General features: G+C 57.7%; 2 protein-coding genes and 1 long non-coding RNA gene across 4 annotated transcripts; 2 read left to right on the plus strand and 1 right to left on the minus strand.

The window, feature by feature from the left end:
- The first annotated feature begins 1,152 nt into the window (after nt 1-1,152).
- Nucleotides 1,153-101,970, plus strand: GNA12 (G protein subunit alpha 12). The gene is made up of 4 exons (XM_062180014.1): nt 1,153-1,456; nt 52,177-52,392; nt 99,112-99,162; nt 99,965-101,970. Exons 1-4 carry the CDS (start codon nt 1,154-1,156, stop codon nt 100,532-100,534), a joined length of 1,140 nt encoding a protein of 379 aa, XP_062035998.1. The 5' UTR covers nt 1,153; the 3' UTR covers nt 100,535-101,970.
- Nucleotides 101,971-104,265: 2,295 nt separating this feature from the next.
- LOC133750714 (uncharacterized) lies at nt 104,266-114,312 on the plus strand. The gene is made up of 5 exons (XR_009864728.1): nt 104,266-105,523; nt 105,995-106,191; nt 106,961-107,107; nt 108,227-108,342; nt 112,000-114,312. It is a non-coding gene; the product is annotated as an uncharacterized LOC133750714 (long non-coding RNA).
- AMZ1 (archaelysin family metallopeptidase 1) lies at nt 106,186-118,263 on the minus strand. 2 transcript variants are annotated; one of them, XM_062180363.1, is made up of 6 exons: nt 117,960-118,263; nt 117,042-117,209; nt 108,115-108,243; nt 107,823-107,992; nt 107,417-107,524; nt 106,186-106,777 (listed from the first exon to the last, which is right to left on the minus strand). In XM_062180363.1, exons 1-6 carry the CDS (start codon nt 118,261-118,263, stop codon nt 106,220-106,222), a joined length of 1,437 nt encoding a protein of 478 aa, XP_062036347.1. In that variant the 3' UTR covers nt 106,186-106,219. The 2 variants fall into 2 exon arrangements, with proteins under 2 accessions (XP_062036347.1, XP_062036346.1); XM_062180362.1 differs by having other exon boundaries at nt 107,417-107,593.
- Nucleotides 118,264-139,044: the final 20,781 nt, after the last annotated feature.

Consider the following 139,044-nt stretch of genomic DNA (forward strand, 5'->3'; position numbering starts at 1 on the left):
GTTCTCAGATCTGCTGGCTCACCTGGGAATCTTAAGAGATATCAATTGCACCTTCCAGAGGGTTCTGATTCTGTGGCTCCGAGGCCCTTTAAGGAGCTGTAATAGGTTCAGGTGAGACCTAGCTAAGCCGTTCAGGAGTCCCTGTTCTCAGCTGGTGATTTCACCCCCACTTCCCAGTCGAGGAAACTGAAGCTAGGGACAGCAAAGAACTTTTTTTTTTTTAATTAAAAAATAAAAATAAAAAAATAAAGTTGCGCCCCAGTGTCCCTGGAAGCCGGCGGCAGGCCCAGCCACCGCGACCCGGGGCTCTTCCGGGAGCCTCCGGCGGCCCTGGCGGATGTCCAGCGCTCAGAGAAGCCTGCCCTGGAGTCCCAGGCAGCTCGCAAAAGGGCAGTGGACACGAGTTCAGGGCCCATCCGCCTCCGGCGTGGCTGCGAGGCCGGTCCCGGGGCCGCGCTCTCCCGGAGCGTCCGCACCCCTGAGCATCTCCCAGCTTCGGGACAACGCCCCAGCACCCTCCGCGAGCTCCCGGCTCCCGCAGGCGGACCCGACCTGGGAACCCGGGGCGACCCTGTACACCTGGCACTTCTGGTCACGCCCCGTTCCGCGGAACCCCCAATCCCAAGCCCACCCACCATGATTGACGTGCGCTCGAAGCAATTATAACTGGCCATGGCGGGCGGCAGCTCCGCCTCCCCGGCGGCCCCACCTCCCTTTCATTCTGAAAGAAAGCAGCTCGGGCCGCCTTGTCCAATGAGAAGTGCCCCCACCCTAAAGATCCCGCCTCTTGCGGCGCCGACCCCGCCCCGGGGACGCAGGAACGCTCGCCTCCTGAGGCGGGACCAGCCAATCGCAAGGCCGCCTCGCTCGGATGGACGGCGGGCGGCCCAATCCGCAGGGCCTCGCGCGCGCCGCCCCGCCCCCGCCGCGCCCCTCCCCCGCCCCGCAGCCGGGCCCGAGCGGCGGCCGGGCGAGTGCGGGCCTCTGCAGGCGGCGGCGGCGGCGGCGGCGGCGGCGGACGCGGCCTGAGGCGAGCGGCGGGCAGCCGCGCGGGCCGCGGGGCGTGGGGCGGCGCCCGGCCCGGCTCGCCCTCGCCGGCGGTGCGTCCATGGCCCCCGGGCGCCGGCGGGGCGCGGCCGCGGCCTGAGGGGCCATGTCCGGGGTGGTGCGGACCCTCAGCCGCTGCCTGCTGCCGGCCGAGGCCGGGGCCCGCGAGCGCAGGGCGGGCGGCGCGCGCGACGCGGAGCGCGAGGCCCGGCGGCGCAGCCGCGACATCGACGCGCTGCTAGCCCGCGAGCGGCGCGCCGTGCGGCGCCTGGTCAAGATCCTGCTGCTGGGCGCGGGCGAGAGCGGCAAGTCCACCTTCCTCAAGCAGATGCGCATCATCCACGGCCGCGAGTTCGACCAGAAGGCGCTGCTCGAGTTCCGCGACACCATCTTCGACAACATCCTCAAGGTGAGGCGCGCGCACCTGCGCCGCGGCGGTCACCTGGGCCGGGCCGGCGGCGCCCACGCGGGGACCTGTCAGCGCCCGCGCCAGCGCCCCACGCCGCGTGGCCGCGCGGGGAGAGGCCCCGCGGACTCACGGCCTGGCTCTCCACGCAGGCGCGCCCCGCACCCAGCCCGCGTCCGGTCCCCCCGGCGGCGGTTGCGTCATGGTTTTGTCCGGCGGAGTGCGGATGCGCACCAGGCTTCCCGTGCCGGGCCGCGGGGACCCCCCCCCGCCGCCGCCGCCGCCGCCCCTGAGCTGTGCGGACGGCCGGACACCCCGGCCCGCGCGCACACTGGTGCGGGGCCGGCCAGCCTGGGGGCGGGGGGCAGTGTCCAGGCCGTCTCGGAAGCCCAGCCTCCGCCTTTCCCGCGCGCTCGTAAACGGGGCTCACCCACGCGGCCTCCTGTCCGCCCGGAGCGCCTAAACCCCAGACCCCTCTCTCCCCTCGCCAGCCCGCCGCGCCGCGCCGCACCTGCGTCTTCCCTCGGACACTTTTGTGTTTGGGTGGTGGCCGTCGCCGTGGGCGCTTGAAGGCCGCTCTGAGACCCGGGCCCTGCGGGGACCGTGCGCGCCTCTGCGGGGAGGCGAGGGGTCGCAGGCTGCCTCCAGAGTGCTGTGCCCCCGGGCGCTGGTTGGCACAGTGCTCGGCGTGGGAGTGCCCGGGCAGCCCGTGAGGACAGGCCTTGGAAACCGGGGCGGCGCTCCAAGTTCAGGTCCGGCAGAGTGCTGTGCGGTGGTGAGCCCGCCCGCCGCCCGGCAGTGGGGGCGCCGGTGAACCCGCAGCGCTGAGGCTGGCCCTGGGCGGGGAGGGCGCCGCAGCCCCATCGCGCCGGGGCCCCTCTCCCCGGCCTGGCCCGGCCTGGCGACCTGCCTTCCCTTGGTTTGGTTGTTGAGATGCAGCACGGGTGGACCCAGGCAGGCGGCGCCGACTTGCTGCCCCCCACCCCAGGGGTCGTGTGTGACTGTGGCCCCTTCCTCTTTGGACTGGTCCATGCCGTGGCCTTACCACGGGGCACCGTGGAAGTCTCCCCCTGACGCAGGCTGCCTGGGGTCTTCGGGGTTCTGTGGTGAGGGATGAACCCCTGGACGGGCTGCACCCGCGTGTGGGTGTCCGTGTGTCTCGGAGTGCCCAGGTGGCTGGGCTGGGCCGGGCCGTGTCCACCAGCAGCACGGAGCAGGGTTGCCGCCCCTCTGTGTTTGAGCCCCTCTGCTGGGCGTGTGGGGGCCCCCGCAGGGTCTCCCTGAGCGTCTGGCGGTTCCACCCAGTGTTCGGTTAGGTTCCTCTTTATCTGAGGTCCGAAGGGTCTGCGCTCTGGGGCCCTCGTCAGTACTTGGTTTCCACGTATTCTCCCACTCTGTGGCTTGTCTTTTCATCCTTTCAACAGGGCTTTTCACAAAATTAAGGTTTTTATTTCAAAGAGGTGCAGCTTGCCTGTTCCTGCTCTTCTGCATCATGCTTTAGATCTCTCTCTTTTTTTAAAAGATTTTATTTATTTGAGAGGTAGAGTTACAGACAGTGAGAAGTAAAGACAGAGAGGTCTTCCTTCCGTTGGTTCACCCCCCAAATGGCCATTACGCCCAGCGCACTGTGCCAATCCGAAGCCAGGAGCCAGGTGCCTCCTCCTGGTTTCCCATGGGGTGCAGGGCCCAAGCACTTGGGCCATCCTCCACTGCCTTCCCGGGCCACAGCAGAGAGCTGGACTGGAAGAGGAGCAACCGGGACTAGAACCCGGTGCCCATATGGGATGCCGGCGCCGCAGGCGGAGGATTAACCAAGTGAGCCACGGCGCTGGCCCCATGCTTTAGGTCTTGAGTCTTAGAGCTTTTTGCTTAGGCTCAGATGTCTAAGATAGACTTTTTTTTCTTAAGGAGCTACCTTGGATTTTACATGATCTGTTTTGGGCTAGTCCTTTTTCAGTTTGAGAGACAGGGTGTGAGAGAGCTGCCCTCTGTAGTCCCTCTCCAGATGTCCCGGCGGCTGGGGCTGGACGCAGGCTGGAGCTGCTTGGAGTTGGTGCTTGTGTACTAGGTGTGTTGGCTGGCAGTCCCGTAATCCTGTGTAACATGGGAGGGCTAGGTGGTTTCTCGTGCGGTTTGATTTCGTGGGGCCGACCTTGCATAGGAGCGCCAGTCCACGTCCCGGCTGCTCCACTTCCAATCCAGCTCCCTGCCCGTGCACCTGGGGAGGCAGCAGCACGTGGCCCACGCACGTGGGCGACACCTGTGGATTTCCAGGCTCCTGGCCTCAGCCTGGCCCGCCCCGAGCGTGGTGGCCGTTTGGGGAATTGAAACGTGGATGAAAGACCGCTCTCGGTCTCTCCTTCTCTCTCTCTAGCTCTGCCTTTCAGATCAATAAATAGGAGTCTTTAAAAACCCCAGTCGTCCAGGAGCGTTTGCTGGGAAGGCCACACTTCTTGCATGGAGCGGCTTTGAGCCATTGGCGTCCGTGTAGGCCGGCTCTGGGCTCTTGGCTGTCTGTCGGTTTTGTATCAGAGTGATTTCGTCTGCTTTGGTTTTAAGCCTGGTTCAGCTGTTCTAGGGCCTGTGCTTTCTGTATTTGCTTGAACACGTTTTGCTGAGCGTTGTTGGGGGCTCGGGTCACGGTGGGGGGCCTGGCGTCTTCGCTGTGCTGGCCGCGCCATCCTGGCCGCGCCATCCATGCCGGCGCTCATCGGGGTCGTTGTTTGTTTCACCGCACGGCGCGCTTCTCGGCACAGGCCTTGTCCACGCCCGGGTCAGTTTATACCCAGGTAGTTCATGCTGTGTGAGGCGGCTGTAGTCTGAGTGTTCGCGTGCCTCTTAGCGCCTGACGCTGCGACTGCTGCTTGTGTCTGGGTACTGAAGCTCCGGCTTCTCCGAGCAGCCCTGTGGGTTCTCGGGCTTCTCCGTGTCGCCGTCGAGTTACCTGCACGTGGGGACGGTTACTCCTTCTCACCTCGTTGCCTGGGCTGGAATTCCAGTGCTGCGTCCGGTGAGAGCAGTGAGAAGTCATGCCGGCTGTGACTCCTCGCGCTGGCGGTCTGTGTCGTCTTACTTTTTGTCAGTCTTCCTAGTTTATCAGTGTTCTTATTATTTCTTTGTAACCAAAAATAACTGACTTTTTAAAGATTTATTTATTTGAAAGGCAGAGTTACAGAGAGAATATTCCATCCACTGGTTCACGCCCCAAATGGCCGTAATGGCTGGGCTGACCCGGGCTGAAGCCAGGGGCTTCTTCCAGGGTGCAGGGCCCGAGGACGTGAGCCATCCTCCTCTGCTTTCCCAGGCACATGAGCAGGGAGCTGGATCAGAAGTAGAGCAGCTGGGACTTGACCCGGCGCCCATATGGGATGCAGGCGCTGCAGGCCACGGCGTAGCCCGCTACACCACAGCGCCGGGCCCAAGAACCAACGTTGTATCCCATTCATCTTACTGAGGGAAGTTTTCCTGTTTTCGGTTTCATTTATTTATGCTCTCTATTGTTTTTTTTGTTTGCTGTGGACTCGTTTTGTGCATTTCTTGGCGGAGAGGCGTACCTTATTTATTGAGGCCTTTCCTCTTTGCTAGCGCAAACATCTCAAGTGCTGTGAATTTCCCGTCTCAGTGCCGTTTTAGCTGTGTCCACGTGTTTCCATGTTTAGTTTGATTCCCATCAGTTCGTGTCTGTGTTGCTTTGTTCTGAGATGTCTCTTGGAGCCGTGGGCTCCTGAGGAGAGTTGTGGCTTCCTGTGTTCAGGGAGTGGCCTGCCGCCTCTCTGTTGCTGATTTCTAGTGTGACTCCAGGGTCAGAGCGTGTGGAGGTGTCCGTTGGGGGTGGGCCCACGTCCTCTGCCGTCCACGCATCAGGGTCAGTGTGTGGAGGTGTCCGTCGGGGGTGGGCCCACGTCGTCTGCCGTCCACGCAGCATCAGGGTCAGAGGGTAGAGGTGTCCGTCGGGGGTGGGCCCACGTCGTCTGCCGTCCACGTGGCATCGGGGTCAGAGTGTGTGGAGGTGTCCACGCAGCATCAGGGTCAGAGGGTGGAGGTGTCCACGCGGCATCAGGGTCAGAGGGTGGAGGTGTCCGTCGGGGGTGGGCCCACGTCCTCTGCTGTCCACGCATCAGGGTCAGTGTGTGGAGGTGTCCGTCGGGGGTGGGCCCACGTCGTCTGCCGTCCACGCAGCATCAGGGTCAGAGGGTGGAGGTGTCCACGCGGCATCAGGGTCAGAGGGTGGAGGTGTCCGTCGGGGGTTGGGCCATGTTGTCTGCCATCCACGCGGCATCAGGGTCAGAGGGTGGAGGTGTCCACGCGGCATCAGGGTCAGAGGCTGGAGGTGTCCACGCAGCATCAGGGTCAGAGGGTGGAGGTGTCCACGCATCATCGGGGTCAGAGGGTGGAGGTGTCCGTCGGGGGTTGGCCCATGTTGTCTGCCATCCACGCGGCATCAGGGTCAGAGGGTGGAGGTGTCCATGCGGCATCAGGGTCAGAGGCTGGAGGTGTCCACGCGGCATCAGGGTCAGAGGGTGGAGGTGTCCACGCGTCATCGGGGTCAGAGGGTGGAGGTGTCCGTCGGGGGTGGGCCCACGTTGTCTGCCTTCCAGGCAGAGTCTGCTTCATGATACGTTGTGTTCCTTGAAATTTTTGAGGACCTCGCCTGTGTATGACCTCAGTTTTTTTACATTTCTAAATTTAGAAAAATTCTTTTGTTAACTTAATCTTTAAAAAGAAGCTTAAAAAAATATTTATTTGAAAGGCAGAACTAGAGAGACAGACAGACAGCCTTTCATCGACTGGTTCATTCCACAGATGACTGCAGTGGGCTGGCCCGCGCTCCATCCAGGTCTCCCGTGTGGGTGGGCCATCTGCCAGCTCCCCGGTGCACCAGCCGGGAGCGGGGTGGGAAGTGGAGCCGGCAGGGGCCCCTCTGAGGTTTTGGAGGTTGTTTGACGGCTCGGTCTGTGGTCCCGTGACGGGGAGTGTTTGCCCTGTGCCAGATCCGTCGGTTGGTGGTGGTGCTGGCTTCAGTGTCCTTGCTGACTTTGAGTTTAGTGGACCCAACAGGAGCCGAGAGAGGTCTGCAAGGGCCGCTGTCTGTGGATTTGTGCGTCTCCTTGCGCTGTCAGGTTTCACTTTGTGTGCTCTGGGGTTCTGTCGTGCGGTGCATCAACTTGTGGACACTGATGTCTTCCTGGTAGATGGACCCTTGTCTCCTGTCGCTTTCTATCCTTGAAGTCTACTGTGGCAGATATTTTAATGTAGCCACCCTTGTCTTTGTTACAACTTCCATGGTACGTGCTTGTCCATCCTTTTACTTTTAACCTACCTATGTTGTTTTAAAATGAGTTTCACATAGACAAGCTTAATTTTTCCTCCCCTCTGTCAATCTCCATTAATTTGTAGATTTAGATCATTATATTTAAGGGAAGGTCTTTGTTAATATACTCAGGAATAATTTTTTTTTTTTTTGACAGGCAAAATGGATAGTGAGAGAGAGAGAGACAGAGAGAAAGGTCTTCCTTTACCGTTGGTTCACCCTCCAATGGCCGCTGCGGCCGGCGCATCGCGTTGATCCGAAGCCAGGAGCTTCTCCTGGTCTCCCATGGGGTGCAGGGCCCAAGCACTTGGGCCATCTTCCACTGCCTTCCCGGGCCACAGCAGAGAGCTGGCCTGGAAGAGGGGCAACCGGGACAGAATCCGGCGCCCCGACCGGGACTAGAACCCGGTGTGCTGGCGCCACAGGCGGAGGATTAGCCTAGTGAGCCGCAGCGCCAGCCACTCAGGAATAATTTATTCTTCTCTGTTTTGTTTTTGTTTCTTAGTGCTTTCCTGTGGGTTAAAACATTCTGGGGTTGCATCGTGCCTGGTTTCTACTTTGTCTGGCTGTAATATACTCTGTCATTTCTTGTTAGTTGTAGGTTTGTTGCAAACGTGTATGACCTATCCAGGTCTGGTGGTGTTGGTGTTTTATGAAACTTTATTTCTGTTCAGGTTGCTTTGCCTTCCCAATTTGTTGTTTCGTGTTAGACTTGGGGCGCCACGCTGGTTTTGTGTCAGTCGTTACGTGTGACTGAAGGGGCCGGCGCCGTGGCGTAGCGGGTGTAGCCTCTGCCTTCCGTGCTGGAGTCCCACATGGGCACCGGTTGAGTCCCGGCTGCCCCACTTCCCATCCAGCTCCCTGCTAATGAGCCTGGGAATGTGCTTCGTCGGCTAAAGGTCATGAGAGACCTGGAAGAAGCTCCAGGCTTCGGATCAGCCCAGCTCCAGCTATGTGGCCATCTGGGGAGTGACCCAGCACATGGTCGATCTCTCTCTCCCTCTGTAGCTCTACCTCTCAAATAAATAAATAAATATTTTTTAAAAAACAAGAAGCTCCTAAGGGGCCTGGTGTTGTAGTGTAGCGGATGAAGCAGCACCTGCAGCGCTGGCATCCCATGTGGGTGTCGGTTCGCACCCCGGCTGCTAGACTTCCTGTCCAGCTCCCTGCTGCTGCTTTTGGCCTGGGAAAAGCAGCAGATGGCTCCAGCGTTTGGGAACCCTGCCACCCGTGCGGGAGACCCAGATGAAGCTCCTGTTTTCAGCCTGGCCCGGCCGTCTGGGGAGTGATCCAGCAGATGGGAGATTCTCTCTCCGTCTCTCTAACATCTCTGACTTTCAAACAAACAGATTCTTCAAGAAGAAACTCGTAAGAAGGAGGATGCGTATCCAGCCCTCTTTTCCTGTTCTGATGGTCTGTCTGTCCTGAAGTCCTGAGCCGTTTTCTCTCCTGTCCGTTCTGTGCAGAGCTTCCATTTGCTGGTAGTTTGTTTACTTGCCACAGCTCTTAGCTCTCTTTCATCTCGCTGCAGAGTTCACAGCCAGCTTTGAGTCCTGGAAACACGGGCCACATTGTTCTGACCCCTGGTCTCAGTGAGCAGGCCGCTGTCTTTGAGTGGCGTCCCTGCCTAAGTTCACACATTATTTCTGTCTGCCTTTGAGATTTTCCCCGTGGCTCCAGTTTCCAGAAGTGTAGCTATGACTGTCTGACTTTGGGTTTGCCCCACTCACTGAGTCTGTGCATTGAGTAATGTTTGTCTAATCTTGGATGTTTCAGATGCTCCCTCAGTCCCCCTCTGTCTTGCCTCTTTCCGTCAGAGCTGTGGGTTCTTCGTGGTTGATCCGTGGGTCCCTGAGACTCAGCTGCTGTGTTGAAACGAGTATAGCATCTGCTCCCCTCCGAGCCTGGCGCCTGTAGGCTGATGGGCCTGGGCAGCGTGGCGTCCTGTCTCCTCCTCCTGGGTTGCTGGTCCTGAGTGCCTCAGTTTCCCCCTGGACCCTGTTGACGCTGCCTGGGTAGGGAGTTGAAGCACCTCCCCTTCCAGGCAGAGGATGGGTGCCACTGTACCGGGCCGGCCTCTGGCTGTGGCTGCCTGGGCCCCTCGACTGAGCTGACACCTCCCAGGGTGGGGGGTGGTGATTCTGCGGGTGTTTGGCTGGCCCAGAGGGGCCTACAGTAACACCACGTTCCCCAGGCCTGGTGCCGGGGCGCGGGCCCTGCCTGGACAGCTTCTCCTCTGTGCTTTCCAGCTGCTGCGGCCGTCCACAGGCAGGATGCAGGACAGTGGGGCTCACTGCCACGTCGGCCCCCAGGTCCTGCCCCTCCCTCCCCACCCGCATGGGGTGGCCCTGGAGGCACGGAGAACCCAAGTCGCCATCACCCTGGTCTTTCCTGCTTTGTTTACTTAGAGGCAGAGAGAGAGCGGGCCTGGGAGCATAAGGAAAGAGAGGAATGCGCTCCCACCCCCTGGGTCACTCCCCAGTGCCCACATCGCGGGGCCGCACAGTCCAGGCCTCCCATGTGGGGGCAGGGACCACGGCTGGAGCCAGAGCCAGGGCTTCTGCAGGGCTGTGGGTGTGTGCTCACTGCCCGTCAGTCCCGTGTTGGCTCCTCTTGATCAGTCGGGGCTGAGCTGACTGGAGGCTGCCGGTTCTGGGCTTGGCTGTGTGCACAGTGTTAAGGATAATGCTCCCTCGCTTCCTACGAGGGCTGTCCTTAAAGCTCCCTGCGTAACAGTGCCCCAGGGAGTGCTTCCGCCGGCTTTGGCTCACCCTGGCTCCGCTCCCCGATCTGTGTGTGGCATTTCAGGGAGGGAATTCGGATTCCGCCGGAAGTGAATGCAGTGCCGTCTGTGAAGGCTCTTTGTGGCGTGGACTGGACGTCACCTACCACCCACATAATTGCATTGGTGTCTCACTGAGCACTCCAAGGTAGACCTGTCTTCTGTGTTTACAAGCTGCTGCTCTCCAAGCTTTTTGAAGGAATGGAATATTAGATGGGGTTGTCTGTGATTGAAACAAAAGAATTAAATTCAACAAAATATCCAGAGCGTGGTGCTGGGTGACGTCGGGGGAGGGGTGAGTAATGAGTGCAGCCCAGGCCCAGCCCTCCGGGCAGCCTGTCCAGCGAGAGACAGTGCACGGGGAAGTTAATGTCCAGTGTGAGTGCGCGTGCCCAGTGCCGTAGCTGAGGTAGCGAGGAGGCTCGGTGGGAGAACGGGAGGACTGGCTTTGGCTGCGCTATCAAGAAAAGCCTGGGCACGCAAGTGTGATGTCAGCTGGCCTTTGAAGACTGGGATGCAGCAGGTGGAAGCGAACACAGGACCCTCGTGGCTGCACGCTTCCCTACCAGCTGACACAGCACGTCTTTTTTTTTTAAGATTTATTTTATTTATTTGAAAGAAAATAGTTAGAGAGGTAGAGACAGAGAGGTCTCTCCCATCTGCTGGTTCACTCCCAGATGGCTGTACCGGCTGGAGCTGCGCTGACCTGAAGCCTGTAGCTAGGAGCTTCTTCTGGGTCTCCCATGAGGGTGCAGGGGCCCAGGGCCCCTTAGCTGGGAGCTGGATCAGAAGTGAAGCAGGGGCCGGCACTATGGTGTAGCAGGTAGCTGCCGCTTGCATATGGACACCAGTTCGAGTTACGGCTGCTCCACTTCCGATCCAGCTCTCTGCTGTGACCTGGGATAGCAGTAGAGGGTGGCCCAAGTGCTTGGGTCCCTGCACCCACGTGGGAGACCCAGAGGAAGCTCCTGGCTCTTGGCTTCTGATCAGCACGTAGCTCCTCCAGCTGTTGTGGCCAACTGGGGAATGAACCAGCCAATGGAAGACCTCTCTCTCTCCCTCCCTCTCACTCACTCGCTCTCTTTCTCGCTCTCTCTCTCCCTCCTTCTCTCTGTCTCTCTCTCTCTCTCTCTCTCTCTCTCTCTCTCTGCCTCTCCTTCTCTCTCTGTGTAACTGACTTATAAATAAATAAATAAATCTTTTTAAAAAAGAGGTGAAGCGACTGGGAACCCCGTGTGCCACAGCGGTATAGTTGGTATCAGCAGGCCCAGTGTAGGACGACACGGAACTTCGCAGTCCACAGGAGCGGTCGTGATGCAGGGGCTCGCTGAAGACCAAGGGTTCGGCCCCGCAGCTGAGCGCCGGGCCCATCTCTCCTGGAGATTCACCTGTGCGCTCCCAGACACCCCAGATCCCAAGAGGGGCCTGCAGGTGGCCAGTGGACCGTGATCTAAGAGCTGGTGTGGTGGACAGATTGTGCTATATTTTTAGACATCTGCCTCTCCTTGTGTGTTTTGTTTGGTTAAACTCCTTTTCTGGCTGAGGTGTGCTGGACTTCCCAGAAGTCTCCCCTGGTGTTGTCTGCTGTCGGGCACTGTGATCTCTTGGTTCCTGGGCTCGTGGGAGCGGAAGCTGCTCCTGAGCCCAGGGGCACAGCTGGGCACGCATCGCCTCGCTGGCAGCCTGCATGTAAGTGAACACTTGGATTTGTACCTGGACACGTGGTTGGTACAAAACATCTTTTCCATCCATTAAAAAAAGAGAGGGGCCCCTCCAGCCGTTGTTGGGGGTCCAGAGCACAGATGTGATCCGTCTTGCCACAGCTTTTGGGTTTGCATGTGGAGTATGTTAAGCCAATAATTTAAGGGGGCAGTTTGACCTTCAGTCGTCTGTCATGTGAGATTCGGAACAGGGTGTGCGCCATGCTAGCGTTGTGTCGCTAGCTGGTAATTGCTTTCTGTCATTGCGTAGCTGGGAGTGGGTACACAGATCTTATCGGTTTTAAATGGCACTGAACATGTGAACTTGGGGTTTATCTGCAGATGTAATTACGGTGCAGTCTTCAAACCAGAGAAGCTGCTATTGTGTAATGGACCTGGCACCTCCCACCTGGAGGGCAAGCCGGGGAGCTGGAGCTGTCCCACTTTGTTTGTATTCAGACAAAAGAAACAAAGAATCTTCTCTCCCTTCTGTCAAGTGGGCTGGCCAGACAGCTGCTCGTGTCCACTGGCCCTTTCAGGACAAGCAGAGTGTGAATAGTAGTTGCCAAGCTTGAGATGGATCAGTGTTTCCATACTGTCCTTGTGTCTGTGTTAGCATCAGTGCCCACTGGTTTGTGGAATGGGGAACCATTCACATGCTACCTCGCTCCAACTGTTGGGGAAGCAGACACTTCTGTGGCTCCCCGTGGAGGAGCAGCGTCTGTCGCACAGCAGGGCGCCGGTGTTACACTTGGCACACGGGTAGAAAGTAGCCGAAAGCAGGTGCAGGAAGAATACATACTGGACTCCTGCTTGCTTGCCTTTAAGATGTATTTATGGTGCTGGTGCTGTGATGCAGCGGGTTGAGCCCCCGCCTGCAGCACAGGTACCCCATATGGGTGGCTGCTGCGCTTCCAAGTCAGCTCCCTGCTAGCGCACTTGGGAAAGCAGTAGAAGATGGCCCAAGTGTTTGGGTCCCTCTGCCCACGTGGGAGACCCCCACAAAGCTCCTGGCTTCAGCTTGGCCCAGCCCTGGCCATTATAGCCATTTGGGGAGTGAACTAGTGAATGGAAGAGCTCTCTCTCTCTCTCTCTTTCTGCCTCTCCCTCTCACTCTAACTCTGCCTTTCAAATAAATTTTAAAAAAAATTTTTTTTTCACTTCCCAAATGGCTGCAACAGTTAGGGCTGGGCCAGGCTGGAGCTAGGAGCCAGGAGCTTTGTCTGGGTCTCCCACCTGGGTGCAGGAGCTCAGGCACCTGGGCCTCCCTTTGCTGCTTTCCACGTGCAGTAGCCGGGAGCGGAATTGGAGTGGAGCAGCCAGGACTCTTAACTGCCGCCCATATGGGATTTCTGCGCTGCAGGGGTAGCTCAACCTGCTGTCCACAGCACGGCCCCAACCCCTGCTTTCTTAAAGAACCAGAGGCCCAGTAGATAGCAAGTTTCTCTCTCTCAGCTTTGAGATCTGTTTAGCCATCTAGTGTGAAAATGACGGCACCAGCTTTGTCATAGGGCCCTAACGTCTGTGGATACTTCCTGGGCATTGGAAACATCTGCTTAAACTGAGCAGCAGCCATACCCCAAGGGACCGCGCAGAGGCAGAAATGGGGTTAATACTGCCATCGCTTTGGCCGAGTGTACCCGTGACGGTGTGTGCTGGGGTTCCCTGAGCCTCCAGCGTCTACCTGGGGGAGTCAGCTGAGGGTTCCTGCTGGCGCCTGCGAGAGAGCAGGCTGGATGCTGGGAGTCCAGAGCCAGGGGCTCTGTGCTGGGCCGTGCGCAGGGTGTGTGTTGAGCGCACGGTGTGGCTCCTGTGGAGCTTGCCATCTGGGTGTCCTTGCTGGGGACAGGATACATGGGGCAGGCAGGGCAGGAGGTGGACCATGCCTGGGTAAGGCCCAAGGGGCGCTGGGAGCCCTCGCCTAGAGGAAGGAGGCCCCTGAGGCCACTCGGATGGGTGATGAGCAGCACCCAGGCTGGACCACGGCACCCTGGAGCCTGTCTAATGAACAGCTCCATGCTCAGCCCTGGGCTGGTCAAACACTGGGTGACCCGGATGACGGTCGTTCTCAGGGTGAAGTTCTGTTCCCCTGTGGCTGTGAGCCAGTGTTCCAAGCACAACTTGACCTTAGCCAGGGAGGGGAGGGAGTGACTGTTTACAAGGGCTCGCTGGCTCTGAAGGAGCAGCTGCAGGCGGCGCGTAGGGCTTTGAGTCTGCGTCCCCCACGCACTCGAGATGCCCGTGGCCGCCTCAGTGTCTGCTGGAGGAAGTGGAGCCCGTGGTTTCAGTGTTAGGGTAAGGAAGGGCGTATTCCCCTGGTGTTCTGGTGACTTGGCTAGCGAGGCGAAGCGTGTGGGCTGGGGCCGGTGCTGTGGCACAACGCGTAAAGCCTCCACCTACGGTGCCGGCATCCCATATGGGCGCCGGTTCAAGTCCCGGCTGCTCCTCTTCCAGTCCAGCTCTCTGCTGTGGCCTGGGAAAGCAGTGGAAGATGGCCCACGTCCTTGGGCCCCTGCACCCGCGTGGGAGACCCGGATGAAGCTCCTGGCTTCGGATCGGCACAGCTCCGGCCGTTGTGGCTACCTGGAGAGTGAACCAGCAGATGGGAGTCTCTCTCTCTCTCTCCCCCTCTCTATAACTCTGCCTCTCTATAACTCTGCCTTTCAAATAAATGCATGAATCTTTAAAAAAAAAAAAAAAAAAGTGTGGGAGCTGCAGGCGGAACTCCTGGGAGACTAGCTGCTCGGAACTGAGAAACAGAAACCGGTCATTTGCCTTCTTATCGGTATGTATTTGGTGAGACTATAAAGTAATGAGACTGTTTCTAGACAAATATACCAGGACTGACAGAACATACTAGTTAGAGCAGACGTCTCATTAAAGCAGACCTCCCGGGATGCCAAGTGGCGTGTGTGCACCTGTGGGGCCAGCCGGGGCACAGCCCGTTGTGCCAGGAGCTCCTGTTCCTGAGCACTGTCGCTGTTCCCCGCTGGAGCCTGAGGTCTCAGGACGGGGTGGGGCTTTCCTCTGGTGGAAGGGTCTTCGAGTCCTCTCTCGCCCTCTGCTTAGGGGGGCAGGACCGACTTGTGGGGCAGGTGAGTTTGGAGAGAGAACCCGACAGGCCGAGCTCGGCACCCCGGGATCTGGTCCGGAAGCTGCCCTGCCCGAGGGCATGAGCGTGTGTTCTCATTTCTCCTAAGGGTCAGCCTGCCTCACCGGTGCTGGTGCACCCGCACCCATGGGCAGGTCGGCTCACTCACAAACCTAAAACCAAACTCCTAGAAAGAAAGCCAAGGTCGTGATCCCCGGCTAGCTGACTCGTGTTCTGATTCCCAAACTGATTCTAGATTTGGAAACAAGGAAAACTGAGACTTTTAAGAGAGGAGCACTGTGGCCAAGGGCAAAGAGAACATTCTAGGGCCTGGTGGTGCGTCCCCTACCCGCAGGCCGAGCCAGCACAATCCTGAACATTCTCGCTGGTGCCCTGCAGCAGAAGCCAGGGCAGGTCAGGCTAGAAGCCTGGAAAGCGGAGGGCAGGAGCAGAAAGGTGCAGCCCACGGACGCCGCTCCGGGTGAACCGCGGGGGCCTGCAGGACAGAATCACTCGGCCCAGGCCAGCGTCCAGCGGCCTTCACCTCTGTTCTCAAGTGTGGGTTGAAGGCAGCATCCATCGGTCAAGCCCAGCCTCTGGTCTGGAGACAGACGAGGCAGAAACTGCCAGAGCTGAGCGTGGGGAGGGGTACACAGCCGCTGCGTCCCTAGCAGGGGGCAGGAGGAAGGCGCCCACAAAGGACAGAAGCAAAGCCCCGGCTGGAGAAAGAGGTAGACAACGAAGTAGAAGTGTTGTGTAGGAATAGCAAGCCTAGATGATATCAAACAGGAACTCCAGGACAGGATAAAACAATGGGGAGAGATAAGAAAGGAAATTGCAGGGTCAGTGAGAAACCCCAGATAACACCATCATAAACACAAACAGAAAGGCCCAGCTCAGCGGTGGGGGCACCTGCGAACCCATCCCGCCCCTGCCTGCACTGGTGAGTTAGGGGAGCACGTGTGGGCCGTCCACCTGTGCTGTGAGTTAGGGAGGAGGCACGTGTGGGCCGTCCACCTGTGCTGTGAGGGGAGGAGGCACGTGTGGGCCGTCCACCCGCGCTGTGAGGGGAGGAGGCACGTGTGGGCCGTCCACCCGCGCTGTGAGGGGAGGAGGCACGTGTGGGCCGTCCACCTGTGCTGTGAGTTAGGGAGGAGGCGCGTGTGGGCCGTCCACCTGTGCTGTGAGTTAGGGGAGGAGGCGCGTGTGGGCCGTCCACCTGTGCTGTGAGTTAGGGGAGGAGGCGCGTGTGGGCCGTCCACCTGTGCTGTGAGTTAGGGAGGAGGCACGTGTGGGCCGTCCACCTGTGCTGTGAGTTAGGGGAGGAGGCACGTGTGGGCCGTCCACCTGTGCTGTGAGGGGAGGAGGCACGTGTGGGCCGTCCACCTGTGCTGTGAGTTAGGGGAGGAGGCACGTGTGGGCCGTCCACCTGTGCTGTGAGTTAGGGGAGGAGGCACGTGTGGGCCGTCCACCCGCGCTGTGAGTTAGGGGAGGAGGCACGTGTGGGCCGTCCACTGCACTGTGAGGGGAGGAGGCACGTGTGGGCCGTCCACCTGTGCTGTGAGTTAGGGGAGGAGGCACGTGTGGGCCGTCCACCCGCGCTGTGAGTTAGGGGAGGAGGCACGTGTGGGCCGTCCACCCGCGCTGTGAGTTAGGGGAGGAGGCACGTGTGGGCCGTCCACCTGTGCTGTGAGTTAGGGGAGGAGGCACGTGTGGGCCGTCCACCCGCGCTGTGAGGGGAGGAGGCACGTGTGGGCCGTCCACCTGCACTGTGAGGGGAGGAGGCACGTGTGGGCCGTCCACCTGTGCTGTGAGGGGAGGAGGCACGTGTGGGCCGTCTACCCGCGCTGTGAGTTGGGGGAGGCGAGGCCGCTGACTGCCTCAGGCCTGTCAGTGTTCACAGATGCTGGAGTGTCGTCTGCTCTACCCTGTGGAGGGACGTAACGGTGTCTTTGCCAATCCTAAGGCCGCATCCCCGTCTCATCTCTGACAGATGCCAAGGACAGGGACGGCATATGGCTGGCTCCGCGTGAGCCCTCTGTGTGCGCTTTGCTGTAGTGACCGTGCCGTCTGGACGTGGGCAGGCCCCCGAAGAAGGATCTGTTTGAGCAGAGGGTAATTTATGACTTTGGCCATCTGCTAGCTGAGGGCTTGTGATCCGCAGTGGGAGTGGAAGGACTTGGGGACAGCCCCCCACGCGTGTGTGGAGCGGCCTGCGTGGTGCCACGGAGCCGTCCTGCATCCTCTCTGGCGTTGGCTTCGCTGTGTGCACACCCCCTCGCTCCTGGTTACGTTGTTTGGTCACGGTGCCAGCCTCACCGTAACTGGCTGAGGCGCTGGTGCTGAGGGGTGTGGTACTTCAGTGAGGAGACGGAGCCTAGGGACGGGGACTGTCTGGTGGGGAGCTGGTGACGGTGTTGATATAGGCTGTGTCTGCTGCTGCTGCTGCCGCTTTTTTTTTTAAGATTGATTGATTGATTTGGAAGGCAGAGTTAAATCTTCGATCTGCTGTTCACTCACCAAACGGCCACAATGGCGGCGGCTTGACCTGCTATGCCACAGCACCAGCTCCAGGCTCTGTCTTAAAAACTGGAGTATTGGCTGGTGCCATGGCTCACTAGGCTAATCCTCCGCCTGCGGCACCAGCACCCTGGGTTCTAGTCCTGGTCGGGGTGCTGGATTCCGTCCCGGTTGCTCCTCTTCCAGTCTAGCTCTCTGCTGTGACCCGGGAAGGCAGTGGAGGATGGCCCAGGTCCTTGGGCCCTGCACCCGCATGGGAGACCAGGAGGAAGCACCTGGCTCCTGGCTTCAGATTGACACAGCGCGCCAGCCGTAGCGGCCACTTGGGGGGTGAACCAACGGAAAAAGGAAGACCTCTCTCTCTCTCTCTCTAACTCTGCCTGTCAAAAACAAAAACAAACAAAGAAAAAAGCAAAACTGGAGTATTGCATAAAAGGGGACATTTCCAGCCGGGTATATAGTTTTTCCTGCACTATGAGGTCAGAAGTAGACCTGGGAACTTTAGCATGGTGGTGATTGCTCTAAGTAAATGTAGCCACCACTGAATCTCATGTGAGATCAACATACACCCAGACCTGCTTTCACACGTTGACCTGCGTGTAGTCACACACGTTCACACTTGCTCGATGCCCACACGCCGTTCTCTGGCATACACATGCTCCTGTGCTCACATGTAGTGCTCTCGGGCTGGTGCTGCTCCGGCACACACACAGTGCTCTCGGGCTGGTGCTGCTCCGGCACACACGCTCCCACAGGCTTGCACACTGCTCTCACACACGTGCTGTCGCACGTACACATGCTCACACATAGTCTTACAGGCTCACACACGTGCTGTTATCCTCTTGGGAAAATACGTGTAGCCATATGTAGAAACAATATCGGAAGGTGTTAAAACAGAATATTAAGTGTTTATTTCCGTAGTACATTGTGGGTATTTTTCAAGAAATGCATTTGCACAGCAGGTTCTATTTTATAGCCCGCACTAGTGATAGCAGTTGTGTGTGAGTCCTTAGGAATGCACTCCGCCTGTCCCATGGCCGTACTGACAGCCTTCCCTCCCCATTACCAGGACACGGGTAGGTGCTCTCACTTAAATTCTGGTTTGCATCTTGCGCTAGAACTGTTGTAATCCGGAATATTTACAGAATGTGTAAATATTTGCCAAGGAGACCACAGCATCTCCAGCATTTTTTTAAAATTGGAAACTTGTTTCTTCATTCTTGGTAACTTCCAGAAAAGTCACTAGCTTCCCTCAGTTCCTTCCTGTTGTTGGTCCAACTAAAACTCTTCTGAGAAAGTAAGATGTCCTGCTCTGGTCTTTAATTAATTTAAAACACTTCACTATTAAAGTAGGGGCTGGCATTGTGGTGTCGTGGGTAAAGCCGCTGCCTGCAACACTGGCATCCCATGTGGGTGGCGGTTTGAGACCCAGCTGCTCCGCTTCCAATCCAGCTCCCTACTAATGCACCTGGGAAAGCAGCAGAAGATGGCCAAGTGCTTGGGCCTGCACCCACGTGGGAGATCTAGAAGCGCCTGACCCTTGGCTTCAGCCTGGCCTGGCCTTGGCCATTGCAGCCTTTGGGGGAATGAAGATTCCCCCCCCCCCCCCCCCCCCGTCTCTTCCTCTGTAACTCTGACTTTCAAATAAATAAATAAATCCTTTAGAAATGTAAATAAATAGGGGGCCTGGTGTAGTAGGCTGAGCCTCTGCTGTGGCGCCAGCATTGTTTATGGGCCTTGGTTTGAGTTCTGGCTGCTCCACTTCTGATCCAGCTCTCTGCTGTGGCCTGGGAAAGCAGTAGAAGATGGCCCAAGTGCTTGGTCCCATGCACCCACATGGGAGACCCAGAAGAAGCTCCTGGCTTTTGTGGCCATTTAGGGAGTGAACCAGCAGATGAAGACCTCTCTCTGTGTCCTTCTCTCTCTGTCCCTCTCTCTCTCTCCTTCCCTCTCTCTCCTTCCCTCCCTCCCTCTACCTCTCAAATAAATGAAATCTTTAAATAAAAAATAAATAAAGCATCAGGGGTAAGGTAAGGAGGATGTGTTAAGTGTATGTGTTTTGAAATTGACTTCGGCCTTCTTCAAACATGTATCTGACTTTGGTACTTAGTAAGTGGTGGATTACGATGGATACATTAGGGGCTGGTGGTGTGGCCTGGGGGGCTAAGCTGCCATCTGTAATGCCAGCATCCCATGTCAGAGCGCTGGGTCGAGTCCTAGCCGTTCCTCCTGTGTGGCTCTCTGCTGATGGCCCAGTGCCTGGACCCCTGCCACCCACATGGGTGGCCTGGATGGACTTGCAGGCTCCTGACCCAGCCTCAGCCATTATGGCCAGCTGATGGAGGATTTCTGTCTGTCCTCTCTCTGCCGCTGTCTTTCAAGTAAATAAAATGCATCTTTAAAGAAAAAAGTATTACATGTGTATTGTATTGGGTTTGTTTTTAAGATTAATACTCAGTTTGAACGTGGCTCGTTTTCTTTTAGTTTGACGTTGATCGTGGTGTCCCCCTCTTCGGCATAGGGGACCCTGTGGACCCTGCCTGCTGAGCCGTCCTCCCCTGTAGCTGACGGCTTGGGCTGCCGCCGGCACCAGTGTCCCACGGGGGCTGCCACGTGAGCGGACTCTGAGGTGCCTTCCGTCTGATGACAGTGTGTGAGTTTCTTTAGTTGCAGTTAATTAATTAATTTGAAAGGCAAAGCAACGAGAGGAGGAGGGGGGAGGGGGACACTGAGGCATCGTCCATCTGCTGGTTCACGCCCCACGTGGCCACTGGCCAGGAGGCAGGAGACCTGTCCTGGTCTCCTCTGGGTGCAGGACTCAAGCATTCGGCCACTTTGGGCTGCCTTCCCAGATGCATCAGCAGGAAGCTGGATCAGAAGCTGAGTAACGGGGCCGGCGCTGTGGCATAGCCGCTAAAGCCACCGCGTGCAGTGCCGGCGTCCCCTGCAGGTTCGAGTCCCGGCTACTCCACTTCTGATCCAGCTCCCTGCTATGGCCTGGGAACGCAGTGGAAGGTGGCCCGAGTGCTTGGGCCCCTGCACCCACATAGGAGACTGGGAGGAGACTCCTGCTCCCTGGCTTTGGATCAGCCCTGCTCCGGCCAGCGTTGCAGCCATTTGGGGAGAGAACCAGTGGATGGAAGACCAGTCTCTCTCTCTCTTTGCCTCTCTGTAATGCTGCCTTCCAAATAAATCTTTCAATAAAAACCAAAAAACCAGCAGCAGCAGCTGGTGACCACAGCCAGCACTCTGGTGTGTGCCGCAGCGTGAGCCACTGTGGCACAGCCCCAGCCCAGCGCCGTCTGAATGTCTGTGGGACCTTGCCACGTTGACTGCTCTTCTGTGATGCGCGTGGAATGAGCCACTGAAGTGTACTCTAGGGCCCCAGGACGTTCACTGTGTAGGCCGCCGTCCTCCAGGGCGCTCACTGTGTCGGCCGCCGTCCTCCTGAAGTCCCAGACTGTTCTCACGGCCCCAAGCGGGCAGCCACTTCACGGTCACCTCCCCGCGCTGGGACCCTCCGCTCCGTCCTCTCTCTCTGCTGTCACCTATCCTGGGTACTTCCTGTAAGCAGAATACTACAATACGTAACCTCTGTGTCTGGATTCTTTCACTTGCATATTGTTTCTGTAAATAAACTTGACCTTTTGGAGCAATTTTAGGTTTACAGGAAAACCCAGCAGACAGTACAGAGTTTGCCTGTACCCCCATCCTCCCCTACCCCTGCCTCTTGTTTGGTCATCGTTGCTGTGCCAATCTGGATGTTTTTATTCACCGGAACCCACAGCTTACATTAGGATTCACTGTGCGTTGTGCAGCTTTGACCAATGCGTTCATCACCGTGGAATCCTATGGAATCCTGCCCTGGAACTCTGTCCTTCCCCCCGGCCATCTCTGGGCAGCCCTGGAGCGGACTGGCCTTTTCTGTGGGCGTCTCGGACCTAGCAGTGTGTACGTAAAGCGCCTCTGTGCTTGTTGTGGCTCGGTAGTTGGTTTTCATCGCAGGTTTGCGTGTCCATTTACCTGTTGAAGGACGTCCTGGCTTCTTCCGGGCTCTGGTGATTATGAGTACAGCTGCCGTCAGCATTTGTGTGTGGGTTTTGTGCAGACGTCAGTGTGTGACTGAGAGCGTGCTGGGCTTGGTGGGGCGCTGCCAGTCTGTGTGTGAACCAGCGTCCCTTGTCCACGTCCTGGCCGGTGTTCTGCGTCGCAGCGACTCTGGCGGCGTGTAGCGGTCTCCCCGCACAGCGCCCATCCCTGATGCGGAGCAGCTTCGCTTCTGCTCCTGGGAGAAATGGCAGTCACTTGAAGGAGCGGCAGAAAGGGAGGGGAGGAGCGGTCTTGCGCCTGCCGGAAGTCCCAGGGTGCTGGAGTTGCAGTGCCAGGTCCTGCCGTACCACGGTACCGGCTGTGTAACTGCCACATGACGCAGCAGGTTAAGCTGCCACACACGCTTCCAGCTTCCCATACCAGAGCACTGGGTCACATCCTGTTTGCCCTGCTTCTCAGCCGGCGCCCGGTCAGTGCGCCTGGGAAGGCAGCGGAAGACGGCCCAAGTGCTTGGTCTGCCAGCACCCACGTGGAGGACCCAGATGGAGTTCGTGGCTTCTGCCTTTGGCCTGGCCCAGCCCCAGCCATTGTTGCCGTTTGGGAAGTCAGTCAGCAGATGGAAGATGGGTCTATCTGCTTCTCCCTCTCCCTCCCTCCTTCCCTCCCCCCCCTTCAAATAAATAAGTAAATCTTTAAAACTAATGAAGATTTTCTGCCCATTCACTAGGGTGGCTGCTTTTTTACTGTTGAATTTTAAGAATTTTTTTATACAAGACCTTTATCAGATGTGTTATGCATGTGTCGGTCATATATTTTATGGCTGCGTAATTTTCCGTTCTATGGGCACACCATATGCTGCTTGTCCGTTTGTTGATGGACAGGGGAACTGCTTCCGCTGGACTGTGGAGTAAGGAGCATGAACACTTACCAGGGGGCTCAGGTTCTGTGTGGGCACATGTTGGCATTTTGCAGGATCAGGATATCTACCTGGGAATGGAGTCACCAGAACAGGTGGTGGCTCTGTGGTGTTGAGGTTTTGAATTGCTGGACTCCTACAAAGCAGCTGAAGCCTTTCACATCTGAGCCAGCAGGGGGCGAAGTTCAGTTGCTCCACAGCCTTGCTGACACTTGCTGCTGTCTGGTTTTTATTGAGGCACCGGTTTTGGCTTGCGTTTGCCTCGTGGAAAGGAGGATTTTTCCGAATGTCTCTGCTTTGTTCTTTGGTGGAGGCTCTTTTTGACCTTTTGGGTTTTACTTCTTCCTATTTAGTCGAATCTTTGAGGAGTCGCCATGTTTGTGCGATGGTCATCATACATGTGAGAGCTAATGATGGCTTGGGGCACTCTGAGCCCAGAGGACTAGAAATGCCCAGTGCCCTTCCGGTGTGGCACCGTAGCTCCCGAGAGAAGCTGGATGGCGAGGAGGCTCGCGTGCCCGGCTCCCGCGTCTCACCTGTCCCGGCTGCCTCATGCCAGCGTTTCTGTAGCAGTGGTTGGCTGGCGCTCTGCTTCCTGGTGCCCCACACGTGACTGGCGGCTTGGGTTTTCTCCTGCATTTTTCATGAGGCTGCTTCTGCTGCATCAGAAATGGCACGGCTCCTGTAGGATCGCGTCAGCCTAAGCCCAGACTGGCGGCGCGCGTGTACCTACTCCACGCCGAGACGACTCCCTGCGCTACACTTCCGTCCCTGGCTTCTCTGAGTTGCCGACTTGCTGCTAGGGGCTAGACCTGCCCCTGGCTTCTGTTTGTCCCTCCCCATCCCCGCTCCACCCCCGGGACTGACTTGCATAGATGATAGCAGCGAGTTTTGGGCCTTGTAGATTCTGGTTGGCCAGTGGGGAGTCCTGGCAAGATATCGGAGGGAGTGAGGAAGAGAGGACGATCAGGAGACTCCAGTTTCCTTCCTGTACTATCTCTTGGAGTTCCCTGCACCTTTGTAATTCAGCAGCAGCATAAAAATTGTATTTACTCACTTTATTTGTAGGACAGAGATCTCCCAGCTGCTGTCCGTTCCTCAGATGCCCACAGAAGTCAGGGCTGGCCCGGCTGCAGCTCGGAGCAGGGAGCTCGATGTGGTCTCTGACATAGGTGGCAGGCACCCAGCCATCTGCCAGGGTGCGTGTCGGAGCAGAGCTGGGACCAGAGCTCAGACACTGTAGTACGGGATGTAGGCATCAAAGTGTCGTCGTCACCAGTGTGCACAGTGCCCGCCCAGCCTCTTTGGTTTCATTTATTTGACAGAAACCTGTCCGTTAGTTCACTCCCCGTAAGCCCACAACAGCCAGGGCGTGGTCAGACCAAAATCAGGAACCTGGAGTCGGTGTGGGGGCAGGGACCTAAGTCCTCCCAGGGTGCGTGTCAGCAGAAAGCTGGGGTCAGGACTGCAGTCCAGGCACTCTGACGTGGGCTGTGGGCATCCCACGTGACCGCCTGCCTGCCCCTCCCGATCACTGGACTCTGGGTCCCTGGATTGCATAGGAGGGTGAGTTGGCATCAGCTGGCTCTTGAGGGCAATTTGATGATCAGATCTGGTCATGAAGACTTGTGCGCTAGCCGGCAGCAGCCAGGCACGTGGCTGCAGGGGGAGAGGAGCCTCCATGCCCGCCGTGGGTGCCAGTGGTTCTGGAGTGAGTCGGGATTCTGTATTTCCATAAACTCTAGGTAGTGTCTGTGCCGCTGCTGGGCCGTGACTGCTTCAATTAGCCAGGATGCTCACTGCGGTGTGGTGAACAAGCTGACCGCCAGCAGTGGGTGAGGAGAACTTCACCACCATTAATACTTTGTTTAATCAATGATATTTGTTCAGCGCCTTTTGGTGCTTAGGATCATTGGGAAAGAAGCAGAAAACAAATCATTGTCTCAGAGTTTACATCCTTGTATGGGAAATAGATGGTGAACCCAATAAGCAGGTGAATCATAAAATGTGAGATGGTGAGACGTGCATGGGCCAGGGAGCTTGCGTGCTGCGGTCAGGGGTGACTGCTGTCGCCAGGATGCCTGCCTACAGAAGCAGGGCAGGGGAGCCAGGGGGCCAGCTTGGCTGGTGCAGAGTGCGGCGGAGACTGGCCACAGGTCCTAGGGCCGTGCAGACGTCAGAGGCTCCTCCAGAGGGCTTCAGCAGAGGGTAACGGGAGCTGGCTGAACACCCCTGGGGTTGCCTGGCTGTCACTGAGGGAGACCAGGGCCAAGCTAGGGCGGGAGAGCATGGTGTGGGAGCAGCGACTGGAGGGCCAGTCAGAATCTGGAAGTGTTTTGATGTTGCTGATGTTGGAAATAATGTTTTGGAGACATGAGACATAGTTGTGATATGTTTTACTGGAAAGTGGTGAACTTAAGTTTCACCTTTTGGATGCAAAAAAAAAAAAAAAAACATGGTGACGGTAGGTTATGCTGATGAGATTTTTTTTCTGTTTTGTGTATCTATATTTTAGATTGCACATTTGTATATAAAGAATTTAAAGCTTGAGTGAGTTTGCGGGAGCCCAGTGCGCACTGCCCAGGACTGGCTCAGCCCCAGCTTTGTCCACATGAACTAGGAAGTGTCTGAACCACGCTTCCTGTCCTCCTGGGAGCTGTAGCTCTGCTGAATTCCAGTAAACCCAGGGCAGGGCCGGGAGCACCATGCTGGCCTGCGCTCCGGGGAGTGGGGAGGGGTTCACTCCACTGCACTCCTTGGCGAGCCACAGACCTGGATCATACTGGGGTTTGAGAAAGGGGCTCCCTTAAGCTCTGTGTTAGATTTGGCAGGTGAGAGTGTACCCTTGGTTACTGGACAGTGTGCAGATACTAGCTCCAGATGCTGGAGAAACTGCCCCGGTGCAGCCTGGGAGGCGAGAGGCAGAAGCAGACTGGCGGGGGGCCCTTCAGGCCGGCCTCCTCCTGGAGGAGCCGCAGAGCTGGCAGGTTAGACGTCCCAAACAGACAGGCCGCTGAGGAACTTCCTCCTGACACCGTGAAGCTCAGCCTGCAGATTCTGCTCGTCGGTGTGCATCCACATTGGACGGGGTGCAAGGCGGTGCGCCCTGGCGGGTCAGCCACTGGCCCGGCGCCCACACGCGTAAGCGTTCCCACGCTTGGTGGAGGCATGGACAAGTGCTGTAGGGGGAAAGGTGTGAAGGAACTCGGAAGCCTTGTGAACAAAATGCTTCTCGTGTTTTAGTGACACGAAGGTCAGGAATCCGACGGGCTAACCTTGTGTTTCCTGGCAACCAGCCTTTGCGGGCCGGCTTCGTGCAGGAAGGAAAATGGCGTACCTGCTATTGTTGATGGCGCTGTCTCCAGCAAGGGGAGGGCGGGGGAGCAGGCATTGGGCTGCATTGTTTTGCCAGGGGCCACCCAGTGTGTGCGTGGCGAGCCTGGCTTCCTTATATAGCGTCATTCCTGCAATTTGGGAGTTTCCAGAGCAGATGGAAAAGCAGTTCTGTGTGTAACTGACAACACGTGGGCAGCCTGACACCCACTTTGTCACACTGTCCCTGCCTGCTGCTGAGGGGTGCCGCTTGCTGAGTTCCTTCCCGTGGCCACTGCACACCGGGCAGCAGCGAGATGGGCACCTCGCCCCAGGAAGCTGCGTGTCCCTGCTGGGGAAAGGAACGGGGCCTCTGCCTGCGCTGGGGCTGGCGGGTTGTCATCTCCGCCTGTCTCTGCACATCTGTGAGCTAAGCGTCTCCGAGACGTCTCTACGCCTGGAGTAAGCGGAATGTTAATCAGAACACCATGGGGTGGCGTCCCTCACTTAGCCAGCGTTGCTATGGAATGGGAGAGACTTCTGTGTGCGTGTTAACTAGAATGGGGTTGTGGTTTTGTCCTGGAAGGCCAGACGGCAGAGACCACAGCCGTGGATGAACCCGGAGGGGGTGGCCCATGGTGGCGGCCATGGGTTCCCGGGTTCCCACCGTTGGCGTGTCGTGTGCCCTTCTCTCCCAGCTCGACGAGATGGGCTCCCGACTGGGCTCGGCGCTCACTTGAAGTCTTTGGTTGAGTGGGTTTCGGTGTCTGGAGTTGTGCCGCCGTCACCCCACCAGGAAAGCCTGGCGCCTCTCCTCACTCCGCTTCCAGCCTTCAGCCGCGTCGCTGCCTGCCTTCTCTGCCCGCGTCGTGCAGGCCTGCTCCTGTGCGCTGACTTCTTGCGCTTGGCCTGAGTGTGTGCAGGCCTGCCTGGCTGCAGCCTGCTGTCTGCCCACTGAGGGCCGCGTGCTGCCTCGCTCTGGTAGGTCTGTCTTGTTGAGCCACCTCCGGGCAGTGGGCGTTAGGTGGCTTCTCCCTTTCGGCGGTTATGTGCGGTGCAGCTGGCGGCACAGGTGTGTGTTCATCTCTAGAGTGGCATTGCCTGGTGAACGTTTTGGAAGCAACCAGGCCATTTTCCAAATCGCCTGTGCCCGTTCCATTCAGTGAAAATGAGGTTTCTGTGTCCTCTCTCCTGTGAAGCCCAGCCACGCTGGGGGTGGGAGGTGGTGCCTCCTGGTGGTCTGATTGGCAGCGCCTGTTGGCTAGTCAGGTGAGGTTTCTCCGTGTGCTCACCGGCCATGTGCAGCTCTTCGGAGCACTGTCCACACAGATCCTCTGCCTGTATTTAATCTGGGTTATTTGTCTGATGATGGAGACTGAGGACTTGAAGGGGACTTCTGATTACCGTGGTGCTCACTTAGCAATCTTGGGTGTCGCTCTGTTGCCCCTGCAGCAGGTGACTACAGAGCTGAAACTCGAAAGGCTTCGTGAGGAGGAAGGCTACACCCAGCGTCGGCTGGACCGCTGTCCTTCCGAGAGGGGCGAGAGACACTGGAGCGTCTGAGCTTACGGGATGTAGCAGAACTCGGTTCCTTGTGCCAGTCGGACTGAGTCCCAGTTCCCTGGAGGCTGGGAAGCCGGCAGCAGTGCCTGGAACTGGTCAGACGTGTCCACCTGGCTCTTCTGTTTGTAAGGACTTGACCGCGTCGGACCTGCAGATCATCGAATGTTCCCTGCTGTTTAAGGTCAGCGGTTGATAACCTTCATTACGCCTGCCAAGTCCTTTCATGGCGGCACCCTGGTGTTGGAATAACTGGGACGTGTAGGACGCTGCTCCCCAGTGCTCCTGGCTCACCTCTTGGCCGAGGTGCGGGCCCACAGAAGCTGTGAGGCTGGTCGGAGAGCGGGCGGCACCCTGGAGTGACCCCTGAGCAGGGCTGGTCAGAGAGCGGGCGGCACCCTGGAGTAGCCCCTGAGCAGGGCTGGTCAGAGAGCAGGCGGCACCCTGGAGTGACCCCTGAGCAGGGCTGGTCAGAGAGTGGACGGCACCCTGGAGTAGCCCCTGAGCAGGGCTGGTCAGAGAGCGGGCGGCACCCTGGAGTAGCCCCTGAGCAGGGCTGGTCAGAGAGCGGGCGGCACCCTGGAGTGACCCATGAGCAGGGCTGGTCAGAGCGCTGCCCTAGCTTGCCGTCGCCTTTCTGACAAGTTCGTATTTTCCCTGTCCCCAGCGTTGGTTGGTTCACCCAGTTCTGGGCCAGTGGTTCTCAAGTTGGCAGTGCCGCTGCCTGCACATGGTGTTGGCTGCCACAGTCGGGTGGGCGGTGTGGGCCTCGAGGGGGGCGACGTGCCGCTGAGCACCCCTACCCCTGCCTTAGGTGAAGATGTGCCCAGTCCGAAAGGGCAGTGGTGCGGAGGCCGGGAGCCAGGCGCTGCCTGTCAGTCACCCGTGTTCACGATGACGCCTCCCAGAACCTCCACGCCCAGTGCACCTTGATGGCACTGTGGCTTTCAAATGAATCTGAGCGTGAGTATGTTGTGTGGAATTGTCCTGTCTGAAATGCTAAGGGCAGTTTTATGGTGTCTGGTGCATTTTAAACTAGTAATTCATGGGTAGTGCGCTGAGACGTAAAACGGACCAGCACTGTGGCATAGTGGGTAAAGCTGTCACCTGTGGCGCCAGCATCCTACATGGGCGCCGGTTCAAGTCCTGGCTGCTCCACTTCCCATCCAGCTCTCTGCTGTGGCCTGGGATAGCAGTAGAGGATGGCCCAAGTCCTTGGGCCCCTGCACCCACTTGGGGGACCTGGATGGAGCTCCTGGCTTCAGATTGGCACAGCTCCGGCCATTGGAGACATCTGTGGAGGGAACCAGCAGAAGATCTGTGCCTCTGTCTCTCCCCTTCTCTCTCTCCCCCTCTCCCTCCCTTTCTGCCTCTGCCTCTCTGTAACTCTGCCTTTAAAATGAATAAATAAATCTTAAAAAAAAAAAAAAAAAAAAAACTAAAACAGGTAGGAAGTAGAAGAGGGAGGGGACGATGGTGAACACCTACACGTTCCTTCTTCACAATTACCTGTTTGCTGTAGCGATTTCTTCCACCACCCCACCCTTTGGTTAAGATTTATTTTATTTATTTGAAAGGCAGAATTAGAAAGGGGGAGATCTTCCATCTGCTGGTTCACTCCCCAAATGGCTGGGCCAGGCCAAAGCCAGGAGCTTCATCTGGGTCTCCCATGTGGGTCCAGGGGCCCATGCACTTAGGCCATCTTCTGCTGCTTTCCCAGGCACATTAGCAAGGAGCTGGATTCTGGAAGTGGAGCATCCGGGACTCGAACCAGCACCCATGTAGGATGCTGGAGCCACAGGCGGCATCACCTGCTGTGCCAGAGCACTGGCTCTTCTTCCCCTTTTATTGCTCCTGTTAATTTCCTCAGTACTCCTCTGCCTCCTGCAGTCCTAGTACAGGAACCAAACTGCACCGGGACCTTCCCTTCGCCCTTCTCCAGCTCTGGGGCCAGAGCAGACCACGTCCTTTCTCCCTTGAGACTCCCAGAGAAGGAGGGGCAGGGCAGGGACAAACCACAAGGAATAGATAGCTCCAGGTGGTGAGTGGTCTGGAAAATAAAGAGAAGTGGGTGGGAGGACCGAACGCCATGAACGCCATCGGGGTGTGCGGTATGCTGTCCTAGGAGGTTGGCGTCTCTGGTGTCGGGGACATGGCGTGCTGGTTTCTGGGGAAAGCCTGGGAGCTGGAGTGTGCCTGGGGACCGCAGGGCCGGCTGAAGGCAGTGTGGGTGCCCAGAGCCGGTGAGGGCGAGAGAGGTGACCCAGCTGTTCTCCTGTCGCCTGCGGTGGGGGCGGGGCGAAGGCGGGAACAGGGACGTCACTCGGAGGATGGCAGCGGTCTGGACACACTGCAGTCAAGGACAGGAGCAGTGGAAATGATAAGAAGTTATTGGGGTGCATTTTAGGGTTTTCATCATTTTACAACTCTTAGTTCTCAGCTGTGAAGTAGTGATGATGTAGCTAACTCATGATTGCTCTTAAAATTATTTATTTATTTATTTGAAAGGCGGAGAGAATCTTCCACCCAGTGATTCACTCCCCAAACGTCTGTAAAAGCTGGGTCTGGGCCAGGCCAGAATCGGGTGCCTGGAGCTCAGTCCAGGTCTCCCACGTGGGTGGCAGGGACCCAACGACTTGAGCCATCGCCTGCTGCCGTCCGGGGTGTGCGTTAGCAGGGAGCTGCATCAAACGCGGAGCAGAGACTCGACCCCAGGGACTCGGGTGTCGGATGTAGGTGTCCCAAGCAGCAGTGCCACCGCTGTGCCCTGAGAACTGAGTGAGTCCCTGAGTGCGGGGCCCAGGCCTGGGCACGGTGAGGGTCCAGCTCACGCTGGCCTTGCCGTCACCCTCAGTGCCACTGCTGCCATCACCAAGGCAAGGTCCTGGTGGTGGAGGTGGGACAGCTGGGGCCTCCTGAGAACCTGTGCGGCTCCCCGGGCACACACAGCCCAGGACCATGGTGGCGTACAACCAAAATACGCGTTAGTTAGGAAACTGACCGCCAGCCAGGCGGGCAGCACGGGCAGCGGGCAGACATACTGCTGAGCATGGCTGTTTTAAGTGATAGATTCAGGATGATGTCATTTATATAAATCTTAAAAATAAACAAAACCAGAGGTCTGGCATTGTTGTGCAGTGGGTTAACTTGGCAACTTAAGTGCGACACTGGCATCCCACGTGAGCACTGGTTCGAGTCCTGGAGCTCCACTTCCAGTCCAGCTTCCTGGATGCACCAGAGAAAGCAGTGCAAGGCCGCCTGACTGCTTGGGCCCCTGGCACCCACATGGCAGAATTGGACAGAGCTCCCGGCTCCTGGCGCTGGCCTGGCCCAGCTCATCACACCTTGCCTAGGCGATGCTGAAGAGCTGGCCTCATCCTTGGCGTAGACAGATGATCCCCATGTGCTCGTGTGGGGAGGTGACTGGAGAAGGTGCGAGGGGTGTGGAAATGTGCTCGGGGCTGACTCACAGGTCCCTAGAAGCAGGAAGCAGAGAGAAGGCAGAGGGAGGGAAGGTGTCAGGGACTTTGTGGTAAACGGGCAGGGCCGGTGAGTGGCTTAGGACTGGACAGTGTGAAGCATTTCAATGGCTCTGTGCTGCGGGGTGGCCGGGGGTCTCCAGTGTCTGCCCCGGGTGGGGACAGCGGGGTGGCCGGGCTCTCCAGCGTCTGCCCCGGGTGGGGACAGCAGGGTGGCCGGGGGTCTCCAGCGTCTGCCCCGGGTGGGGACAGCGGGGTGGCCGGGGGTCTCCAGCGCCTGCCCCGGGTGGGGACAGCGGGGTGGCCGGGGGTCTCCAGCGCCTGCCCCGGGTGGGGACAGCGGGGTGGCCGGGGGTCTCCAGCGCCTGCCCCGGGTGGGGACAGCGGGGTGGCCGGGGGTCTCCAGCGCCTGCCCCGGGTGGGGACAGCAGGGTGGCCGGGGGTCTCCAGCGCCTGCCCCGGGTGGGGACTGCGGGGTGGCCGGGGGTCTCCAGCGTCTGCCCCGGGTGGGGACTGCGGGGTGGCCGGGGGTCTCCAGCGTCTGCCCCGGGTGGGGACTGCGGGGTGGCCGGGGGTCTCCAGCGCCTGCCCCGGGTGGGGACAGCAGGGTGGCCGGGGGTCTCCAGTGCCTGCCCCGGGTGGGGACTGCGGGGTGGCCGGGGGTCTCCAGTGCCTGCCCCGGGTGGGGACAGCGGGGTGGCCTGGGGTCTCCAGTGTCTGCCCCGGGTGGGGACAGCGGGGTGGCCGGGCTCCCCAGTGCCTGCCCCGGGTGGGGACAGCAGGGTGGCCGGGGGTCTCCAGTGCCTGCCCCGGGTGGGGACAGCGGGGTGGCCGGGCTCCCCAGTGCCTGCCCCGGGTGGGGACAGCAGGGTGGCCGGGGGTCCGGGATGGCCGGGGGTCTCCAGTGCCTGCCCGGGTGGGGACAGCGGGGTGGCCGGGGGTCTCCAGTGCCTGCCCCGGGTGGGGACAGCGGGCTGGCCGGGGGTCTCCAGTGTCTGCCCCGGGTGGGGACAGCGGGGTGGCCGGGGGTCTCCAGTGCCTGCCCCGGGTGGGGACAGCGGGGTGGCCGGGGGTCTCCAGTGCCTGCCCCGGGTGGGGACTGCAGGGTGGCCGGGGGTCTCCAGTGCCTGCCCCGGGTGGGGACTGCAGGGTGGCCGGGGGTCTCCAGTGCCTGCCCCGGGAGGGGACAGCGGGGTGGCCCGGGGTCTCCATTCCCGCCTCGGGTGGGGACTGCGGGGTGGCCGGGGGTCTCCAGTGCCTGCCCCGAGTGGGGACAGCGGGGTGGCCGGGGTCTCCAGTGCCGCCCCGGGTGGGAACTGCAGGGCGTCCTGCCTCCTCGAGGAGGAAGCTTTGCGTGTCACACGTAGAGGATGTGCCCGCAGGGCAGTCCTGGCCGGCTCCGGCGGGGCTGGCTCTTGCAGTTCAGATGTCACAGGGTGGTAGATGCAGAGAGTAGAGGGTGATTAGATCCAGAAGTGATCCAGAGGGATTAGACCATGCAGCTGGGCTGCAGAGAAACCTGAGACCAACCAGGTCCTCTCTGCAAGCTTACAGAGAGCTTGGGAGGAGGCGCTCCCACAGTGCTTCACTTGGGCTCCACCCCAGCACCCTGGTTCACAGACCAGGTGGGTTCCGAGTCCCCAGTGATCCTCAGGGTCCTGAGGCTGAAAGGCCTTGATTTGGGAGCGAGGACCCCAGGGCCCCTCCTGGAGGTTGCTAATGTAAGATAAACCCAGTGTGGCAGGCAGATGCCAGGCCCTGGGGGATGCTGGGCCTCCCTGTGAAGAGCAGGTAGTGAATGGCTTTGTAAGGCCCTGTGTAGCGGGGAGGAGGCAGGTTGCCACACGCTTTGCTGCCGGCCGAGGAGGCTGTAACCACGAGACTGGCTACCTGTTCCTGGCGTGGTGCCTTCAGAGGTCCTTCCAGTTAAATTCTGTGGGACTGTGTGCCGTGGAAAAGGTGGCAAGCATGGAAAGGAAACGGGTTTTGTGGTAAGGGTTGGGGTGTTGGTTGGGTAAGGCCTCCCTGAGCAATCTCTGAAACTTTGTGGTTGCAAAAGAAATCCCTCAAGTCTTGCTTTGTGACTTCGGCTTTATTTGTGAGCTCGGAGAAAACTGAGATAGGGATTTATTTTTATCTTTAATTCAGGTGAGTGAAATTCTTTTTTTATTATTATTTATTTAAAAGGCAGACAAAGATCTGTCAGCCACTGGTTGATTGCCCAAATGCCCACAACAGCTGGGGCTGAACCAGGCCAAAGTCAAGAGCCTGGAATTCCGTCGAGGTCTCCCGCATGGTGGCTGGCACACGGGGCGCTGGAATCAGGAGCGGAGCTGGGACTCGAACCCAAGCTCCCCTGTGCGGTATATGAGAGTCCCAAATGTCAACTTAACCACTGTGCCAAATACCCTTCCCACGTAGAAACCAAGTAGAAGCGTTGACTTGTGTAGTTAGGAAACTGCACCAGCTTCTAAAATGGGGAGCTGGTTTCCTGCCATCGCAAGCACAGACTGATTGCTGGCCTGGGTCCAGAGTGGGCGCTTGTTTATTGTTATTTCTTTTTAAAGATTTATTTATTTATTTGAAAGGCCGAGTTACAGAGAGACAGTGGCAGAGGCAGAGAGAGAGAGAGAGAGAGAGGTGTTTTCCACCCACTGGTTCACTCCCCAGATGGCCACAATGGCTGGAGCTGTTCTATCCGAAGCGAGGGGCCACGAGCTTCCTCCGGTCTCCCATGCAGGTACAGGGGCCCAAGCACTTGAACCATCTTATGCTGCTTTCCCAGACCACAGCACAGAGCTGGGTCAGAAGTGGAGCAGCCGGGATTCAAACTGGCACCCATATGGGATGCTGACGCTGCAGGTGGTGGCCTTACCCGCTACGCCATAGCACCAGCCCCAGAGTGGACTTTAACCTCATGCACCTGCCCAGTCCCAGCACTGCTTGGAGCAAGGCAGGTTCCTTAACCTCCATGTGGGCCAGGATTCTCCAGAGTCACAGCCAGCAGCCAGGCTGTGTGGACAGACAGAAGGAGATTGGGTACAAGTGGGTATGGAGAAGAAGGCCCACAATCTGTGTGTGCACCAGGCAGACCTGGGGAAGCCGGTGTGTGACGCAGTCCAAGTCTGAGGGCTGGAAACCCAGGGGAGCCAAGCTGGCAGCCCAGCCCCAAGGCAGGAGACGAGAATGGCGGTCCCTGCTGGAGCACTGGGGCAGGGGTGGCTTCTCCAACCCCCGCCTTTGGTCCACTCATGTCCTCATGGCATTGAAGATGCCCGCCCGTGGTGGGGCTGGCCCGTGGCTGAGGCCACCCCTTCACCGCCTGTGTCCTCTGAGACGTCCTGGGACAGCATTCCAAGGGGTAACCTTGGCCCCGTCTGTTTCCTGCTCTGCAGACAGTCTTGCTCATGGGCAGAAATAGGCACGGCCTCAACTCCAGAATTCCCCGGCAGTGTGAGGCTTCCTACTTCCCCACCTTCAGGCCTTTTATTTTTAAATATATAACTTTATTTATTTATTTATTTGAAAGACAGAATTACACACACAGAAACAGACTTACAGAGAGAGAGATCTTCCATCTGCGTGTTCACTCCCAGGATGGCCGCAGTGACCAGGGCTGGGCCAAGCCAAGGCCAGGAGCCAGGAGCCTCCTCTGGGTCTCCCACGTGGGTGCAGGGGTCCAAGCACTTGGGCCATCTTCTGCTGCTTTCCCAGGAGCTGGATTGGAAATGGAGCAGCCGGGACTGGAACCAGCACCCCATGGGATGCTGACTTCACAGGCTTGACCCAGCGTACCACAACGCTGTCCCCGGTTGTGGTCTCAGACCTTGTACTGGACTGTTGCCTCCGCTGCCTTGTGTGTGTCCTTCATGGACCGGTCTGCCTTCCCATGGCGTGCTGGACTTTCCCCTGGAGCCCTGCCACTCCCCCCCAGCTTCTTCCGGGGCAGAGCAGAGAGCAGTTTGCTTTCCCCGTGTGGGGCAGTGACGTCTCCTACTGCGCGCTCACTGAGGAAGCTGCACGGCCCCACTGACAGGAGCTTCCGGTCCCCTGGGGATGGAGAGGCAGGAGACAGGAAGCCTGGACAGGAGGGGCTGTCCCTGACAGAGTGGGTACCGGGGGCATGTATCAACCGGTTTTGTAAGTCATTTAAAACATAAACACATCACCCTACTGAGGGGGAGCCTTCTGTTTCACCAAAGCTTATAAATGTTCAAGTTTGTTTCGTCCTAGAGCTAAAAGCCGTACACCATAGCTTACCGAGTTCCAACCTGAAGGTCCCTGAGCTCTGGGTTTCCTGTGTGTGTCTTCCGTGAAGCCATCAGAAAAGGCCAAGGACCGGATTCCGTGTGCCTGCTTCCTCCTCAGCTGGAGTAGCGTTTTCTACCGTCCGGACAAACTTCTAGACTGGGGGAGGGTCTGCGTTCCTGTGGCTCTGCAGGCAGCAGCCGTGCTGAGCAGGAGCAGAGGGGCCTGGCCTTGGGGGGCACCAAGATCTAAAGACTGTGCCACTTCAGAAGAAAAAGGAAGTAAGGAAACGTGGAGTAATTCACCCTAGTTGGAGGAGATGCAGACGGGAGACCTTCAGGGAGGTCAGCGTTTTCACAGAGGTGGTGGTGCAGGGGCTCAGTGCCCAGGCGTCTGGTGCAGAGCACCTGCAGGGCTGGGCCGGGGCGCCTCGGCGCTGCCTCCCTGGGGAAGTGTCGTGCTTGCCTGTGTGCAGAGTGCGTGTGCAGACGGACAGGTGTCCAGTGCACCTGCCGGGCCGGGACACAGACCAGCACTGCAGGCCAGCGGTCAGGGTTGGAGCTTCCGTTGAGTGTAGCACGTGAGGAGTCTATCAAGAAATAGTTCTTGTTTCTAATCCTTTTTTATTTATAACCTTATCTAATTTGCACAGTGTACTTTCAGGTAGATTGACTTTACATTGAGGCCTGTCTCAAGTGTTTTTTTTTTTTTAACTTTATTTATTTACTTATTTGAAAATCAGAGTCACACAGAGAGAGGAAGAGACAGATCTTCCATCTGCTTCTTCGCTCCCAAATGGCCACAATGGCTGGGGCAGGGCCAGGCTGAAGCCAGGAGCTTCGTCCAGGTCTCCCACGCGGGTGCAGGGGCCCAAGGACTTGAGCCGTCCTCTGCTGCTTTCCCAGGCCTCAGCAGGGAGCTGGATGGGAACTGAAATCAGCACCCACCTGGGATGCTGGCATCGTACATGGCAGCTTTACCAGCTATGCCACAATGCCAGCCCCTCCAAGTGGCGTGTTTTAAAAAGATTTATTTACCTATTTGAAAGGCAGAGAGAGAGAGAGAGAGAGAGATCGATCTTCCATCACTGGTTCACTCCCCCAAATGACTGCAATAGCCAACAGCCAGGGCTGGGCCAGGCTGACGCCAGGAGCCAAGAACTCCATCCAGGTCTCCACGTGGGTGACTGGGCCAAGGCTTCAGGCCGTCATCTGCTGCCCCCCGCCCCCGGCCCACTGACGGAGCTGGATCAGGAGCACCTTAGCCAGGACTCAAACGGGCACCCAGGTGTGGGATGCCTGTGTCCCAGCAGCAGCTTACCCCACTGTGCCACAAGGTCGCCCCCACCACGTGATTTTTAGGAGCCTGTGGATAAACACCAGTTTGGTAGAAGGTGCTTTACTGCTCGTAGCAGGAGGTATACTTGAGGAATAACAGGAAGCACTTTGTTTTCCTGACTCTGAAACGTGTTAGCGGTGCTGGTTTTCCTGGGCTTTCTGTGCCGCGGCTGAGAAACCGGAGTCCCTGCAGCTCGGTGCCCTTTCATCTTCTGCCTGGGTTGGCCTCACAGCGGCCCCTGGGCCCTGTGAGTCACACAGGGTCCCCGTGGCCTGCGGGCAGTAGAGGGGAAGGCCCTGGCTGTGTGCAGACACGCAGGCGTCCGGAGGAGTCACCGGGGAGGCCTTCCCCGCTCTGGGAGCTGGGCCCCCTCGGTGTCTGCTGCCCTCGCCCACCTCAGGGCTTCAGGCTGGGTTTCTTTCAAGCCCGGGTTTTCTCTCAAAGGCTAATCTTCCTCATGGAAGATGAGAGTCCCCAGGCAGTGTCTCCTGCCTCTGAAGGCTCGGCGGCTGAGCTGCTGGCCCCGGAGGCCCTGTGGAGCCTGAGCCGGCCAGGCCCTACTCCACGTCTCTCCCCAGCATCTTGCCAGCCGCTGCAGTGTGGCTCCTGTGAGCAGAGCTAATACTGTTGTTGTGGGTACCTGCTACTACGGGTAGGAGGCAGAGCCCACAGCAGAGCCCTCACGAGTGGGATGAGTGCTGTCGGGAAAGGGACCCCAGAGAATTCGACCCCCACTTCCTACACTGCGACACGGCTGCCAGGCCTGTCTGTGCCCCACCGAGGGAGCCCTCTCCAGCCCCTGGTCTACAGAAGCTTTGGCCGTAGGCTCCAGCTGCTAGGACTGGTGCAGTAGGCTGTCCTGTGTCTGGCCGTTTGCTGTGGACTGCGTTGTGGGGCAGCTAAGCCTGGTGCCTCACGAGCCCCTCCTCCCTTGGCACTCGCGCGGTCTGGGGGCCACGCCATCGCCCTGCAAGCTGCAGCTCGTTCCGGTGGGGTCGCTGGGAGGCTGCTCTGGGTGCAGAAGAGCTTTCGAAGGTTCCCTGTGTCTTGTTAGCATGCAAGACCTGTGCACTTGGAAAGGAAGTAGTCCACAGACGTGTGGAGGGGCGTCTGCCGGCCGCACCGCTCTGCTGTCTCCCGGGGACAGTCAGCCTGCTTGCTTCTCTGGTTAAGCTCTCCCTTATCTCTGGCATGTGGAGAGGAGATGGTTTTTAAAGGCTTTTCCAGACTCGTACATCATATTCCTGTCCCAATCCACGGTATCAGTATCAGTTGATTAAGCTCAGTAGTGACTACTTGTGTGGTGAGATTTGTGCTGAGAAAGAAAACGACTGAGGATATCTGAGTTGTGTACTGTTTGAGTACAAGGCAGATCCCATTCATCTGAACCTCTAATTCAGGCTTCTGAGACGTGAGGATTCCTCTCTGCCTGGGAGGTTGACAGAGCTGCTACCCGTGGTTAGCAGAGGCCCCAAGGTCCTTCCTTTATCCCATCAGCAGGTGGAGACGCGGTGTGTTCCCAGCCTGGAGCATAGATGCGAGCAGAACACACAGAGATCGTCCCCGAGACAGCCGAGCGGGACAGAGTGCCTCGTGACACTAGCAGGATTGCTCCAGAGAGGAGCAAGGCCAGGCCGTCAAGCGGGGTGTGCACAGGGTGTGAGAGGTGGGATTCGAGCTGGCCACCGAGTAGAGGCTGGGAGGAGTGAAGGCAGAGTGAGGGAGCCGTGGCTGGGGCAGAGGGCTTCCGCTCTCAGGAACCAGACAGGCAGAGGCCCCAAGGCAGACACCAGGAGGCCAGTGTGGCTGGAGTGCCTGAGCGGGGCAGGCCAGGGCAGGCCGGGGCATGAGGGGCCTTCTGGGCTTCTGCAAGGATACAGGCTGTGACTGAGGGGCCCCTGGCAGGTATTTTGTTGTTGTTGTTAAAGATTGATGTATTTACTTGAAAGAGTTACACAGAGAGAGAGAGGGAGAGGCAGAGAGAAAGGTCTTCCATCCGCTACCCAGTTGGTCGCAGCAGAGGGAGCTGCGCCAGTCCGAAGCCAGGAGCCAGGAGCTCCTTCCAGAAATACCCAACATGAATGAACCAAAGGGTTACCCATAAACGAGAGAGAAGGAAGAAACTGGGAAGGGCACCTCTGCAGGAGGGCCCTGCGAGGCTGGCTGGTGTGTCCACGCCGGGAAAGTGCTCTCTCCCGCCTTGTGCCTCTTTCCATAAGGAAGAGGGTGTGGCCGCAGTCGTAGACAGCCAGCGTGTGGTCTGAGCATGTGCCCTCGTCCCGAATGTGACAGGTGCGTCCTGGGAAGGTGGGTGCATCAAGCCGCCGGTTAAAGAGGCAGGGTGCCGTTGCAGAGGCTCGTCTGAAGTCCGACAGTCAACTGTCTCCACAGAAGACAGTGGCGAAGAGCAGGGTTCCGTGAAGCAGCCACGATGCTAGCAGAGTGTGGGGTGATTGCACCTAATAGTTTCCCACAGGGCTCCGTGGGGCAAGGAAGCAGAGCTCTTCTCCTGAGAGCTGTCTTCACGGAGCCAATGCTGAACAGGAAACGCTGCAGTGTCGCGGCGTGGTAGCGCCTGCCCAGCGTGGCATCTCACCGCTGCAGTGTTGCGGTGTGATGGCGTCTGTCCAGCGTGGTGGCGTCTCGCCCACTGCAGCGTTGCGGTGTGGTGGCGTCTGCCCAGCGTGGCGTCTCACCGCTGCAGTGTCTCGGCATGGTGGCGTCTGCCCGTGGTTGTGGTCTGCCTGGCGTGGTGTCTCACCACTGCAGTGTCTCGGCATGGTGGCATCTGCCCGTGGTGGTGTCTGCCCGGCATGGCATCTCACCACTGCAGTGTTGCGGTGTGGTGGTGGTCTCTCTGGCATGGCATCTCATCTACTGCCTTGTCCTCTGAGTTTATTTTCTCTGATTGCAATTTTGTCGTCTTTAAGCTTCGGTCAGTCCGATCATCAGCTCGGAACTTTGCACCAGGTAGTCTGAGAGAGGAGGAGGAGGAGCCGCTGGTGTTATCCTGGCTGTTAAGGGACACCTTGTTTTCCTGCTGCGTTGTTTCGTCTGTTTATATTAACAGTAATAAATATTAACTCTCCCAGCAGATTCAGCGCTCTCCTGATTGTCAGACTTCTTCCAAGAACTCTGGCTCAATGTTTTTTGTTATTCTCTGTGCCGTGATAGGGAGTGTATCGAAAGTATTGACTGAGCCGCGTTCTGTCCCTGGAAGCATGAGAGACTTCAGGAATTCAGGCACTCATGAAGTGTAAACATCTCTTACTAAGTTACTTTGTTACTTATTTTGTCTGTTACTGTATTGTCCCTGCGTGGACCGCTGGCGTTTGGAGACAGGGCGACCTGAGACGTCCGTCACGTGGGAATTATGCACTGCTAGAGCTGCGTTTAGAGAGCTGGAGACATTGTATGCACACAAGCAAGGAGGAAGAGAATCTATGAAGAACGCTACAGGTGACATTAGATGTTAGTAAGTTACTTCTAGTGATTTTCTGCCTGCGTTTTCCACACTGAGGGTGTACTAGGTCTACAGTCAGAGCGGGCTCTGAGCAGGGCTGCCGTCCTGCAGCGCTGTCCAGTGGAGGCCAGTGCGTGCCTCACTCACTCCTTAGTCTGTGGCAGCCACAGGGAGAAAGCAGAAACTGGAGTCTGAATTCAGCATAGTGCCTCTAACCTAACACAGCCAAAGACGTCACGGTTCCCGCACGCAGTGAGCACGGCACTGTGATGTTTCCTAACACGTCCGTGAAGCCAGGCTATACTCGCGAGACAGCCCAGCCGGCCACACCTGCCCCATGGCGCAGCCACGGCCGTTCCAAGTCTGTGCTGCCAGCACTGTGCCTGGGTGGTCTTTTTGTCCTCTTCGGGGATTAGATGAACGTGAGAAATGAACACAATTTCTTCTCATTTAGCCAGGCCTATAGCATACCCCATTCCTTCTGGATTTTTGTTTATTTTTTGTTTGAAAGGCAGGGAATGAGAGAGAGAGACAGAGAGTGAGCTTAAATCTGCTGGTTCACTCCCCAGATATCTTTAATAGGCAGGGCTGGGTCAGGCCAAAGCCAGGAGCCGGAGCTCAGCCCTGGGTCTCCTCCTGTCTCCTCGTGGGTGACAAGGACTCCAGTGTTCGGTCACCATTGCCTCCCGGCACATGGGCATCAGCGGGAAGCTGGACGTAAAAGCAGAGCCAGAATTAACAGCCAGGTACTGAGGGCCGGCAGCGTGGCTTTGCGGGTAACACCAGTGTCCCACATGGTGCTGGTCGTATTCCAGCTGCTCCACTTCTGGTCCAGCTCCCTGCTAATGGCCTGGGAAAGCAGCAGCACATGGCCCAAGTGCTGGGGCCCCTGCACCCACATGGGAGACCTGGAAGAAGCTCCTGGCTTTGGACTGGCTCCACTCATTTGAGAAGCGAACCAGTGGATGCAGGATATCTGTCTGTTCCCCTCTGTCTCTCTATAAACTCTGCCTTTCAATAAATAAAATACATCTTTACAAAGAAAGAAACCAGGCACTCTAGTGTGAGGTACAGGTGTGCCAGATACCATCCTACCTACTGTACCAAACACCTGCCCCTTAATTCCAATTTTAAAAACATTTTGGAGAGTCTTGGGAATGTCGGGGCCGACTGGTATCTCCTTCCAGCCGCGGTGCCCGCTGTGGGCTGTGGGGCAAGTGGGAGGCAGACGGCAGCTATGTGGGGGTGTGAGAAAGCGGTGACAAAGTCCTCTGAGAGCAGTGTCTCTGGGCTGGTTTTGTTTCTCTATAGAATAAAAATGTGCTTTTCTAGAATGTGGCTTTGTGGTCAGCCTGTCCCACGGACAAGCCCAGCGACCTTGAGCTGGTTTTCTCATCCGTGAAATGGAGTGACACCGGTCACCTGGCCAGGGTATGGAGTGAGCTGCACGCGGCCCTTGTGCCGTTCCCACGGCAGGTGCTGGGCATGGCGGGGGCGGGGTGGGCGGCTGTGGGCACAGCTTCTGTGAAGTGGCCTTCAGGTTGCCACACGAGCCAGAGCTCTATGCCCTGCCCCGTCCACACCTCAGTCAGCGTTCAGAAGCTTGGTGGAAAGGCTCGATGAGCGCGTGGTGCCTCTGGCCTTGATCTCCCACAGGAGTCCTGGGCCCCAGCTCCACCAGTGGGAAGAGGAGCCGTGACAGCGCGCAGGAGCCACCAGCACGGCACACGGGTCCTGTGTGGAGAGGCGAAGGGTGTTTTATAAAGTGGATGTCGGTCTTGGGAGGTGAAGACCTGTGACGACGCTGCAGGCCCCACGGTTACCCTCGCGCCCCAGCATGGCCCTGACAGATCACACGCAGCCTGGAGACACTTCCCCAAAGGACGGCAGTGTCTCCGTGTGACCACAGCCCTCGCGTGGCTTCCTTCCACTTTGTTTGCCCTCCCTGCCAAAACCAGCTCTACGGTTGGGACCTCTACCCTCAGCCTGGTCCTGTTTGGTGTGGGGGGGGGGGGGGTACAGGAAGGCCCCGCGCTGCAGCACTCACTCCCAGGGCTCTGGTCAGCAGCTCTCAGACTGAACCCAATGTACACACACACACACACAGCTCTCAGACTGAACCCAATGTACACACACACACACAGCTCTCAGACTGAACCCAATGTACACACACACACACAGCTCTCAGACTGAACCCAATGTACACACACACACACAGAACTCTCGGACTGAACCCAATGTACACACACACACAGAACTCTCGGACTGAACCCACAGGAGAACTTGCCATGGGAGCCCAGTGTACACACACACAGCTCTCAGACTGAACCCAATGTACACACATACACACACACAGAACTCTCAGACTGAGCCCAATGTACACACACACACACACAGCTCTCAGACTGAACCCAATGTACACACACACACACAGCTCTCAGACTGAACCCACAGGAGAACTTGCCATGGGAGCCCAGTGTACACACACACAGCTCTCAGACTGAACCCAATGTACAAATGTACACACACACAGCTCTCAGACTGAACCCAATGTACACACACACACACAGCTCTCAGACTGAACCCAATGTACACACACACACACAGCTCTCAGACTGAACCCAATGTACACACACACAGCTCTCAGACTGAACCCAATGTACACACACACACACAGCTCTCAGACTGAACCCAATGTACACACACACACACCAGCTTATGCATGTGTGTACACACACCAAGAGCTCTTAGACTGAATTCACAAAAGAAACTGCCCTGGAACCCAGAGTGCGCGCGCACACACACACACACACAAGATCTTAGACTGAACCCACAAAAGAATTGCCCTGGGAATCCAGCGCATGTGCACCCACGTGGGAGACCTGGAAGGAGCTCCTGGCTCCTGGCTTCGGATCAGCTCAGCTCTGGCTGTTGCGGCCAGTGGGGGAGTGAACCAGCGAATGGAAGACCTCTTTCTCTCTCTCTCTCTCTCTCTCTCTCTCTCTCTCTCTCTCTGCCTCTCCTTCTCTCTGAGTAACTCTGACTTTCAAGTAAATAAATAAGTCTTTAAAAGAAAATAAAAAGGCAGTGTAAGTACAGGAGGCCGGCTTGCCTACCTACTGCTTCCTTTTCTCATTTTTCCTCTGGCCTTCAACTTAGAAGGTGTCCTACACTTCCGTTTCAGACAGAAGCTAAGCAGAGTTGTCGGGCTGCTCGCTGGATTCATTAACCTGAGAAGTGTGTCCTGTTCACGTTTCCGGCAGCGTTCCGTTTGATTTGGGAGGGGACCACAGGCAAACAGCTAAGCCCAGTGAGCCTTCACAGACAGCTTTGCAAGCACACGTGCTGTTGCCTGAGCGAGTGGGTGCGAGGCCTTAGCTTTTCCTTAGTGTTCTAACTGTTTGATCCTGAAGGAAAATGCTGGCTTCTGGCCACTAGTGCTGTAGGTCCATCTGAGCTTTAGTATTTATTGTGGGAAGATTTAGTAAGGAAAGACTAATCCAAAAAGAGTTGGCTTGATAATGGACTGAGCTAACAACATCTATTTTGAGATGAGATGACAGGATTTGCAGTTTTTGGTCTTCATCCAGTAAAACTGAAAAAGCCCCACTCTCCGTCACCAGCGGACAGACCACGTGCTCTTCCCCGAGAGGTTTAGGTCGCGGGATTTGTGGGTTGTCCTAGCAGTGAGCTCCGGGAGCAGTGTGACGCCATCGAGCTGCCCGAGAAGCCAGGGCTTGTACCTGGGCAGGCGAGCGAGTGGACGCTTATTTAGAGTAGTGCTGCCGCGGGCGGCCCTGGGCTTGCCTCCTGGTCGCTAGGAGAGTTTGAGATCGACTTCTGCCTTACTTTGGTCTTTTTAAGAGTTTCTGAGTTTGATGATTTTGTTGGTTTTTATGTTTTAGGAATTGGTCTTTTCTTGAGAAAAGGGTGAGATGTGTGATGGTATGGTGTGGCTCCTGTGCTGGTGGGTTACCCAGGATATTCACGACTGTGATCAGTTGTAGAAGTGCAGTGAACATAGCGCTGCCAACGCTCCCTACTCCAGAGAGGCCCTCCCCCCCCCAATTCCCTCTCTGGCTTAAAAGGGAAAAGAAGTGAACTGAGAATTTAAACAGATTCCCCAAAGCAGAAAACTTCCCTATAATTCACATTTAGATTTTCAGACCAGAGTTGGCAGAGACCAGTTTTTTGACTAGAATAACTTAAAATGGCAAAAGAGAGGCTTCTTTTTCCTCCCAAGTTGAGAAGATACAGAAAATGGTCTGTATTTAACTGTTGTAATTCAAAGTGTGTCAGCCGTCCTGCCAACTTAGCTGGCTCTGGGCAGCGAGCAGTGAGGCCTCTTCTCCGTGGTAGGGTGTACTGGCTTTGGGGCGGCTTCAGCAAGCTGGGGTAGCACTGCACAGTGGGACACGGGCTGGGGTGGAGCCAGACCCGTGTTCACTCCGGGGCCTGCGGTGTGGGACACGGGCTGGGGTGGGGAGCTAGACCCGTGTTCATTCCGGGGCCTGCGGTGTGGGACACGGGCTGGGGTGGGGAGCTAGACCCGTGTTCACTCCGCGGCCTGCGGTGTGGGACACGGCTGGGGTGGAGCCAGACCCGTGTTCACTCCGGGGCCTGCAGTGTAGGACACGGGCTGGGGTGGAGCCAGACCCGTGTTCACTCCGGGGCCTGCAGTGTGGGACACGGGCTGGGGTGGGGAGCTAGACCCGTGTTCACTCCGGGGCCTGCGGTGTGGGACACGGGCTGGGGTGGGGAGCTAGACCCGTGTCACTCCGGGGGCTGCAGTGTAGGACATGGGCTGGGGTGGGGAGCTAGACCCGTGTCACTCCGGGGCCTGCAGTGGGACACGGGCTGGGGTGGGGTGGGGGTGTTCACGCTGGGGGCTGCGGAAGCCTGGCCTGCGGTGGGAAGCAGTCTTGGTGAAGGACCTTCAGGCGTCTGCATCCACTTGGTGTCCCTGCCTTTGTCTTGCCGTGTAAAAGTGACGCTCCCCAGGTGAGACAGCACTGGCCTGACTTGGGTGCAGCCGTGTTCCCTGGGCAGCATAACTTACTGAGAGTACAGAAATGGCAACTGGGCGGCATTCGGCCTGGTGGCCAAGCTACCAGCTGGACCTGTCTCCTGTCAGCGCCCTGATCCCAGCTCCTCCTAGTGGAACTCTGAGGGCAGCAGGTGACCACTCAAGTGGCTGAGTCCCTGCCATTCAGCAGCAGAGCTGGCCCGAGCCCCTGCGCTAGCCACTGCTGGCATGGGGAGTAAACCAGCAGATGGAAACTGCCCCCACCACCCCACGCATCTGTCCTCCCGTCCTACTGTCTGTCTGTCTGCTTCTCAAAAAGAAAAAGTGATCCCCGAGGCGGTGGCTGGCGGGTCAGAGCCATCGTGCTGTCCTGGGCCAGCCCGAGGGGCAGGTGGGCTGGCTGCCTGGACAGGGAGGTGGACGTTCCGGCTGAGCTCCCTGTGCCAGGCCGGGGCTGTGTCTGCCTGCACGCGGGAGCCTTCTCATTTGTGAAAGCGCTGAGGCCCTTTGCTGCAGACCACCAGAGGAACTGTGCCGCCCTCGATGTGTGCGCAGTTTCTGCTGTGCCTGACGGCCGTCTTTATTTCCATGGTCCTTGAACCTTTGGGGAAGGCAGGAGTTTGCGGTGTAGCTAAGGAGGTGGGGAGCTGGGAAAGACCCAGAGGTGGAGGACGGGAAGAGAGATGGGAGGGATCGTTTAGGGCCCTCATCCTCTGGCTTCCAGTCGTCCAGCCACTGTTTGAGTGAGCACACAGGAGGGGGCCGGGCTGAGGCTGGCTGAGGATTTCACTGAGCCCCAGCCTGGCCTCCAGGGACCTCCCTCTCACCACTTCCTGCCGGGACTGCCAGTTAACCCTTCAATGCCCTTTCATTAGGAACTAATGACAGGTTCACGGCAAGTTGCAAAGGTGGCGTGGAAGAGTGGCACCCAGTTCTCCCCAGCAGCCGTGACTGGCCTGTGTGCAGCGCGGTGTCAAGGCCAGGAAGCTGGTGTGTGCGGCCCAGACCACAGCAGTGTCCTCCCGCTGCCCCCTCCCCGGCAGTGAGCCCTGCAGCCCCAGCCTGCCGTCCTCTCTGACTCGGTCATGCCAAGAATAGTGCGGTCACAGCGAAGCCGCCTGAGAGTGACCTCTCCCTTCAGCACAGGGCCCTGGACCTGGGAGGGCTGCTGAGGTCAGCTGTGCGTCTTCCAGTGGCTGAGGAGTGGATACAACACCATTCGTTCCCAGTTCTCGTTACCGTGACTAAAACTGCCGCGAACACCCTGCGCTGGTTTTGTGTGACTGTTCTCCTCCCTGGGGTGACCGCCGGGGTGAGGTCGCAGAGCTGAGTGGCAGGTGGACGGTTTAGTGTTTTAGGAAGCTGCCGAATGTTTTCCACAATGGCTGGACCCTCTCGTCCCTGCCGGCAGTGTGTCCCAATCCTCGCCGCTGCGTGGCGCTGTCACTGTTGCTCATTTTAGCTTTTTTTTTTTTTTTAAGACTTTATTTATTCATTTGAGAGGCAGAGTTAGAGGGAGAGACAGAGAAAGGTCTTCCAGCCACTGATTCACTCTCCAAGTGGCCGCGACAGCCAGGGCTGCGCCAATCCGAAGCCAGGAGCCAGGAGCTTCTTCTGGGTCTCCCATGCGGCTACAGGGGCCCAAGCACTTGGGCCATCTTCTACTGCTTTCCCAGGCCATAGCAGAGAGCTGGATCGGAAGTGGAGCAGCCAGGACATGACCTGGTGCCCGTATGGGATGCCGGGGCCACAGCAGAGGCCCAGCACATTCGGCCACAGCTGTTGAGCTGTGTGGAGAGGTTTGTGGTAGATACCATCCAGGTCTCAATCTGCTTTTCCCTGGCTTGAGCATCTTTTCATCTGTGCATTTGCTGTCCACATGTGTCTTCCGTGAAATACCTCCTCATAGCTTTTGCCTGTTCTTAGCTGGACTGTTGGGTTTTATGGCTGTTGGATGTGGAGTCCTTGGTCAGCTGTGTGGTGTACTCCCACATTTTCTCCCTGTCGGATTTTCCTTTTTAGCCTGTTAAGGAAAGTCTTTTGCAGAGCAAGAGTTGTTAGTTTTGACAAAGTCCAATTTGTCGATATTTTTCTTTTATGAATCTTGTGTTTGGAGTCACGTCTAAGAACTTTCACGAAACCGCAGGTCCTGAAGGTACTCTCCTAAGTTGTGGTTTCGTGTTTCGGGTTACTTTGGGATGAGCTTGTGCAGATCAGGTCAGGGAGGTTTGTGAGGGTCCTGCTGTTGGAAAGGCTGTTCTGAGGCCGGCACTGTGGCATAGTAGGTTCAGCCTCACCTCTGGCCCAGGCAGCCCGTGTGGGTGCCAGCGCAAGTCCTGGCTGTTCCATCTCTGATCCAGCTCCCTGCTGCGGCCTGGGAAAGCAGCAGAAGATGGCCCAAGTGCTTGGGCCCCTGCACCCACGTGGGAGACCTGGAAGCTCCCAGCTCCTGGCTTCAGATCAGCCCAGCTCTGGCCATTATGGCCGTTTGGGGAGTGAAGCAGCCATGGAAGGCCTCTCTCTCTCTCTCTCTCTCTCTCTCTCTCTCTCTCTAGCTCTGCCTTTCAAATAAACAAATAAATCTTTTTTAAAAACCCCTTAGAAGTGTGTGTGAGGCTCCTCTGCCTCCCTGCTCTGTCCCGTTGGTCTCTCACTTCACCTACACCCTCTGTCTTGATGCCTGTAGCTACGCAGTAAGGCTTGAGGTCAGCCACAGTAATGGTGCCCAGTTCTGGTTGTCAAGCTTGCTTTAATCTAGTGCTCTGCTTTTCCATATAAATTTCAGAATGGGGTGGGCACTTGGCTCGGTGGTGAAGACACCACTTGGGACACCCACGTCCCACAACCCAGTGCCTGATGTGAGTCCTGGCTGTGCCTCTGATCCAGCTCTGGTCCCACTGTGCACCCTTGGAGGCCCCAGAGGATGTCCTTGCCACAGTGGGTTCTGGGCTCCTGTCTTCAGCCTGGCCTGGCCCCAGCTGTTGTAGGCATTTAGAAAGTGAACAGTGGGTGGAAAATCCCTCCCCACACCCCCCACCACCATCTCCTCTCTCTTCCCTTTCAAGTAAAGTGGAAATAAGTATTTCTTTTTGAAGATTTGTTTGTTTATTTGAAAGGCAGAGTTACAGAGAGGGAGAGGGAGATCGATCTTCCATCCGCTGGTTCTCTCCCCAAGTGGCTATAACAGCTGTGCTGATCCAAAGTTAGGACCCAGGAGCTTCTTCTGGGTCTCCCACGCGGGTGCAGGGGCCCCAGCACTTGGGCCATCCTCCACTGCTTTCCCAGGACACAGCAGAGAGCTGGATCGTAAGAGGAGCAAGTGTCAGACCTGTTCATTGCTCTCCATGGACATGATAAATCTCTCCACTTGTTCTGTCTTGTTTTTCAATCAACACTTTGTAGTTGCCAGCATATAGATCCTATATACATATTTGGTTAAATTTATGCCTTTTTTATTAAAAATATTTTTTGAAAGAGGTGGCTGTAGATCTGCCATCCAAGCCTCACACCCGAAATGCCTGCAACAACCAGGGCGAAACCAGAACAAAGCCGGAGCCTGGACTTCCCAGCTATGGAGCCACTGCACCCTCAGGGCGCTCAGGAGGGAGAAGCTGGGGTCACTGTGCCCTCAGGGCGCTCAGGAGGGAGAAGCTGGGGTCACTGCCCTCTCAGGGCGCTCAGGAGGGAGAAGCTGGGGTCACTGCCTTCTCAGGGCGCTCAGGAGGGAGAAGCTGGGGTCACTGCCTTCTCAGGGCGCTCAGGAGGGAGAAGCTGGGGTCACTGTGCCCTCTCAGGGCGCTCAGGAGGGAGAAGCTGGGGTCACTGCCTTCTCAGGGCGCTCAGGAGGGAGAAGCTGGGGTCACTGTGCCCTCAGGAGGGAGAAGCTGGGGTCACTGTGCCCTCAGGGCGCTCAGGAGGAAGAAGCTGGGGTCACTGCCTTCTCAGGGCGCTCAGGAGGGAGAAGCTGGGGTCACTGTGCCCTCAGGGCGCTCAGGAGGGAGAAGCTGGGGTCACTGTGCCCTCAGGGCGCTCAGGAGGGAGAAGCTGGGGTCACTGCCCTCTCAGGGCGCTCAGGAGGGAGAAGCTGGGGTCACTGCCCTCTCAGGGCGCTCAGGAGGGAGAAGCTGGGGTCACTGTGCCCTCTCAGGGCGCTCAGGAGGAAGAAGCTGGGGTCACTGCCTTCTCAGGGCGCTCAGGAGGGAGAAGCTGGGGTCACTGTGCCCTCAGGGCGCTCAGGAGGGAGAAGCTGGGGTCACTGTGCCCTCTCAGGGCGCTCAGGAGGAAGAAGCTGGGGTCACTGCCCTCTCAGGGCGCTCAGGAGGGAGAAGCTGGGGTCACTGTGCCCTCTCAGGGCGCTCAGGAGGGAGAAGCTGGGGTCACTGTGCCCTCAGGGCGCTCAGGAGGGAGAAGCTGGGGTCACTGCCCTCTCAGGGCGCTCAGGAGGGAGAAGCTGGGGTCACTGCCCTCTCAGGGCGCTCAGGAGGGAGAAGCTGGGGTCACTGTGCCCTCTCAGGGCGCTCAGGAGGGAGAAGCTGGGGTCACTGCCCTCTCAGGGCGCTCAGGAGGGAGAAGCTGGGGTCACTGCCCTCTCAGGGCGCTCAGGAGGGAGAAGCTGGGGTCACTGCCCTCTCAGGGCGCTCAGGAGGGAGAAGCTGGGGTCACTGTGCCCTCAGGGCGCTCAGGAGGGAGAAGCTGGGGTCACTGCCCTCTCAGGGCGCTCAGGAGGGAGAAGCTGGGGTCGGCCGTCACTGTGCCTTCTCAGGGCGCTCAGGAGGGAGAAGCTGGGGTCACTGTGCCCTCTCAGGGCGCTCAGGAGGGAGAAGCTGGGGTCACTGCCTTCTCAGGGCGCTCAGGAGGGAGAAGCTGGGGTCACTGTGCCCTCAGGGCGCTCAGGAGGGAGAAGCTGGGGTCACTGCCCTCTCAGGGCGCTCAGGAGGGAGAAGCTGGGGTCACTGTGCGCTCAGGGCGCTCAGGAGGGAGAAGCTGGGGTAAGCTGGGGTCAGCCGTCACTGTGCCTTCTCAGGGCGCTCAGGAGGGAGAAGCTGGGGTCACTGCCTTCTCAGGGCGCTCAGGAGGGAGAAGCTGGGGTCACTGCCTTCTCAGGGCGCTCAGGAGGGAGAAGCTGGGGTCACTGTGCCCTCAGGGCGCTCAGGAGCGAGAAGCTGGGGTCACTGTGCCCTCAGGAGGGAGAAGCTGGGGTCACTGTGCCCTCTCAGGGCGCTCAGGAGGGAGAAGCTGGGGTCACTGTGCCCTCAGGGCGCTCAGGAGGGAGAAGCTGGGGTCACTGTGCCCTCAGGGCGCTCAGGAGGGAGAAGCTGGGGTCACTGCCCTCTCAGGGCGCTCAGGAGGGAGAAGCTGGGGTCACTGCCCTCTCAGGGTGCTCAGGAGGGAGAAGCTGGGGTTGGACGCAGAGAGGCCTCAAGCGCGGGCTCCAGCATGGACGGAGGCCTCCCACTCCGCATCCTGAGTGCTGCACCCGACGCCTGGCCGCCTTCATGTTTCAAGTGATCGTTGGTAGTGCTGCTTCTTCTATTCACTACTAGTATGGAGACAGGCGAGTTTTGTATGTGACCTCGCTGGATTCATTTGTTCTAGTAGGTTTTTGTTGTTGATGTTGTTAGATTGCCTGGGCTTTCCTGCCTCAACTGTTTCCTCTGCAAGTAGGTTTGGTTGTTTCTCCTGTACTCCCAGCCCATCCTTATCACACCCAGCATCAGTTCCTCGGGCTGTGTGGAACAGCACTGATGAGGGGAGCCCCCACCTGACCAGCCTTGGAGGAGACCTTCAGTCTCCACCGTTAGTTACCACCTCGGCTGCTCCCGTTGGGTCGATGTTCTGCGGTCTCCCCTGGCCCTTGGTAGCTGAGAGTTTCATCGTGCGTGGGTTAATTTTTGAGCCCACGTGGCTGAGTCCCTAGGCAGGTTCTGAGCTTGTGCTGTCTGCAGCTTGTTCCTCCCACAGGGTGCAGCTCGTGTCTGTGGGTGGCGAGATCAGACAAGGCCCTGTGGAGGGAGCCGTAGCAGCGTCCCTGCCTGGCCGTCCTGGGCCAGCTGGGTCCGGGGGACAGGTTGTCACTGCTTTCTAGGCATCGTTGCATTCGACCCAGGGTTCCAGGCAGGAGCTGAAGTTACAGACAGCATCCTGACGCTGCCGCCGAGGCGTGGAGAGACAGCCTGATTGATCCCTCTGTCCCCGGTGCTGCAAGTGAAACTGTTGAGGATAAGTGCCGGCCAAAAACCACTGAGTTGTACACTTAGAGTAGACAACTTGTGTGCCATGTGAGTTACCGCACAATAAAACCGTTCTTAAAAAGAAACCAGGTAGGTGTGCAGCGGGCAGCAGCGGCCCTGGCGCTGTCTGTGCCGGAGGGAGGCCGGCGTGCCGCTGCTCTGTCCTCGTGGCCAGCACAGGGCCCTGGCGTGGCCGGACGGCTCCCGGAGGTACCGCCCTGTGGAATCTGAAGCCCTGCCCCTGGAGCGGAGCCAGGCCCACTGCCCACCCAGGGACCAGGGGACACTGAGTGATGTCACAGCTGGACGCTTGCCCAGGGCTGTTTTAGCGTGGGCTGTTTCTCCAACCCCTGACCCCATCTGTGAGGTAAGGAAGGGGCAGACGATTCTGACTTTATTTTTAACCGTGAGGAAATGAGCAGAACGAAAACGAGTTTGTCCTCATCACAAGCAAAGGCGGCGTGAAGTCCGGGGCTGCGTGCGGCCCTGCTTCGGTGGGGTGGGTGGTCCCACCTGGACAGGTCTGGTAGCCAGGGGCCGCCGGGTGTCGGCGCTGATCCTAGGATCCCAGGAGTGTGGCACTGGTGGTGCTGCCGCTGGTTGCTGCGTTTTGGAAACATTTCTTTTTTTATTATTATTATTTTTTTATTTTTGACAGGCAGAGTGGACAGTAGAGAGAGAGACAGAGAGAAAGGTCTTCCTTTTTGCCGTTGGTTCACCCTCCAATGGCCGCCGCGCTGTTCCGATGGCAGGAGCCAGGTGCTTATCCTGGTCTCCCATGGGGTGCAGGACCCAAGGGCTTGGGCCATCCTCCACTGCACTCCCTAGCCACAGCAGAGAGCTGGCCTGGAAGAGGGGCAACCGGGACAGGATCGGTGCCCCGACCAGGACTAGAACCCGGTGTGCCGGCGCCGCAAGGTGGAGGATTAGCCTATTGAGCCACGGCGCCAGCCGGAAACATTTCTTTGTTTTACTGATGGTTTCATTTTCCGGTGGAACATGCTGGGTGTCTCCAGCAGTGTCCCCCAGGTGCCATGTCGGATGAGGGCACGTGCTGGGTGTCTCCAGCGGTGTCCCCCGGGTGCCGTGTCGGATGAGGGCACGTGCTGGGTGTCTCCAGCGGTGTCCCCCGGGTGCCGTGTCGGATGAGGGCACGTGCTGGGTGTCTCCAGCAGTGTCCCCCGGGTGCCGTGTCGGATGAGGGCTGGCAGGAGCAGAGCTGTGTGCTGCTTACACAGGTCCTTCGTGAGAAGGCCGCCTTCCTAGGAGTGACGGCACCCGTGTCACCAGAAGACAGTGCACACTGCCCCGCCTGCGCCTCTTGCGCCCTGTGACAGTTGATGCGTGCTGTCGCGTGTAGACTTACCAAGTGGAAACCGAACCTGCTGCTGCGGCAGCGCGGCAGGCAGCCTTGGCCGGAGGGGTTCACACAGCAGGGCCGGGACGGCATTGGCTGCCCCTCTGCCTCTTCGCCGGTGCTCGCTGCGGTTCTGCTCGGCGCCGTGTTGCAGGACAGCAGCCCCAGCCGGGAGCGGAACCAGCAGCAAAGTGGCCTCTTGGCTGTGTCAGCCACCGAGTCTCGGGTACTGCGCCGTAGCAGCTGAACACAGGCCGAGACAGAGGCCGCGCTGGGCTTCTCTGGTACGAGGTAGTGTCTGATGCACAATTAAATCTTTCTTTTTTCTTTTATTTCCTAGGGCTCAAAGGTTCTTGTCGACGCACGAGACAAGCTTGGTATTCCTTGGCAGTATTCTGAAAACGAGAAGCATGGCATGTTCCTGATGGCGTTTGAGAACAAGGCGGGACTTCCTGTGGAGCCCGCCACCTTCCAGCTGTACGTGCCTGCGCTGGGCGCGCTCTGGAGGGACTCTGGCATCAGGGAGGCCTTCAGCCGCAGGAGCGAGTTTCAGCTGGTGAGTGCGGCCTCCGGGCGCCCGGCACTGAGCTCTGGTCACGTTTTCCTTTAAAAACCCCAGAAAGGGCAGGAAAGCTGTGAGTGCAGATCCCAGGGACCGACGACAAAGCGCGTGACAGAGGCGAATGGCAGTGTCAAGAGGAGGCAGAATTCACGTGGGCTGGGTAGATGTTTTTGTTCAAGAAATAGGATTCTTAAAATGTTCACAGTCGGCGCGACTGGGGCGACTCGCGTGTCTAGGTCTTGTTCCTGGTAGGAAGTTGGTGTGCCGTGAAGCAGCGTGGCAGCGTGGCAGCCGCAGCGTGTGGGTAGAGGGGAGGGCCGAGTGCTGCCGGGGGCGGGTGCCTCGGGAGCCAGCCTGCCCGCCTGTGAGCTGCGCCGACTTCTGAAGGGTCAGGCCCCGTGACCAGAGCGTTCCGCGTGCCTTGCTTGTTTCTTTTTTTACTTTTCCCTCTAACTGCCCTCCAACGTGGACCGCACCTGAGGACATGCGTGCCACTGACGCTGGCGCACATCTGGGTTCCAGACAGACGCCGCCCTCAGCTCCCAGTCCTGAGCTTCCGTCAGGAGACCCTTCCTTCTTCCGTGGTTTACTGTGATGTGTGTGTGTGTTTGCTGTTAGCTCTGTGTGTGTGTCTGTGTCTGTGTGTACGCATCTGTGTGTGTATATGGGTGTGTGTGTCTGTATGTGCGTCTGTGTGTACGCATCTGTGTGTATATGTGTGTCTGTGTGTACGCGTCTGTGGTGTATACGTGTGTGTGTATGTGTGTGTGCATCTGTGTGTGTATGTGTGTGTACACGTCTGTGATGTATATGTGTGTGTACGCATCTGTGTGTGTATATATGTGTGTGTATGCATCTGGTGTATATGTGTCTGTGTCTGTGTGTCTGTGTACACGTCTGTGTATGTGTGTGTGTGCATCTGTGTATATGTGTGTCTGTGTGTATATGTGTGTGTATGTGTGTGCATCTGTGTATATGTGTGTCTGTGTATACGCGTCTGTGGTGTATGTGTGTGTCTGTATGTGTGTACGCGTCTGTGTATGTGTGTATGTGTGTGTGCATCTGTGTATATGTGTGTCTGTGTGTATATGTGTGTGTACGCGTCTGTGTGTATATGTGTGTATGTGTGTGCGTCTGTGTATATGTGTGTCTGTGTGTATATGTGTGTGTACGCGTCTGTGTGTGTATATGTGTGTATACGCGTCTGTGGTGTATGTGTGTGTCTGTATGTGTGTACGCGTCTGTGGTGTATATGTGTGTCTGTGTGTATATGTGTGTGTACGCGTCTGTGTATATATGTGTGTGTGCGTCTGTGTATATGTCTGTGTGTATATGTGTGTGTACGCGTCTGTGGTGTATGTGTGTGTCTGTATGTGTGTACGCGTCTGTGGTGTATATGTGTGTGTGTATACGCGTTTGTGTGTATATGTGTGTCTCTGTGTGTGCGTCTCTGTGTGTATATGTGTGTGTACGCGTCTGTGTGTGTATATGTGTGTGTCTGTGTGTGTACGCATCTGTGTGCGTCTGTGTGTGTATATGTGTGTTTGTGTGTGTGTGTGGTGAACAGTGAGCTACTGAATTTTACCCGTTTTCAAACTTCATGTGTAAATGGTGTCTGGCTGTTCGTGTTCTTTGTTTTACCTTTTTCAAGCAACATCTTGAAATTTATTCACATGATGCATGAAACCATGGTCTCCTCATCGTCACTCTGTCCAGTGCCCCACTGTGTGACAACACTGGGCTTTGTCCCTTCCGCCGTCAGCGTACTTCTGCATTTTCATATTTTATTGTTAGAAACCACGGTGTCTTTCCTGCTTGGCTGGGGATACGCCTGTGAGGAGTCTCTCCAGATGTGTGCTCTGAAATAGAATGTGCAGGCCGTGGGGAATAAAGCTCCAAGCAGACGTGCTAATACCAAACTGCTTCCCAAGGTGCTTGTGCCAGCAACAGAGAGAAGTCTGTTGTTCTGTGTCCATGCCAGTGTGGAACATCACCGACCCGCAGAGTTCAACGTGACCACATTCTGGTTAGCTGAGATGTCCCCAGCCGTGCTGTCTGTGCATCTCCTGAGTGAGGTCACGTTTTCCTCATTTATCTGTGACGTGCTGCGTGTCGTCTGCTAACCATCTTTCCAGCTCAGCGTCTCCGTTTTCTTCACACAGTCTCCCTGATGTTCCTGTGTTACACACCCGGTCGAGGCCAGGAAGCACACATCGGTTTAATACCATTAGTGAAGCAGTAGACCTTGTCCAGACTTCACCTGTCTTCCCTCTGGCATCGTGGGTGCTGAGAGCCAGCCCAGGGTGCTCCGTCGTGTTGAGCTGTCTCTGCTCACTCGCCTCCAGTCCGTGACGGGTCCCACATCCTTCCTTGTCCAGGCAACCCTGGCCTGCAGAGCGCTGGTCAGTTGTTCTGTAGGATGTCCCTGTCTGGGCTTGTGTGTTCTGCGCTCCTGGCGAGAAGACGACAGCGCTGACTGTGCCCTGCCCGGAGCCCGTGTCATGGCAGCGGTGATCTGAGAGCGTGCCGGCCTGGGAGCTCGACGGCTCGGTGCAGGCGGCGTTTGCCAGCTCTCGCTGCTGGAAGTCACTGCTTTTCTCTGCCGTTGTTCTGTGTCTGGGAATACTGTGAGACCGTGCGTCTATACTGCCTCTCCTCAACATTGGCCCGAGAGTTTTCTTCCAACCCTTTCTCATTTGCACATTCTTTCTCTAGTTAATTTTATTTTTTTAAAAGATTCGTTTAATTATTTGAAAGTCAGAGTTACACAGAGAAGTAGAGGCAGAGCGAGAGAGAGAGGTCTTCCATCCGCTGGCTCACTCCCCAGTTGACCGTAATGGTTGGAGTTGCGCTGATCCGAAGCCAGGAGCCAGGAGCTTCTTCCAGGTCTCCCATGTGGGTGCAGGGGCCCAAGGACTTGGGCCATCTTCCACGACTTTCCCAGGCCATAACAGAGAGCTGGATTGGAGGTGGAGCAGCGTGGACTCAAACCAGCGCCCATATGAGACGCCGCACTGCAGGCAGCGGCTTTACCCATTATGCCACAACACTGGCCCTATTTAGTTAACTTTAAAAACAACAACAACAACAAAAGACTTATTTACTTGAAAGACAGAGCTACAGAGATAGAGAGGGAGAGGCAGAGAATGAGAGAGAGAGATCTTCCATCCACTAGTTCACCCTACAAGCGACTACAACGGCTGATGCTGGACCGCTCCAAAGCCAGGAGCCAGGAGCTTTTTCTGAGTCTCCCACATGCGTGCAGAGTCCCAAGCACTTGGGTTTTCATCCTCTGCTTTCCCAGGCACATCATCAGGGAGCTGGATTGGAAGCAGAGCAGCTAGGACCCAAAGCAATGCCCATATGGGATGCCAACACCGCAGATGACAGCTTTACCTGCTATGCCACAGTGCCAATCCCTCTCTAGTTAACTTGTACAATTCAGGTGAGGACGGTAAAAGCAGTAGGCACTGTGATTGCCACAGAAAGGAAATGGTAATCCTCTACGGCTAGATATAAGAAACAACAGAAGGGCCTGGCGCTATGGCGCAGCTGGTAAAGCCGCCGTCTGCAGTGCCGGCATCCCATGTGGGTACTGGTTCAGGTCCTGGCTGCTCCACTTTTGATCCAGCCCACTGCTATGGCCTAGGAAAGCAGTGGAGGATGGCCCAAGTGCTTGGGCTTCTGTACTCACGTGGGAGACCCCCGAAGAAGCTCTTGGCTCCTGGCTTTGGATGGGCTCAGCTCTGGCCATTGCGGCCAACTGGGGAATGAAAAGGAGGATGGAAGACCTCTTGCGCTCGCTCGCTCTCTCTCTCCCTTTCTCTGTAACCCCATCTTTCAAATAAATAAAATAAATCTTTAAAAACAAAAGAGAAAAACAACTTGGGAGTGTGAGTTGGTGCCTCGGTGTGGAGCTGGGTTTAAGTGCACCCCCTAAACTCACGTGGTCTGGGAGGGAAGGGTCTGGTCTTTTCAGAACTTGGGTGGAGATTGTGACCCTTGACTGAGGATCCTCCAGAGAAGAACCCGCAAACCCGCAGAGCTGATTGTTGGCCTGCTGGATGGGGGTCGTGAGGTCTCGGCAGACCCTGTCACTTGCCTCCTGCCAGTGGGAACGGTGTTTCAGAGCTGGGGAGGACCGCCCAGCCACACCACGCTGTATAATGGGGGTGCAGCGATAAATAAGGCCAACAGTGGGCCTGTCCCAGAGAGCTGCTGCTCCTGGTGGTAGGGGCTGAGTAGGACCCAGGCAGTGTCTAGGAACTCGGAGGACCTCATGCTGACGTCACGCGTGGATGCTGGTGTCTGACCAGGGTGGGAGAGGGATAGGTCACCAGGCAGGAGCCCTGCGGGCCAGGCAGTGTCTAGGAACTCGGAGGACCTCATGCTGACGTCACACGTGGATGCTGGTGTCTGACCGGGGTGGGGGTGGGGTAGGTCACCAGGCAGGAGCCCTGCGGGCCAGGCAGTGTCTAGGAACTCGGAGGACCTCATGCTGACGTCACACGTGGATGCTGGTGTCTGACCGGGGTGGGGGTGGGGTAGGTCACCAGGCAGGAGCCCTGCGGGCCAGGCACTGTCTAGGAACTCGGAGGACCTCATGCTGACGTCACACGTGGATGCTGGTGTCTGACCGGGGTGGGGGTGGGGGGTAGGTCACCAGGCAGGAGCCTCAGTGACTTGAATTCAGGTTCTGCCTCCTGGCTCCACATGGCTGCTCGTCTTCGCCCGGGGCCGCCCGCCCACACTGAATAACCATGTCCCTTCCCAAGAAGCTCCTCCTGCGTGTTTCCGTGGGAGGAACAGGACGTGCACTGGTGACTTGGCAAAGGTTGGGCGTGAATTAGGCTCAGGCTGCCACCAGGAGGGCCTGTGGCTGTCCCTTTGTGCTGATGGGTGCGTCAGGTGTCACGTGACAGGGTTGTTTGTTTCTGCAGCCTGTGTTCCCTCCTCCCTCCTGGCAGACAGCAGCACCTCTCGGGGGAGGCCCCGTGTGACCGGGCAGATGCGGCTTCTCGCTGTTCCCACTGCCCTCTGCCAGCCAGAACCAGAGACAAAGAGGAAGAAAGGAGCTTTGTCTGGGGACTGCCTTGTGACGGCAGCAGAGGGTGACAGCCTGGCCTTGTCCCTCGCCAGCGCCTCGTTGCTGTGTGCAGTTGGCTCTGCGGTTCGGTCGGACAGGATAGTGGCCCCGCTGTGTTAGAGCTCAGCTCTTCACACGCGGCGTTGGCTGCGGTGTGGCCAGCCCGTCTGCACAGCGGCCCCCCAGCTGTCAGCACGACTCACAGGAGTCTGGTCTCTTGTAGGCTGCTTTTTAAGTGAAAGTGAAGTTGCTGTTTGTTTGTTTTTGACAGGCAGAGTGGACAGTGAGAGAGAGAGACAGAGAGAAAGGTCTTCCTTTTGCCATTGGTTCACCCTCCAATGGCCGCCGTGGCCGGCGCGCTGCGGCCAGCGCATCCCGCTGATCCGAAGCCAGGAGCCAGATGCTTCTCCTGGTCTCCCATGCAGGTGCAGGGCCCAAGCACTTGGGCCATCCTTCACTGCACTCCCAGGCCATAGCAGAGAGCTGGCCTAGAAGAGGGGCAACCAGGACAGAATCCAGCGCCCCGACTGGGACTAGAACCTGGTGTGCTGGTGCCACAGGCAGAGGATTAGCTTATTGAGATGCAGCACTGGCCACAATTCATATCTTTTTTTTTTTTTTTTTTTTTTTGACAGGCAGAGTGGACAGTGAGAGAGAGACAGAGACAGAGAGAAAGGTCTTCCTTTTGCCATTGGTTCACCCTCCAATGGCCGCCGTGGCTGGCGCGCTGCGGCCAGCGCATCCCGCTGATCCGAAGCCAGGAGCCAGGTGCTTCTCCTGGTCTCCCATGGGGTGCAGGGCCCAAGGACCTGGGCCATCCTCCACTGCCTTCCCGGGCCACAGCAGAGAGCTGGCCTGGAAGAGGAGCAACCGGGACAGAATCCGGCACCCCAACTGGGACTAGAACCTGGTGTGCCAGCGCCACAAGGCAGAGGATTAGCCTATTGAGCCATGGCGCCGGCCTTGAAGTTGGCGTTTTTTAAGCATAGTTCACAAGCTACCCCAGGTAAGCTGCTTTCCCTTGTAACTTGGAGATCCAGGTCAGTGGAGCAGCACGCGCTGGTCTGCCTGCTGCCTTCGTGCGTGACTGCTGCCCGAGCACGCCCGTGGGTGTGTGTGTCACAGCCCTGCTCGCACAGCCAAGGGGCTTGTTCTTCCACTGTGCCGAGGCCAAGTCCTCTTTGTCCAAAGAGCTGGTGAGACAGACAGACGTGCAAGCCGGTCATCGCCGTGAACTCTAAAGAGCCAAGCTAGGCATGAAGGGAGCAGCAGCATTCTGGCAGGCAGGACGCGGCCAGCGGAGTTCCTAGAGGTTTTTCTGGAGGCAGGCAGGGCTGACCAGGGAGAGGGAGGAGGGGCAGCAGAGACAGAGCTGGGGCTGGGGAGCCTGGGGCAGCCCTGCTGGCTGCGAGGGGCCTTGTGCTGGCCGGCTTACTAGTGCATGCCAATGCAGAGATCCCCGTGGGACTGGCTTAACCCACAGGGCCTTGGACAGTTTGGGATTGAGAGTCTGAGCAGGGGTGAGGTGGCAGCCCGTGGGCTCCTGTGGCCTCCACCCGCTTCTCCGTGCCAGCGTTCTTTCGGCCCGGCTTCGCGTGTGATTACAGAGCAGCAGCAGTGGAACAAGGCCTCACAAGTCCACAGCACCCCCGAGAGCGGGGAGGGTCCTGGCGTGTGCCAGGGAGATCCTGTGCTCGGGCTGATTCAGGCCTGAAGACCCTCGCCCTGTGCTCCCCTGTGAGGGCTAGGGCGCAGCCTGCCCGGGACCGGGGGTGGCCCCGTGTCCAGACTGCGCCGCCCAGTGGGGTGGGACGTGCCGCGCCCGCGAGTGTGAACCCAGGCCACGAGGCACGCTGAGGTGCTGAGAGCAGAGCATGACCAGGCGGATTGCAGCTTCTCCAGAAATGGCTGAGAGGCGAGCAGGGCCGCTGCTGTCCTGGAAGCCCAGTCCTGAGGCCGGGAGAACTGGGACGGGGCAGAACGGGTCTTGTCTTGGGATCTAACTTGGCTGCCCGGTTCCTGGCCCGTCTTCTAACTTGGTTCATTGAAATCCCCATCATCACAATGGCTCCCAAGTAGGCCTTGGGGCAGACCGGACAGGCATCAGGTTCAGACCACAGCCCGAGTAGCTGCAGCCAGCTCTGTTCTTCATAAGACAGTTGTGAAATCAAGGCCAGGCAGCTGGGTCTCAGGGCTGGGTGGTTACTGTGCGTCAGGGGCAGCTTCTCGGGGTGACCTGCACCCTCTCCCGCCGGGTGGGGGGAGCGGTTGGTAGGCCTCCTGGGAGTTGGGCTCATTGAGTGCTCAGCTGACGTCCTGTGGCCCAGCAGTGAGCCGTGCACTTGCTTGTTCCCGACGCTGGGAGGCTGCCCGGTGTGTGTGCTGTGGGCTGGTCTCTCCTCTCCTGATCTACTGATATCTCTGATAGGATTGCTTCGTCCACCCGACGACTCAAAGGTGTCCCTCACTGAGCTGCGTATTGCTTTCGACAACTTCCCAAAGTGGCGACCTGTGCTTCTTGGAAGTGCCTTCCCTCGCGACTGGGGCCGGAGACTCGGTTCAGACGGGTTGGTCGGTGTTGAGAGCTTCGGCTCTCCTGGATCCCCGGGGTCAAGTGATGGGCTTGCTACAGAGCGTTGCTTTCTTTTCTTTGTTACTTATTTAAAAGAAAATGTATTTATTTACTTGAATGTCAGCGTTACAGAGAGGAAGAGACAGAGATGTTCCGTGGTAGCATCGCAGGCGGCAGCTTTACCCGTCAGGCCACAGTGCCAGCCGACAGGTTTTCTTTCTGTGAGCTTAAAGGGCTCCGGTCTGAAGTGTCGCTGGAGACGGGATGTGTAGGAGGACTCTGAGAGGTAGGGGAGGGGCATCCATGATGGGTGTGCGTGTGCGCCCGCACGAGTGCTGCTGCCCCGCTGCCCCGTAGCCCCCCCGGGACGTTGGAGAGCGAGCCGATTCTCTGGTTGGCGAGCAGCTCACTGAGTGTAGGAAGAATCTCTGCGCTCTGCGGCCTCGCTGCTAGCCCCAGACCTCATGTGTTGTCTTAATTTTTGGCCATCTGTGTTGTCCGCGGTGCCTGCTCCCCGCCGGCACAGGCTTTGGGGACCAAGGGCATAGTAATGTGCCGATGGACTGATGGAGTCGCGCCCCAAGCTCTCCTTTGTTTCTCAAACAGCCACCCGCTTCTGCCTGCCCAGAAAAGAACAAAGCGTCGCTTGGCAGAGCGGCTGACACCACCGGTGGCACTGCTGTGGACCTGGCCCGGGCTCCTGCCAGTGCTGTCTGTCTGTGGCCCGGGGAAGAGAGCGACTTGTTGCCGTGCTGACTTCTGACTTTCTCCGAGGCCGCACAGAGCAAAGCTGCTGTGCCCATGTCCCATGTCCTGGGAAAGAGACCCGCTGTGCGTGGCTTGGTGGTCACCGTCAACACTCAGGGAGTGCTGGGAGCTTGCAGCGCCCCTGGGGTGCTGGGATCGAGACCTGCCAAAGCAGCAGTGCCTGTGAGCCGCAGCCGCGCTCCGGTTCTCCGGTGTCCCTGTGGACTCCCTCAGCGGGCTCTTCCCTTCTTTGAATTTTCCCGAGGCCCACGTGGGATCCATCAGTGCTTTGCACTGTTCGTTCTTGGCTGTTGGCTGTGCCATTAAGGCAGCGTGCAGTCTGGGTGTTCCGAAGGCCCGTCATCCCCAGTGTGAGGGGGAGGAAGGGAAGACGCCCGGGACGCCGGGTGAGGTCAGTGGGGTGCTGACATGTCTCCCGCGGTTCGGGGAACCCTGCTGCCTCCAGGCTTGTCTGTCTCCTGCTGTTTGACGCAGACGGCAGATTTTCCCGGGGGTCTCATCTGTTGGGATTAAGTTTGGTTGCAAAAGTAACAGTGAGGGGCTGGCACTGTGGCATAGCAGGTAACGCCACTACCTGCAGTGCCGGCACCCCATATTGGCGCCGGTTTGAGTCCCGGCTGCTCCACGTCCTATCCAGCGCTCTGCTGTGGCCTGGGAGAGCAGTAGACGGCCCCAGTCTTGGGCTTCTGTACTCACGTGGGAGACCCAAAAGAAGCTCCTGCTCCTGGCTTCGGGTCAGCGCAGCTCTGGCTGTTGTGGCCATTGGGGAGTGAACCAGTGGATGGAAGACCTCTCTCTCTGCCTCTCCTCTGTCTGTGTAACTCTTTCAAATAAATAAATAAATCTTTAAAAAAAAAAATAACGGGGAGGCTTAAGCACGGGAAATGTCTTGTGGTTCGTATGAAGAGGCTGAGAGATGGCAGCCCCAGGATCTGGAGGCCTGTGTCCAGGCCTTTTCCAGTGGGAATCTTGGTGCCTGGCTCCTGTTCCCACCTTGACTGTTCCAGCCTGCCCTAAGGAGCAGCGTGGAGAGGAAGTGTGCACCTGCTCCCCTGAGCCGGCTTCCTGGAAGTCCTGTCCCGCACTTCATAGGAGCCCCAGCCACCCGCGCACGCTCCTCCCTGCAGCTGGTGCTCAGTGGACGGAGAGGCCCCCAAGCGGCCTCCTCCAGGCCTGCCCCAGTCAGACACTGAGTGGCCCCCGAGCTAGGGCAGCTGCGCTGGGCTGGGGCAACTCACCCTCCCTGTTCCGCAAGCACGGGGCAGTGACAGCAGCACCGCACAGCTGGTGCCTGTGCCGTGGCCTCGGGGAGTCACACGTGTGCCCGCTGCCGTCCTGGGAAGTGTGTGCTCTCAGAAGGGGATGATGGGGCAGGCTCTGGGTGGCCAGGATGCCCACAGCCCTGGGCAAGTGACGGACAAGCCCCTGCCTCCCCAGCCGCCCTGCATTTCTGTGTGAGTGTGAGAGAGAGACAGACAGACAGACTCCAGCAATCCCTGCCTCTCCAGCCCCTGCATTTCTGTGTGTGTGTGTGTGTGAGAGAGAGAGAGAGAGAGACAGACAGACAGACAGACAGACTCCAGCAATCCCTGCCTCTCCAGCCCCTGCATTTCTGTGTGTGTGAGTGAGAGAGAGAGACAGACAGACAGACTCCAGCAATCCCTGCCTCTCCGGCCCCCTGCATTTGTGTGTGTGAGAGAGAGAGACAGACAGACAGACTCCAGCAATCCCTGCCTCTCCAGCCCCTGCATTTCTGTGTGTGTGTGTGTGAGAGAGACAGACAGACAGACTCCAGCAATCCCTGCCTCTCCGGCCCCTGCATTTCTGTGTGTGTGTGTGTGTGTGTGAGTGAGAGAGAGAGAGACAGACAGACAGACAGACTCCAGCAATCCCTGCCTCTCCGGCCCCTGCATTTCTGTGTGTGTGTGTGTGAGTGAGAGAGAGAGAGAGACAGACAGACAGACAGACTCCAGCAATCCCTGCCTCCCCAGCCGCCCTGCATTTCTGTGTGTGTGTGTGTGAGTGAGAGAGAGAGAGACAGACAGACAGACAGACAGACTCCAGCAATCCCTGCCTCTCCAGCCCCTGCATTTCTGTGTGTGTGTGTGTGTGTGTGTGAGAGAGAGAGACAGACAGACAGACAGACTCCAGCAATCCCTGCCTCTCCGGCCCCCTGCATTTCTGTGTGTGTGTGTGTGTGTGTGTGAGTGAGAGAGACAGACAGACAGACTCCAGCAATCCCTGCCTCTCCGGCCCCCTGCATTTCTGTGTGTGTGTGTGTGAGAGAGAGACAGACAGACAGACAGACTCCAGCAATCCCTGCCTCTCCGGCCCCCTGCATTTCTGTGTGTGTGTGTGTGTGTGTGAGTGAGAGAGAGAGAGACAGACAGACTCCAGCAATCCCTGCCTCTCCAGCCCCCTGCATTTCTGTGTGTGTGTGTGTGTGTGTGAGAGAGAGAGAGAGAGAGAGAGAGACAGACTCCAGCAATCCCTGCCTCTCCGGCCCCCTGCATTTCTGTGTGTGTGTGTGTGAGTGAGAGAGAGACAGACAGACAGACAGACTCCAGCAATCCCTGCCTCTCCGGCCCCCTGCATTTGTGTGCCGTGATAACAAACCCAGACCCCATTTTCTCTCTGGTTGGGGGCAGCCAGGGGACTAAGTTGTGCATCTTGCTGTTAAAAACAACTGGATGTACTTGGCCCAGCTCTCCCGCTCCCCACAGCTGCCCATGGTCAGGAGTGTGTGTGGTTGGCAGGAACCCCCACATGGAAGCAGCTCGCAGCGGGCTGTAGGAACACAGCTGTCCCCGGCAAGCCATTGTTGTGGCTGGTGGCCGTGATGGCAGCAGCTTCCCGAGAGCACAGAGGGGAAGAGCGTTCCCCCTGGGGCGTAACAGGTGCAAGGCCCCTGAGGGGGGAGCAGGCCCTCTGGTTTGTAGCTCAGTGTGGAGCAGGAGGAGGGAGAGGCAGGCAGGGGCTCCGAGCACTTGGGCTTGGCAAGGAGTGGGGTGAGGTGTGCTTGCAGGCTGATAGGGTTGTTTGGACAGCTGTAGCGATCATAAAAACCAGGAGACCCACGGAATGAGGGTGACGGAGGTGTTGCGATGAGGGCAGTCGTGGGCGCTGGGGTCTGAAGAGTGGTTGGGAGGCGTCCGGTCCAATAGCTTGTCAGTGTGATGGTGAAGACCCAGCCCCAGAGTTCAGCTTCACGTTGTGAGTTCAGGACGTGGGGCAGAGTCCAGCTGTTGTCTCTGCGAGTGGGCGTCACACTGCTCTGCTGGAGTGCGGGGCCTGTGGGCCTGCACCCCTGGCCACCCACCACTGCTGGGGCCTCCGGTCCCTGCGACCTTGTTCCCCCCCAGATTCTCTGAAGCCAAGCCCTGGATTTGCCCTGGTGTGCGGGTGGGTGTGTCAGGGCGGGAAAGCCCGCGGAGCGACGACCTGTGGGGGGTGAGGGGACCTTCCCTGGGAGGTGTCAGAGACATCCTAGGCTGCTGGCAGACTGCGCGGGTTTGGTTTGGTTTGATTTTTGTTTACTTGAAGGCAGAGAGAGGGAGACAGAGAGATCTGCTGGTTTACTCCCCAAACGGCCGCAGTAGCAGGATGTGGGCCCCGCCAAAGCCAGGACCCAGGAGCTCCATCCAGGCCCCTGACGTGGGCCACCTTCTGCCCTTTCCCAGGCGTATTAGCAGGGAGCCGGATCGGAAGTGGAGCAGCACTCGTGGGATGCCAGCGTCGGCCACACAAGCAGCATCTTAGCCCGCTGCACCCCGGTGCCGTTTCTAGTTGGGTTCTGAAGTGTTCAGTTGGCATTTAATTGGGGCTTAATTCATGAAAATTGAAGTTGAGTAGTGCCCATTCACATCCCCACCAGGTTTCTACCTGCCCTCAGCCCTCTTAACAGTGTGCTCCTCTTAGAAGTCCCCATAATTACCAGTTATTTTCATGTTCGTTGGCTGTTTTATGTTAGCCTTTTGTGAGCTGGGGACAAGCTTCCCGTGATTTGTGCCCGTCTGTCACCAGGTCCTCGTTTTCTGTAACAACTTTGTATTTATAACTTTTTAGTTTGAAATAGTAACAGGTTCACAAGCGGTTGCAAGGATAGTCTTGTGTCCTTCCCCTGTGTCCCCCGTGGTGACATCTGACCTGGCTACTCGGGAGACTGACAGGTGTACCCGGGGTATGTGGGGGTGCTTGTGTCCCAGCAGAGACACAGAACACCCCCTGCATCACACCCAGCTCCCCACCGGCATCCCCAGCCCTGGCAGCCACAGGTTGTCCCTTCATACCTAAGACTTGGCCATCGGGGGCTGGGTGGGCTGTGTACGGCACGTGGCCGGGGGAGGTTGACATTCGTCACTCGTCGGACGGCTCTTGAGAGCTGGCTGGGAATACACTTTGTAAAACTGCTGAGTAGTAGTCCCTGACTCGGAGGTGCCACCATTTGCTCGTCTAAAAGTAATTAAATAAACATAACTATACACACACACACCCCTATCTCTGTGTGTGTGTCAGAAATAAATGAACAATTTCTAGAGAAAATGGAATTAAATTTCAGATACTGAGATATCAAAACACTTTGTTAGTTCTGGTCTGGTTCATATGTCTGCATGTGAGAGTTGTTAATCGTGCACACTGAGTGGGCGTTCTGTGAGTCAGGAGGACCTCAGGGGTTCTCGCATGGAATCCTGATTGACCTGAGGGCCCTGGAGGCCTGCCATGGCATTGTGCTCGCTGGGTTCCCACCCCAGCCCTGGAGCTGTGCTGGTGAGCAGGCCGGGTCTGTGCGCGCGGTGCCGGCCATGTAGTTAAAGGGCTGCTGGGGGAACCCAGCCCTGGAGCTGTGCTGGTGAGCAGGCTGGGTCTCGCAGTGCCGGCCATGTAGTTAAAGGGCTGCTGGGGGAACCCAGCCCTGGAGCTGTGCTGGTGAGCAGGCCGGGTCTGTGCGCGCGGTGCCGGCCATGTAGTTAAAGGGCTGCTGGGGGAACCCAGCCCTGGAGCTGTGCTGGTGAGCAGGCCGGGTCTGTGCGCGGTGCCGGCCATGTAGTTAAAGGGCTGCTGGAGGAACCCAGCCCTGGAGCTGTGCTGGTGAGCAGGCCGGGTCTGTGCGCACGGTGCCGGCCATGTAGTTAAAGGGCTGCTGGGGGAACCCAGCCCTGGAGCTGTGCTGGTGAGCAGGCCGGGTCTGTGCGCGCGGTGCCGGCCATGTAGTTAAAGGGCTGCTGGGGGAACCCAGCCCTGGAGCTGTGCTGGTGAGCAGGCCGGGTCTGTGCGCGCGGTGCCGGCCATGTAGTTAAAGGGCTGCTGGGGGAACCCAGCCCTGGAGCTGTGCTGGTGAGCAGGCCGGGTCTGTGCGCGCGGTGCCGGCCATGTAGTTAAAGGGCTGCTGGGGGAACCCAGCCCTGGAGCTGTGCTGGTGAGCAGGCCGGGTCTGTGCGCGGTGCCGGCCATGTAGTTAAAGGGCTGCTGGGGGAACCCAGCCCTGGAGCTGTGCTGGTGAGCAGGCCGGGTCTGTGCGCGGTGCCGGCCATGTAGTTAAAGGGCTGCTGGAGGAACCCAGCCCTGGAGCTGTGCTGGTGAGCAGGCCGGGTCTGTGCGCGCGGTGCCGGCTTCCCCCCGTCTGATTGAACGTGGATGCGGCCATGTAGTTAAAGGGCTGCTGGAGGAAGACCTGGAGGGCTGTGGTGTGGGGCACAGACCCTGCAGGTACAAGTGTGGCACATTGCTCGTGAGGCCCCAGGGGAGAGGGGGTCATGGACCTGACTCCACAGACATCTCTAACGGTTGTGTGGCAGGAGTCAGCATAAAGTTAAGACAGACGATGCCCAGTGGGGAAAATTGCAGCATATTGAAAACACGATTTTCTCACGTGTTAAAAGCGAAACTTTTACTTATTTATTTGAAAGGCAGAGAGAGAGATGTCCATCTGCTGGTCCACTCCCAAAATGGCCACAATGACCAGGGCTGGGCCAGGCCAGAGCCAGGAGCTTCTTCCAGGTCTCCCACGTGGGTGCAGGGGCCCAAGGACTTGGGCCATCTTCTGCTGCTTTCCCAGGCCGCAGCAGGGAGCTGGTTCAAAAGTGGAGCAGCCTGGTCTTGAACCAGAGTCCATATGGGATGTCAGCACTGCAGACAGCTGCTTAACCTGCTCGCGATAGCGCCGGCCCTCTGAATTCTGTCACGGTTGTCTGTGTGTCTGTCTGTGTACCAGAAGCACGCTACGTTGATGTCTCTAATTTTGTCGTCAGTTGTGAAATCTAAGCTTGATCCCTTCAGCTGTCGCAGTCCTCTGAGGGAAGGTGCAGTTTACTTTTGAAGAGGAATAAACCGGGAGGGACTTGCTCGTCACAGAGGCCAGCAAACAGTGGCCTCCACCTGGACTCGTTGCTGTGAGCGCCCACTCGGCTGAGAATGTTCTCTCTGTTTTTGAAGGTTGGGGGGAGAGAATGCGAGACCCTCCAGTGTCCCACCAAACTGAGTAGTTGCTGTCCTGCTCTGCACTGGACAAACTGGGCTGGCCCCTCACCGGACACTGAGATGGACTTAAAAAAGACAGCGCGAGGCAGTTAAGACGCCGATGGAGATGCGCTCGCTCGCTCGCTCTCTCTCTCTCTCACACACACAATAAGACAAATAAAGAATAAACCACTCTGTGAGTCAGTGCGGTGGAGGTTTCTGTGCAGAGTGAGGTAACTGGAGTGCCACATCGAGCGCGCTGAGATGGGCTCTGAGACACACACCTTCACGTGGCTTAGAGGCCTGACAGGGACCGCACACCATGCGTCTTTAGAAGAGGAGGGTGTGGGGGAGTCTTTCTGTTCTCAGTGCTTGGGAGGAATTTGTTGAAGACACTTAAGTACAAATGCAAGACACGGAGGTTAATAGTTTGACCACCGTGAAATGAAGAACTTCGGGGCAGGCGTTTGGCCACTTTGGATGCCCACATCCCACGTCAGAGTGCCAGCCACTCCTCTGCTGATCCAGCTGCCTGCCGAGGAGCATCCTGGGAAACAGCGGTACAGGCTGCAGTACCTGGGAGACCTAGCTCTGACTCAGCCCAGGCCACTGTGGGCACTGGGGGAGTGAACTAGCAGATGGAAGCTCTCACTCTGTTTCTGTCTCTCTGCCTTTCAAATAAATAAATGAACATTTTTAATGAAAAACTTCTATTCATCAAAGACACCATCAGCTGTGGGAACAAGAAATGTGTTTGTGACCATGACCTACAAAGCCCTGTGCACACAGATACTTAAAGGACTGACCTCTGGCCTCTCCCTGGCCACCATCTTGCGTCCCTGCTTGTGTGCACTCACCCAGGCTCCCGCCATTTCCACTCAGACAAGGCACAGAGACGTTCAGATGCTGGCGTGGAGGGACAGAGTCAGGGGTGGGGACTTTCCCCAAGGAGCAACACAGGGAGGGCCCGGGCTGAGGAGAGGATAGTGATGAGTGGACAGGTGCACCTGCAGGCGCCAGGACGCCGTCTCCGGTGCAAGAAACGATCAGGAAGACTCGTCACGCTGCAGGCCCGAGTGCGCGTGGACAGGTGGCTCACGGGACAGCCCAGCAGGTGACAGGAAAGCTTGGTTCTTGGAGCAGCCCTGGCGCTCAGGCCACCCGAGGCTCCCCTACGCGATCTGTGCGTGGAAGGGCACACAGACGGCTGCAGGGAACGATGACGATGAAGGTGCAGGCCTTGTGGAGCAGAGTCCCACGCCAGGCTGCTGGGAGCCGCACTCTCCTAGGACAACTGCTTTTCAGGACTGCTTCCCGATCCGACCACGCCCCGACCTGCGGGTTTCCAAGCTGAAGCCCCTTGGCGGTGCAGCTCTTGTCAGTGTTCCTCTCTGCAGCCAGTGAAGCCTGGGGAAACGTCTGAAGCCGAAGTTAAGGAAGTTCCTTGCTTAGTCAAACTGAATAAGTCAATAAATGCTTCCACACCTCTGCCCGAAGTGGGCACTTCAACAGAAAAATGACCCAAGCCTTCATTCCGCACGTCTCGGAGGAAGAAATGCTACTGTGTACTCGGTAGGTTGTCAAAGATAGAACATCTGGTAGCCCAGGAATTGGCAAGAATGTGGACTTCCGGGTCTGTTCACATACCCCCCTGCTAGTGGGACTGTAATTGGAACACCTGATTCAGGAAACAGATTGGTATTATTTACTAAAGATTTGTGTTCTCTGCACCCCAATAATCCTGCTCCTACTTGATGTGTAAAGGCCTGGATCAGGGTACTCCAAAACGCTCATGGAGAGTGGAATTAAAAGCTTATTGTGGTCCAAAAAAACATTTTTGAAATCCATGTAGTTTTATGTAATACACATGTTTTATAAAATTTCTAATGGCTCCTGGTATGCATAGATTTTTGTTTTAATTTTGCATCAACGTAAGCTTATCTTTTAAAAAGTTTAATTTTCTACGTGTTTGAAGTGCTCATGTGTAAGTGTCCATAGCGGCTTTCCTCATTGGAAACAGTCCACGTGTTTTTTCCCACGTGGGAAAATAAACTGAGTGCTGCAGCGGAAACAGGCAGGGGACAGTCCACTCAGACGTCAGTGTGATCACGTGGGATTCAGCTCCAGCCGTGGGTGGTAGAACTGGAGAGGTGAAGAAGCGTCACCAGCTTCCGAAGAGCTCCTTCTAGAAGGCAGTGGAGCAGCGGCGCTGTCCCGGGTGGCCTGCACGCTGGTCAGGTACGCGCTGCTCCCACGTTCGCAGTCACTGTGACAAGGAGATGTAGAAGGGAGCAGAGGGATCGGCAGTCTCTGCTCACGTGTCGACTGCACCGCTTACACAGAAGAGCAGAACAGGAAGGGAGTCCCCTGTGTGCTCACCACCGGAGGTCCGGGACGGAATCGGAACACGGGACGAGGGCCCCGCGTGTCGCTGTGGGGGAGCCCTGTCTGACAGCTGTAGGCCCCGCGTGTCGCTGTGGGGGAGCCCTGTCTGGCAGCTGTAGGGACCCCGCGTGTCGCTGTGGGGGAGCCCTGTCTGACAGCTGTAGGCCCCGCGTGTCGCTGTGGGGGAGCCCTGTCTGGCAGCTGTAGGGGCCCCGCGTGTCGCTGTGGGGGAGCCCTGTCTGGCAGCTGTAGGGGCCCCGTGTGTCGCTGTGGGGGAGCCCTGTCTGACAGCTGGAGGGACCCGCGTGTCGCTGTGGGGGAGCCCTGTCTGACAGCTGTAGGGACCCGCGTGTCGCTGTGGGGGAGCCCTGTCTGACAGCTGGAGGGACCCCGCGTGTCGCTGTGGGGGAGCCCTGTCTGACAGCTGTAGGGACCCGCGTGTCGCTGTGGGGGAGCCCTGTCTGACAGCTGGAGGGACCCCGCGTGTCACTGTGGGGGAGCCCTGTCTGGCAGCTGTAGGGGCCCCGCGTGTCGCTGTGGGGAAGCCCTGTCTGACAGCTGTAGGCCCCGCGTGTCGCTGTGGGGGAGCCCTGTCTAACAGCTGTAGGGTCCCCGCGTGTCGCTGTGGGGGAGCCCTGTCTGACAGCTGTAGACCCCGCGTGTCACTGTGGGGGAGCCCTGTCTGACAGCTGTAGGGTCCCCGCGTGTCGCTGTGGGGGAGCCCTGTCTGACAGCTGTAGGGGCCCCGCGTGTCACTGTGGGGGAGCCCTGTCTGGCAGCTGTAGGGGCCCCGCGTGTCGCTGTGGGGGAGCCCTGTCTGACAGCTGTAGGCCCCGCGTGTCGCTGTGGGGGAGCCCTGTCTGACAGCTGTAGGGGCCCCGCGTGTCGCTGTGGGGGAGCCCTGTCTGACAGCTGTAGGCCCCGCGTGTTGTGGGGGAGCCCTGTCTGACAGCTGTAGGGACCCCGCGTGTCACTGTGGGGGAGCCCTGTCTGACAGCTGTAGGGACCCCGCGTGTCGCTGTGGGCGAGCCCTGTCTGGCAGCTGGAGGGAAATAGTGTGTATATCCCGTTTGTGTTCAGGAGCTGTAAACAGAAGCACAGCACACGGAAACCTCGTATCAGGCCGTCCACCGGCTGCTCCAGCGGACGCGGTCTTCCTATCTGCATTTATATGTTCATTAGTACAAAAACATGGGTTTTCTGCTCTTTATAGTTGTGGCCCAAACATGTTTTATTTTTATAATCAGAAAAAGCCCTGACAACATTTTTAGGCTGCTTACAGAGTTGCTGTCTAGGGCGTGGCTCCTGAAAGAAGGCGTTTGGTGGCTCCAGCATCTGCTCGTCTGCGGGGGTGGGGTGGGGGTCATCTGTCCCCTTCCCGCCTGCTCTCCGCAGGTTCCACGGGGTGGGTCAGTCTGCGCCGTGCTCTCCGTACCTCTGGCCACGTTGATGGCGTGTTCCTGGAGCTTCGTCCACAGCACAGGGAGCAGTGAGGCCTTCCTCTGAGGGGGTTCTGGGAGGCGTCGAAGGCGTGGTGCTGGGCGCTGGCGGCCCCTGATGGCTAAGGGAATTTCTTCCGTGCTCAGCATGTCCCCGGGCTCTCGAAGGGACAGCTCTTTTCCTGTCCTTCCATGGAGCCAGGGTTTGAGGCCTGAAAAGTGAATCCAGGGTGTGGAGAAATGTCAGATTGATCCCAGCTCCATGTCAATGGGGAACTGGTGGCCGGTGTCAGGGAGGAAATGCGATGTGAACACAGGTGTCTTCCCGTGATGGAGGGGGGCAGGTGGATGAAAGTACCGAGTGGGAACCAGGCTCTGGAAAGCTGAGCCTCTCCAGTGAAAGAGGTCCGAAAAATAGCAACATCTTGGGCCAGCGCTGTGGCATGGAAGGTTAAGGTGCCGCCTACAGTGCCAGCATCCCATATAGACACTGGTTCAAGTCCCGGCTACTCCACTTCCAATCCAGCTCCCTACTAATGCACTTGGGAAAGTAGCACCCACATGGGAGACCCAGAAGAAGCTCCAGGCTTTGGCCTGGCCCAGCCCTGACCATTGTGGCCATTTGGGGAGTGAACCAACAGATGGAAGATCATTCTCTCTCTCTCTCTCTCTCTTTCTGTGTGTGTCTTTCTCTCTCCCTGTTCTGACTTTTCTCTCTGTATCTCTGCCTTTCAAATAAATAAATCAGTCTTCAAAATAAGAAAAGAAAAAGAGAGGCGACACCTGCCCTCACCCGCTGTTCCCAGAGGAGCCCTCTGGGAATCTTGCAGTTGAGTCGCTTTATCTTCTTGCTGCGACTTTCTTCTTTCTTTTTCAGAAAGTTCTGGTAAAGTTGCCTTTTTTTCTCTCTCAAGTTTCTTGTCCCTAAACCTTTCTGTCAGATCAGTATTTAACCCCGCTTGGCTGCGTGTCTGGGCAGTCCCCGTCCTTGGGGTGGGCCTGGGGCGGCTGGTGGGGACGCCCCTGTCTCCTCTCGCCCGCCGCGCGCGGGGTGTGAGCGCAGCCTCTTGTGCCCTTGTCCGCCCGTTCTCGGAGAAGTGACACCTGTGGGGAGGACGCTGGGCCTGACAGCGCACCCTGCCTGAAGATGTCTGCAGTGTCTCCTGTCCGGGCCCCTCGGGACCCTGCGCGCTGGCGTCTCCCACGGGGGCACAGAGCCCAGGCCTGAGGCCGCCCCATTCCCTGCAGGACCGTGCATGGCCCGGGGACCTGTGTGCGGACCTCTGCAGGGGCAGCAGTAGCTGCAAGCCCGCTGTTGAGCTTTCTCACAGCGCAGCCCCCGGGCCTCTAGCCTCCCCTGTGCAGCGTGGTCCAGGTGGTCTCGGGCGGGCTGGCTAGGGCAAGCCCACGGCAGGCCTCCAGGGTCCCTTCTACTTCTGATGCACTTTGGAAGCCTGCCTCCTTCTACTTGTGTTCACAGTTTGCCTTGCTATGAGAGTAGCACAGACCGGGCACTGTGTAAAGACGTTTGATTCAGTCCAGGCTTGGGGAAGCCCAGGAGCATGGTGCTGGTATCGGCTCCGGTGAGGCCTCGTGGCAGATGGCATCGCAGGGTGGGAGTGTGGCATCGTGGGGTGCAGGAGAGCAGGTGAGAGAGCTGAGCTCCCTGGGTGACAAGCCCGTCCTGCCGGAGCAGCAACACGCTCCCCTGAGCCTGGCTCACGCCAAGAGAAAGCGTGGTGCTTAAAGACCCCATGCCATCCTTGAACAGCCCACCACCCCCAGTGCCCGGGCTGGAGGCCAGCCACGCCCAGACCGGAACACAGAGCTTAAGGACCCCGTGCCATCCTTGAACACCCCCACCACCCCCAGTGCCCGGGCTGGAGGGGAGTGTTGGCGGACAGGCCACGCCCAGACCGGAACACAGAGCTTAGTGGTGGACACGCCGTCCTGAGAACCCTGCCCCCTGGAACAGGCTGGCTGCGTGGGCCTGCAGTGCTTCGTGCCCAGGGTCTCCAGGTGCTCAGTCGGGCGCTCTGGTTTCCTGGTATATATGTATATATATATATATATATATATTTTTTTTCCCCGCTCTATTTACTAATAGCACTGGCACCAAGCTCAGCTTCCAGCACGTTCTGAGACGCTGGGCGCAGCGAGCCCCGAGGGCTGAGACAGGGAGCTGGGAACTGGGCCTTTGTTTTCCGTTGTCTGTCTTTCTGTGCCACTCCTCATCCTCCCAAGCTTCTCTGCACCCCGCTACTCCAACAAATCTCCGTGTTCCCTGACAAGTCAGGCTGGCTCTGCCCTTCTCCCGTCAGCCTGCCGGTGACACTCACCCTGAAATGAGGCCCTAGAACACGGAGCAGTGTGCTGACATGTGCAAAGGGAAACTTGACCAAAAGCCTGTTTAAAAAGTCACACAGCTCAGGAAGCTACTGCTGGGGCTGCCCGTGAGAGAAGCGTGGGGACCGGCACCTGCCGTCTCCCTTGGGAACCGCGCACAGCGTGCGTGAACTCTGCTCCAAAGCCTTGACTCAGGACGTCAGCAGCTCTCGACGGAGGGGAAGACGTTCGGCGTGCAATGGAAGTCCTGTGTGAAAGTTGGGGGGTGTCAGCCAGTTGAATCCCATGATTCGTACTGCTTCCAGATGGTGGTTGGTGGTGACGTTGATGGTGACGCCCACGGGTTGGACCTTGCTATGGCGGTCCGTGTGCAGGAATCGCGAGGCAAGCCCCAGGGAGAAGCTGGCGCTCTGGGGCGGGTGTCGAACCCGGTCGTCGAGACGCCCGCAGCCCACGTCTGTGTGCTGGAGCCCTGCTGTGGCTCCAACTCCTGACTCCAGCTTCCTGTCATGGTAGACCCGGGGACGCAGCAGCGGTGGCTCCTGCCACCCGTGTAGGAGACCTGGATTACATTCCTGGCTCCAGCCCCAGCCCTGGCCGATGCAGGCGTTTAAGGAGTGAGCCAGTGATGCCTCTGTGTGTCTTCCCTCTGCCTCAAATAAATGTTAACAGCTGGCCCGTTACTTCATAAATACTTGGGTATGACTTGATTTTAAAAAGGAAAAAAATAACCTAGGCTTTATACATGTTTTGTTCTGTAGTAGTTTGGTTCTGTTTGCCTTTGAGAAAGGTTTATGGGAAGAAGCAAGACAAAGTCTAAAAAGAATATGCAGTGACGGTCGCTGACTTAAACCTCGCACTCACAGCCACTGGCTCCCTCCCCAGATGACCACTGTAGCTGGGCCTGGGCCAGGTCTCCCATGTGGGTAACGGGCCCAGGTACGTAGGTCATCCTCTGCCCCCTGCAGGTGCGTGAGTGGGACGCTGGGTCAGAGGCAGAGCAGCCGGCACTCACTGGCATCACTTCCCTAGAGAAGTCTCAGGGCAAAGCAGCGTCCCAGCTCCTCCGAGGGCCCCACTGGCCCCGGGAAGCAGCTGCGCCTGTCCGTCCTGACTCGCGCAGAACGTTTCCGTGTCCTTGTTTGAAGGCTGCTCTCCGGGGTCCCTTTCGAGCCTGCACCTGTGGTGTTACCGTGCTGTAGGAGAGCAGTCGCTGCAGACGGTCCGCCCAGCAGGCCGCAGGGTCTGTCCTTGAAGTGGAGAGTGAGGTGGGGCATCTGGGGCCTCCAACGCCCACTGGAGCCTGCACCTGTGGTGTTACCGTGCTGTAGGAGAGCAGTCGCTGCAGACGGTCCGCCCAGCAGGCCGCAGGGTCTGTCCTTGAAGTGGAGAGTGAGGTGGGGCATCTGGGGCCTCCAACGCCCACCGGAGACGTTGTTTTCCTCCCTTCCTCCCTGCTCTCCTCCTCCTCCCTCCGCCTTCGCTTGCACTCTGTCGTCTTCATCAGAAAGGAGGGCGGCCCACGTATACAGCGGAGGGGAGGCGGGGAGAAGCAGGTGGCGAGACAGCCCCCATCTTGCGCTCCAGTTTAAGCACAGCATACAGAGGGCTTGGTTGTGGGCCCACAGCTGGAGCCATGTGGGCTGCTGCTCTGTTTCCTCGGGAGGCTGGCGAGAACACAGGTTGCCTGTGGAGGTTCCTGCAGGCCGAACCTCAGGAGCTTTTCGGGATTTTACTAGTTCTACTTACCCTGCTCTGCAGACTCCAGTGTTACTGAGCCCGTGTCTGTATAACCTGGCACCTGCCCAGATGCCACACGGCAGCGTGGCAGGTCAGCAAGCAGTGCCATGTTCCTTTGGTGTTCCGCGAAGGAGCATGTGGCTTCAGTAATTATGATTTGGGTCTTGTTGCTTTATTTTCAATTTACTTGAAAGGCAGGGAGACGTAGACAAGAGATCTTCTACCTCTGGTTCACTCTCCAAGTCCCACAACAGCCAGGTCTGGGTGAGGCCGAAGCCAGGAGCTCATTCTGGGTCTCCCCTCTGGGTGGCAGGGACACTTGGACCATCATCTGCTGGCTCCCAGGAGCGAGCGTTAACAGAGAGCTGGATTGGAAGCAGAGTAGCCAGACACGGACCAGGCACTCTAATATGGGACCCAGGCATTCTCATTGGCAATGATCCCTCCTGGAGAAGCAGTTAGAGGTGTGTTTGGACCCCCGTGGCTCTGGGACTGAGCGAACTGCAGTGCAGCATTTAGTGAGCTCTGGGGCTTGAGCTGTTTGTGCTTGGCCGTCTCTGGAGGCTGGGGGTCGCCACGTGTCAGATGTCAAGTGTGTGTGACCCCGTGTGTCACCAGTCCACGACTGGCAGCGTGGCTGAGGCTGTCCACGTGTACAGCAAAGCAGTTCATCTTGGCAGTGGGCACGGGCTCCTGCGAGGGATGCAGGGCCCTCTCCGTGTCGTCCACTCCCTGACCTTGTAAAGACACCAGGATTCAGCCATGGGGACTCCACCTGGGTGACCTTCCCTTACCCCCTCACTTCCTGAGACCTCGCCTCTACACGCATCAGCCTAGACCCAGGGCATTCAACTCCTATGTGAGTCAGGGGGACCAGTCGTACTCAGTTCACGGCACCCTGTAATTTGATACCCAGGTGGGGCACTTTGTCAGTGAGAGGAGACAGTTCCATAGATCTGCAAGGTGATATCTTGAACCAACACTGTCACAGGCAAACCGGAGCATGTGGTTATCCTGTCTGTAGACTGGAGCGAACCAGAGCGGGCCAGTATCGTGTCTATAGCATGTGTGACTGTGACCCTCAGCCATACGTCTTAGAGCTGTTTGTGGCTGTGGGAGCATGCTTGTATCTCCCCCATAACAGTAGGCCAGAGTATAACTTGAGTTGAATTTTTTCTCCACATGCCCCCTTGACCTATTTTTATTAAGACTTTTTATTACAAATTTTTACTTTACAGAATTAAATATGAAAAAATGCTTGATTTTCCCTGCCACCAAGTTAAAAAACAACAATAACACAGATTTAAAGTGCATTGAAATACCACTTTTCACCAAATTGACAAACACAAACTTTGGTAACAGGTCCAGTGTGGTGAACCTTTGTGGGCCAGGACATCACACAGCTGGGAGTGCCGCTCCACTGGAAGGCAGCTCAGCCCGAGCTGTTGAAGTTCCGAATGTGCTTCCTCGTGGCCCAGCAGGTCTGTGTGCAGGTGTCTCTCTCGGAGGCCCTGTGCGTGAATTCCTGCAGTGTGGCTGGTGGTGGGAGAGACCAGCCAGTGGTCCCATGTGCGTGGTAGTGTGTCTGTGCCGTAAAACACAGGTGTTGCTAGAAGAGATGAAAAAACCAAGTTATAGAGCAATGCTCAGTACTGATTCCTTTTAATAAAACCGAACAGATCATAAAATTATAAATTTCCACACATATGTAAATAGACCTGGAAAAATGCGTACCAAGCTGATGGCATCAGGATGAGTATGAGCGCTATCCTTTATCCATAGGTTGGTTTTTTGGTTTCTGCCCTTTTATTAGACTGACTTATTTATTTGGTAGATAGATCATGCTCTTCTGTGTGCTGGGTCACTCCCCGAAGGCCCACAACAGCCGGGTCTGTGCCAGACTGGAGCCAGGGATTCCATCCCCTTCAGCCATGACCCCTGCCAGGTGCGTTAGCCGGAAGCCGGATGGGAAGCAGAGCGTCCAGAACTCGAGCCTGCACTCTGACGGGGACGCCAGCGTCAGGAGTGGCTTACCTGTCGCACCACAGTGCTGGCCCCCACCCACCGCTGTAAGTTCTTGTTATCTTGAGAGCCCGTTACTGAATTTTTAGTTCATTTTTAAGCACACATAACTGCATTATAAGAATTTTGGAGGCTGGCGCCGTGGCCCACTAGGCTAATCCTCCGCCTGCTGCGACGGCACAAGGGTCCTGGTTGGGGCACCGGATTCTGTCCCGGTTGCCCCTCTTCCAGGCCAGCTCTCTGCTATGGCCCGGGAAGGCAGTGGAGGATGGCCCAAGTCCTTGGGCCCTGCACCCCATGGGAGAACAGGAGAAGCACCTGGCTCCTGGCTTCGGATCAGCGCGGTGCGCCGGCCGCAGCGCACCAGCCGTGGCAGCCACTTGGGGGGTGAACCAACGGAAAAGGAAGACCTTTCTCTCTGTGTCTCTCTCACTGTCTACCTCTGCCTGTCAAAAAAGAAAGAATTCTGGAAAGTAGATCGTCATTATCAGCATTTGGTTCTGGCCTTGTGTTCCTGATGTTCTGGACAACTCTCCGAGAGTCTCACGGGGGTCCGCAGGCAGAGAGGCTGAGAAGCCTTAGCTCGCTAGGCAGACCCGGAAAAGCACGGCTGCTCGCCAGGGTGTGGAGCTGTTTTGGAGCTGAGCAGTGCAGGCTGGAGTGAGTAATTCCTTGGCCGCTGCAGGTGTCAGTTTTGTCTGAACTCTGAACTAGAAACCTTTCTGATAACCTGAGTGGCAGCACACGAGTGACCCAGCCTGGGCTCTGGGCCTCTGTGCTCTCCTCTCCCCCGCTGTCATCACTTCATGGATGGGTGTGTCTGCCGGTGTGTGACAGATGTGACAGACGTGTACATGTGTGTACTACTGGGGAACAAGAACACATGTCACTGTGAGGTGCCCCCAGCCCCGGCTGGCAGTGTGGTGTCACATGTACCACGTTACCTTCCTGAAACCTGGCGATTTCTGAATTCCTGAACACACCTGATGGTAAAGGTTTCAGGGTGAGAGATTGTGATACGAATGAAGAAATAAAAACTGAAACTCGGCGCTAGCTCGCCTGGGCCGGGCTTCAACAGCCACGGAGCCCGGGAGGTGGCTGCTTCGGGTGTGAGCAGCTTCCTAACGAGGGTCTGTGTCATGGCTGTTGCTAATAGCAAGACACCGGATATCCAAATGGCTTTCATCCGGGCCAGAGAGATTGTTGTGCCTTGATTCACTGAATGCCACATAGCTGGTTTCTGGAAGTAGTATCCCTCATCTATACCATGTACAGAATTACTCAAAGTGGAGTAAAGACCTAAACACAGAAGCTCGAACTGTTAAACTCTCAGGAGGAAACATAAGGAAAAAACCTGTTTGCTCAACGTTATGGTTTCTTGGACGTGGCACCAAAAGCACGGGCAACAGAAGAGAAGAACAGACCAGGGCCGGCACCCCGGCATGCCGGCGACCGCTGCCTGCGACTGCCGTCTCCTCTGGGCGCTGGCTTGTTCCTGGCCGCTCCACTTCCATCCCAGTGCCTGCTGGTGTGTCTGGGAGCAGCCCTTGAGCCCCTGCCGGCCCTGGGGAGACCCAGTCAGAGCTCCTGGCCCAGCCCTGGCTGTAGGAGGCGTCTGAGGGGTGAACCAGCAGATGGCGGATCAGCCTCTGTCATCTCTTGTCTCCCCCCCTCCTGTCCCCTCTGTCACACTGTCTTTCAGATAAATAAATAAATGGGGGAAGGGGAGGTGCGGAACACAAGTAACAGTGAAAAGCTGACATCTGGGATGGGAGACAGCACCTGCAAATTGTATGTGTGATGGGGGCGCGGTGTCCAGGATATGTAGGGTTTCTTAGAGCTCAACAGCAAAAAATCAAAGAACTCTACTACAAAATGAGCTAAGAACTTAGATGGACACTGTCCAAAGATGAAATACAAGCGGCCAAAGACTTGTGAAAATGCGCTCAGTGTCACTAGTCACCAGAAAAACGCACAGAACTGCAATGGAATACTACGTCACACCTGTTGACGGCTGCCATGGACACAGAAGAGGGGTCGGCAAGAATGGAGAAATCGGAACCCCTGTGCCCTGAGGTAGGAATGTGAAGTAGCGGCCTGGACCTCGCTGGGGTCCAGCAAGAGCCGCACCCCCGTCCGGGCGCAGGCCCGAAAGAAGTGAAAGTCGGGCCTCAGTCATGGTTTTGCACACCCGTGTTCCTAGCGTTATTCACGACGGCCGAAAGGTGGGAGCAGCTCCAATGTCCCCTGGCGAACAAATGGGCAGACAGAAGGTGGACTTTCCATACGCTGGAGTTGTCAATTAACTGGCTACTTAATTATGTGCAAGGCAGCGAGAGCAAGAGCTCTCCCATCTGCTGGTCCATTCCCCAGATGCCTGCATCAGCCAGGGCTGGGCCAGGCCAGAGGCAGGAGCTGGGAACTGAATCTGGGTCTCCTGTGTGGTAGCAGGGACTCAAGTACTAACGCCGTCACCTGCTGCCTCCCAGGGCCTCCATTAGCAGAGCTGGGACTTGAACCCGGGCACTCTGATACGGGATGCGGGTGTCCCAGTGTGTTAACGACCGAACGCACACCCCATACGGTCGAGCATGACGCAGTCTTACGGAGGAAGTCCTGACGCACGTACCACAGGGATGAACCCGAGGACGGCAGCACGGGGCCTGTGTTCCCCTCCTGAGGTCACCAAGGGCGGACACAGAATGGCGGGGAGGAGAGGAGAGCAGGTTTCGGGGCCAGGGTTTCCACTGTGGAAGATAGTCGCACTCATGGCAGCCCGGGTGCACTTGGCACCGCCGCTGTCTCCACTGTGTCAGGGAGCTTTGGCCATGATGAGACAGTGGGTGCAGAGCGTGCCGGAGAGGCTGCGCTGCTGGCCTTGCCTCCGCCCAAGCTCTGGAGAGCGCCCGCTGTCCTCGGCCCGTTTGTTCACTGACCAGGATCAGCGCGGTGATCTTTGTTGTCGGTCTGGCAATACTGGCTTTTTTTCCCCTTAAGTTATTTTCACTTTTCTTTTTTTCTTTTTTATTTATTTTATTTTATTTTATTTATTTTTGACAGGCAGGGTGGACAGAGAGAGAGTCAGAGAGAAGGTCTTCCTTTCTGTTGGTTCACCCCCCAAATGGCCACTATGGCCGGTGCACAGCGCTGATCTGAAGCCAGGAGCCAGGTGCTTCCTCCTGGTCTCCCATGCGGGTGCAGGTTCCAAGCACCTGGGCCATCCTCCACTGCCTTCCCAGGCCACAGCAGAGAGCTGGACTGGAAGAGGAGCAACCGGGACTAGAACCCGGTGTGCTGGTGCCGCAGGCAGAGGATTAGCCTATTGAGCCACGGCGCCAGCTCCCCTTTTCTTTGTAATTGAGGGACAGACAGAGGGAGCCGTCATCTGCCGGTTACTCCCTGAATGCCCACGACAGCCAGGGCTGGGCCAGGGCTGGGCCAGACCAAAGGCAGGAGCTGGGAGCTCCATCTCCTCTGCCTCCCCGAGGAAGATGGATTCGGGAGCACGCTGGCATGGGGCACAGGCGTCCCGGAGACGCCCTCACTGCCCGCCCGCCCGCCCTTGTCAGGCAGGTGGAGCTGTTTGGGGTTCCCGAGATCCGACTTCCTGGGATTATGCTGCGTTCCCTTCAAGGAGAGCCGTTTTCTGTCTGCGTGCCGCAGCCAGCGGTGACATCTTGCTTTTCAGTCACCCAGAATGCATTGGGCCCACTGGAACACCGTGTGCGTTCAGCCTGAACAGCGGCATTTTAACTATCGCTTCCTTAAGCATCTAAGATTCTGTTCCAGAGAACTGGGCCAGGCAGGCCCAGCTGTAGCTAACCTTTGCGTTCCCTCCAGGATGGCTGGCGTGCCATGGGAAGTGAGGGCAGCGGCTGTTAGCCCAGTGCTTGGTGAGGGCTGAAGCCACTCGGGTTTGCTCGGCTCTGGTCCAGCTCTCAGGAGCAGCGAAACCCCCGCCTGGCTTCGATTAAACTGGCTGATCACCGAATCCCTGAACCGTAGCAGAAAAATGACTTGTTTTAGAAGCAGCAAAACCTGAGGCCAACAGAGAACAGTCTGGGTTATACAGTAAGTGCTGAGCTGCACCGTGGTCACTGTGAGAACTCTGTCCCTGGGCGGCGTGGAGGCCGCAGGTGACGGCAGAGCAGCTGGAGGCAGAACCCCGGCTGTGATGTGGTCAACACAAGCCTGGGCCACATCGCACCTCTCGGGGCAGAGCAGGAGCTCCGCGCCCACACTTGCGCCCATGCCTGGGGCCGGGCGGGCAGGCATAGTTTGTTTTCCCTGTGAGTCCTCGAGGCAGTGGGCGGTTCAGCCAGAGGCCCGCCCCACAGGGGAGGGCGGCGTGGAGGGGGTGCTGGAGGGGGACTGGGGCTTCGCGACTCAGACCCCAGACAGACACCCGGCCGTCAGCCGCTCCCCTGCCCCCCTGCGTGGCTCCGCTCCTGTTCACTGGCTCCCGAGGTCTTGGTTAGGACTTCTGCACTTGGCAGACGTAGGTCTGGAGACAGCTTGAAGCTCTCAGAAAAGCTGAGGCGTCTGGGTGCTCCGTCCCCTCCCGCTGTGTTGTGTGGGCCTGTTCCTCAGCACCGCCTGTTAACCCTTGCCACCCCGTGCCTCGGAGCTGCGGCGCGTGGGCGTCCTGATACGCTCACAGGCCACGTGGGGCCACGTGAGGGGGCGTGTCCCCTTCTCACCGGGCACTGTGAAGGGTTATTCCTCTAACTTTTCGGGGAGCACAGTGGGTTTAGTCTTGCGAGAACAAGGATTTGGGCAGGAGAGAACTCGAGCATGAGGGATAAAGCCACACTGAGCTGGCTTGTGGGCAGACGGCTGTGCCGCGCCAGGACAGGGTGGCCTTGGCTTCAGCCGCCACCGCGGCGGGGCGGGGAGGGGCTGGGCAGCCGGGCTGCAAGCAGGAGCGCGCCGAGACTCTGCTTCTGCCTGCCTTTCCCAGGGGTTCCGGGAGCCAGGGCGCCCGGCTTCACTCCCGGCCTGCCACGCACTGGCGGTTGCTGGCCGTGCCACCCCTTGGTGGCGGAGCAGGCGCGTGGACGGGTGAGGGGGACGTGCAGAAGCCTGCAGCTCACTTAGGGATGTGACCGGGCTCCCTTTCAACTGGTCTGCAAGGTCTGTCGAGCTTCCTGCTGTGTTGTGAAATAGCTGTGGTTTAATAAAGGATGAAAGCGGCCCTGTGGCGGCCTTTGTAGTTGGAGCTTTACCTGCCCGGCAGAAGGCGAGCCTCTGAAGTGCTCCTCGGGCCTGGAGCAGAGCTGGGCTGCGTGGGACTCTGGATGGGAGGCGGCGAGTTCTCAGTGTGGGCAGAGCAGGAGTGTCCTTGAGTCAACACGCGGGTTTTACGCAGCATCGCCAGCAGCCGGTTTTAGAACGTTTCCGTCGGCCCAGTGCGGCCCCGCCTGCCGTTCACACCCAGCGCCGGGCAGCGCTCAGCCACCTTCTGTCTCCAGGGCTTCTGCGCGTCTCCCGTACACGGAATCCTGCAGAAGGTGGCCTTCCGCGTCTGGCCCTTAGCCTTGGCGTCGCGTAGCGTTCGCCCGGCCTCAGGATTCCGTTGGTCCGCATGCCGTTGGACGGGCCACGTTTTCTGTGAGCTCACGGTGCTGGGAGGGACGTGGGGCTGTTGCCATCCCCTGGCCGCTCGGAGTGATGCTGCTCTGACCATTGTTGTGTAGCTCTTTCCAAGGAGAGAGAAATGTGTGAGTGCTGTTTTCCAGAGAGCTGAAGGTATGTTCTTCTGGGGAGCGAGCTGTACAGCAGATGACACTTTGTCCTCTTACCGTTCTCGCATGAGAATCTGATGGTGATGTCAGTCACTACAGGGCGCAGCCATGCGAGGTCCACGCGTGGGCCACGCCGGCAGCCACGTGGCCTGTGCTGTGATCGTCCCCCGTGGCATTTCAAGCCCAGCACATCACCAGGAACTGTTTTTGGCATTCAGTTAAGCTATACTCTGGCTTCTCAGTGAATGTTCTCTTTTAAAAGAGAACATCAGGGAGCCGGCGCTGTGGCCCAGCAGGTAAAGCCGCTGCCTGTGGCGCCAGCTCCCTGCTGTGGCCTGGGAAAGCTGCGGAGGATGGCCCAGGTGCTTGAGCCCCTGCACCCACGTGGGAGACCTGGAGGAAGCTTCTGGCTCCTGCCCGCACCTGGCTGTTGTAGCCATTTGGGGAGGAGACCAGCAGATGGATTCTCTCTCTCTCCCTCTCTCCCTCTCCCTCTCTTACTCTCCCTTTCAAATCTTTAAAAAAGAAAGAAAGAAAGAAATGCATGCCTAGTTTAAAAGGAGATGAGCCATTCAGCCTGGTGGTTAAGATGCCCGCACACCAGAGCCGGTACTGCAGCTTGGAGGACTAAGCCTCTGCCTGCGGCGCCAGCTCCCATATGGATGCTGGTTCGAACCCTGGCTGCTCCTCTTCTGATCCAGCTCCCTGCTGTGGCCTGGGAAAGCGGTGGAAGATGGCCTGGGTGCTTGAGTCCCTACTCCTGCGCGGAGGGCTCAGGGAAGCCTCCTGGCTTCGGCATAGCCCAGCTCCATCTGCTGTGGCCATTTGGAGAGAGAACCAGTGGATGGAAAACACCTCTCTCTCCCTCTCTCCCTCTCTCCCTCTCTCCCTCTCTCCCTCTCCCCCTCCCTCTCCCTCTCCCTCTCTCTCTCTCTCTCTCCCTCTCTCCCTCTCTCCCTCTCTCCCTCTCCCCCTCTCTCTCTCTCTCTCTCTCTCTCTCTAACTCTGCCTCTCAAATAAATAAAAAGTCTTTTAAAAAGAAGAGAAGCAGCAGCCCACACCCCTCGCTGGAGTGCCTGGCTCCAGCTAACACAGGCCCTAGCAGGCAGCGTTGGCGGCTCCAGGGTTGGGGTTCTCCCACCGTGGTAGGAGACCCGGATGGCGCTCCAGACTTCGGGATCTGGCCCTGGCTCCAGCCCAGCCCTGGCTGTTGTGGGCATTTGGGGAGTGAACCAGTGGATGGGATAGCTTCTGTCTCTCAAATTCGAAAAACAAAAGTAAAAGGGAGAACCTCATCTATTAATTTTAGTGCAGAATGTGATAAAATATTGTATCTTCCCAGACCAGCTAATAACTGAGCTTGAAGAAGCAGAATTTTGAGGGTTGGCATTGTGCCAGAGTGGGTAGAGTCACCCACCTGCAGCGTCAGCATCCCATGTGGGTCCCGGCTGCTCCATGTCTGATCCAGCTCCCTGCCAATGGCCTGGGAGAGCCGTGGGGATCGCACACATGGGAGACCCGGAGGAAGCTCCTGGCCCAGCTCTGGCTGTTTCGGCTACTTGGGGAGTGAACCAGTTGATGAAAGATAAGTCTGTCTCTTTCTCTCTTTCTCTCTTTCTCTCTCTTTCTGTCACTCTGCCTTTCAAATAAATGAATAAGTACTTTTAAAAAGCAGCAAATGTTATGAAGTAACTTTGGATGAACTTTTATTTGCTGAGCTGAAGTTCTTCTGAACTATGAAGCAGACTGCTCTCAGAAGATGGAAACCACGGTGCTTGAGACGTGATTGGCACTCTCCAGTGTCCCTTTGTCCCCGAGGCCCCCGCTGCACGGGCGGTGGGTGGCTCTGCTGTGGGACGAAGCCCTGAGTCGCTGTGAGGACCCCCGTGCACACTCCCTCGAGGGCACGGAGCTCACTCTGTGAACTGGCTGCGCAGGTTCTTGATGGGGAGACTGGTGGGGCGTGGACCTCAGAGCCTGCCTTACACCGCAACTCCATGACCGCTGCACGCGTGCTGTGCCAGCCGGCCCTGTGCTGAGGTCGCCTCCTACGGACAAACCAGGACCTAAATGGAGGTCATTTCCTTTGCTGCCATTTGCTTCATCAGGTAGTTTTTTAAAGACTAGATCACGGGCCGGCACCGTAGCTCACTAGGCTAATCCTCCGCCTGCGGTGCCAGCACCCCAGGTTCTAGTCCCGGTCGGGGCACCGGATTCTGTCCCGGTTGCTCCTCTTCCAGTCCAGCTCTCTGCTGTGGCCTGGGAAGGCAGTGGAGGATGGCTCAGGTGCTTGGGCCCTGCACCCGCATGGGAGGCCAGGAAGAAGCACCTGGCTTCTGGCTTCAGATCGGCACAGCGCGCCGGTCGCAGCGGCCATTGGGGGGTGAACCAACGGAAGGAAGACCTTTCTCTCTCTCTCTCTCTCTAACTCTGCCTGGCAAAAAAAAAAAAAAAAAAAAATAGTTCATGAAAGTTCCAAAATTGAAAGTGCGATGGCATGGTCAGGGGAGGCACAGCACGCGTGGGAACCAGGAGATGCCGGCGTCAAGACCCCTCCGTCTGACGTCTGCCATGGACATGTTTCCATGGCAGCTCTGGAACCCTCCTCCGCTGAGGCCAGCCAGCCTCAGTTGGCCATGCGGTGCCGGGTGCTGAGCCCGGCATCTGGCCCGTGGTGCCCAGTAGACAAGGCCTCACTGGGGGTGGGCAGGGCCAGAGGGAACGTGCGCCAGCGTCATAGGTCCTGAACGTCTCGTGTGGGTCACCTCTGGTATTCACTCCGTGCTGTGTTGTCCCCTACGAATTCCCACATACCTTTTTTTTTTTTTTAAACATAGATTTGTCTTTTTTTTTTTTTTTTTTTTTCTTTTGACAGGTAGAGTTATAGACAGTGAGAGAGAGAGAGAGAAAGGTCTTCCTTCCATTGGTTCACCCCCCAAATGGCTGCTATGGCCGGAGCTGCTCTGATCCGAAGCCAGGAGCCAGGTGCTTCTTCCCAGTCTCCCATGTGGGTGCAGGGCCCAAGCACTTGGGCCATCCTCCACTGCCCTCCCGGGCCACAGCAGAGAGCTGAACTGGAAGAGGAGCAGCCGGGACCAGAACCGGTGCCCATATGGGATGCCGGCACTCCAGGCGGAGGATTAACCTAGTGAGCCGCGGCACCGGCCCCAATTTGTCTTTTGTGTGTGTGTGTGATTTGTTTATTTATTTGAAAAGCAGAGTTACAGAGAAGCAGAAGCAAAGAGAGAGAGAGAGAGAGGTCTTCCATCTGCTGGTTCACTCCCCAAATGGCTGCAGTGGCTGGAGCTGCACTGCTCCGAAACCAGGAGCCAGGAGCTTCCTCCGGGTCATCCACGCGGATACAGGGGTCCAAGCACTTGGGCATCTTCCACTGTTTTCCCAGGCCATAGCAGGGAGCTGGGTTGGAAGTGGAGCAGCCAGGACTCAAACTGGCGCCCGTATGAGATACCAGCACCGCAGGTGGCGGCTTTACCCGTTATGCCACAGCGCCGGCCCCTCTGCGCACCTCTTGTCAGAAAATTCAAGACAGGCTTTTGACAGGAGAGGGAGCTGTCTGTGAGTCTGCTCAGAGGCCAGGGAGAGCTGCGGCCTACAGGCCTGCTAGGGGCCGCACAAGGCTTCTCTGTGAGCCGCTCGGGCCTGGCTCAGGCCCCACAGGAGCGTCTGGGGTGGCCCTGCCCTTGGCCCCTGCTCCCAGCAGCCCGCGCACAAGTGGCCACAGGAGCAGAGCCTTCTCCAGGCTGGCACAGGAAGGTTGTTTGTTCTGCCTGTGGGGAGACCTGGCTCCTCCCACGCCACTGGTCCGAGGGGCTCTCCGGATGATTTATCCCCCACAGCCCCCGGGCTTATCGGGAATGGGATTACTACCCCTGCTCAGAGTCCTGGGCTTAATTTTCAGGAAATGAGATTGGATTTAACTCCTGAGTAGCATGGCCCGCACTTCTTGGTGGTCCGCACACACAGTTTGAGCTTTGGAGTGGAGTGGGCTTTTTGACCTTGGCCAAATTAACCCCTAAGCCCTGGCTTGCTCAAGTAGGAAAGTGGAGCCCACTGAACCGTTCGGAGTAATGGGACGACAGTGGACTGGGTCGCATGGTGCTGGCGCCGACTTGCTGATCCTGGCGTCACTGTCCAGCTTGGCGGCCAGTTTACGCTGACCCGGCCGTACACGAGATCTTGGACCCTCCATACATCAGCTGTCCAGTGGGGCAGGATGCTCCTGGCAGGGAAACCACGGGAACCCGCTCGGCCTCAGACAGCTGTGTGGTGGTTCGGAACAATGTTACTGGCAGGTCTGGTTGTCACACCTCGTCCACTGCTCTGCAGGGAGCGTACAGCGGTGGCCTCCGGGCAGCGGGACGCCATGCTGCCCTCCTGAGTGTGGCGCTTTGTTAGCACAGATGAGCCGGGAAGATGTGGGCTGACCCCCAGGCCTGGCGGATGCAGGACGCAGGGTTTCAGGGCCATCTGCCCCGTCTCCGGGACAGTGGGTCACTGACGGTCATCTTGTTTTCTAGTTGTCGTTGGGACAACTGTGCTTTTTCCTCTGTGCCTTAGCGGTGCCGACAGGGGAGCAGCACACACTGGTGGAGTGTGATGGCCCTGCAGTGCTGTGTGGAGAGCAGCTCAAGCCCTGAAGAACTCTCCGCCCTGGAGCTCAAAGCAACAGGCTTTAGAAAGACGACCACCGGGGCCGGCGCTGTGGCTCAACAGGCTAATCCTCCGCCTTGCGGTGCCGGCACACCGGGTTCTAGTCCCAGTCGGGGTGCCGGATTCTGTCCCCGTTGCCCCTCTTCCTGGCCAGCTCTCTGCTATGGCCCGGGAAGGCAGTGGAGGATGGCCCAAGTCCTTGGGCCCTGCACCCCATGGGAGACCAGGAGAAGCACCTGGCTCCTGGCTTCGGATCAGCGTGGTGCACCGGCTGCAGTGGCCATTGGGGGGTGAACCAACGGAAAAGGAAGACCTTTCTCTCTGTCTCTCTTCTCTCTCTCTCACTGCCCACTCTGTCAAAAAAAAAAAAAAAAAAAGTGCGCTGGCTTTTGTCCTGCGCTCTGACTGCCACCAAGTCGGCCGTCTTGGAGTGCTGCATGGGGAACACCTGGCCTCAGTAGCTGCTGCGTGCATGCCTGCCCACGCCGCTCACGCTGCCCTGCCCGTGGGGCGTGGTTCCAGCTGCATGGAGGAGGCCCAGAGAGGTGGCCGCTGCTACAGTGACTTGTGGGGAATCCTGCCTCTGAGCCCCAGTGGCCTGCGTGCTGCCTTGTGACTCCTGAAGCGACGACGTGGAAGTGTGTGGCTGCTACCAGGCAGCCGTGTTCCAGGTCTGACCCCCCCCCCCCGCCCCCCCAGGGAAGCCAGGCTGGAGCGGGCGTCCTCTGAGAAGCCCTGTGGCTGCAGCAGTCCCAGCAGCAGGGACTCGGCATGTCCCTGGAGGAAGGATTAGACATGGCAGCGGCTAAACTTAGCTCCCTGGACAAGCCGCCTGTGGCAGGAAGTGGACGTGGGGTTGGGAGGCCTTAAAGGGACAGCAGCAGGGGTGTGGTGCTTTCGGGGGCGTCACTGAGCTGACGTCAGGAGTCCCCAGGAGCTGTGCCAGAAGGAAGGAACACGCCAGCGTCGGCTGGACGGGCGGACGGGCGTCTGACGACGGCAGTCAGCGGCAGGCCCACGCCCTGACACAGCGTTGTGCTAGCACGCTGCTGACCATGCGCACAGACCCCGGAGACAGCCGGAAAACGGAGGTGGGGGGTGCGCGGAAGTGAGAGCTCTGTCCTCCCTGGAAATCCTGAACAATCCTCATTGACTTCTTCCCCGAGGCGGGGCCGTGGCTGACCAGAGAGAGGAGCCGCTGCGCACGCGTGGGCCCAGCCGCACACGCGTCTGCCTTTCGGACGCGTCCCCAGTTCATGCGTTGCTAACAGAGGCGTTTCATCTCCTGGCTCTGCAGCCTGGAGGCAGCAGGTGTTTCCAGGTTTGAAAAGAGAGCCGTAAGATTCAGCGTCAGTGCCACGGTCGGAGGACGGAGCCGCCGGCACTCAGGAAGGGAGGAGCAGAGCCTCCTCGGGGCTGGAGGTCAGAGCTGCAGCGGCGCAGGCCCCTGAGCGCTGGGCACCTGTGGAAGGCTGCTGGCGGCAGTGGCCTGCGCGGGGGGTGGCGTGGTGCAGGCGTTCCCTCCCCTGCTCCGTCTTCGGGTTGTGAGAGCTGTAAATAACGCATCTCACCTGTGTGACTACGGAAGAGGCTCCAGACCACGCTGTGTCCCAGCTGTGCAAGTCAACATCACCAGCAACTCCTTTAAAAAATGTGTTTATTTGAAAGGCAGAGTTACAGCGGGTTCGCAGGGAGAAGACATGGGTTGTCCATCCGCTGGATCATTCCAGATGGCTGCAGTGGATGAAGCTGAGCCGATCAGAAGCCAGGAGCTTCTTCCGGGTCTCCCCCATGGGTGTGTGCAGGGGCCCAAGAACTTGGGCCATCTTCCGCTGCTTTCCCAGGCCATAGCAGAGAGCTGGATCGGAAGTGGAGCAGCCGGGACTTGAACCAGCACCCATATAGGATGCTGGCGCCGCAGACAGCGGCTTTAGCTGCTACACCACAGGCCGACCCCATCAGCACCTTTGAAACCCCGTGTGTACCACTACCCAAAGTAGACACCATTCTGATTTTTCACCAGTTATTTATTTGCTTTTACTTGAGTTTTATCACTTGCATACCCCTAGCTGTGAACTAAGGATCTGACCCTCAGCCTGTGTGTGTGTGTGTCTGTAAGCGGGGCCTGCGGCGTCAGCGTGAAGGGCACTGAGTACCGTGGCCGCGCTCAGCAGTGTCTGGCTCACGGAGCGCTAGCGTGCACGTATTCACTCAGAATAACATAGTTAGTTTTGCCTTTTTTAAAAAAATTATTTATTTGAAAGAGTTACAGAGAAAGAGGAAGGGACAGAAAGATCTTCCATCCGCTGATTCACTCCCCAGATGGCCACAATGACCAGTGCTGGGCCAAGCCAAAGCCAAGAGCCAGGAGCTTCTTCCAGGTCTGCACAGGGTGACAGGGGCCCACGCACTTGGACCATCCTCCACTGCTTTCCCAGGCCATGAGCAGGAAGGTGGATCGGAAGTGCAGCAGCCGGGATATGAACCAGCGCCCATATGGGATGCCGGCGCTGCAGGCCGTGGCTCTACCTGCTCCCATGGCACCGGCCCCCAGTTTTGCCCTTCTCTAAACCTGAAGCTGTAGAGTAGTGTAAACACTTCCCGATTCATTGTTCAGCTGCACGTCCTGTGTTGAGATCCATCGCGCTGACGTGTGGTTATAATCCTTCATTTCCATCCTGCTGTGGTCATTGAAGTAGAGTGGACACTGGTCCCATCTGCTTTGAGCCCTGGAGGCCGTGCACACACGGACCTCCCCACACACACTGCAGGGCAGAGCTCCTCCTGGGCTGATCAGGGTGTCCTGAGACCCCTCCCGGAGGTGTGCGAGGTCCCCAAGTCGTCGCTGGCCCTTCACCGCCTCACTGGGGAGCCAGCCTTGGGGCATCCACGCGTGATGTCTGGATCAGGGCTTACATGGTCCTATTTCCTGTGGGTTTTCCCTTTCTGTTTTCGGGTTCTGAATGCTCTGTTTTCTTCCCTAATATCGTTATGGATACTTTGGGAGATACTGAGCTTTTGTGTTTTTTTGTCGTTAAGAATGGGAGTAGTGAAAGTACGGGGGCTTTCCGCGAAGAGCCTGAAGCAGCCAGACTCCGCCTGTTGGCAGTCCCCTTAAGCACGAGTTTGATTTTTCAAGTGTTTCATCTACATGTAGTACGTCACATGTTATGGGTACCGTGCAGTCTTTATGTGCCGCTAATCAAATGTGACAGCGAGCCCGTCCATGTCTGTCTGCCCCCCGCCCCCCGTTCTCCCCTCCAGTTCTGTGTAGGGAACACAGCACGCTGCTGTGAATCGCGGGAACCCCTCCCTTCCCACTGCTGGTCACCAGAGGTTTTTTGTAAGATTCATTGATTGATTTGAAAGGGGAGGGAGGAAAAGAGAGAGGGAGAGATCTTCAATTTGCTGGTTTGCTCTGCAAATGGCTGCAGCAGATCAGGCTGGGGCAGGCTGAACCTGGGAGCCTGAATTCCATCTGGGTCTGCCACGTGGGGGCATCTTCCACTGGTTTCCCAGGTCATAGCTGAGAGCTGGATTGGAAGTGGAGCAGCTGGGACTTGAACCAGCACCCATATGGGAGGCTGGCCTCGCGAGTGTGTGCCACAGCCCAGGCCCCTCGTCATCACATCTGTAGACTCACACTACTTGTTGAACTTGCACGTGTGGCAGAGAACAGTCAGTGTTTGGATTTCTGGTTTTGACGACTGGATTAGCGTGATGACTTCTGGGTAATAATCCACGGTGAGTACAGACCTCATCTTTATGCAGGTGGCCGCGTGGACACCTGGGCTGGCTGCATGCTGGCTGTTGCCATGGGAGGGACTGTCTCTGACAGGCTGGCCTCTTGCTCTTGAGAGTTTTCCCAGAAGTAGACAGCCGGGTCCTCGGGCAGGTGTGTGTCTGCTTCGAGGGCCCCCACCGCGTCCTCCGTAAGGCAGTGCGGCGCTCCTCCCCGGCACGGTCTCACCTGCAGTCACGTGTTGCGAGTAGATTCCTCAAGTAGCAGCCGTTCTGACGGCAGTGCCGTGCTGGCCCGTGCTTTCAGCCTGCCTGGGGATGCTGTGGTGCCGCGCTCGGCGCGGGACACGCAGAAGCCTTTCACCCAGATGGGCCTGCGGGGCCTGCGTGCGCGCACTCGGGCAGCCCTGTCCGTCCCTGTCCAGCGCTGTCCCCGTGTGGAGCAGAGCTTTCCTGGTCAGGGCAGGCGGTGAACAGGAGTCACTGAGCTAGGAAAGGAAGGGCGTTGGGCCGCGTGAGAAGAGGCAGCTTTGGGGGGCAGTGCTCAGCCTCCTGCTTCAGGCGGGGTTCAGACCCCCACATCCTGTGTCACACTGGCCTTGCCCGAGTCCCAGCTCCACACCTGTGCCAGCTCCCTGCTCCTGTGCACCCTACGTGGGAGCCCTGGAGGGAGTTCCTGGCTCGTGGGCAGGTGGCAGCGAACTAGCAGCCTGTCTCCCTCTGTCCTTCTCCCTCTCCTCTCCTCTCCTAAGTAAATGGTGTTTTAGAAAGAGGAGCTTTGGAAAAGCTGTTGTCTTCATTACCCGTTAGGCATCCGGCACCCACCGAGTGCCAGAGACGGCTGGGGTTGAGAGCACACACGGGAAGGTCGTCTCTCTCTTACGATTTGCTTTTCTGTGACTGTGACAGATGGCCGGCCGGGGCCATCTCACGTGAATCGGTCAGGAACCTGGGTGCCCAGAGTGCCGGGCCCCCGCCACAGAGGTGTCCCCAGGGCTGCCCTCTTGTCCAAGACCTGGCCCCCTTTGGCATGCTCACCAGTTATCACTCACGTGATGCTACCACCATCTTGCTGGCTGCCGGTGGGGGCTGCTCCTGGCGCCCAGGGTCTGCCCATGTCCCGTGTCCCTCTTCTCACGACACGCCTGTCTGCTTCCTTCCTGACCAGTGGAGAGGAATCGGGGAAAGGCCCGCGTGACCAGATCAGGCGCCCCAGAATCCCCTCCCATAACGGAGCCGCGGTGTTTGGCGTGATCCCCACACGTGTCATTCACGCTCCTCTGAGTGCCCCAGCCAGCACAGCTCCCGTCTGCTGGTCCACCCCTGTGCCTGCAGCGCCTGGCTGGCCACTGGGGCCACAGCTGGGAGCTGGGAACACGATGCAGTCTCCCGTGTGGGAGACTAGAATCCAGCTACTTAAGCCGGAGCCAGGAATCAAATCCAGGCACTCTGGTGTGGCACAGAGAGAAAGGGAGGTCTTCTATCTCCTGGTTCACTCCCCACATGGCCACAATGGCCAGGCAGGGGCTAGGCCAAAGCCAGGAGCTTCATCCGGGTCTCCCACGTGGGTGCCGGGGCGCAAGCGTCTGAGCCATCTTCCGCTGCTTTCCCAGGCCACAGCAGGGAGCTGGGTGGGAAGTGGGGCAGCCGGGACTCGAACCAACCGGTGCCCTAAGGGATTCAGTGCTTACCCACTCCTCCACCACTCCAGCCCCAGTTTGGTGAGAGTTTTAGACCATGGAAGTATGTTGAGTGTTTTCAAATATATCCATTTTTTCTTGCATCTATTGAAATAGTCATGTTTTTCCTTATTTTGTTAAGATGGTCTTCTTTTATATTTATTGTTGTATTATCCTTTTACACATTGTTGGGGTAGGTTTGCTGAACTTTTGGTAATTTTCTTTTTCAGTAGTGACCCTGTCAGTCTTGGTGCTGGATTATGTTGGCCTCGTAGGAGTTGAGTTTTACTCCTCCTTTTTTGTCTTTTCTGGGAAAGTTTGTGTAGGATTAGTTTTGTTTATTTTTGAGTGTTTGATAGAATCCATCACTAAAACTATCCAGGCCTGGAGTCACCCTTTGGGGAATATTTTTTGTAACAAATTAGTTTTTAAACATAAATACAGGTCTGTGAAAATTGTATGTCTCCTACTGGGTGACTGTTGGTAGCTTTTCATCTCTGTGACACAGTGCCTGAGCCAGGCTCCTTGTGAGGAGAGCGCTTGATCCTGGCTCACAGGTACGAGAGTCACAGCCCAGAGTGGGCAGCCCCTGGGCTTAGCCATGGGGTAAGGCCAGAGGTGGCGGGGAGTGGCAGGCCCAGCTCCACTTGGAACAGCCCTCTGCCGCTGGGCCACCTCTCAGGCGCCGTCTTGGACTTGCCCTCTGCTCCCCTCGCGCCGTCTCCGTGGGACTCTCGCAGTCAGCCACCCGTGTGGCTGGGGGGCCGTGTCCTAGGCGCAGCACGGTGCCTGTCGCCAGGGCCTCCCCTGGCGACGTCCCCTGATGCCCTTTCAGGCGCGGCTGCCGGCAGCTTCCGCACCCTGGCCACGGGGGTTTGCTTTCTCTCCTCTGATTCCTCGAGCCAGGAGGCCATCGATTTTGTGGACATCTCCAAAGGAGCAGCTTCGGGCCTTGTCAGCTTTTTCCATCGTTTGTTCATTTTCTGTTTCATTGGTATCTGGTCTTTATTTTTTTTTTTTCCTTTTATGTGCTCTTTTCTAAGCTTTTTGTGGAACCTTGGGTCAGTGGTCAGGGGCCACCTTTACCCAGCACGAGTGCGCACGCTGCAGGCTCGCCTCCGATGTGGCCCCGGCCCCGGCCCCCAGACCTCGTAGCTCTAGAGCCGTTGGCTTTCAGTTCAGACTGCTCTCTGAGTTACGGTGTGACGTCGTCGGCTTTCAGTTCAGACTGCTCTCTGAGTTACGGTGTGACGTCGTCTTGACTTCTGTTACTGCTGAGTGATGCTCTGGGCGTTTTCGTCTCTTTGCTTCCACGTTGCAGATCTGATGCTGGCAACCCCCAGCACATCCAGCTCGGTTCCACCGCCCCTCTATCCCTGCAGAGGTGTGGGTCTCTAACCGGCTAGTGACTCCCAGCCGGCTCCTGGGAGGTGCCGTTGTCTCATCCCCCTGTCTTGCCCGCTGGGGGCAGCAGTTTGCCCTTTGACCTCACTTTGTCTGAGAAAAGCTGTTGATATTGTATTTATTTTCCTGTTTATTTGTTGATTTGTAGAGAGAGAGATCTGTCTTCCATCCAATGGTTCACTCCCCAGATGACCACAGCAGCCAGGGCTGGGCCAGGTTGAAGCCAGGAGCCAGGAACTGCTCTCCCCCCCTCACGTGGGTGGCAGGGTCCCCAGGGCTGGGCCAGGTTGAAGCCAGGAGCCAGGAGCTGCTCCCCCCCCTCACGTGGGTGGCAGGGTCCCCAGGTGCGTCAGGGAAAGCTGGATGGGAAGTGGAGAGCTGGACGGGAGCCAGCACCCCACCGTGGGAGGCCAGCGTCGCAGGCAGCACTGGCCCCCGGGGATGCTGGCTTCCAGGTCACTTTTCCTTTTGTTTTTTGATGTTGATTTGATTTGATTTTCATCTACTCGGAAGGCAGAGCAATACAGACAGACAGAGAGATCTCCCGTCCACTGGTTCATTACTCGTCTGCCTGCAGCCGCCAGGGCCGGGGCCTGGCCTGAGGCAGTCCAGCGGGCGTGCGGGCACCCTGACAGAAGCTCGGCTGTGCCGCGATGCCCGCCCGTCCGGAAAACTCTGACTTCTTTCCTGACCCAGGCATTATTCAGACGTCTGTCGCTCAATGTCCTTGGTACATTTTTCTTCACCTATCAAGTTGGGGATTTGTGGAGCATCTTGAAATCTGTAAATTCACGTCTTTTACCAAATTTGGGACATTTATGCTTTTTTTAAAAAATTACTAATATGGTTGGTATGTCCTTTTTTTAAATATTTATTTGAAAGCATTACAGAGAGAGGTCGAGACAGAGAGAGGTCTTCCATCTGATGGTTCACTCCCCAGATGGCCGCAATGGCCAGAGCTGAGCCGAGCCGAAGCCAGGACCCAGGAACTCCATCCAGATCCCCCACGTCGGTGACAGGGGCCCAACGACTTGGACCATCCTCCGTTGCTTTCCCAAGTGCATTAGCAGGGAGCTGGATCGGAAGTGGAGCGACCAGGAATCGAACCTGCACCCACCTGGGATGCCGGCCCTGCAGACCGAGGTTTTAACCGGCTGCGCCACAGCGCCGGTCCCTGATGTGTCTTTTTGAGATGGTGCAATGTTTTGGAGCTGCACGGAGCTGGTGGTTGCACAACGTTGTGAGCGAGTCAGTGCCCTGGGATGGTTTATCCCACTCCCAGTCCAGCGTCCTGCTGATGTGGTGGCTCAGGTGCCCGGGCCCCGGCCACCCACAGGGAAGCCTGGGGTGGAGTCCAGGATCCTGGCTTTGCCCTGGCCCAGCCTGGCCTGTGCTGGCATTTGTGGAGTAAACCAGGGGGTGAAAACACCACTCAGCTCTGTCTCTCTGTTTCTCTCCCTCCCTGCCTGCCTTTCAAGTAGATGAAACTAAGCATTTATAATAGTATTTTTATTATGTGAGTTTTATCTCAAAATAAATAAAAGCAAAACAGATAAAGGGAAACCCAGGAGTAGGGTCCTGGTGCTCTGGGGGGCAGGCTCCGCCTCTGGCCATGCCCCTTGCACTGGCGAGGAGGCTCCCAGCAGTGCCGCCTCCCTCCCCGCTCTGGCCATCTGACCGAGGGGCAGAGCCCCAGAGCCCCGTGACTCCACACTGCTGGTTCCCTTTGCTCAGTCTGACCTCCATTTTGAAGGATTGATTTTTTGTTAGTCTGTTTTGGGTTATGGAAGGTTTTAGAATGGCTCTGAAGTCGAACCCCCTCGGAGGGGCCTCCCAGCCGTGTCTGGCCTGCTCCTGCCGCGTGCTCGATTGTACTTGGGCGTGATACATCCTTGTGAGTGGTGTGCGTGGTGTGGTTAATTGTCCCGCGTTGTGTGTACCAGAGGAAGCGCACGCCAGGGTGCACACACTGATGCGGCTCCGTTCCCTGTGCAGCTGTGTGCTCCTGGACCTCTGGAGCCACTCGGCACACGTTAGGGTTGCAAACCAGCAGGTTACGGGTACCCCGACAGCATCCCGGAGCCTTTGTCCTCAGCGAACGTACCTTAATGGGGTGCTTCTGTGTCTGCCCACAGCACACAGTGACGTCACCAGTGTTAACGCAGCCTGCGTTCAAAACGAGGCCTTCTCTTCAGGAGCTGTGCGCTCGAGTATTTTTAACATTTTTTGTTCAGGCCCCGTTGGGTAGCATCTCTGTTAAGAGGAAATTAGTCTTTTATTTGCTGCTTATTAAGGAGTGGAAACAAAGGCCTGGCCTTCAGAATCCCTCATGATTTTAATGTAGAGCTCTTTCTGAATGTGTGCTACTTGGTACGTTGAAGCAGCGAGCTGTGCCAGGGTCTCCCTCCCCCCACTGTCGGCAGGTGCATCTGGGCCCCGTCTGAGCACTGCGGCCAAAGCGGGCAGTGGCGCCCCCAGCACCCCCATCTCAGACTCACTTACATCTGTACCAGGTGTACAGATGTGCCAGGTCTACAGGTGTACAGGTGTACCTGGTATACAGGTGTACCAGGTCTATAAGCGTACCTGGAGTACAGATGTGCCAGGTCTACAGGTGTATCAGGTGTACCTGGTGTACAGGTGTACCAGGTCTATAAGTGTACCTGGAGTACAGATGTGCCAGGTCTACAGGTGTATCAGGTGTACCTGGTATACAGGTGTACCAGGTCTATAAGTGTACCTGGAGTACAGATGTGCCAGGTCTACAGGTGTATCAGGTGTACCTGGTATACAGGTGTACCAGGTCTACAGGTGTACCTGGAGTACAGATGTGCCAGGTCTACAGGTGTATCAGGTGTACCTGGTATACAGGTGTACCAGGTCTATAAGTGTACCAGGTGTACAGATGTACCAGGTCTACAGGTGTATCAGGTGTACCTGGTATACAGGTGTACCAGGTCTACAGGTGTACCTGGAGTACAGATGTGCCAGGTCTACAGGTGTATCAGGTGTACCTGGTATACAGGTGTACCAGGTCTATAAGTGTACCAGGTGTATCAGGTGTACCTGGTATACAGGTGTACCAGGTCTACAGGTGTACCAGGAGTACAGATGTGCCAGGTCTACAGGTGTATCAGGTGTGAGGAGGTACCAGGTCTACAGATGTGCCAGGATGTTAACCTGTGGGTTCCCAGTGCCCCCTGCCACACCTCCTAGAGCCCTGTGGTCCTGAGGAAGCACCAAGGCCACCAACCATGCAGTGGCCAAGAATGAGCCGGAACTTGCGTACACGCAGGGGACAGAGAGACCGCTGCAGGGGACAGTCACACAGCTGCACAGCGGGCAAGACGCAGCGGCGGTCTTTCCATGCTGGCATGCGTTGTACACATTGTTAAGGTTTATGTATTTATGTATTTGATAGGCACAGTGAGAGAGAAAGATCAGCTGCAAATGCGCACAGTAGCCAGGCCAGGCCCCATCTGGGTCTCCCACGTGAGCGGCAGGGCCCACGCACTCGGGTGTCCTGTGCTGCCTCCCAGAGCGTTAGCGGGGAGCCGGGTTAGACGCGTGGCGTGGCTGGGACTCAGACGCTCAGTGTACGGGCTGCGGGCGTCCCAGGCGGTGGTTTTGGCGTCCTGCGCCCCAGCGCCCGCCCTGGCGTTTCTTAGGTTTTGAGGAACAGTCGGGAGACTCTGACTCCCAGCTCGATAGAAGAGTTCTCCCCAAGCCACGGGCAGTAAGCACTCGGCCCTGTGTGCTCAGGCACCCCGGTCGCAGCATCTCGCAGTGACGGCCACCGGGGCTGTGGCGTCAGGGCTGCGTCCCCAGCCTTCCTAAGGCCCCGACAGGAGGCGACTGAGGGATGAGCACAGACGAGGTGAGCTCGCCGTCCCGCGGCAGCGCTGCCCGAGACCAGCGGCCCACTCCATGCAGGCAGTGGCGTGCTCCGCGTGGAGGAGGGGCCGTGAGAACCCACCCGTCAGTCACCGTGCCCTGGAGACCCTTGCCGGGGACCAGAGGTTGGCCCGCCAGGAGCCTGGCCAGTGCACAGGGGCTGCGTGCACGCTCTCCCCGTCCACACGGTGCTCAAACCCTTCCCCAGGGCTCCGTTGCCGATGGGAAGGCGTCCTCTGCCCTGTCCCCATGCAGGGCCTTCACGCCTCTCCATGAAGTCACAGCTCAGGCTGTGCCCTCGTGCCCCCCATGAACACCCCTGCCGCGGGCGCCCCATTTCCCACAGAGCCTCGTGCACGCGTGACACAGGATCCCTGGGGCAGCCTCTTGTGGGGGGGGAGGGATGAGTGCTCGTGGGGCTCCGTGGGCTCGTGGCTGCTGCTGCAGGGGCCCTGGCAGCGTGGCCGTGCACGGCTTCTCCCTGGTGGTTGTGGGGTCACCCCTGGAGCTGGGCAGTGCCCTGGCTGGGCCAGGAGGCCAGCATCTGCGTGAGCACCGGAGTCCCACAGGGTGCTCTGGAAAACAGTCCGCATCCGGGGCTGGAACTGCATTTTATACTTCTCACGTGTGTGTTTTCTGTGTTAAGAACACCCGTACCCCGTCAGTGCTGCCTTGCTGTCCTGTTGACCGAGGCTGCCACGTCCCTGTCCCCTGCGTCCCCGGGGTCCTCGATCAGCACTGAGTCACGGTGTTTCTCCTCTGACAGGGGGAATCAGTGAAGTACTTCCTGGACAACTTGGATCGCATCGGCCAGCTGGTGAGTCGGGACCAGGAGACCAGAGCCATCCGGGAGCTGGGCTCCGGCTGCGTGTGGGCGGCACTTCTCCTGCGTGGCACCGGCAGGCTGTCCAGGGGGAGGGGAGAGGTGGTCCTGTGAGAATGACTCCACCCAGAGGCAGAGCCCCCTTGCATGGGCTCACTCCCCACCTGGCGGCAGTGGCCAGGGTGGAGGCAGGCTGGAGCCAGGAGCACAGTCCAGGTCGCCCGCACGTTTGGCAGGAGCCCAGCTATGTGAGCCGGCACCTGCCGCCTCCCAGGGTGTGCGTGAGCACAAAGTGGAACCGGGAGCTGGGTCAGGAACCCAGACACCCGGAATGGGACCCAGGCCCCAGCCAGCAGCCTAACTGCTCGGTCGGACTCTCGCCCCGGATTTTATCAGCATCTCTGTAAGGTCCACTCTGCAGTTGTCCAGTGTCACATGGGTTTCCCTAGGTCTCTGTCGGTGCCTTTGCCGAGGTAACTGGACCGCTGACCCACGGGGCTTCCTACAGCCCTGTGGTGTTCCCAGCCACGGCCTCTGGCTCTGTCCCGTGGCCCGGCCTGGCCGTGTCCCTGTTTGCTTTCCCCTCGCTGCAGCCGAGAGTGTTGCCAGGGCGAGGCTGCAGGCGGCCTCTCAGTAGCGTGGCGAACCCTACATGGGATGAGCGCGTGCGCCATGGAGGTGGGGGACAGGGTGGGCGGGCAGAGGCCCGGAGAGGGGGACTCGGGCGGTGCGAGCTGCGTGTGCCTTGGGGGTCTGGTCCGACGTCGCGTCCCCCTCCCTCCCCGCTCTGTTACAGAACTACCTCCCCAGCAAGCAGGACATCCTGCTGGCGAGAAAGGCCACCAAGGGCATCGTGGAGCACGACTTCGTCATCAAGAAGATCCCCTTCAAGATGGTGGACGTGGGCGGCCAGCGCTCCCAGCGCCAGAAGTGGTTCCAGTGCTTCGACGGGATCACGTCCATCCTCTTCATGGTGTCCTCCAGCGAGTACGACCAGGTGCTCATGGAGGACAGGCGCACCAACCGCCTGCTGGAGTCCATGAACATCTTCGAGACCATCGTCAACAACAAGCTCTTCGTCAACGTCTCCATCATCCTCTTCCTCAACAAGATGGACCTCCTGGTGGAGAAGGTGAAGACGGTGAGCATCCGGAAGCACTTCCCGGATTTCCAGGGCGACCCGCACCGGCTGGAGGACGTGCAGCGCTACCTGGTCCAGTGCTTCGACCGGAAGCGGCGGAACCGCAGCAAGCCCCTGTTCCACCACTTCACCACCGCCATCGACACCGAGAACATCCGCTTCGTGTTCCACGCCGTGAAGGACACGATCCTGCAGGAGAACCTCAAGGACATCATGCTGCAGTGAGGGCCGCGCGGGCCGGCACGGGCACCGGGGAGACTACTGAGAAGCCAAGCCGCCGCCGGCGTGACCTTGTGAGCCTCGTAACACAGCTCGCTTTTCCTCTTACCGACACGTGATCCCTGCTGACCTAGTGAGTCGGGGTGTGTGCGTGCACGCCCTCTCTCAGTGACAGAAGCCAGCAAGCAGCTGGCCCTGCGGGGACGCCGGCCCGCGGTGCTGCTCCCCTCACGCGCCTTCCAGAGAGCGCAGACCCCGGGCCGGGTCCTCGGAGCCCCGTCCACGTGTGTTAGGTAGAGCCCAGGGGCCCCTGCCTGCCCACTGCGTGGACCTGCCTTAACACCGCCCCGGCGGCGTGCCCGCCATGTTGCCCAGCGGCACACTACGGTGCGCACAGGGGTGCTCCCACGCCTGATCGCGCCCCACCCGTCCCCACCCAGTGGCAGAGACGCAGAACCCAAGTGGCCTTGTGGCTGAGCCCCTTCCCCGGGCGAGTCACCTCCCCACATGCTCATGGCGCGGCGGCGCCTCCCGTGCCAGACAGCGAGCCTCGCACACGCCCTCTGGGGCTCCGGCCGCTCAGGCAGCCCCGAGGTCCCCACGCTGCCAGCACCAGGTGCCTTGGCCTGCCGCACGCTCTCGGCTCTCCTGTCACCTCTCCTGCTTCCCTGCTCACACGTGACACGGAAGCGGCTTGCGGGAGGCTGCAGGAGGCCGCCGTGTCGGCCCAGCCTCAGACCTAAGCTCACGGCCCAGGGCTTCCACTGTGCTTCACAAACCTTGCATTCCAGCCCGGTCCCCCGCACCGACCCTCCCGCACAAACGTGCCGTCTCCCGGGCCGGGGCCGGGGCCCACGTTGCACCCTCACCGGCCCTCGGGTCCCTGTGGCCTTCCAGGCTCGTGCGGCAGCTGCGGGAGCAGAGGAGGGGCAGGCCTCGTCACTGTGGGGTTCGAGTGAGGGGCGGCGGGAGCCTCTGGCCGCGCAGGAGTTGGGGTCAGCTTTGGCTCGGAAAACAGCATTGCTCTTGCCGTGCGTGCCATTTCCGGTGGGAGGTGCCCTGTGGCCAGCGCCCACAGCTCTGGGCGGGGCCGTCAGTCTGTGTGAGCCCTGGAGGGCTGCCCGTGCCTCCTCCCGCAGCCGTCCCACGGCTGCCCTGTGGCCTTGTTTAACCCGACCCCAGGGGCTGAGGTCAGCCTTGGCAGGAAGAGCTTGCCCCTCGCGCCCGCCCGCCCCTGCCCTGCTGTCCGTGTCCGCTGGACTGAAGGGGCCTGGGCCCTGGGGCTGGAGCAGGTCCCTGGGCGGCGCTCGTCTCTTCCAGAACTTCAGGCTTTTGTACTTGTATTCTGACGTCACTGTCTTTTGTATGAGATGTTGGAGGAGCAGGAGGGGCCGCCTCCCCCGTGCGTGCGCGAGGTCTAACAATAAACACCCTGGAACGCAGAGGCTGCTGCTCGTGCTGCCCCGGGGCTGGGGCTGGCGCCGGGCCCTGGGCGCCGGTTCTCGCACTCTCTACTTCCAAAGGAAAGGGAGTCGGGTTAGCGGTCGGGACGCAGGCTCTTGTAGGAGCTTCCCCTTCGTGACTGGTGGGCCTGGGCGTCCTGGAGACAGACGTGGACTCAGGCCCTGTGAGAGAGAGGCGCCTGTGGTGGTGGGCGTGGCCCGGGGCCAGTTGTGCATGTCCTGTGCTGTGTTGGCACTGACTGGCAGTGTCCGTCACCGTCCGTCTCTGCAGGTTTATTAAACCCGTAGGCATCTTTACTCGGTGTAAAGTATCACTAGGGATGCAAAGCCAGGGGTCGATTTTGCAGTCCCCAGCACTGAGAGCGGATCAGTCCCGGGGCTATGGGAAGGCGCGTGGCTGGCCCGTCAGTTTGTGTCTGCACCGGACAAGGCCTGGAGAGTGGGAGACGGTGAGGGCGGGTGCACCCCCGCCCCAGCAGCGCGTCTGTGCGGCCGGGGACGTGAGGTCCTGCACACATGAGGGTGAGCGGTCCCGGGAGGACCTGGCAGTGGACACCCGGTGTGGTCCACAGACCGGAGGAGGAGGTCGTGGGGACACAGGGCTAGGCCAGGACAGAGGCCGGCGTAGAAGGGTGTGGGTGGGGAGCCGCGGCGGAGGCGCCTGGTCAGAGGTGTTCCACACCCCACAAGCCAGCTGGCCCGGCCACAATGCAGGATGTCTGAGGAGGGTCTGACTGCGGCGCCGTGGGCGGAAGCCCACCTCAGACCCAAATGGATCCCCGAGTGTGCAAGATGCCCCTCGGGCCGGTTCTCTGGCTCAGGTGAATCCCCAGGGTAGCCCCCGCTGGAGGAGGTGCGCTGACCCCAGGGCAGGACGTGCCGGGCTAAGCCCTGCTCTGCCTCTGCCGGGCTAGGACCCAGCCTGCATGGTCGAGGGCGGGGCAGGGTGGCGCCTATGTTCCTGGCCTTGGACTCGCCGCGGGTGCTTCCCTAAGGAGAGCCTGGGCATCTGCCGCCCACTAGGTCAGCGGAGCCCGGGGTGCCCGAGGCGGGGCGCCAGCTGTGGAAAGTTCTGGAAGGTGGTCTTGTCTGTAGGCTTCCTGCTTATGGGAGAGCCGAGAGCGCGACTGCTTCCGGCCCCCCTTACTTTGCATCTTAAACAGTCCAGGTGTCCCACCCAAGGGAGTGCATCGGGCTGTGTGTGTGTGCAGAGTGTGGGGAGCCCCTGGGTACCCCTGTGTGGGACATGCCCTCTGGAAGGGGCTCCCCGGGACCTGTGCTGGGAGTGACACAGCTTGGGGGCCACAGGCTCCCTTCCGCCAGTGTCCTCCAAAGGGGCTGGATCGGGGGCAGAGGACACCCAAGGACGCGTAGATCGGGGGCAGAGGACACCCGAGGGCGCGTAGGTCGGGGGCAGAGGACACCCGAGGACGCGTAGGTCGGGGGCAGAGGACACCCGAGGGCGCGTAGGTCGGGGGCAGAGGACACCCGAGGGCGCGTAGATCGGGGGCAGAGGACACCCGAGGGCGCGTAGGTCGGGGGCAGAGGACACCCGAGGGCGCGTAGGTCGGGGGCAGAGGACACCCGAGGGCGCGTAGGTCGGGGGCAGAGGACACCCGAGGGCGCGTAGATCGGTCCCTGTGGCTCCCGGCCGTCCGGAGGGACCTGGGCACCTGGGCACGGTTGTCCGGATCCACCCGCCAGCCCCGTCCTGGCGGCCTGTGCCATGGCTGGCCTCCAGGGCCCTGGCGAGCTGCCTTGGCACCACTCCCCCAACTGATGCGACATTCGAAACACGCTTATTGTTGTGAACCTGAACCTGAGCCGACACAAGGCGGCGTGCGCGGGGTCGTCTGGCTGGGATGCCCATGGTGGCTGCCGGCCCGCGGGGTCTTAATTCCAGCCAGGACGGGCGCGTCCCTGAGCAGCCTGGGCCTCCGTGTGGCTGTGCGGCAGGTGTGATAAGTGTGTTTGGCGTCCCGGCCGTCTGAGCGTGGTTTCTGAGTGGCGTTCTCAGTCTGCCGAGCGAGGTCGTCCTCCAGGTGTGCCACGCCTGCCGCCCCCTCTGAGCGCAGGGGTGCCCATCACCATGGCTCCTGGAACGTGGCCACAGTGTGGCAGCCACGGGCCTCGGGGCCGGACTCCGGCTCGGGGCAGGCGCTGTCCTGGGAGCAGCAGCCGCGGCCAGCCTGCGCCTCCAGGGCTGTGGCGGAGCTGGGCTCTGGCCCGTGCCCCTCCCTCTGATCCTCCCCCTCCACGGGCGTCCCACGTGACTTTTCAGCCTAGTGACCGGGGGCACCGGCGTTTGGAGAGTCAGCACGGAGGCACCATGAAGGCAAATCGCTGCAGGAGAGCTCCGTGAGACAGAAGCCGGCCTCTCCCCGGGGGACGTCCTGGCGAGAGCAGCAGCCTGGACACGGGGACAGGCCGATGCACAAGAGCCGGCCCCTCTGTGAGCTTGGCAAAACTCTCCAGCAGGTGCCCGGTAAGTGCCGTGTGGACACGCGGATGCAGGGTCTCAGAGGAGGCCTCTCCCTGGGAAGGCCGGGACACCGGGCCCAGCAGGCAGGCCTGGCACTGGGCAGTGATAGCTGTCCAGACGGGGGCCTCTGCCTCCCAGCTGCCCTCCTGGGGTGGGGCCCATCGCACCCCACAGCAGCACAGAACGGACCCCGAGTGCCACAGCCGAGTCCCGTGCTGGGGCGGGTTCCCACGTGCCCCCCCCAGCAGAAATGAGGGTGCACGTCATCCAGTGGCTGAAGCTCTGTGGCTTCGGGCGACGCTGGCGCCGTGGGGAGCCTTTGGGGAAGGAGGGTGCCCAGGGCTCTGCCTGCCGAGCTCTGGTTCGCTGTGTTTTCCTAGGCTTTGCCCCTTCCCCAGGGTCCACAGCCATCAAGAGCCCCGCCCAGAGCAGCTGGGAGCAGGAAGGACGGAGGAAGTGGGAGGAAGGGGTTCACGGGGGCCGCCCCCGCCTGCCCATCACGCGTCGGGGCGGGAGCTGCCACGGGAGCCTCACGCCCAGCCTCCTGCTTGCACACTGGAGACACGGGGCTGGGCCTTCACCCTCTCCTGGTCCCTGGGACCCTCCTGTTTAACACAGGGGGGGCAAGAGGCAGCTGGCCCACCCCGTCCCTGACCCGGGGTTACAAGGGTAACAGCATTTGAAGCTCTCTTCTTCCTCAGGCGGGCGCTGGCCGGAGCAGGGCTCGCTCAGCCGGCAGGTGCCGCTGGACGGGCAGGTGAGTGGGCACAGCCTGTGTGTGCAGCCACGGCGCCAGGACATGGGGAATGAACGCGACCTCCCCTGGCCCCAGACCAGTGCAGACCATGGCCAATCCAGGAGGACACGCTGGGCCTGGGCCCCGCCTGCTGCTGGGTGCCTTTGCAACCCGGGGCCGGGCACTAGCTCGGCTCCGCACCCATCCTCTGGGGCCCCCTCGGCTGTGAGGAGCCCTGCAACGTCAGGCTGCCTGGTCACCCTGGTCACCGCCCCCGGGGATGTGCACAGGGAAGGAACGGGCACACCGAGAAGGTAGGCTTTCCAGTTTTTAAGAAATGGTTAGATGTACACACACCATTGCCCCCGTTCTGCAAAAACGGCTGTCTGTCCATCCTGCCCTGTGGGGGCGGCCTTTGTGGCTCCTCCTCTGCCACTGTCTCCGCCCCCACCCCACCCCCAAGTGGGCGGGGCGGGCTGCAGCTCCCACGTGGTGGGCAAAGTTCGGTTCTCGGAGTTCTGCTCTCTGCCCCCCACCAATGCTTCCAGGGACCGCAGCACGGGACAGGACAGCTCCGGCAAAGGCCCCGCCTTTAATCACTGTCCTGGTGGGGGTCAGCATGGCAAAGACACAACGCTGCGAAGTGGGGGGGCACGTAGCAGGGGGCGACGCCTGTCTGTGCCCAGTCCCCCGGTGACGGCAGAGACAGCGCGTGGAATGGATGCGCGTGCACCAGGGGCCACAGCCACGGTGATTGTAACCCGCCACGCTTTGGGGCCCCATAGGGACTCTGCGGTCTGAGCCGGCAGTCCCTCTCCCTGGGAGCGACGTCACCAACAGCCCAGGACACGTGACCGAAAACAGTGGTCCGAGAGCTCCAGAACGCACCGGGCAGACCTGGAGACAGGATGGCGGCAGCGGCGCTGGGATCCTGAGGTGGAGCCGCGGGGTCTCCCAGGAGGCGGCGGGCCTGGGCGAGATGGTGAGCTTGCCGCAGGGGGCCCCGCCGGCTATGTCTCCCCGTCCCAGTCGCAGGGGGGAGACTCGGCCTTGGACAGCCGCCGGGCACTCAGCCGCCGCCTCAGTGAGGAGAACTTGTCCCCCAGGGCCCGGCGCAGCCCCATGCCGTCCCGAGCGCTGGGCACGTCCTGCCTGGGGGCCGGCAGCTGCCCCGTGAACAGCTCCCAGCGCTCCAGGGCGTCCACGGCCTGGTCCAGCAGGGCCAGCTCCTCCTCGGCCACGTCCCTCTCCAGGGCCTGGATGCAGGCGGCCAGCCAGCGCCCGTGGTCCTCCATGGCCTCCCCGGGTCCCCTGGGCTGCGGCGCGGCCTCTGCAGCCTCCAGGGAGCCCAGCCTGGCCTTGGGGTCCAGCTCCAGGCCGGCAGGGAAGGGGTGGCTCAGCGTGTCGGGGGTGGGCGGCTCGGAGGGGCTGCTGAGTGGCTCCGAGTCGCTCTCCCAGCACACGCCCGAGTCGGCGCTGAGGGGCGGGGTGTCCTCCGTCAGGGACCGCTCCCCCGCCTCGTGGCCGGGCCAGCTCTCCAGCACTGCCTGGGTCCAGGCGTGCAGTCTCTGAGGGACAGACAACCAGGCCGTGTTGGGACACAGGTGGACGCTCGGAACCCCCGTGCCTGCCCGCCCTCCGCCGTCCACCTGTCGGGAACTTGGCACGCTCCAGCGCCCCTGCACAAGTTCACGGGGATCAGAAGTAAGTTTTGGTGCCAAAAAATTGACATGCATGTGTCATTTTCTCAGGACGTGCATTTTCCATGAACTTTTCGAAGACACTTCAAAGCTGAATTACATAAAGCTCTCCTACATTAGGGGCCTGCATTGTGCCACAGTGGGTCAAGCCACTGCCTGCGCCCCCAGCATCCCACTGAGTGTCCGTTTGAGTCCCAGGTACGTGAGCAGCAGTGGAAGACCCAGGGCGTGGGCCCCTGCTCCCACGCGGGAGACCCGGATGGAGTTCACCCCGTGTGGGGGGTGAACAGGCAGGATAGAAGCTCTCTCTGCCTTTCAAGTAAATACGTCTTCGAGAAAACCACCCTCGCAGTCAGAATGCCAAGCCAAGGGAAAGCTCAGTTCCATCTGACCATCCCTGCCTGGAGCTGCCCCCGTGGGAGGGGGCGCCCCTCTCTCAGAGCAGAGGCCCCCCAGCCGCCAGGCCGAAGAGGCAGGGGCCCACCCGGCCCAGGACCCGCCGCTCACCTTGTACCTGTCGAGGAGCTTGAAGCCCAGGACGTGCTGCAGCTTCCGCAGGCAGATGGGGCAGAGGTCCAGGGGCCGGCGCAGCGCCTCGTCCAGGCGCAGCGCCCCCTGCATGAGGCAGCGCAGCCAGCGGCAGTTCCCCAGGCCCAGCAGGTGGCAGAGTTCATGGCAGGCGACCTGAGGGGGGGGGGGTCGCCACCACCCTTGCCTCGCAGCCGTGACCCCGACCCCGCAGGCCCAGGCGCTCCGGGAGGCCCCACTGCGGCACAGGGCCCCGGCCACCAACTCGGCCACGATGCTCCTGAGGCCTGCCCCGCGCTGGCTCAGAGCCTCTCCGCCGTGCGGGCCGCATGCAGAGACGCTGGGCCCCAGCCAGCCCGGGCACCCGTCCTCGCCCCACACCCACCTTGCAGCACTGCGCCAGCCCCAGGGCACTGATGGAGGGGGCCAGGCCTCCCTCTTGCAGGGGGCTCTCCGGCCTGCTGGCCGCTGCCTCGGCCAGTGCCGGCTCAGGGGCGCTGGGCCCCACCTGCAGGAAGTCCCCGGAGAAGCGGGCAAAGCTGCAGACGGCCACTTCTGGGGACAGGCAGAGAGCAGGCGCGGGGTCAGGCCCACCCAGGCTTCCTGCAGCCCGGCACCTGTGACCGAGCGTCCCCTCGTGGACGTCCCCCACCCCTGCGTGCGGGGCCCCGGCTCACCGCGGCCCGGCCGGAACTTGCCGAAGGTGAAGGCCCAGGCATCGTTGGGGTACAGGTCAGCCAGCGTGAGGCCCAGCACACACAGCGCGTCCTCCGGCTTGATGTCCTCCAGGAAGGCCAGGATGCCGTCTGCGGGCAGAGGGAGGCCGGCCGGGCTCAGGGTCTCCGCCCGGTGAGGGGAGCGAGGGGCCAGCATCAGCCCACACCAGCCACTCCTGCGCTCCCTGGGTAAGAGCTGCGGCCCCCACCCCTCCCCCGAACTCTTTTCTGAACTCCTTCCACTTTTTCCTGTCTCCGCCCACCCCTCACCTCTCTCTCCTACCATCCCCTCTTGTCGTTCTGACCCGAGCCACCCTGGGAGACACCTCTGCAGAACACGCTGGTCCATCCCCCCGTCCTAGGGGCCTGGGGTGCTCAGTCGGGCCGCTGCATCGCCCCGTCCTGGGGGCCTGGGGGGCTCAGTCCGTTTCCCTCCCTGAGCACTGGGATGCTGGTCTGAGCCCGGGATTTCTTGCTCTCTCTCTCCTCTTAGGAGGCCTCAGAACTTCGGTTCTCGGTTGGGGTGGGGCCGCCCTGGGAGGACCCCACTCCCCTCAGGCCTCACCCGACTCCCCTTTGGCCTGCCTCTTTAAAAGCTTGCGCAAGCCAGGCCTAACGGGAGAGAGAAAGCGGAAGCGATTACCTGGGCTCTGTACCAAAATGTGGCCTCAATATGACAGGAGGAAGGCTTGGACCCCTCCCTTCTCTGGCCCCTGAGAAGCCGGCGCCCCAGTGCCCGCCCCTCTGCTCACTCCGCCCCTCTCTGTCTCCCCAAGGAAGACATTGGAAGCCTTCTGCCCCAGCGCGTTCCCTCCTCCCTCCCCCGCTCTGAGACCCTGATCCTGCCGGTCACCCCCCACCTGTCCCCCCCGTCCCCGGGGGTTCCAGAGCCTCAGCCTCCTCTCCTACCGCCCCACCTAATCCTCCATCAGATCCCCTCCCTCGACCTGAACCCCTCCTCCCCTCGAGGCGGTGCCTGGAGTGGAAGGTCCGGTCAGGGTCTCCCCATCAGACCTTAGCAGGTTGAGGACCTCCAGAGCCAGCCCTAACCCGGACTGGACTTACCAACCCGGGGACCCGGGGCTACAGGCCAAGACCACGTGATCTCACACCTGCTGGCGGCCATAAACAGGTTACTTATGAGAAGATCCGAGAGGTCACCCAGGAGCCCCGTGAAAACCCTGCTCTATTTGTGCCGCCTCACAGAGGCGATGATAAAGTACACTAACACGAGCCGGCGCCGCGGCTCACTAAGCTAATCCTCCGCCTGCGGCGCCAGTGCCCCGGGTTCTAGTCCCGGTCGGGGCACCGGATTCTGTCCCGGTTGCCCCTCTTCCAGGCCAGCTCTCTGCTGTGGCCTGGGAGTGCAGTGGAGGATGGCCCAAGTGCTTGGGCCCTGCACCCCATGGGAGACCAGGAGAAGCACCTGGCTTTGGATCAGCGCAGCACCGGCCTTAATGGCCATTTGGGGGGGTGAACCAACAGAAGGAAGACCTTTCTCTTTGTCTGTCTCTCTCTCACTGTCCACTCTGCCTGTCACCAAAAAAAAAAAAAAAGTATACTAACCCCGATCCCAATTCCCCAGAGGACAGCTGTATTTAAATTCCTACTTTATGTCCCAGCTCCTGGTATCTGTCACAAACTCCAAAAATTACAAGGTGGTAACAGACCCCGCAGAGGGTCCCCATAGATGCGGCTTTTCGTGTTTTAACACTAGGGAGGAGGTCCTCCACCGAGCCCCCCCCCCTCGGGGGCCTGTTATCAATGCGGCCATGCTAGGCACTGGGCCCAGACCTGCTCCAACTTGAAGCCCACCTTGGTTAAAGGCTCTGGCCCTGTATTAAGTGTGGCAATACCGGACCCTGGGCCAGGAGCCGCCCTAACCCGAGGCCTCCCCCTGCCTCGTGTCCCAGTGTGGACAGTGGGGTCGCTGGAAGATGGACCCCCCAGGGAGGGGGACAGCCCTCTGCTCAAACCGCTTCTCTGTTGAACTTGACGCAATGAGGAGGCCCGGGTTCCACGCCCCCGTCAACCCCAGGGTGACAGGGACCGCGTCCGGCAAGCGCGCTTTCTTGGTGGACACGGGGCCGGTTTGTCTGTGTTAAGTGAATCGTCCCGCAGTGTCTCTGTTGGCGTGAGAGCCTGGGAAGACCCCTCCCTTATACCGCCCCTCCGGAGACCCCACTCCCCTGGCTGCCCCACCCCCTCGGGCAGGCCCGTCTCCACCGCGTGAGGGCCTCCATCTCCACCCCACCCGGGTTGTGGCGCGCACCTTTGTGCTTCCCATCACTCCCTTCCCTCCCTCGGTTCATCCCGTGGTGTGGGGCACGGTGATCAGCACCCACCCCAGCCCACATCTCTGCAAGACCCTAGAGACACCTGCTGTCCCCCACTGTCCTAAGTCCAGGAGGCCACAGAGGTTACAGACCGCCTGCTCCGAGCGGACACGCTCCCTCCCCGTGACACACCTATGCTCCCGGCGCACTGTCATGCCGCTGCCCAGCCGTGGCCCTCCCGAGAGGCCTGTCCCGACACACCACAGCCTTTGAAACTGTGCAGCTGAGAAAGGTCCCGGGGCGTCTCCAGAGGAGGCTCGGCTGATCTCCACGTCGTCACCTGGGGACCTCGTGACCCAGACACGCGCGCGCTTAGCAGGCAGCCCCTCTTCCTTCCCACGTCCTGGGACCGCCTCTATCCCAGGACTCGTGGGATATTTCTGCATCTGATTCAGACTTTTTATGGCTGAGCCTCGCTAGAGGCTACCAGAGACCCCCCCCCCCCCCGAGACCCCAGCCCTCTGTACCTGCAGCTCTAAGGACAAGCACTCAGAGTTGGGCCTGTACCGCCGAGAGACCACGCCACCTGGGGCCTAGTTCTCCAATCGGATGGGGTCTATCGAGGCCCAGAAGCTGACCTGTGTCCACCCTCACAGACCTGGTCCTCCCACAGGATCTGTACGGCCATCTCGCGTCCAAGTCTCCACTCCACCCCTCACCAGCCCACGTTACCTTTCATCACCGCTCTCAACCCAGCGCCTCCTCCCCCCACCCTCTCTGATCCCCCCGACCCCATTCCTGTCCCCAACCCAGCGCCTCCTCCCCCCACCCTCTCTGATCCCCCCGACCCCATTCCTGTCCCGAGCCCAGCGCCTCCTCCCCCCACCCTCTCTGATCCCCCCGACCCCATTCCTGTCCCCAACCCAGCGCCTCCTCCCCCCACCCTCTCTGATCCCCCCCGACCCCATTCCTGTCCCCAACCCAGCGCCTCCTCCCCCCACCCTCTCTGATCCCCCCGACCCCATTCCTGTCCCGATCCCAGTGCCTCCTCCCCCCACCCTCTCTGATCCCCCTGACCCCATTCCTGTCCCGATCCCAGTGCCTCCTCCCCCCACCCTCTCTGACCCCCCCGACCCCATTCCTGTCCCGATCCCAGCGCCTCCTTCCCCCCACCCTCTCTGACCCCCCCGACCCCATTCCTGTCCCGATCCCAGCGCCTCCTCCCCCCACCCTCTCTGATCCCCCCGACCCCATTCCTGTCCCGACTTCCTTGTTTCTCCCTGCCCACATCTCACCACCTCACAGACACTCCTGTTCCCAAGCCCCAGGTTGGTTCACTGATGGCAGCGCTTCTAAACCCCCCCTTTTCCCGTGGATACGCAATAACTGGGGGCACCGTGATGACACCCCCTCCTCTTCCCCGCGTAGGGTCACAGAGGCTCGGCCCCTCCCTCAGGGCACCACCTCCCCACAGGCTGAACTGTTAGCCTTGACTGGAGCCGTCTCCTTAGCCCAGGGAGACAGTCAATCACACAGAGTCCCGCCATGCCTATAAAATCTTCCATTCCAGTGCCCAGGTACGGCAAGAAAGGGGTGACAGCCGAGGGCCCTGTGATAAATGCCAAGCTGCCGAAAGCTCCTGACACTGCCCGGCTGCCGACAAAAGCCGCCATTACTGCCGAGGCCACCAGGAAGGTCAACACGCCCACCCGAAGCCGACAACCAGGCTGCTCTGACGGCTACAGCAGCGGCTCGTGGGGAGAGACCCCACCCTTCTCTGTGACGTGGCTCCTGTGTATTCAGACCTCGAAACCTCTCAGCTCCAACTGTAGGGGGCATCTAGGGAGGGCTCACGGTGGTCTCTGGATGGGAAACTTAGACCCCCTCTTCTATCCAGGTCATCTTCCTAAAAACCTCCATTCTCTCCATCACTCACACCCAGGTTCTCTTCTCCACTTCCTGAGGTCACACACACCAGACTCCACCACAGGAGAAACTGCCCAACATCTCAGACCTGCAGCACCTGCCAGACCATCACCCCAACTCTAGCACCAGCGCACCCCTCTCCCCACCCCACTCCCCAGGCCCGCGAAGGCTCCTGGGCGGGGGGACCGCAGCCTGACTTCACCCAGACGCCCCCCGCTAGGGGAACACGACACTCCTGGGGACGGTGCACACCCTCTCGGGGTGGGTGGAAGCTCCCACCATTCCCATACACTACTAAATGATATTACCCCAAGATTTAATTACCGCCTTCCATCCAGACAATGGACCGGCGTTTACCTCTCTGATGACTCGAATGGCAGCTGCCTCTCCACATCTCACGGCTGTCACACTCCCTGTCTTCCCCCTCTTCAGGAAAAGTAGCCCGGACTAAACTCTGCGCCCAGGACCACCGAGACGGGGGCAGACTCCCTCCTTCGGCTCTGGTAACAATCACATCTCTTCCCCGGATGCTGCGAGCGCCCAGCCGGTTTGAACTTCTCTGTGGAAGCCTCTGCCTCCCCTACAGCGCCCTGCAGCCATTGCCCCTCCTCTCGCTGTCCCGCACGGGCGTGCAGACACCACTACCCGCCCGCACTCTCTGCCCCCACCCCGGCTATGTTCCCCCCTTTCAGCTTGGCGACTGGGTTTCTCCACAGTACAGTGAGGCTGCTCCGAAGCCACAGTGGAGTGGGCCCTACCAGGGGAGACTGACACCCCCACCGTGGCCAGGCTCGGAGGGCACCCCCGGGCGACACTGTACTGCGGTGGAACGAGTGGCCTCCCCCTCGTACAAGTCGACCCCACAGGACCCCCCTCTCTCCGGTGACGCGCTCACGAGGGGCGTCCACGAGGTGACTGCCGCGAGCAGTGTCCCCCGTACCTCCTCCTGTCCTCGTAGCCCTGGTCTCCTGCCTCCGCCCTGCAGGAACGCACGACCCCCGTAGCTCAAGCCGTCTCATCTCCAGTGTAGACGCACCTCCCCCCAAGTCCTGGCTCCGGGGCTACACCCGCATCAGCAGGAAGGAGCCACTCAGTATCCACACTCAGGAGTGACGGCACGGGGACACAGCCGTTCTAGATCGCTGCCCAGGAGATGAGCATTGGAATATTCCCCACCCCACCCCCCACGGCCACCCCAAAGCCCGGTTCCAGGAGTTCCCCTCTGCCCCCTACCCTAGCCCTCCTAAAATGTAAAAAGGCCCGGCCCCTGGGCCGGGGTCTCTGCCCCGTGTTCCATCACCCGCACACGGGCAGCTGGCCACCCACCTCTGCCGATTTATTTTCTCCGAGTAAATTCAGCCTGGCTGTATATTCGTGCACAGGGGCGTGCGAGGGAGGGCAGAGCCCGAAGCCGACGCAGGCAGGACCTTGGAGGCCTCCATTCGGCCACAGCCTGGGGGGCTCCCCTGTGGCCCCCAGAACTGAGAGACCAGAACCTTCCCTCATCCCACCTGCGCGGTCTCCACACAGCGGTCCAGCGACCTGAGCCGAGACAGGAACTGGAGGGACCCGGAACCATCGGAGTGGGGAGCCCGCGCAGGGGACGGCGCGGGGCCGGGCAGCCAGGGAGAGGGCACTCGGAGCGAGCCGGCCTGCGGCACAGCGGTCTCCCTCCAGGCTGACGACCGCGGCATCTTTTGCCTCGTGCCCACAATACTGTCTTGGCACAGAATTAAATTTTAAAAACCAAGTCTACATTTTCACTCCCAGTGTTCAGATTCAGCATGGGGGCTGGCAGTGTGGCCCAACGGGCTGCACCACTGCCCACAACACCAGCATCCCCTATCAGCACCAGAGACAGCAGCGAACAATGGCCCAAGCACCTGGGCCCCTGGCTTCAGCCTGGCCCAGCCAGGGGAGAGAGCCAGTGGGTGGAAGATCTGTCTCTGTAACCCTGCCTTTCGAATAAGTAAAATCTTTTTTTTTTATTTATTTATTTATTTTTTTTTTGACAGGCAGAGTGGACAGTGAGAGAGAGAGACAGAGAGAAAGGTCTTCCTTTTGCCGTTGGTTCACCCTCCAATGGCCGCTGCGGCCGGCACATCGCGCTGATCCAAAGCCAGGAGCTTCCTCCAGTCTCCCATGCAGGTGCAGGGCCCAAGCACTTGGGCCATCCTCCACTGCACTCCCGGGCTACAGCAGAGAGCTGGCCTGGAAGAGGGGCAACCGGGACAGAACCGGTGCCCCGACCGGGACTAGAACCCGGTGTGCTGGTGCCGCGGCGCCGACCAGTAAAATCTTTTTTTAAATTTTGATATATAGGGGCCGGCACTGTGGTGTAGCAGGTAAAGCCTCTGCCTGCGGCACTGGCATCCCGTGTGGGCACCAGTTCGAGTCCCGGCTGCTCCACTTCCAATCCAGTGCCCTGCTATGGCCTGGGAAAGCAGCAGAAGATGGCCCAGGTCCTTGGGCCCCTGCACCCGCATAGGAGACCTGGAAGAAGCTCCTGGCTTCAGATCAGCCCAGCTCCAGCTGTTGTGGCCATCTGGGGAGTGATCCAGCAGATGGAAGACCTCTCTCTGTCTCTCAACTCTGCCTCTCAGACAAATCTTTAACAAAGAGAAAATTTGGTATCTCTTTTCCCGGGCATTTCCGATTGGCCACGTTTTCTGTGGCCGGTGCGGCTCGCGACCTGGGCCGGTGAGTGGCTGAGGTCTCGGAGGGATGGGAACTTCCATGAAGGTGATGGTGAAGTCTGGGCGGGAGGCAGGCCGGGGGACGGCACTCGGGACCCTGGTAAGACGCCCACATCCTGTATCCTGTTCAAGTCCCAGCTTCCTATAGTGAGCACCCGGGTGGCCCAGTGATGGCTCCTACACGGGAGACCTGCACGGAGTCCCAGCACCCAGTGTCCCAGCGCCCGGGGAGGCATCTGGGGAGCGAACCAGGTCTGCCTCTCTCTGCCCTCCTCTTAAATAAAACCTAAGTAAAACTGGACAAGACAATGGTTGAAGCCCCCACGCCCGGTGCCCGCGGAGGGGACCCTGGTGGAAATGAGCCCTCCGCAGTGTCACCACGTTAAGGCGAGGTCGGCAGGCGGCCCCGAGCCCATGTAGGGGGCAGGGGTGGGCGCCCACAGTGGGGAGGAGGGTAACCCAGAAGTGCCAAGGACGGAGCCTGCACGAGAGCCCTCGGGAGACCTGGCCCTGCCCACACCTCCCGAGCCTCGCTCAGCCCCAGTCCCGTGGCCCAAGCAGGCGTGCTGGCCACATGGCTGACCATGGTCTCAGGGCTCTCCCCGCATGTGGCCCTCGCACACACTCCCGCCTCCAGCCGTGGTTCCTCCCTCACCTTCCCAGGACCCAGGAGCATGAGATGGGAGTGGCACTCGGGGGTGGGGGTGCTGGGGGTCTGAGGAACCCCGATCCCCAGGGCAGGCTGGGCTGAGCCCAGGGGCCGCACCCGAGAGAAACCAGGTCCCCAAAGTGACCAAATCTGGCAACCGGGCACAGCCAAGGAAGGTGCCAGGTGGTCCCGTCAGCCCCAGCGTGGCGAGCACGGTGACACAGGTGGACACCGTGGGGAGGGACTGGCTGCCGGCGGTGCCCGAGGCAATGGCCCTGAGGAACCGCACCCCGGAGAGGAAGGGGCTCACCGCCTACGTGGCTTTGCCACAGACACCTGACAAGACAACGAGCAGGGGGGCCCGTGACGCATCCCAGCGCTCCCCGTTCTGGAGGTCCCGCCCCTCCCTGCCCCACACGCCAGCCTGGCGGATGCCAAAACCCCAGGCCACAGAGTCCTCCCTAGGGAATTCTTCAAGCACGATGTCCAATCTACAACCAAAACCAAACAACGGAAGCAGGGCGGGGCAGACGACACAGAATTGGCAGAAATAACCAACACAGCCACCCTGGCACGCGGGCTGTCTCTCTACCAGGCGCACGGACAGAAACGCCGAACCCAAAAAGTCCATGGGGCCAGCAAGCTGAGCCTCCGAGCTGGCTCGGCAAGTGAAGCCGCCGGCAGCCCGGGCCCCAGTGCGAGTCCCGGCGGCTCCACCTCCCATCCAGCTCCCTGCTAACGCACCTCGGAAGGCACCAAAGGATGGCCCAAGTGCTCCGGCCCCTGCACCCACGGGGGAGACCCGGATGGAGCTCCTGGCTCCTGGCTGCTGCCTGGCCCAGCCCCAGCCATTGCAGCTGTTTGGGGAATGAACCAGCAGACAGAAAATCAATCAATCAATCAATTTCTCTCTCTCTCTCTGCCCCCCTCCCGCCTTTCAAATAAGTTTATCTTTAAAAAAACAATTTACTCGTTAAAAAGCAGCAGCTTAGACGCGGCTAGAGATAGCATTAGTAAACTGGAAGATGACAACGAACCAAGACTAAAGACAACAAGCAGAGAGAGACGCAGGGTGACCACACCGCCAGGTCAGCCCGTGGAGAGGGACGGTAGCCAGACGTCCCCAGGGCCAATGTGGACCCTGGCCACTCAGCCACACCCGGCACCAGCCCAGCAGGGACCTCCGGGGAACCACAGCCCGAGGCTCCCGTGCATCTGAGAGCTCCGGTCCGTGCCTGCCCCTGGACCCAGGCTCACTCCCTGATCCCCAGCTCCTGGCAGCGACCTGGGGTCTCCCAGGTAGCATGGCAACGCCGAGCCAGGCCCCGCCTCCGGCCTCACCTGTGTGCAGCTGGAGGCTCTCAGAGTCCCGCGCCGGGCGTGAGCTGCAGTGGATGGACGCGGCCGCCACCGAGGGCAGGCACTTGACCTGCAGGCCCAGGAAGAAGGCCTCCGTGCAGCTGCGCAAGGTGTCCAGGAGGGAGCCTCCCACCAGCCCCTCGCTCAGATCTGCGGGCAGAGGGGGTTGGGGGACACGTCAGGACAGGCGTAGGACATGGCGTGCGGACGCCAGGGTGACAGGGCAACAGCGCGGCCGGCAGGGCCAGGAGACCCGAGACCAAGTGGGTGCACACTCCCCAAGCCCCTGGCCTCGGCCTCACCCCGGAGCAGCTGAAAACGCAGGCTCTGGACCGGCTAAGACCTGCCCATGTCTGCACTGGCATCCATGTGTTTCCAGGTCAGAGGGAGGAGGCCAGCGGGTGAGGGCCAGCACGGAGCCGAGCCGCAGTTACAGGCGGAGCTGCAGGGTGGCCAGGGGCGGCCGTGAGCAGGACAGAGGACTCCTCGTGTGGGACTCCAGCCACCAGGGGCCAGCGTGGGCCAGTGTGTGCAGGCTTGAGGCCGAGACACTGGAGACTGGGGGGCTCCCCGAGGCTCAGACGGGAGCCCCCTGCCACCCTCTGCCCCTCTCCAAAGCTGACTGCCGTACGTGGCCGGGGGCCACCCTCCCCAGCATCAGCGTGGGCTGCTGGCTCGGCCACCCTGGAGCCCCATGGTGCCCAGCCAGTCTCTGAGCCCAGCATCAAGCAAATGGGCTGCGGATCAAGGCACCCCTGAGCCTCGGTTTTCTTGCCCGTGTGATGGGCTGATCCCAACTCCAGCGGCCCCTGGAGGCGGCGACCCTGGGCGCAGCCCAGCGCCGGGACAGCAGCAGTGGTCGTCCCTGCCTCTCCCGCACCAGGCCCGCAGCCGCCTCACCGATGGGCTGCAGGTAGATGTGCTTGCGAGCCGGGCTGGGCCGGCGGCGGCCCAGCGAGGCGTGGAACGCGGCGAAGTCCTCGGGGGCCTCGGGGCGGCTCAGCAGCCAGTCGAAGGCCGAGTGGACGAGCAGCGAGCAGAAGAGTGACCTCCGCGGGTTGTAGGCCTCGGCCAGGAAGAGCCGCTCGGCCGGCGAGAAGCTGGCGGCGTAGAGCTGCCGCAGCGCCGCGTCCCCGGACAGCAGCGCGTCCTTCAGCGCCCGCGGGCCGAAGCTGAACTCCTGGGCCGCCCGGCACTGCAGCATGGCGGGCGCACGGGGCCTGGCCTCTCCGGGGCGCTCCTGCTGCCGCCCATGAGCCGCTCGGGGCCACGGCCACGGGCTCTTCCGGAACCTCCTGCCAGCCGCTGTGCCGGGTACCCTGTTGAGACAGCGGGCACGGCTGTCACCGTGGCGGAAGATGGGCAGTGCCCTCGGGGACCCCCGGCCTGGGGAGGCCACCAGGGTGGCAGAGGAGCCCCGCTGCACCCTTAGACCTGAGCCCAGCACAGGGCGTGCCGCCCCCTTGGCCGGGATGGGGCTCCCAGGAGCCGTGCGTGGCTCTGAGCTCTGCAGGACTCATGGGGCCCCGGCTGTACCACGTACCCACACAAAGACAGGGGGACTCGAGGCCCCACACCCCCTTAACACTGAGCCCTGCAAACCCCGAAGCAATGACACCAGGAAACCATCACACACACACCCCCAGCCTCTGTGACAGCAAAGCCACCCACGGCCCCCACTGCAACGCCGCCTGCTTATCCCCTCTGCGGCACCATCCCATCACCAGGCAGCGGTGACGGGGAGCCCACCCACCCTGCGGCACAGAGGGCCCCCGGGGGTGTGCACAAGGAGCAGGGAGGGTGCAGCCGGCTCAGCAGGAGCGGCCACGACACAGGAGGCCCCAGGACTCACTCGGGGTGGGGGGCCCAAAACACTCCTACGGAACGTGCGTCAGGAAGAGCCATGCGTGGGGGCCTGTGCTGTGGTACCTGCTGTGGCGCAGCAGGTAAAACCACCGCCTGCTACACCGGCATACATCCCCTATGGGCACCGGTTCGAGTCCCGGCTGCTCCATTTCTGATCCAGCTGTCTGCTATGGCCTGGGCAAGCAGCGGAAGATGGCCCAGTGCTTGGGCCCCTGTACCCACGTGGGAGACCCGGATGGAGCTCCTGGCTCCTGAGTCCAGCCTGGCCCAGCCCCGGGGAGTGAACCAGAGGATGGGAGAGTGTGCGTGATTGCCCTCTCTCCCTCTCCCTTTCAAACAAACAAACAAAAAAATGTGTTAAAGGTTTATTTATTTATCATTTGAAAAGCATAGACGCGGAGAGACAGAGAGAGGTCTTCCATCCGCTGGTTCACTCCTCAAATGGCTGCAACAGGCAGAGCTGGGCCAGCCCAAAGCCAGGAGCTTCCAGGCCTCCCACACGGGTGCAGGGGCCCAAGCACCTGGGCCATCTTCCACTGCTTTCCCAGGCCACAGCAGAGAGCTGGATCGGAAGTGCAGCAGCCAGGGCTTGAACCAGTGCCCATATGGGATGGCGGCACTGCAGGCGGTGGCTTAAGCCGCTGCACCACAGCGCCGGCCCCAAGATAAACATTTAACAAAGGAATAAAAAGTTACTGAGCGTGTGACCTTTAGCCCCACTGTGCCTCAATTCCCCCCAACCCCCACCTCCACCCTGGCTAGCTGAGCCCCGAGCTTCCTGCCCAGGAAGGAGAGGTGAGGCCTCCCCGTTCCCACGGCCCCCGCCAGCGCCACTCTGCAGCTCTGAGCCATCAGAACTACGGTGGTCCCCACGGACCTCCCAACACACAGGGGGCCAGGTCATAGCGGCAGGAACGGGGCAGGCGCCCTGACCAGCACCCAGTGGGCCCCCAGAGCACTCTGCACCCAGCACCTTGTCCAGCCTAGACGTGGAGGCCAGGACTCCCGGCTTGCAGCCCAGGAGGCTCGGCAAGGAAAGCCACCGCCCAGGGCTGCTCAGCTCCCCCGGACCTGGGCTCTCCATGGCGCCCCACACCCCGCCCCTCCCCCCTGCCTTCCACATGGGGTCCTTCCCACCAGCACCCATAGACCAGGCCAGGGGTTCACAGCCAGCCAATCCCTCCGCCCCAGGCTGGGACTCAGGAAACGAGAAGCAGTTTAAAGCACAAGTCCGTGGAGCCCGCCACATGGGACCTCAGCCGCAAAGCCCAGGCTTGTCCTAGCTGTTCAGAGGGCCACGCCATGTGGCAACAGGAAAGGCCACAGTGGGCAAACTTCTGGGGTCAGAAGGTGCACGAGGGGGCGCCACTGAGAACAGACCCAGGCCCTGCACCCCTGTTCCCTGATTTTTGGTCTCAGGGCCCCGAAGCCAGGAGTGAGGCCCCGAGAGGGTGCCCGTGGGCACTGAGCTGGACACAAACAGCACACGACAGCCCCGGGAGGGGCTGGCACCAGGTGGGGAATGGCAGTGTCTCCCAGACCGCACCTGGCCGTCCGCAGAGCCCGAGCACCCAGCACAGAGCGTCCTCCCTGGAAACCGAGCCAGAGCAACGGCGCCGACACCTGCCTGGGGCCAAGCACAGCCAGGGGCCAGCTGAGGAACCCTGGGCTCAGAGATGGCCAGAGCAGCAGCGCCAGCTCAGAACCAGCCCGGAAATTAGGGGCAGGATCAAGATGGCGGAGTAGGGAGGGAGCGTCCTGCTCTGGCCAAGGAGAGAGATGCAGGCTCAGGGCAGAGTTAGGGAGAAAATGGCAAATGAGAGGACACGGTGGACGCCCACAGCTCAGGAGCCCAGCCAGAGCCTCAGCTTTGCAGAGTGAGGTCAGACCGGAGCGCAGCAGCCCACGCCACTGGCGATAAAGCTGCAGGAAGAGCCTACAGGGAACCCGGCTTCGAGCCCCGTAGGGGATAATATACCGCCAAACTAGAGGGAAAAAGCAAAGATGGGGGCACATTTCTCTCTCCCCAGTCACTCTACAACAGTGTCCGGTAACAAACTGATAGAGTGGGTGCCATTTTGGACACACGTAACAGCTGCGCCAGCCCATGTCCACGCCCAGCTACCAGCTTAGTGGAGACTCCCATGTCTGGTGGGGAGAACAGGGGCTGGGGGCTGTGACCAGCGGAGGCTTGTGTGCCAGGTGCCGGTGACCGGGGGAGGCTCGGGTGCTGGGTGCTGTGACCAGGGGAGGCTTGTGTGCCAGGTGCCGGTGACCGGGGGAGGCTCGGGTGCTGGGTGCTGGTGACTGGGGGAGGCTCGTGTGCTGGGTGCTGGTGACCAGGGGAGGCTGGGTGCTGGGTGCTGGTGACTGGGGGAGGCTTGTGTGCCGGGTGCTGTGACCAGGGGAGGCTTGGGTATCAGGTGCTCCTTACTGGGGGAGGTTCGTGTGCTGGGTGCTGTGACTGGGGGAGGCTTGGGTGCCAGGTGCTGGTGCCTGGGGGAGGCTCATGTGCCAGGACTGTGAACACACTGAGGCTGCATGGGAGGTCTCGGGTGTGGGTGGGACACTGGGCAGTCACTGTGGGAGGCTCCACACGCTCAGGGCTCCCTGGTCACCTGGTGAGGGACTTTGCTGTGCAATCTGAGCTCACACTGAGGACTGCACAGATCCTTTGTGGGCTCCCTGGGGCAGAGTGGACGAATATCATACCCACTGGGGCTAGCACCCAGGAATGGTCTCCACTGAGGAGAGGAGCTCAGCTGTGTCTACACCAACAGACAAGAAAACTTCCCTCTGATTAAAAAAATAATAATAAGAGGGCTGGTGCTGTGGTGTAGCAGGTTAATGCCCTGGCCTAAAACGCCAGCACCCCATATGGATGCCAGTTCGAGAGCCGGCTGCTCCACTTCCCATCCAGCTCTCTGCTATGACCTGGGAAAGCAGTGGAAGATGGCACAAGTCCTTGGGCCCCTGCACCCACGTGGGAGACTTGGAGGAGGCTCCTGGCTCCTGGCTTCGGAGCAGTGCAGCTCCGGCCATTGCGGCCAACTAGGGAGTGAACCAGCAGATGAAAGACTTTCTCTCTCTCTATCTCTCTCTCTCTCTCTCTCTCTGCCTCTCCTTTCTCTGTGTAACTCACTTTCAATTAAATAAATAAATCCTAAAAAAAAAAAGAGAGAGAGATTGGCCAGCGCCGTGGCTTAACAAACTAATCCTCCACCTTGCGGTGCTGGCACACCAGGTTCTAGTCCCGGTTGGGGCGCCAGACTCTATCCCGGTTGCCCCTCTTCCAGTCCAGCTCTCTGCTGTGGCCTGGGAAGGCAGTGGAGGATGGCTCAAGTGCTTGGGCCCTGCACCCGCATGGGAGACCAGAAGAAGCGCCTGGCTCCTGGCTTTGGATCAACGCGATGCGCCGGCCGCAGCGGCCATTGGAGGGTGAACCAACGGCAAAAAGGAAGACCTTCCTCTCTGTCTCTCTCTCTCTCTCTCTCTCTCTCTCTCTCTCACTATCCACTCTGCCTGTAAAAAAAGAGAGAGAGAGAGAGAGAGAGATCATGCCAAACTGTGTGTGTCATCTCAGACATGCCCTTCACCCTAGAGAACTGAACAGAGCTCGCTGGCCACACCCCCCACATGCCTCTCGATATTCACTAAGACCAGACACTCCACTAAGCTACAGAGGCACAGCATAAAGATAAAAGCTGCACAGCAAAAATACAAAGCAGAAACCAACAAGTATATCCACGAATGCCAAATAACAAGTACGCCAATTCAAGAAACAGGAATAAAGATGACACCCTGTGGGGAAATTAGTTACATGATGGAGCCCCAGGGGAAGTAAGGTGGGCGGAATCCAAAGTTGTTTACCACTAAAACTGATTGGCTGCGCAACATCAGGGGAGGTAACAAAACTAGTAACAAGTGTATAGACATATGGCTAGTCCTATAGAAAGCCCCCCGTAAGGTGAATTTTTAAGTGATTGGCTGGTCCTTAGCCCTGCCCCAATGACTCTGCAGTTTTGTGCTATAAAAGGTTCTGTTTCTCAGGAAGTAAATGAGTCCTTGCTAGACTTGGCTCCCCGCTGCGTCTGATTGTCTCCGGGATCGGGAGGCTGGGGAACGGGCGAGCGGCGCACTCACCTTTCCTCGGACCCAGTCCATCCTGTACGGGTGGACTAAGACCCAGCATCTGGCGCCCAACGTGGGGCACGAACAGTTACTTTTCGGCCGAGGCTAAGCGGTCTCTCAGGGTGAGTGAAACCTTTATTATGGGTAATTCTATTTTTAAGGCAGTCTGGGATACAGAAGAGACAGAGGATGATATCGACAGTAGGAAAGATGAGGAGACACAGACAGTGGAGGTTAGGACAAAAGTAAAATTTCCTCCCCCCGCCTACATTTCGGAGGAGTCCAGGCCCCCGCCATACGCGCCTGGGAGCGAGGAGGGAGCGTCATTCTGTGTGGCCCCACAGAGGGACCTGTGTGACCTAAATCCCAATGGCCAGCCCTCCACTGAAAGACAGGGGCTTGGGGAGGTAACCTATGCGAAAGCTTGTCCGGTGGACATAAAGCAGTGTAAGGAATTGAACTCTGGGCCTGGGAACTCGCCGCCTCAGGCCTACCCTGTTAATTTAGCTCTGGGGGCTAATAGGCCCTTGGAATGGTACCCGTGGGAGGCCAAGGACCTCAAAGAACTCCGCAAGGCAGTAGCAGAGGATGGCCCAAACTCCCCCTGGGCCCAAACATTGCTACAAGATATAGCCTATCATCCATGCGTCCCCAAGGACTGGTTGGACGCGGCCAAAGCAGTCCTCACGAGTTCACAGTTCATAAAGTGGTGCGCCTTCTTTAAGGAGGAGTGCTGGGTGAGAGCCGAAGCTAACCGAGCAGCCCAGCCAGCTATCCCTATTACATACGCTATGCTGGCTGGGACGGGGGAAGGATTCTCTACGGGGATCCAGCAAGCTGCGCTACCTGCTCCGTACCGTGAACAAGTGAGGCAGGCAGGACTTAATGCTTGGTACAAGCTGGATGAGGGGCCCACAGAATCTCCTGTGGGGAAATTAGTTACATGATGGACCCCAGGGGAAGTAAGGTGGGCGGAATCCAAAGTTGTTTACAACTAAAACTGATTGGTTGCGCAACATCAGGGGAGGTAACAAAACTAGTAACAAGTGTATAGACATATGGCTAGTCCTATAGAAAGCCCCCCGTAAGGTGATTTTTTAAGTGATTGGTTAGTCCTTAGCCCTGCCCCAATGACTCTGCAGTTTTGTGCTATAAAAGGTTCTGTTTCTCAGGAAGTAAATGAGTCCTTGCTAGACTTGGCTCCCCACTGCGTCTGATTGTCTCCGGGATCGGGAGGCTGGGGAACGGACGAGCTGCGCACTCACCTTTCCTCGGACCCAGTCCATCCTTGTACGGGTGGACTAAGACCCAGCATCTGGCGCCCAACGTGGGGCCCGAACAGTTACATTTCGGCCGAGGCTAAGCGGTCTCTCAGGGTGAGTGAAACCTTTATTATGGGTAATTCTATTTTTAAGGCAGTCTGGGATACAGAAGAGACAGAGGAAGATATCGACAGTAGGAAAGATGAGGAGACACAGACAGTGGAGGTTAGGACAAAAGTAAAATTTCCCCCCACTGCCTACATTTCGGAGGAGTCCAGGCCCCCGCCATATGCGCCTGGGAGCGAGGAGGGAGCGTCATTCTGTGTGGCCCCACAGAGGGACCTGTGTGACCTAAATCCCAATGGCCAGCCCTCCACTGAAAGACAGGGGCTTGGGGAGGTAACCTATGCGAAAGCTTGTCCGGTGGACATAAAGCAGTGCAAGGAATTGAACTCTGGGCCTGGGAACTCGCCGCCTCAGGCCTACCCTGTTAATTTAGCTCCGGGGGCTAATAGGCCCTTGGAATGGTACCCGTGGGAGGCCAAGGACCTCAAAGAACTCCGCAAGGCAGTAGCAGAGGATGGCCCAAACTCCCCCTGGGCCCAAACATTGCTACAAGACATAGCCTATCATCCATGCGTCCCCAAGGACTGGTTGGATGTGGCCAAAGCAGTCCTCACGAGTTCACAGTTCATAAAGTGGTGCGCCTTCTTTAAGGAGGAGTGCCGGGTGAGAGCTGAAGCTAACCGAGCAGCCCAGCCAGCTATCCCTATTACATACACTATGCTGGCTGGGACGGGGGAAGGATTCTCTACAGGGATCCAGCAAGCTGCGCTACCTGCTCCGTACCGTGAACAAGTGAGGCAGGCAGGACTTAATGCTTGGTACAAGCTGGATGAGGGGCCCACAGAATCTGCCATCACAGGGGTGCGACAAAAGCTGGGAAAGTTATTGCCAGATTTTGTAGCTAGGGTCGAACACAGTCTCCATCGTAAGTTGCTGGCTGGGGACCTTCGGGATCAGTTTGTTAAAATGCTCGTCTGGGAAGGAATGAATGCTGATCATCGGAAGGCCTGCACTGGCCTGAGGGAGGCTCATAAATCCCCAGAGGCAGTTAAAACTAAGGTGGAACTTTCAGGTGTGGCGGCAACCCCTAAAAGCCCAACACTGCCTCAACGCACTGCGCCTCCAATTCCGCCCATGTGGCCACCCCTTTATGGTTATTCCCCTCCCTTGAATCGCCCGCCGCCATCTTGTAAACAGCGTGCCTACTCAACCCCACAGCCAGTCCTGCTAGGCCCCGACGTGCACAGTCTTCCCTATAAATGGGGGACCGTGGCTTTTCTCTGCACTCTCTTCCAGTCAGTGTAGCCTGTTGCACCCGTGCAGGCCACAGCCAGATACTCTAGGGAGACTAGTTCTTGGGCTGCTTTTTTCCTCTCTATTTACAATTCAATGCTGTCCTCACTAGGAGGGAGAAGAAAAAATGCCTTTGGCTACCACTGGCCTTACCTAAAGGAACAAAAACCTTCATCCATTAACCCTTTCCAACCTAATGAGTCTTTATTTGCAGTTAATAAGACTTTTTCTCCAGCACTACGGAAGTCTCTCATTCTCTGCCGCTTTGTTTCAGATGCGTATCCCTGTCCTAAGCAATGGGCTCCTATGCTGATGACCAGCTCTTTTCTGTGCTGCTGTAGTTAACTTATCTAAGAGTTTGCACGTGTCTTGAAGGTTTCGTGTTTTATTGGATTTGTCTGTCTTTAATGTTTGAGTGATTACCTAACTCTGATCAGATCTACCCCACAGCTTTGGTTATACGTACTAGTTCTTGGCTGAGCGATTGGACTCTCTGACAGTTTAAATTCTCAAATGGAGTCTAACAACTTTGGGACTTCCAGTAGGATCCCTGGAACTCTCAAAGGATGGGGCTCTAAATTTGTTAAAGTAACAACTGTTTGAGCCTATTCAAATTATGCAGTGTATTAAAATATTGTAAATGATGTCGGACCTATGTTGTATTCATGTTTTTGCTTTCCAGCTAAGGTGGTCTTATAAGTTTTTATGCTTTAAACTTGTTTCCTTTACAGATCTGCTTTTGCAAAAACTATAGTGTCTCTTTTTAACAGTGTCTGCTTAATGGGTTACTCTGCCATTTCTAAAGTTAGGTCATGTAAGCTCTTTTTAGCTCTGTTAAGTAGTTCTAAGTTATGTAATCATTTTGTGTACTAACTCTTATGTTCAAGGTGTTTATTTCTGGTTTATTCAATAACAAAAAACATAAAATTCATGTTCTGTCAAGGTAATCTATTGTGTACTCTACTGTCTCTGTTAAGTTCAAATTGATGAAAAGCATTGCTAAATACCTTTATGATTAGATCTGGTCTAAAAGTGTTAAGATCATCCTAATAAAGGGCTATCATTTCAGGAATTCTATTCTAACCAGATACTCTAAGTTCTCTTGGCACCTTTAACAAACTTTCTAAAAATCAAAGTTCTAAATTCTCTAAACTTTTGGTATCTTCAAAAGGGCCCCTGGAGATATCAAAAGATATATCTCTCATCTTACAGAGATAATAACCAATTGGGATGTTTAAAAGTGCTGCCAAGATGTAAAACGATTCAGCACTCTACTAAAATTCCTCACAACCCACAGGAACAGGCTATGGTGGAAAAAAAAAAAACAAACCATCAATGCCTCAAAAAACAGTTATTAAAACAAAAAGGGGGAGTGGCTACCCCCCATCTACAGTTACATAAGGCCTTGTTTACTATCAATATTTTAGATTTTTCGAAAGGGTCAAGGGAGTCAAGGTTCCAAAAACATTGGGGACATTTAACCGCTAAACCTCAGATGCTCGTTAGATGGAGAGACCCTCTCACCCGACTCTGGAGAGGGCCTGACCCACTGATTCAGTTGGGAAGAGGATTTGGCTGTGTGTTCCCCATAGGGGAGTTGACTCCAATTTGAATACCGGCCAGAAATATCAGGCCTATGCCCGATGCAAGTAACAACCCACCCAGGGAGCAGTTTGCCCCTGAGGGAGATCCCCTTGTCTTTCCTCTTCCAGAAACGGATGGAGATCCAGAGGCAGGTGATGATGCGGACGCTACTCTTCACTGTGATCCTGACAAGAAGTGCCCAGCCCAGTGACGGGGGATTCGATGACCCAAACGAGATCATCAAAACACTTCAGGAGGACCTGAAAAAGATGAAGAGAACTCCAAGAAAGCCCCCTTTGGACGGGCCTTAATGGACTCTTTCCCTACCTCTTCTCTCTTCTTGGACTGCTTCTTACCCTGCTTTTAATCCTTGCTATTGGCCCATGCATAATGAATAGGCTTATACAGTTTATACAACAGCACATAGAGGCAACAAGGGTAAGACAGGTTGAGGTTCATTACCAGAGGCTGCTAGCCACAGAGGGCTACGATCCCCTGAACTGGAGAAGTGTCCCCGGTGCTCTCCACATTGCCAACGACGGGTAAGATTCCGGATGGACCGGAACAACCTAAGACAGGCGGTGGAGAAAGCTCACCACGCTCCCATAATAACAAGTCACGCGACACCCCAAGACGGGTAAAGCACCCAGCGTCCTGCACCAACCTAAGACAGGGCTCATGGCCAAGCTGCCTGGGTTACCAATGACGGGTAAGGGCAAGGACGGCCAGGGGCAACCTAAGACAGGGACCGCGTGCTAAAACAAAAAAGGGGGAATATGTGGGGAAATTAGTTACATGATGGACCCCAGGGGAAGTAAGGTGGGCGGAATCCAAAGTTGTTTACCACTAAAACTGATTGGTTGCGCAACATCAGGGGAGGTAACAAAACTAGTAACAAGTGTATAGACATACGGCTAGTCCTATAGAAAGCCCCCTGTAAGGTGATTTTTTAAGTGATTGGTTGGTCTTAGCCCTGCCCCAATGACTCTGCACTTTTGTGCTATAAAAGGTTCTGTTTCTCAGGAAGTAAATGAGTCCTTGCTAGACTTGGCTCCCCACTGCGTCTGATTGTCTCCGGGATCGGGAGGCTGGGGAACGGACGAGCTGCGCACTCACCTTTCCTCGGACCCAGTCCATCCTTGTACGGGTGGACTAAGACCCAGCAATCTCCCATCGCAGGGGTGCGACAAAAGCCAGGAGAGTCATTGCCAGATTTTGTAGCTAGGGTCGAACACAGTCTCCGTCGTAAGTTGCCAGCTGGGGACCTTCGGGATCAGTTTGTTAAGATGCTCGTCTGGGAAGGAATGAATGCTGATCATAGGACGGCCTGCGCTGGCCTGAGGGAAGCATCGATAAGTCGATGGATAGTGGCCTCGCAGGATGTAGGTACGCAACAGCACCAAAATCAATCCCTGGCCATGACCCTACAGGCTCAGACGACGGCCATGACCCAGGCCCTCTCAGCCCAGACATCGGCAATGACAGAGGCTATTACTCAGGCTCTGGCCACCCAAAGTTCCAAGTCACTCGGGCAGGCCACTCAGGGAGCCTGCTTCAAGTGTGGGCAAGAGGGGCATTTTAAACGGGAGTGCCCTCAAGCCTCCTTGACTAATAGACTGGGAGGGTCAAAGCTGCCCCATACCCCCTGCCCTAGGTGCAGGAAGGGATATCATTGGAAAAAGGATTGCAGGTCCAAATTTGATATAGAAGGGAAGCCTTTAAACTAGAGGGGGGCATCCTCCAGCCCCGTTAACTCAAGGAGGAACCCCATCCAAGGGGAAACCGGGGGTAACCCGTACTAGAACAATCCAAGCCCACTGGACTGCCCCCCTTATGGAGGGGCTCCGTCCCAAAATGAGTGTTGTCATAGGTGGAAAAAGGTTTCACTGCCTAATCGACACTGGGGCGGATAGGACGGTACTCCGGGAAGAGGAGGTGCCACCCACCTGGGAGCTAGCGGATGGGCCATCAATATTAGGAGTGGGGGGGGGGCAATTCTCGATCTAAGGAAACAGTTGCCCTCATGAAATGGGTCAGTCCTGATGGAGAACAGGGAAAAATACGGCCCCTGGTAGCGAAAAACCTCACAGTTAATTTATTGGGACAGGATATGCTAGGGCAAATGGATGCTGTGGTTACCACAGATCAGCAGACCTTTTATGAGGGTATTCCGGAGGAAGGAGAGGCTCAGGGCCACGACTGGGGCATGGAAGGGGTCAAACAAAAGGATTGTCTCACCAATCGTAAGGAACCCAAGGAATCCACTCGAGTATACCCCCAATCCTAAAGGCCACTGCCCCCCGGGTGCCACCTATCAGGTGGAGGCCGGGAAGTCCTGTCTGGGTGGAGCAGTGGCCATTAATGCAACCTAAACTCACGGCGCTCCGCTTTCTGGTGGAGGAACAAATGACCCTTGGACACTTACGCCCTTCCACAAGCCCCTGGAACACACCAGTGTTTGTTATCCAAAAGGCATCTGGGGCCTGGCGCATGCTTCAGGACCTTCGTAAAATAAATGAAAGGATGGAATTGGTGGGCACCCCCTTGAGAGGCATGCCCTGGACCCCCGCCATACCCTCAGAGTATACCCTGGCTGTAATAGATATTAAGGATTGTTTCTTTTCTATCCCATTGCACCCGGATGACTGTGAAAAATTTGCCTTTTCCATCCCTTCCCTTAATTTTTCTCGACCCGATCAACGGTATGAGTGGACAGTATTACCACAAGGGATGGCTAATAGTCCAGCGTTCTGCCAACAGTACCTGGCCACACTTTTGGAGCCCATATTAAGTTCAGATGTTTCCCTGGCCTATGTCTATATGGATGACATCATCCTTGGACACAAAGATCCTGCCCTCCTGGAGGGCCTTTTAACTCAGGTCCTTACAACACTCACAGAGGGAGGATTCACGGTGGCTCCTAGTAAGATTCAGAGGGTACCCCTTTTAAGGTGCTTGGTTCCCATTTAACTCTAACCCAAGCCAGTCCCCTTAAACCTCTGTTGGATATCCCAACCACCATGACCCTAACTCAACTTCAAAGTCTTTTAGGGGAAATTAATTGGCTACTGCCCTGGGTACCCATCCCCAAGGATAGTCTTGTGCCCTTGTTCACACTGCTAAAAAATAAAACGCCACAAGATAATATTACCTTTACAGATAGTCATCGGGTGATATTTCTACAGTTTCAAGAAGCCCTAGACAAAGTTTCTTTTAAAAGGTATTCTGCCAATAAGCCCTTCTCTCTGTGGCTGTTTGCAGGGATTACCCTGATTTCTGCAGTCCTGATTCAGGAAGGGGAACCAATGGAGTGGATTCACACCCCCTTGGGGGGCACACCTCGGATATACTCTCAGGCTGATCAGCTTGCTGATTCTATAATCAAGGGCAGAACTCAGGCCCAGAGGCATTATGGCTCTGACCCCCATTCCATTGTTTTCCCCTTTCGGATGTCAGACGTTGAATGGCTTACCAGGGCAAATGCCCGTCTTGCCCTTTCCCTTGAGGGGTTTTTGGGACACATCGATTGCCATTATGGGCCATCCAAATGGACCGTCATGCTATGGCGACTTCCCTTAAAAATGCCTTCTTTATTCTCTTCCAAACCCATCCTCCATGCCCCTCATGTTTTCACCGATGGGGGTCAAGCAGGCTCTGCCTATGCAGCCTTCGAGGGTCAACAGGAAACCCCAAGCCGCCAAAGGTTCCAACCCTGCCAAGGGTCAGCACAATATAAAGAAATGCTTGCTGTAATTATGGTTCTTCAGGACATTCAAGGGCCCTTTAACTTATATTCTGATAGCCTGTATATGGTTAACCTTCTGCCTCATGTCCCCCAAGCACATATTAGACTGGACGGTAACCCTATTTCCCCCCTCATGGTTACCCTCAAAGGTTTATTGGAGGGACGGGGGGCTCCCATTCATGTCCAGCACTTGAGGGGACACTCAAAGCTCCCTGGGTTTCTGTCTGTCGGAAATAATTGGGCTGATCAACTAGCCACCAGCCCACAAGCATTAACTTTACAGGAAGCCACTCAATTACATGACTTAACCCATATCAATTGGAGGGGCCTACAATACAGGTTCCCCCAAGTCCCTGTATGGGACCTCAAAAAAATCATCCACACTTGCAAAACGTGTCAACCCTTCCTGAAGGTGCCCCCATTACAGACACAGGGAGTAAATCCTAGAGGCCTCAAACCCAACACTCTCTGGCAAACTGATGTCACCCATTTTTCAGCCTTTGGTAAGCTTAAATATGTTTTTGTTTCCATCGATACTTATTCAGGAGCTTGTTGGGCCACAGCACATACAGGAGAAAAGGCTAAACATTCACAATCACATTTCCTTCAATGCTTTGCCACTCTAGGCCTGCCAGCACAGGTTAAAACGGATAATGGACCTTGCTTTATTAGCGAAGCAATGTCGGACTTTTTTAGCAGATGGCATATCAAACACATCACAGGAATACCTTACAACCCTCAGGGCCAGGCAACTGTAGAACGAAATCATCAATGCCTAAAAGAACAACTCTTAAAACAAAAAGGGGGAATTAGCCCCCATATCCAATTACAAATGGCTTTGTTCACTATCAATATTTTTAATTTTTCCAAGGGGTCAACTGAATCAAAATTCCAAAGACACTGGGGCCAATTAAACCCCAGGCCCCAGGTTCAGGTTAAATGGAAGGACCCTCTAACACAACAATGGAGGGGACCAGACCCCTTAATCACCATGGGCAGAGGATTTGGATGCGTCTTCCCCGTAGGGGAGACAGCCCCAATCTGGCTTCCAGCCAGAAACCTTAAGTTTCTGCCTGTTTCCTCTATGCAGGAAGAACTTATCTGAGAGTTTGCACGTGTCTTGAAGGTTTCGTGTTTTATTAAATTTGTCTGTCTTTAATGGTTGAGTGATTACCTAACTCTGATCAGTTCTACCCCACAGCTTTGGTTATACGTACTAGTTCTTGGCTGAGCGATTGGACTCTCTAACAGTTTAAATTCTCAAATGGAGTCTAACAACTTTGGGACTTCCAGTAGGATCCCTGGAACTCTCAAAGGATGGGACTCTAAATTTGTTAAAGTAACAACTGTTTGAGTCTATTCAAATTATGCAGTGTATTAAAATATTGTAAATGATGTCGGACCTATGTTGTATTCATGTTTTTGCTTTCCAGCTAAGGTGGTCTTATAAGTTTTTACATGTCCTTAATATGCTTTAAACTTGTTCCTTTTACAGATCTGCTTTTGCAAAAACTATAGTGTCTCTTTTTAACAGTGTCTGCTTAATGGGTTACTCTGCCATTTCTAAAGTTAGGTCATGTAAGCTCTTTTTAGCTCTGTTAAGTAGTTCTAAGTTATGTAATAATTTTGTATACTAACTCTTATGTTCAAGGTGTTTATTTCTGGTTTATTCAATAACAAAAAACATAAAATTCATGTTCTGTCAAGGTAATCTATTGTGTACTCTACTGTCTCTGTTAAGTTCAAATTGATGAAAAGCATTGCTAAATACCTTTATGATTAGATCTGGTCTAAAAGTGTTAAGATCATCCTAATAAAGGGCTATCATTTCAGGAATTCTATTCTAACCAGATACTCTAAGTTCTCTTGGCACCTTTAACAAACTTTCTAAAAATCAAAGTTCTAAATTCTCTAAACTTTTGGTATCTTCAAAAGGGCCCCTGGAGATATCAAAAGATATATCTCTCATCTTACAGAGATAATAACCAATTGGGATGTTTAAAAGTGCTGCCAAGATGTAAAACGATTCAGCACTCTACTAAAATTCCTCACAACCCACAGGAACAGGCTATGGTGGAAAAAAAAAAAACAAACCATCAATGCCTCAAAAAACAGTTATTAAAACAAAAAGGGGGAGTGGCTACCCCCCATCTACAGTTACATAAGGCCTTGTTTACTATCAATATTTTAGATTTTTCGAAAGGGTCAAGGGAGTCAAGGTTCCAAAAACATTGGGGACATTTAACCGCTAAACCTCAGATGCTCGTTAGATGGAGAGACCCTCTCACCCGACTCTGGAGAGGGCCTGACCCACTGATTCAGTTGGGAAGAGGATTTGGCTGTGTGTTCCCCATAGGGGAGTTGACTCCAATTTGAATACCGGCCAGAAATATCAGGCCTATGCCCGATGCAAGTAACAACCCACCCAGGGAGCAGTTTGCCCCTGAGGGAGATCCCCTTGTCTTTCCTCTTCCAGAAACGGATGGAGATCCAGAGGCAGGTGATGATGCGGACGCTACTCTTCACTGTGATCCTGACAAGAAGTGCCCAGCCCAGTGACGGGGGATTCGATGACCCAAACGAGATCATCAAAACACTTCAGGAGGACCTGAAAAAGATGAAGAGAACTCCAAGAAAGCCCCCTTTGGACGGGCCTTAATGGACTCTTTCCCTACCTCTTCTCTCTTCTTGGACTGCTTCTTACCCTGCTTTTAATCCTTGCTATTGGCCCATGCATAATGAATAGGCTTATACAGTTTATACAACAGCACATAGAGGCAACAAGGGTAAGACAGGTTGAGGTTCATTACCAGAGGCTGCTAGCCACAGAGGGCTACGATCCCCTGAACTGGAGAAGTGTCCCCGGTGCTCTCCACATTGCCAACGACGGGTAAGATTCCGGATGGACCGGAACAACCTAAGACAGGCGGTGGAGAAAGCTCACCACGCTCCCATAATAACAAGTCACGCGACACCCCAAGACGGGTAAAGCACCCAGCGTCCTGCACCAACCTAAGACAGGGCTCATGGCCAAGCTGCCTGGGTTACCAATGACGGGTAAGGGCAAGGACGGCCAGGGGCAACCTAAGACAGGGACCGCGTGCTAAAACAAAAAAGGGGGAATATGTGGGGAAATTAGTTACATGATGGACCCCAGGGGAAGTAAGGTGGGCGGAATCCAAAGTTGTTTACCACTAAAACTGATTGGTTGCGCAACATCAGGGGAGGTAACAAAACTAGTAACAAGTGTATAGACATACGGCTAGTCCTATAGAAAGCCCCCTGTAAGGTGATTTTTTAAGTGATTGGTTGGTCTTAGCCCTGCCCCAATGACTCTGCACTTTTGTGCTATAAAAGGTTCTGTTTCTCAGGAAGTAAATGAGTCCTTGCTAGACTTGGCTCCCCACTGCGTCTGATTGTCTCCGGGATCGGGAGGCTGGGGAACGGACGAGCTGCGCACTCACCTTTCCTCGGACCCAGTCCATCCTTGTACGGGTGGACTAAGACCCAGCAATCTCCCATCGCAGGGGTGCGACAAAAGCCAGGAGAGTCATTGCCAGATTTTGTAGCTAGGGTCGAACACAGTCTCCGTCGTAAGTTGCCAGCTGGGGACCTTCGGGATCAGTTTGTTAAGATGCTCGTCTGGGAAGGAATGAATGCTGATCATAGGACGGCCTGCGCTGGCCTGAGGGAAGCATCGATAAGTCGATGGATAGTGGCCTCGCAGGATGTAGGTACGCAACAGCACCAAAATCAATCCCTGGCCATGACCCTACAGGCTCAGACGACGGCCATGACCCAGGCCCTCTCAGCCCAGACATCGGCAATGACAGAGGCTATTACTCAGGCTCTGGCCACCCAAAGTTCCAAGTCACTCGGGCAGGCCACTCAGGGAGCCTGCTTCAAGTGTGGGCAAGAGGGGCATTTTAAACGGGAGTGCCCTCAAGCCTCCTTGACTAATAGACTGGGAGGGTCAAAGCTGCCCCATACCCCCTGCCCTAGGTGCAGGAAGGGATATCATTGGAAAAAGGATTGCAGGTCCAAATTTGATATAGAAGGGAAGCCTTTAAACTAGAGGGGGGCATCCTCCAGCCCCGTTAACTCAAGGAGGAACCCCATCCAAGGGGAAACCGGGGGTAACCCGTACTAGAACAATCCAAGCCCACTGGACTGCCCCCCTTATGGAGGGGCTCCGTCCCAAAATGAGTGTTGTCATAGGTGGAAAAAGGTTTCACTGCCTAATCGACACTGGGGCGGATAGGACGGTACTCCGGGAAGAGGAGGTGCCACCCACCTGGGAGCTAGCGGATGGGCCATCAATATTAGGAGTGGGGGGGGGGCAATTCTCGATCTAAGGAAACAGTTGCCCTCATGAAATGGGTCAGTCCTGATGGAGAACAGGGAAAAATACGGCCCCTGGTAGCGAAAAACCTCACAGTTAATTTATTGGGACAGGATATGCTAGGGCAAATGGATGCTGTGGTTACCACAGATCAGCAGACCTTTTATGAGGGTATTCCGGAGGAAGGAGAGGCTCAGGGCCACGACTGGGGCATGGAAGGGGTCAAACAAAAGGATTGTCTCACCAATCGTAAGGAACCCAAGGAATCCACTCGAGTATACCCCCAATCCTAAAGGCCACTGCCCCCCGGGTGCCACCTATCAGGTGGAGGCCGGGAAGTCCTGTCTGGGTGGAGCAGTGGCCATTAATGCAACCTAAACTCACGGCGCTCCGCTTTCTGGTGGAGGAACAAATGACCCTTGGACACTTACGCCCTTCCACAAGCCCCTGGAACACACCAGTGTTTGTTATCCAAAAGGCATCTGGGGCCTGGCGCATGCTTCAGGACCTTCGTAAAATAAATGAAAGGATGGAATTGGTGGGCACCCCCTTGAGAGGCATGCCCTGGACCCCCGCCATACCCTCAGAGTATACCCTGGCTGTAATAGATATTAAGGATTGTTTCTTTTCTATCCCATTGCACCCGGATGACTGTGAAAAATTTGCCTTTTCCATCCCTTCCCTTAATTTTTCTCGACCCGATCAACGGTATGAGTGGACAGTATTACCACAAGGGATGGCTAATAGTCCAGCGTTCTGCCAACAGTACCTGGCCACACTTTTGGAGCCCATATTAAGTTCAGATGTTTCCCTGGCCTATGTCTATATGGATGACATCATCCTTGGACACAAAGATCCTGCCCTCCTGGAGGGCCTTTTAACTCAGGTCCTTACAACACTCACAGAGGGAGGATTCACGGTGGCTCCTAGTAAGATTCAGAGGGTACCCCTTTTAAGGTGCTTGGTTCCCATTTAACTCTAACCCAAGCCAGTCCCCTTAAACCTCTGTTGGATATCCCAACCACCATGACCCTAACTCAACTTCAAAGTCTTTTAGGGGAAATTAATTGGCTACTGCCCTGGGTACCCATCCCCAAGGATAGTCTTGTGCCCTTGTTCACACTGCTAAAAAATAAAACGCCACAAGATAATATTACCTTTACAGATAGTCATCGGGTGATATTTCTACAGTTTCAAGAAGCCCTAGACAAAGTTTCTTTTAAAAGGTATTCTGCCAATAAGCCCTTCTCTCTGTGGCTGTTTGCAGGGATTACCCTGATTTCTGCAGTCCTGATTCAGGAAGGGGAACCAATGGAGTGGATTCACACCCCCTTGGGGGGCACACCTCGGATATACTCTCAGGCTGATCAGCTTGCTGATTCTATAATCAAGGGCAGAACTCAGGCCCAGAGGCATTATGGCTCTGACCCCCATTCCATTGTTTTCCCCTTTCGGATGTCAGACGTTGAATGGCTTACCAGGGCAAATGCCCGTCTTGCCCTTTCCCTTGAGGGGTTTTTGGGACACATCGATTGCCATTATGGGCCATCCAAATGGACCGTCATGCTATGGCGACTTCCCTTAAAAATGCCTTCTTTATTCTCTTCCAAACCCATCCTCCATGCCCCTCATGTTTTCACCGATGGGGGTCAAGCAGGCTCTGCCTATGCAGCCTTCGAGGGTCAACAGGAAACCCCAAGCCGCCAAAGGTTCCAACCCTGCCAAGGGTCAGCACAATATAAAGAAATGCTTGCTGTAATTATGGTTCTTCAGGACATTCAAGGGCCCTTTAACTTATATTCTGATAGCCTGTATATGGTTAACCTTCTGCCTCATGTCCCCCAAGCACATATTAGACTGGACGGTAACCCTATTTCCCCCCTCATGGTTACCCTCAAAGGTTTATTGGAGGGACGGGGGGCTCCCATTCATGTCCAGCACTTGAGGGGACACTCAAAGCTCCCTGGGTTTCTGTCTGTCGGAAATAATTGGGCTGATCAACTAGCCACCAGCCCACAAGCATTAACTTTACAGGAAGCCACTCAATTACATGACTTAACCCATATCAATTGGAGGGGCCTACAATACAGGTTCCCCCAAGTCCCTGTATGGGACCTCAAAAAAATCATCCACACTTGCAAAACGTGTCAACCCTTCCTGAAGGTGCCCCCATTACAGACACAGGGAGTAAATCCTAGAGGCCTCAAACCCAACACTCTCTGGCAAACTGATGTCACCCATTTTTCAGCCTTTGGTAAGCTTAAATATGTTTTTGTTTCCATCGATACTTATTCAGGAGCTTGTTGGGCCACAGCACATACAGGAGAAAAGGCTAAACATTCACAATCACATTTCCTTCAATGCTTTGCCACTCTAGGCCTGCCAGCACAGGTTAAAACGGATAATGGACCTTGCTTTATTAGCGAAGCAATGTCGGACTTTTTTAGCAGATGGCATATCAAACACATCACAGGAATACCTTACAACCCTCAGGGCCAGGCAACTGTAGAACGAAATCATCAATGCCTAAAAGAACAACTCTTAAAACAAAAAGGGGGAATTAGCCCCCATATCCAATTACAAATGGCTTTGTTCACTATCAATATTTTTAATTTTTCCAAGGGGTCAACTGAATCAAAATTCCAAAGACACTGGGGCCAATTAAACCCCAGGCCCCAGGTTCAGGTTAAATGGAAGGACCCTCTAACACAACAATGGAGGGGACCAGACCCCTTAATCACCATGGGCAGAGGATTTGGATGCGTCTTCCCCGTAGGGGAGACAGCCCCAATCTGGCTTCCAGCCAGAAACCTTAAGTTTCTGCCTGTTTCCTCTATGCAGGAAGAACTTATCTGAGAGTTTGCACGTGTCTTGAAGGTTTCGTGTTTTATTAAATTTGTCTGTCTTTAATGGTTGAGTGATTACCTAACTCTGATCAGTTCTACCCCACAGCTTTGGTTATACGTACTAGTTCTTGGCTGAGCGATTGGACTCTCTAACAGTTTAAATTCTCAAATGGAGTCTAACAACTTTGGGACTTCCAGTAGGATCCCTGGAACTCTCAAAGGATGGGACTCTAAATTTGTTAAAGTAACAACTGTTTGAGTCTATTCAAATTATGCAGTGTATTAAAATATTGTAAATGATGTCGGACCTATGTTGTATTCATGTTTTTGCTTTCCAGCTAAGGTGGTCTTATAAGTTTTTACATGTCCTTAATATGCTTTAAACTTGTTCCTTTTACAGATCTGCTTTTGCAAAAACTATAGTGTCTCTTTTTAACAGTGTCTGCTTAATGGGTTACTCTGCCATTTCTAAAGTTAGGTCATGTAAGCTCTTTTTAGCTCTGTTAAGTAGTTCTAAGTTATGTAATAATTTTGTATACTAACTCTTATGTTCAAGGTGTTTATTTCTGGTTTATTCAATAACAAAAAACATAAAATTCATGTTCTGTCAAGGTAATCTATTGTGTACTCTACTGTCTCTGTTAAGTTCAAATTGATGAAAAGCATTGCTAAATACCTTTATGATTAGATCTGGTCTAAAAGTGTTAAGATCATCCTAATAAAGGGCTATCATTTCAGGAATTCTATTCTAACCAGATACTCTAAGTTCTCTTGGCACCTTTAACAAACTTTCTAAAAATCAAAGTTCTAAATTCTCTAAACTTTTGGTATCTTCAAAAGGGCCCCTGGA

Source organism: Lepus europaeus, chromosome 21 (assembly GCF_033115175.1).
Source record: "Lepus europaeus isolate LE1 chromosome 21, mLepTim1.pri, whole genome shotgun sequence".
In the NCBI taxonomy this organism is placed as follows: domain Eukaryota; kingdom Metazoa; phylum Chordata; class Mammalia; order Lagomorpha; family Leporidae; genus Lepus; species Lepus europaeus.

Bases quoted from the DNA above. Each gene is read 5' to 3' on its own strand.
- GNA12 (XM_062180014.1), top strand. From the start codon at position 1,154: ATGTCCGGGGTGGTGCGGACCCTCAGCCGCTGCCTGCTGCCGGCCGAG. The intron at 1,457-52,176 runs GTGAGGCGCGCG...TTTATTTCCTAG, and splicing joins TCTTCGACAACATCCTCAAG to GGCTCAAAGGTTCTTGTCGA. The intron at 52,393-99,111 runs GTGAGTGCGGCC...CTCCTCTGACAG, and splicing joins GCAGGAGCGAGTTTCAGCTG to GGGGAATCAGTGAAGTACTT.
- AMZ1 (XM_062180362.1), bottom strand. From the start codon at position 118,263: ATGCTGCAGTGCCGGGCGGCCCAGGAGTTCAGCTTCGGCCCGCGGGCG. The intron at 108,244-117,041 runs GTGAGGCCGGAG...CTCTGCCCGCAG, and splicing joins GAGCCTCCAGCTGCACACAG to ACGGCATCCTGGCCTTCCTG. The intron at 107,594-107,822 runs GTGGGTGTGGGG...CCCCCCCCTCAG, and splicing joins GGCTGGCGCAGTGCTGCAAG to GTCGCCTGCCATGAACTCTG.